Source organism: Jatropha curcas, chromosome 5 (genome assembly GCF_041381405.1).
Source record: "Jatropha curcas cultivar XTBG-Jc1 chromosome 5, XTBG_Jcur_1.0, whole genome shotgun sequence".
Classification (NCBI taxonomy): Eukaryota; Viridiplantae; Streptophyta; class Magnoliopsida; order Malpighiales; family Euphorbiaceae; genus Jatropha; species Jatropha curcas.
In genome coordinates this window covers 22,345,600-22,455,358 of record NC_143155.1, presented here as the reverse complement: position 1 = coordinate 22,455,358, position 109,759 = coordinate 22,345,600, and the positions used below count along the sequence as shown (strand labels likewise).

The 109,759-nt window shown below is 32.2% G+C and overlaps 13 protein-coding genes and 3 pseudogenes across 26 annotated transcripts; 4 read left to right on the top strand and 12 right to left on the bottom strand.

The window, feature by feature from the left end:
* Nucleotides 1-17,441: 17,441 nt before the first annotated feature.
* On the bottom strand, nucleotides 17,442-18,549 carry LOC149496407 (cytosolic sulfotransferase 5 pseudogene; annotated as a pseudogene).
* A 316-nt stretch (nucleotides 18,550-18,865) lies between these two features.
* Nucleotides 18,866-19,961, bottom strand: LOC105650704 (cytosolic sulfotransferase 12 pseudogene; annotated as a pseudogene).
* A 2,982-nt stretch (nucleotides 19,962-22,943) lies between these two features.
* LOC149496406 (cytosolic sulfotransferase 12 pseudogene) lies at nucleotides 22,944-24,194 on the bottom strand (annotated as a pseudogene).
* Nucleotides 24,195-25,795: 1,601 nt separating this feature from the next.
* LOC105650518 (cytosolic sulfotransferase 12) lies at nucleotides 25,796-26,977 on the bottom strand. Its single transcript, XM_012237429.4, has one exon. The coding sequence runs from the start codon at nucleotides 26,929-26,931 to the stop codon at nucleotides 25,954-25,956; it is 978 nt and encodes a 325-aa protein (XP_012092819.2). The 5' UTR covers nucleotides 26,932-26,977; the 3' UTR covers nucleotides 25,796-25,953.
* Nucleotides 26,978-28,662: 1,685 nt separating this feature from the next.
* Nucleotides 28,663-33,182, bottom strand: LOC105650606 (Translin family protein). 4 transcript variants are annotated; one of them, XM_089721391.1, is made up of 8 exons: nucleotides 33,036-33,182; nucleotides 32,806-32,912; nucleotides 31,659-31,738; nucleotides 31,205-31,346; nucleotides 30,976-31,125; nucleotides 30,350-30,551; nucleotides 29,361-29,463; nucleotides 28,663-29,261 (listed from the first exon to the last, which is right to left on the bottom strand). In XM_089721391.1, exons 1-7 carry the CDS (start codon nucleotides 33,109-33,111, stop codon nucleotides 29,369-29,371), a joined length of 852 nt encoding a protein of 283 aa, XP_089577517.1. In that variant the 5' UTR covers nucleotides 33,112-33,182; the 3' UTR covers nucleotides 28,663-29,261; nucleotides 29,361-29,368. The 4 variants fall into 4 exon arrangements, with proteins under 4 accessions (XP_089577517.1, XP_089577516.1, XP_037495164.1 ...); XM_089721390.1 differs by lacking the exon at nucleotides 33,036-33,182 and having other exon boundaries at nucleotides 32,806-33,008; XM_037639236.2 differs by lacking the exons at nucleotides 28,663-29,261; nucleotides 29,361-29,463 and having other exon boundaries at nucleotides 30,342-30,551.
* Nucleotides 33,183-33,269: 87 nt separating this feature from the next.
* On the top strand, nucleotides 33,270-37,638 carry GEK1 (D-aminoacyl-tRNA deacylase). Of its 2 annotated transcripts, none has more exons than XM_089721389.1 (9): nucleotides 33,270-33,509; nucleotides 33,601-33,781; nucleotides 33,877-34,019; nucleotides 34,159-34,222; nucleotides 34,680-34,732; nucleotides 35,294-35,349; nucleotides 35,729-35,824; nucleotides 36,255-36,443; nucleotides 37,239-37,638. In XM_089721389.1, the coding sequence occupies exons 1-9, from the start codon at nucleotides 33,408-33,410 to the stop codon at nucleotides 37,324-37,326; spliced, it is 972 nt and encodes a 323-aa protein (XP_089577515.1). In that variant the 5' UTR covers nucleotides 33,270-33,407; the 3' UTR covers nucleotides 37,327-37,638. The 2 variants fall into 2 exon arrangements, with proteins under 2 accessions (XP_089577515.1, XP_012092900.1); XM_012237510.4 differs by having other exon boundaries at nucleotides 33,274-33,509; nucleotides 35,750-35,824.
* Nucleotides 37,605-40,818, bottom strand: LOC105650607 (Pentatricopeptide repeat (PPR) superfamily protein). Its single transcript, XM_012237513.4, has one exon. The coding sequence runs from the start codon at nucleotides 40,764-40,766 to the stop codon at nucleotides 37,818-37,820; it is 2,949 nt and encodes a 982-aa protein (XP_012092903.2). The 5' UTR covers nucleotides 40,767-40,818; the 3' UTR covers nucleotides 37,605-37,817.
* A 680-nt stretch (nucleotides 40,819-41,498) lies between these two features.
* SPPA (signal peptide peptidase) lies at nucleotides 41,499-49,537 on the bottom strand. 3 transcript variants are annotated; one of them, XM_012237515.4, is made up of 13 exons: nucleotides 48,930-49,535; nucleotides 48,635-48,818; nucleotides 48,160-48,297; nucleotides 46,689-46,859; nucleotides 46,510-46,613; nucleotides 46,051-46,118; nucleotides 45,287-45,453; nucleotides 44,666-44,735; nucleotides 43,103-43,257; nucleotides 42,682-42,787; nucleotides 42,336-42,423; nucleotides 42,082-42,225; nucleotides 41,499-41,840 (listed from the first exon to the last, which is right to left on the bottom strand). In XM_012237515.4, exons 1-13 carry the CDS (start codon nucleotides 49,404-49,406, stop codon nucleotides 41,610-41,612), a joined length of 2,103 nt encoding a protein of 700 aa, XP_012092905.1. In that variant the 5' UTR covers nucleotides 49,407-49,535; the 3' UTR covers nucleotides 41,499-41,609. The 3 variants fall into 3 exon arrangements, 2 of the variants coding, with proteins under 2 accessions (XP_012092905.1, XP_012092904.1); XM_012237514.4 differs by having other exon boundaries at nucleotides 46,510-46,859; nucleotides 48,930-49,536; XR_001047690.4 differs by having other exon boundaries at nucleotides 41,702-41,840; nucleotides 42,336-42,449; nucleotides 46,510-46,859; nucleotides 48,930-49,537.
* Nucleotides 49,538-54,444: 4,907 nt separating this feature from the next.
* Nucleotides 54,445-55,743, bottom strand: SOB5 (suppressor of phytochrome b 5). Its single transcript, XM_089721854.1, has one exon. The coding sequence runs from the start codon at nucleotides 55,115-55,117 to the stop codon at nucleotides 54,656-54,658; it is 462 nt and encodes a 153-aa protein (XP_089577980.1). The 5' UTR covers nucleotides 55,118-55,743; the 3' UTR covers nucleotides 54,445-54,655.
* A 5,226-nt stretch (nucleotides 55,744-60,969) lies between these two features.
* On the top strand, nucleotides 60,970-61,371 carry LOC105650609 (protein CYSTEINE-RICH TRANSMEMBRANE MODULE 9). The gene is made up of 2 exons (XM_037639803.2): nucleotides 60,970-61,158; nucleotides 61,229-61,371. Exons 1-2 carry the CDS (start codon nucleotides 61,137-61,139, stop codon nucleotides 61,369-61,371), a joined length of 165 nt encoding a protein of 54 aa, XP_037495731.1. The 5' UTR covers nucleotides 60,970-61,136.
* Nucleotides 61,372-64,097: 2,726 nt separating this feature from the next.
* Nucleotides 64,098-68,141, bottom strand: LOC105650610 (NC domain-containing protein-like protein). The gene is made up of 2 exons (XM_012237517.4): nucleotides 67,912-68,141; nucleotides 64,098-64,911 (listed from the first exon to the last, which is right to left on the bottom strand). The coding sequence occupies exons 1-2, from the start codon at nucleotides 68,003-68,005 to the stop codon at nucleotides 64,241-64,243; spliced, it is 765 nt and encodes a 254-aa protein (XP_012092907.1). The 5' UTR covers nucleotides 68,006-68,141; the 3' UTR covers nucleotides 64,098-64,240.
* Nucleotides 68,142-73,157: 5,016 nt separating this feature from the next.
* On the top strand, nucleotides 73,158-84,496 carry LOC105650612 (Leucine-rich repeat transmembrane protein kinase). 4 transcript variants are annotated; one of them, XM_089721159.1, is made up of 25 exons: nucleotides 73,158-73,401; nucleotides 73,521-73,695; nucleotides 74,964-75,035; nucleotides 75,124-75,192; nucleotides 75,281-75,352; nucleotides 75,949-76,020; nucleotides 76,105-76,176; nucleotides 76,551-76,622; nucleotides 76,721-76,792; nucleotides 76,880-76,951; nucleotides 77,057-77,128; nucleotides 78,059-78,130; nucleotides 78,219-78,284; nucleotides 78,572-78,637; nucleotides 78,749-78,787; nucleotides 78,953-79,005; nucleotides 80,719-80,769; nucleotides 81,037-81,104; nucleotides 81,198-81,393; nucleotides 81,678-81,821; nucleotides 82,046-82,164; nucleotides 82,658-82,868; nucleotides 82,972-83,212; nucleotides 83,659-83,809; nucleotides 83,991-84,496. In XM_089721159.1, the coding sequence occupies exons 1-25, from the start codon at nucleotides 73,284-73,286 to the stop codon at nucleotides 84,432-84,434; spliced, it is 2,859 nt and encodes a 952-aa protein (XP_089577285.1). In that variant the 5' UTR covers nucleotides 73,158-73,283; the 3' UTR covers nucleotides 84,435-84,496. The 4 variants fall into 4 exon arrangements, with proteins under 4 accessions (XP_089577285.1, XP_089577284.1, XP_089577283.1 ...); XM_089721158.1 differs by having other exon boundaries at nucleotides 80,719-80,805; XM_089721157.1 differs by having other exon boundaries at nucleotides 80,719-81,104.
* A 1,078-nt stretch (nucleotides 84,497-85,574) lies between these two features.
* Nucleotides 85,575-92,441, top strand: LOC149496404 (ceramide synthase 1 LOH3-like). Of its 4 annotated transcripts, XM_089721153.1 has the most exons (8): nucleotides 85,575-85,732; nucleotides 85,869-86,037; nucleotides 86,511-86,740; nucleotides 86,865-87,020; nucleotides 87,367-87,552; nucleotides 89,132-89,316; nucleotides 90,900-90,971; nucleotides 91,086-91,338. In XM_089721153.1, exons 2-7 carry the CDS (start codon nucleotides 85,900-85,902, stop codon nucleotides 90,929-90,931), a joined length of 927 nt encoding a protein of 308 aa, XP_089577279.1. In that variant the 5' UTR covers nucleotides 85,575-85,732; nucleotides 85,869-85,899; the 3' UTR covers nucleotides 90,932-90,971; nucleotides 91,086-91,338. The 4 variants fall into 4 exon arrangements, with proteins under 4 accessions (XP_089577279.1, XP_089577281.1, XP_089577282.1 ...); XM_089721155.1 differs by lacking the exons at nucleotides 85,575-85,732; nucleotides 91,086-91,338 and adding an exon at nucleotides 92,046-92,441 and having other exon boundaries at nucleotides 85,739-86,037; XM_089721156.1 differs by lacking the exon at nucleotides 85,575-85,732 and having other exon boundaries at nucleotides 85,739-86,037; nucleotides 86,865-86,888.
* Nucleotides 92,442-92,711: 270 nt separating this feature from the next.
* Nucleotides 92,712-95,020, bottom strand: LOC149496403 (zinc finger protein CONSTANS-LIKE 2-like). Its single transcript, XM_089721150.1, has 2 exons — nucleotides 94,174-95,020; nucleotides 92,712-93,440 (listed from the first exon to the last, which is right to left on the bottom strand). The coding sequence occupies exons 1-2, from the start codon at nucleotides 94,942-94,944 to the stop codon at nucleotides 93,111-93,113; spliced, it is 1,101 nt and encodes a 366-aa protein (XP_089577276.1). The 5' UTR covers nucleotides 94,945-95,020; the 3' UTR covers nucleotides 92,712-93,110.
* Nucleotides 95,021-97,366: 2,346 nt separating this feature from the next.
* On the bottom strand, nucleotides 97,367-102,030 carry PK3 (serine/threonine protein kinase 3). Of its 2 annotated transcripts, XM_089721151.1 has the most exons (7): nucleotides 101,905-102,030; nucleotides 101,463-101,811; nucleotides 101,048-101,190; nucleotides 99,264-99,407; nucleotides 98,657-98,842; nucleotides 98,191-98,315; nucleotides 97,367-97,909 (listed from the first exon to the last, which is right to left on the bottom strand). In XM_089721151.1, exons 2-7 carry the CDS (start codon nucleotides 101,689-101,691, stop codon nucleotides 97,684-97,686), a joined length of 1,053 nt encoding a protein of 350 aa, XP_089577277.1. In that variant the 5' UTR covers nucleotides 101,692-101,811; nucleotides 101,905-102,030; the 3' UTR covers nucleotides 97,367-97,683. The 2 variants fall into 2 exon arrangements, with proteins under 2 accessions (XP_089577277.1, XP_089577278.1); XM_089721152.1 differs by lacking the exon at nucleotides 101,905-102,030 and having other exon boundaries at nucleotides 101,463-101,896.
* A 1,651-nt stretch (nucleotides 102,031-103,681) lies between these two features.
* Nucleotides 103,682-108,898, bottom strand: EMB1873 (porphyromonas-type peptidyl-arginine deiminase family protein). Its single transcript, XM_089721149.1, has 10 exons — nucleotides 108,577-108,898; nucleotides 107,750-107,863; nucleotides 107,562-107,651; nucleotides 107,350-107,428; nucleotides 106,796-106,851; nucleotides 106,593-106,671; nucleotides 106,021-106,155; nucleotides 104,964-105,196; nucleotides 104,106-104,264; nucleotides 103,682-103,966 (listed from the first exon to the last, which is right to left on the bottom strand). The coding sequence occupies exons 1-10, from the start codon at nucleotides 108,664-108,666 to the stop codon at nucleotides 103,865-103,867; spliced, it is 1,137 nt and encodes a 378-aa protein (XP_089577275.1). The 5' UTR covers nucleotides 108,667-108,898; the 3' UTR covers nucleotides 103,682-103,864.
* Between the last annotated feature and the right edge of the window lie 861 nt (nucleotides 108,899-109,759).

Here is a 109,759-nt window from a genome sequence, read left to right as displayed (position 1 = left end):
ATCTCCGGTCCGACTTCAAAAACATTGATCAGCACATTGGTGCTCCTTCTAAAGATGTTTAGATTTGCCCCTTTTTTACTATAAGTGAAAGATAGCTAAGTAAATACAGTCATCTTAGATGTCTAAATGAAAGCCTTGCACTAAAAACAGGAAAAGCAAAGGTTCACATTTATACTTACAGTTCAACAAGAGCTTTTCCCTTGAGGAACAGCCAGGCCGAGCGAGGAACTCTACCCAGTTCAGTATGTACATAAGCTAAAATGCCTAATTGTAAATAAACTTCCAGCCCCAGAAGTCAATTCTCACCTGTCTTTATTTCCAAGTCAATTTCATCACACATCGCATATTGAAATGCTATGCTACAACAATTATGAATTAAGAAGGCATCTTTGACATTACCCACTTGAGCCTCATGTCATGTCAAAAACTCTTTGAAAGCTTCGTACCACAAATGCATTTTTACTACAGCTTCTGAAAGACATTGCAGAGAAATACCGTTTCCTTATAAAAAGTTGCCAATTCTATTTTTCAAGCCATGAGCAGATTGTACAAAATGTTGCAAAAACAAACTAGTACTAAATGAGGAAGGCCCGTGACTTTTACAAAGAAGAAGTCCCATGGAAAAATGGATCCCTCCCAAGTGTTGAAACCATTCCCGTCGTGATCATGAATATCTTGTTTTCTAAACGTTTCCAGACGGGAAAAATTTCCCTACAGTGCAAGTAAAAAAGAAAAAAAAAAAAAGATTAACATAAACTTAGTAACTTCGGAGAAAGCGAGAAACAGAAACTTGAGATGAAATTACTTCTTAAGTCAATGTCAGACACACTCCACAAAAAGGAACTTGTATCACTGGATCCAAGTGTTGTGGGTCCCTCCGACATGTGGGACCCATACGCTTTGAAAAATAAAAAAAGAAAAATGAATTTTTTGGAAAAAAAAGAAAAGTTGTAGACGTGATTAACGCATTACACGGTGGACGCGTTATTAATGCGTCCTTTTCTCCTAACGTTTTCTCTCAATAAAACATAACAGAAAGAAGAAAAAAAAAATGTTGTGAGAGAATTATCTAATTTTAGGAAGGGTTTTCTAAAATTAAGAAAGAGAAAAATAGTGAGGAAATTATTATAGGGTATTTTTGAAAAACATTTTGAGTGCCACTATTTTTGTATTACTCTCCTTGTGTACCTACTATTTTTTAATAGCGGAAGAATCATTCGGAATTTATCTCGTAGACGTAGCCCTAAATAGTTGAGGATGAACCGTATAAATTTCTCTGTGTCACAATTTTAATTATTTCGCTGCGTAATTATTCTCGTAATTTTATTGTCGGAGCCCTAACAAGTGGTATTAGAGCTGAGGCAAGTGTTACCTCGGCCCAACACCAACCAGCTGCATATACTCTGATCCTCTTACATGCACACCAAAAAAAGCTGCAGAAAAACCTCAATTAGAAGATCAAGCAAAATAGCTATACTTGTTACTTAAAGCATAAGTGCAGGTTAATTCATATCATATTCTCAGCCAAAATAGTATGCACACAAACACCATAATTTATCTTTCAAAGATGGCAACGTGGAAATACAAAAGATATTTTTGGTTTACTAGAAAATAAACAGATCCCCCACAAATTACATTCACAGGCAAGCAGCCAACATCAGTGTTAGCAATCAAGTTTGCAAATTGAATTCCACTAATACAATATTTGGAACAACTGAATTCCATAAAATTTTCAGCGATACATTTTCAAAACCACATCTAGCATGTCTTAGACCTTCTTAGAATTTTGTACTTTATATTCCTCAGTGTTCTGTTATAGTTAACCAAAATAGTACATTATATCAAGATTCATATAATTTTCAAAACACATTCTTAAAATATAAGTCCAGATGATTTTCATAATAGTTTCACTTGATTTAAAATGAACTGTATGTGTTAATAAATAAGATACTAAACTTGAGAATTTATACACCAATCAATCCCATGACGAGAATTTGAAATGAAAGGATATTTCAATTTTATTTTTCGCTGGCATTATATGAATTTTCCAAAAATCACCTCCATTACAAACTTGTGGATATGTAAATGAACATTCATATAAATTGAATTTCCAAAAACACTGTAATTTGAAAGTGAAACCTAGCACAGAAACATTCCAGTCTGCCCAAAATTATTTTCTCTTGCCTGTTGATACTATATTTGATGAATCTGGAAGCAATACTAATTTCATGAGTTAATCATCATTCTATCTATGCCCACCAGCATATTCAATAACCAATCATATTCACAACTTTGGCCAAGGTAAATTTGGATAAACATCGTTCTTTATTTTCAAGATGCTTTGAAGCATTGTTTCCATCTTTGTTTTCATATCAGAACTACCATCCATATGTGGACAATAAGGTTCAGCTTGTTGTGGGTCTCGCCGACATGTGGACCCACACAAGTTTGAGGAAAAAAAAAAAAAGGTAAAAACACATTTTTTTTTCGGTCAAAGAAGGCTGCCGAAGGAAGAAAGAAAGAAAGAAAAAAAAAAAAAGGAAAAATGGACGCGTGATTAACGCATCCATTCGGTGGACACGTTAATGACACGTCCCCTTCTTCTATAAATAGGAAAATATTTTTCACTAAACAATGTACAAAAACAAAAGATTAGAAATACATGTGGGTCCCGAATATGTATGGCACAACCCAAGAGGGGGTGAATTGAGTTTTCTAAAAACTGAAATAAATTTTAGAAATTCTAAACAGAAATTAGAATTCTAAGTGCAGCGGAAAACATACAGAACTTTATGAGAATAGAATATGGATTAGAATCTCCTCACAATGTTCTAATTTCAAAGATAGAAAGTCTGTGCAAAGTGCAGTTATTGATTAGAACAGCTTTACACTAACTTATACAATATCAGAGCTTCTTTATGAAGAAAAGTTATCGAAATTAGAACTTCCTCATAAAGTTTGCAAAACCATATAAAGCTATGTGAAAGACAGTTATTAAATTCAGAACTTCTTCACAGAGCCTTAATCAAATATCAGAGTAACTTTATGATGGAAAGTTACCAGGATTAGAACATCCTCATAAAGTTTAGAAAATAAAATAGAAACCCAAACAGTGAATTATGCTGAGAATAGAACAACAGTTAGAACATAGTATATTCACTATATTAGAATACCAGAGTTCTAATGTTCAGGAAAGATAAGACTTATTACAGTTTTAGAACATCCGAATCAATAACAATTTTAGCGTTTCTAAAGATTAAACAGAGGTGTAAAAAGAGTAAAATCAAGCCAACTTCAGAAGTAAAAAGATTAACACAGAGATTTATAGTGATTCGGCACTAACTCGCCTACATCCACTCCCCAAGACGCATCTTGAGATCCTCAACTATGTAATCTCTTTTAAAGGGTAAGAGACAAACCAACAGTACAAGGCAATAGATCAACACCTAGATCTACCCTTTTGTCCCACTAGATTTTCCAAAGGTTCTAGTTAACCTCAACCCTTTCTGTTTTTGGCAGAGTACAGAAAACTCAGTTCAAGACATTAAAATCCCACACATGGAGAAGGTCGCTTGATAACCTCTAACACAATAGCTTCTAACCTAAGCTATTACACCCAAAAGTTTAACAAATAAAGAGCCTGTCCACTATAGATTACAAAATCTAAATAGACAGAAAGAAACGCCTATATAAGCACAGGAAAAACAGTTTTATCAGATTAGAAGATCGATTAGAACACAGAACTGTTTCTCAAAAGCAATTGTATATATTCTTTTCACTTTAAATATTGAAAAAGTTAAGTGTAGAGATGAAAAGAAAACGGGGGTAGAGTAAGTTTTGAGAGATAAAGATTTGTTCAATGAGAAAAAGCTCTTAAAACGAAAACTCGTACATCACCAAATGTTTAAGGCGTGAACGTTCCTTTATATAGGAAACTAAGAAGCTGTCGCCTTTGGAAAGAGATAGAAATCAGAATATCTTCTTTCCTTATTTAGAAGATATGAAAATCTTTGTTACCAAAAATTTATTTTATCCTTTTTGGTAAGAGAATAAAACCCGATTTTCACTTTCCTTTAAATAGAAGATTTTCGACAGCATTTATTTTGGAAAGATATAATTGCGGAAGAATGCTCTTACTAAAACCGAAAGAGATTCTCCTTCGTTTTTAAGGTAAGAAAATAATTTTATGCACTTTAGATCTTTCAAAATATATTTCCGAAAAGGTGTATGATTTTATTACCAAAAACATTAGAGAAGAGATCTCTTTAGTTTTAGGAAAATAAATTATTTCAAATTAAAGAATATTTTCGAAAAAATAAAATATTTTTACGATAGAAATTATTTTGAAGAAAACTAATTTTCCGAAAGATATTTTTGAGAGAGAAAAATAATTTTTGTGCTCATATATAGATTTTCTCTCTATCCTACAAAGTTTCCTAAATACCTAGCCACTAGGTACTTCGAATATCTTCACACTCAATGTAAGACTTGCCTTGTACGATTTCTTTCCAAAGAAATTCTGCATAAAATGAAATTAGCACAAATAACATAATTTTAAATTTATTTGTTTTGTATTAATCATCAAAATCCGAGATTTAGAAATTGACCATTGAGCCAACAATACACAATTAAATGTAAAGAATTTTAGAAAAGGGTTCCTAAAATTGGAAAAGAGAGAAAATATTAAGGATTATAATTTTTGGGGTATTTTTGGGAAACACTTAGAGTGCCACTATTTTTGTAATCTCTTTTGTACCTACTATTTTTTAGTGGAAGAATTATTCGGAGTTTTTGTCCCGTGGACGTAGCCCATAACAGTTGAAGGGTAAACCACGTAAATCTCGGTGTTCTTATTTTTATCTGGCATTTATGGTAATTATTTAATTTTTTACCATGGTTATTATTTCTGGTGGATTCGATCGTCAATATCCAATACCTAATTATTAGAGGTCCCATTCGGGATCAGTTAGAATCTCAACAACTGGTATCAGAGCCTTTGGTTGGCAAATTCTGTCAGTTTTCTACAAAGTTACTATTCATATGAATAGTGAATTTCGTGAATAGTAAAATTTTGTCAGATTCAAAATTCGACATGGCTAACGATGGGGCAATAATCAAATTGGCCGATTCAAATTATTCAATGTGGAAATCCAAAATGGAGGACTACCTCAATTGCAAAGATCTATACGATCCAATTGAAGGTGACAGTGCAAAGCTAGAAGAAATGAAAGAAAGGCAGTGGGAGAAATTAAAAAAGCAGACATTAGGTACAATACGCCAATGCATAGATGCTAGCCTATACAAACATGTGAGAAATGAAAAGATCCTCAAGTTCTCTGGAAGAAATTAGAGAATATGTACGAGGCTACGAATGCTCAAGGAAAAGTCTTCCTTATGCGTAAAGTCATGAACTTGAAGCTGTCAGAGGGATGATCAATTACACAATACCTGAACGATTTTGAAGGACTCATAACTGAGTTAGTAGTTAGCGGTATGTCCTTAGATGATGAGATGCAAGCATGCCTACTGTTGGGATCTCTACCGAATACACTACAAAAAAAACGCCATTTTGTGACCGACCAATCGATCGCAAAATGGCACAGATCGGTCGCTAATTTCACTTAGCGACCGATCTGAGACCGATAGATATCGGTCGCAAAATACCTGGTCGAAAAGTTTTTTGCGACCGATGATTTCGTCGGTCGCAAATTAGCGACCGATATAATCGATCGCAAATTTGAATAATCGGTCGCAATTTTTGGTCGTGGTTCATTTGGAAACTCTGTCGCAAATTTGGTCACAGAAAAATCTGTGGCAAATCGGTCGCAAAATGTAAATTTAAAATTTTAATTTTTGGTATCAAATCGGTTGCAAATCGGTCGCAAAAATGAAAAAAAAATAAAAAATAAATATTATGAAACCATAATTCTTTCGCACCTATGAAAATTGACATATATACATATATATCACACACGCAATTCAAGAACAATATAAAAATGTAATTTTTATTGTACTGAACAAAATATCAAAATACAAATGAAAAACTAAAAAGGTCCAAAATCAAATCTACACTGCTGATCATCTGCAGGATCCGATGTCGGATCGCCGGGAGGAGTACCTGCTGGATGTGATGTAGCGCCAGGAGGGGTGACCAAGGTATCGTCTGCAGCATCGAGATCAGGAGCCGGCAGTGGCTGCTGCTGAGACGTCGAAACATTTCGGTCTGTAGCAGGCGCATGATCAGAGGAAGAAGTACCAGCACCGGGCTCACCGGACAGCCGCATCATATGTGCTCTAAGCTCTGCAATCTGTCTCTGCTTATCAGCAAGCTGAGCCCGTAATTCAGTATAGTGCTCGTCAGTGTGCTCGGGCTGTGGTCCTACGCTGGCTGTAGAAGCATGAGCTGCTGAGCCGCAGTAAAACTGTGATGCCTGAGACCCGATGCCGTATACCTTCCTCTTCTTCTCGCCCCCTACAGCCTCGAGATAAAGCGTTACCTCGTCAATTCTTGACTCAGCTTCAGCTTCAGATTCATCGGTCTGAGAAGTAACAAGACGCTCCCAAGCAGTAGTATAGTTCTCCTGAAAACAAAAAATTAATTAATCAATGCAATTGCAAGCTTTATTATATTGAACTTTGTACATCTTCGCAACGAGTAGAGGGTAAATGTAAATATTATTCATTGTTACTTACATTGACGCTCACCGCACGTCTGTCGACAAACGTATTCAGATCGTGGTCCTTCGTGTGAGTGTATGTAAACACCTCAATCGGTATGGGCTCACGACCTAATTTTTCAGCCTGTAATGAATTTTTATGCATGATATATTAATATATATAGTGTCCTTTCATTAAATATCAGTTTTATATAAAGGGACTAGTTCACTTACTAATAATCGAGCTGTCTCTATAGCAGATATTGATCCGCCTGTGTGTTGAGAAGGTCCTACTCCATCACCGCCAGTCTCACTGCACCTGTTTTGTGCAAATATCTCCCGCTTTCTCTTGAATGCAGGATCCTTCCAAGCCTTTTGCCAGCTCTCCCATATCTCCCGAGACACGCACTACTGCTTCTTATCGCTTCTTCTCATCCTATAGGTAAAGTCAGCATATCGATCAGCGCATATCTTCTCCCAGGCTACTTTCAGCATATCCGTAATGGCCTCGTCCCATATGAAATGTTTCTGCAAAAAATGAAATATAACATTTCAATACTAAGGAGGTATCTTGATGAATTGTAAACATTGAATGATGATATAACTTAAACCAAAGAGTACCTAAAACTCCTCCCAATAAAAGTCTCTCGCCTCTTGTGGTACGGCATCCCATGTGTATCCTTCTTTATGCAGCGGTAGCTTGATTTTTCTCAAAATTTGCCTCGCTGCTCGAGAAGATGGATATATGTTGAAAAAAAAAAATAGAAGTGAAATATAATTACACGAAAGCATCACAATCTGAACAAAATATTACTACCAAACTGAGGGTGATATGTGGATCTGATGAAGCTGCAAAAGAAGTGACAAATGTTATAAATTTTTAGATAATTAATATATAATTAAAATGACAGTAATGACATTTATGATTACCTTGAACAGTAGGTGACTGTGCAGCTGGTGAAGTCTGTACCGGTCCAGAAACAGGGGTAGAAGAGTATGTACCAGTCCTGAAGAAGGATGTGACGACGACAGTACTGGTCGCTGAGCAGAGGATGAAGCCCCAGACGTACCTGAAGAAGGATGAGGGATCGACCCTCCTCATCCACGGGCACTGCGTCCTGGGCCACGACCTCCACGTGAACCACTGCCGGACGCATCAGAATCAAACGCTCTACCTCTAGCCATCTGTACTGCAGATATCAGAACCTAGATAAAATGAATTTATACAATTATATGAATTGTAGAACATGTGGTAAATATGAGTAAAGAAAGTTAATACCATTGAAATTCTTCATTAATAATATTAATTAGATATACATTTATCAATTTGTAACAGTAAAACTGGTCTAAGTTTTAAGTGTCTTCAATATCATCTACTTCCTCCTCCTCTTCATCAGCTTCCTCTTCTTCATATTCGTCTTCTGAGGTACCCATGATGATTTGATCTTCTTCCTCTTCATCATCTGATGCTCCTATTTCAACATAAGATCGGCTTTCATCATCCAATCTATCTGTTAAATCTTCAACAAATTGCATCGGTTGCGTTCAACCCTAACTTCTTGAAATGGCTCCGATACTGCGAGTGAAGCAGATTGTTTGGTTTCAAGTGCATGAACAATTGATCTAGCCTTGATTTTACACACTGCCATCCAATCGCATCGATCTCGTTTAAACGATGGATATGGGACATAGTACACTTGTGCAGCTTGCATTGCCAACACAAAAGGTTCATACTTTGTATATCTTCTTCTTTGATTAATATCTACCAGATTATACTTAGGATGAACCTTCATGCCAATTTTTGGCGTAGAATCAAACCATTCACATTTGAATAAGATTGTGCACTTCATTGGTAGGCCTACATATTCTAACTCCAAAACCTCAACCAATTTCCCATAAAAATCGTTTGACACATCACTGTAGTTTGATCCCTTTATGCACACACCGCTGTTCATTGTCTTTCTGCTTCTCCCATAACCCTCAGTGTGAAACTTGTAACCATTTACAAAGTAGCCAGAGTAGGCATTAGCAACCGGTAATGGCCCCTTTGCCAGATCCGTAATAAATCTGTTACGAATATCGATTCCCGAGCTTCGAGCCTATGGGAAATAGTAATGACATGAGTGAGATTTAATAAATGTACATTCCATGTTGTGTACATTGAAAGTAACTTACATAATATTTGAACCATTCTGCAAATTCGGTGTCCAGCTTTGCATCAACTGCAGTATCAGTCAAATTGGGATTTTGAAGCCGCAAAAGATTGATATATTTCCTATTTATCAATGAACCAAATTAGCATATGTATGATTTAACAACGGCCCACGTCAAGTTTAGACTGTTTACATTATGTATACTTACTGTACATATGGTGTAATCTCTTCGCAATTCAATAAAATATAGGTTTGAGCCGCTTGTATCTCTGCATCAGTTAATCGTCTTTTTTTTTTTATTTATTTACCAATCGTATGCCCAGGATAGGTGAAAATTTTTAGATTTCCTTCAAACTCAGATTGTACGCGATCTCCTCCGTCATCGTTACGTGGCACTCTCCGAGGCTTGGTGAAAACATGTTGGTCAAAGTCGTGTGAACAGAATGTGGAAGCTTCTTCCACCAAATATGCATTGCAAATGGATCCCTCGACCTTTGCCTTATTGCGCACATTCTTTTTAATTTTCTGCAAGTGTCTGTCATTGTACAATGCCAATATGTAAGTATAAGTTCAAATAAATGATGGAATCATTAGAATGAGATGTTAGTGAATCACCTCTCAAATGGATATATCCATCGATATTGTACCGGTCCAAACTAGGCCTCCAATCCAAACTCATCATTCATTTAATAAAAACATATTTAAGAATAATAACGACAATAATATAAAATAAAGAAAAACACAGCCAAAACTTCTCAAGAAAGAGTTGCCAATAATTAAGAACATATAATAACCTAATATTGCATTAAGTCTTTGATTATGTTTAAATTATGATTACGCAGGATCCTTCCAACTTTACTCTTTTTTTTCCTAGTAAATAGTCAGAAAGAACTCATTTCTATAAAAAATATATTCTAGGAGCTATTTTCACATCTTCATAAATTTATAGTTGTAAAGTTGAGAAGTAAATTTATATATTCAGCCGTTTATTGATACTAGCATATGATCATTCCCTATTAAAGATAAATATTGAGATAAGGTATTAGTGATAGTGGGAATCTCCTCCATCCTGTTTCCTTATATGAGCAATATATATATATATATATATATATGAACTGTAGAGGTGTCTTAGAGAGTGCGTTTTGTGTTACCAAATTACCAATTTCAAGTCTTAAATAATCCTAACCTATAAAATAACGTGCCTTGTCTGGGCCTTGATGTTCTAATGATATTTTCCAAGTCAAGGGCTTGTCTGCAATCCCAAAGGACATCAATCTTCCTAACCCTAATTTGCAGTGCTAATAAATAATGACTTAATATTGGACTAGGCCTCAGCAATTAGGGTATTTCCATGCTTGATGAGCACCTTATAGTTTTTCTTATTTTTGGAGAGCCCATTTAAGGAATTGTTTTGGGCTTCTGGTTCTCCAATGTATAGGAGACAAAAACCATGCACCATATTGGACTTGATCTTTTATGGGAATGGCAATTCAGTTCGAACTACAATTAGTAGATTTATTAAAACCAAATCGAAATTATTGATTTAAAATTTTAAATCAAAACCGACGGTTTATAAATCAATTAAAATTCATTTTAGAATACTTGCACAAAACCGACCTTGTTTATTTATTTATTTTTAAAATTAACCTATTCTTTTTTATTTCTCTAATTTCGTTTGTATAAAATCTGCTGAGTAATTGGGCTAATAAGTTCAAACCATACTCTCCAAACAGTGAACTTAAAAAATAGACTATCTTGAACTGAATAGGGCCTAAACGCCCAAGCAACTGGACCCATTCACCCAACGGAAAAATGAAAAGCAAAACCATCAGACAAAACTCATTGATTGTTTCTCCATTCTCCACCAAGAATTCTTCGAGTTCTCAGCTAAAACCACAATGAAAAGCCGCCCCTCACGCATATATCCATATTACATTTGACCAAAAAGAGGCAGTGACGGCTAACAGGCATTTCACCGCACATATAAACTGAACTATAAAATAAATCTAATTCATTTAACATACATCATGAATCATGACAAACGTTAGCTGTGATCCAAAGAAGCTGGCTAATTCAAAATGCAGTCATCCAACCAAGTTCCATTTGAGATTCCATTTACTAAACCAACAAGATGCGGCAACAACCAGGCCAACCAGATATTTTATCAACTAAATTTACCAATTTCCATCTTCTTCTTTTTTTTTTTGAAAGAGATTTCCATCTTCTTCTTGATTGCCTTTTGACCGTGATATATAAATGAATCCAGTATTCCCGAAACAGTAGCATTTGAATAATAATAATAATAATAATAATAATACTAACAGTAACATTTGAATACTATAATAATAATAATAATAATAATAATAAAAACAACAACAACATTAACAATATTAATAATAATAATAATAATAACAGTAACAATAATAATAAATTGCAAAAAACACATAAATCGCAAAAGAAAAAAAATTCGAAAAAAAATAAAATGCAAAACTAATTACCTCAAATAATGTCCAAACGGTAGCGAACGGCATTGAGGAGTGACCGGATCTGCAATGGAGCGGCAACAGGCGGGTTGGAGCGTTCTCAGGAGGGGCTGAAGCGGCGTTGCGGACGGAGGAGAGGAGAGGAGAGGAGAAGGAGAAGAGAGAAAGAAGAAGAAAGAAAAAGGAGAGGGCGTCGCGTTTAAAGCCCCAAAGTTTGCGAACGACCAATCAGTCGCAAACTTAATTAACATCGGTCGCAATTTTTAATTATCCGACGTCGTTTTACTACGCGATAAAATTGCAAACGATTTGCGACTCAATACATCGGTCGCAATTTTGTCGCCAGTCGGTCTCAGCAATTATTCCTATTTTTGAAGCGCGCAGTTTTGTGACAGAAAAACATTTAGTCGCAAATCGGTCGTAAATCCGTATTACACGGGTCGCAAACTGATAACCAAACTCGCGGGAATTTTCAGCGCTAAAATATGCGACTGTTTGCGTATACATCGCAAATCGGTCGCAAAATTGTGACCGATTGAAGTCGGTCGCAAAAATCGGTCCCAATTTAGCATTTTTTTGTAGTGATAGTTGGGATACTCTTGTGGTATCATTGAGTAACTCAGCTCCAAATGGTGTGATAACAATGTCTATGGTAAAGAATATACTACTCAATGAAGAACTACGAAGAAGAGATGTTGCCAATACCAGTACACAAGCCCTTGTCACAGAGAATAGGGGCCGGAGCAAGAGTAGAGGTCGAGGGCATGTAAAGTCAGGTGGTAGATCCAAGTCCAGAGAGATGAGAAAATGTTACAATTGTGGTAAGGAGAGTCATCTCAAAAGAAATTATCATTTACTCAAACAGGAGCATGTAAACCGAAGACAGGAGAATGACAGAAATACATCTGCTACAGTCTCAGCATAAGATAATGAGGTGACTTTAGTCACTCATGATGCAGATTGCTGTCATGTTAGAGATGCAGATACCGAGTGGATAGTAGACTCCGATGCCTCATACCACTGTGTTCCAAAAAGGGAATACTTTTCCACTTATAAAGCGGGAGATTTTGGCACTATTAGAATGAGAAATAATAGTGTCTCGCAAATGGTGGAAATCGGTGATGTCTGCATAAAGACAAGTGTTGGGTGCACATTAACACTTAAAAATGTGAGACATATTCCCGATCTTCGGTTGAACCTGTTGTCTGTCAGTGTACTGGACAAGGAAGGCTATCACCATCATATAGGTGACGGTAATTGGAAACTCACCAAAGGGTCTTTGGTGGTGGCGAAAGGAAAATTATGTTGCTCGTTGTATAATACGCATGCAATAATATGTGTGGGTCAACTGAATACAGTTGTAGATGATGCTTCACCAAATTTGTGGCATAGGTGGCTGGCGCACGTTAGTGAGAAAGGGTTGAATATGTTGGCTAAGAAGTCCCTCATACCATTAGCCAAAGGTAAAATAAACCCTTGTGATCATTGTTTATTTGGGAAGCAACATCGTGTCTCATTTTTTAAAAGCTCTAGACGAAGAGACAACAAGTTGAGTTGGTCCACTCTGACGTATGTGGTCCCATGGAGGTAGAATCACTTAGAGGAAGTAGATATTTTCTAACCTTCATTGATGATTTCTCACGAAAAACATGATTTCTCACGAAAAACATGGATATATTTGTTGCGCACCAAGGACCAAGTATTCAAGCACTTTCAGTAATTCCATGCGATGGTGGAAAGAGAGACTGGGGTGGCATTGAAGTGTTTGCGCACGGATAATGGTAGTGAACACATCTCTAAAGAGTTTAGAGATTACTGTAGTCAGCACGGTATCAGGCATGAAAAGACAGTTCCTGGTACACCTCAACATAACGGCATTGCTGAACGGATGAATCGCACCATTATCGAAAGAGTAAGATCCATGCTTAAAATGGCCAATTTACCTAAGCCATTTTGGGGAGAAGCTGTCAACACTGCTGTCTACCTAATCAACCGACTACCTTCAGCACCTTTGGATTTTGATATCCCGGAGAAGGTCTGGACAGGTAGAAATATTTCATACTCTCACCTGAGGATATTTGGCTGCAAGGCATTTATGCATATTCCAAAGGAGCAGAGATCAAAGCTCGATGACAAGTCAGTTCCTTGCACTTTTGTCGGTTATGGAGACGAAGAGTTTGGCTACAGAATGTGGGACCCAGTGAAAAAGAAAGTTGTCCAGAGCCGAGACGTAGGGAGAATGAGATCGTGGCAGATACAACTTGTGAAGAATCCATAAGTGATGGTGTTATTAATATTACACCAGGAAGCATTCCTACAGATGATGTCACGAGAGGAGGAATGCTAGAATCAGAACGGGAAGAAGAAGAAGAGCCAGTCGTAGGGGATCAAGAGACAATTGTAGATGATAATAGTGATGCAGAGAATGTTGTGCAAGGGGAGCCAGGGAACCCTGTTCCACCAGAAAGAGTTGAACCTCAGTTAAGAAGGTCAACCAGAGAACGCCAACCATCTACAAGGTACCCTAGTTCTAATTACATTTTGATTACTGATGAGGGGATGCCAGAGAGCTTTCAAGATGTACAATCTTGTAAAGACAAAGATTGATGGACAAAGGCCATGCAAGAGGAGATGCATTCTTTGAAAAAGAATGATACATATGAGCTGGTGAAACTTCCAAAAGGGAAGAGAACACGCAAGAACAAATGGGCATACAAACTAAAGAAAGATGATGGCAACCTAGTGAGATACAAAGCTCAATTGGTCGTTAAAGGCTTTACTCAAAATAAAGGTATTGACTTTGATGAGATTTTTTCACCAGTTGTGAAAATGAGTTCTATTCGAGTTGTACTAGGTCTAGTAGCCAATTTGAATCTTGAGTTGGAGCAGCTTGATGTAAAGACCGCATTCTTGCATGGGGATCTAGAGGAAGAAATCTATATGGAACAACCAGAAGGTTTCAAGGTAAAGGGAAAAGAGGACATGGTTTGTCGCTTGAAGAAGAGCTTGTACGGGTTGAAACAAGCACAGCGACAATGGTATAAAAAGTTTGATTCTTTTATAGTGAATCAAGGATACAAAAGGACAGTTGCAGATCTTTATGTATATGTCCAAAAATTCCCTGATGGTAAATTTATCATCCTTCTCTTATATGTTGATAATATGCTAATCGTTGGACCAGATGAACATATGATTAGCAAGTTAAAAAGTGATTTGTCAAAAGCATTTGACATGTAGGATTTGGGATCGACAAGGCAAATTCTTGGAATGGAAATTATCCGAGACAGAAAATCCTGCAGGTTATGGTTATTGCAGGAAAAATATATTGAACAAGTTCTAGAGAGGTTCAATATGAAGAATGCTAAACCAGTTAGCACTCTGCTTGCCGCTCACTTCAAGTTGAGTAAGAAATCCCACCCATTAACAGAGAAAGAAAAAGGAGATATGTCCAATGTTCCATATTCCTTAGCGGTCGGAAGTTTGATATACATAATGGTGTGTACGAGACCAGATATCGCTCATGCAGTTGGCGTTGTGAGCCGATTTCTGTCAAACCCCCAGCAGACACATTGGGAAGTAGTGAAGTGGATCTTCAGATACTTGAGAGGAACTTCAAAGTTATGTTTCACTTTTGGAGGTGAAAAGACTGCACTTGTTGGCTATACAGATGCAGATATGGTCGGTGATCTTGATGTAGATTTTCTTTCATCAAGATTCCTATTTACATTCTCAGGGGGAGCTATTTTATGGCAATCAAGATTACAAAAATGTGTTTCATTATCAACGACTGAAGCAGAGTACGTTACAGCAACATAAGCAGAAAAGGAAATGCTTTGGTTAAAGCGATTGTTTCAAGAATTGGGTGTGCAGCAGGGAGAATATATAGTTTATTGTGATAGTCAAAGTGCGTTAGACTTGAGCAAAAATACTATGTATCATGCACGGACGAAGCACATTGATGTAAGATATCATTGGCTTAGACTTGCCATTGAAGAGAAACAGTTCTAGTTGCGAAAAATCCACACAGACAGAAATGCTGTAGATATATTGACAAAAGTCATTCCGAAGGAAAAGTTCGAACTATATGTCAAAGCGGCAGGAATGGAGAGTCCCACCATGTAGTCGGAAGAGGGAGAATTGTTGTGGGGTCCCGCCTACATGTGGGACCCACACACATTTGAAAATGAAAAAAAAGAAGAAAACAAGTGGTGTGGTGGGTCCCTCCAACATGTGGGATCCACACAAGTTTGAAGAAAGAAAAAAAAAGGAAAAACATGTTTTTTTTTTTTTTTTCAGTCAAAGAAGGCTACAGAAGGAAGAAAGAAAGAAAAAAAAAAGAAGGAAAAATGGACGCGTGATTAACGCATCCATTCGGTGGACGCGTTAATGACGCGTTCCCTTCTCCTATAAATAGTAGAAGGTTTTTCACTAAACAATGTACAAAAACAAAAGATTAGAAATACACAATTAAGTGTAAAGAATTTTAGGAAAGGGTTCCTAAAATTGGAAAAGAGAGAAAATAGTGAGGATTATAATTTTTGGGGTGTTTTTGGGAAACACTTAGAGTACCACTATTTTTATAATCTCTTTTGTACCTACTATTTTTTAGTGAAAGAATTATTCGGAGTTTTTGTCCCGTGGACGTAACTCATAACAGTTGAAGGGTGAAACCCGTAAATCTCGGTGTCCTTATTTTTATCTGGCATTTACAGTAATTATTTAATTTTTTTTACCATGATTATTATTTCTGATAGATTCGATCGTCAATATTCAATACTTAATTATTAGAGGTCCCACTCGGGATCAATTAGAATCCCAACACAGCTGCCTGTAGATTTCACGAACAAACCCACGTATCTTCTCAGCAAATTCAGGCTCACCATCTGAAATTCGACAAATTGCCAACCGCATCAGCTCTCCAGTTAAATCTGCAAGCTGTACAATTACAATAAGCACCTTCTTGTATGCACACATGCATCTGCACAAGGACAAATACGTACAAAAATACTCGAAATAAAATGAAAAAGGATTTTATCCATGCAATACGGTGTACTTCATTCAGAATACCAATTTGACCATAAAACACGTTTGTGCGTGCGCACTCCATATTGGCTTTTAAAAGCATGAACCTATTATTTACTTTTTGAACCCGAAAAAGATGAATTAGATAAACCGAATTAAGTTAGATCAGCAATACAATAAAGCAATAGTAAAATTAGACAAATTAGGTCTATTAATACTAAAAATTCTAGAAAATTAGATACCTCTCTTTTTCTCTATATATATCTATCTACGCTAGGTTGATGAAGAAAATATCTACCGATTTCACTTAAATTAATCAACTTATGTGCAATTTGATTACCTTCACGTAAAAAATGCAAGATAGTATCCTATCATTCACTGTGTAGGAACCGACGAATCCTATCATTATTGTCTTTTGTAACTTGAAAGTAATTAGAAAGTTGATTAGCATATAAACACATTTAAATTATACTTTTTGAAAAATAATTACTCTGAAAGTGCACTTCTCATAAAGTATTTTTCTTGGAAAATAGGTTGTTTGAAACCAAACAAGGCCTTAGTTTTCACCACCCAACTTTCCTAAGCATCTTAGCATTCTGGAAAATAGTTATTTAAACCGAATTTATATTACATCTTAAATCCTTTTTGTGTGATTTAGCATATAAATGGCAGAATATTTAATTATTTATTCTATCTTTTTTGTGTATCAAAAACTTTTAATGGGAAGTGATACTTGTTGCAAAAGTCGTACTCTACCGTTATATAATGAGATCAAATTAAAATTAAAAATTTCACAACTTGGTCAATTAATTTTATAGTGCTTTTTCAAGTATCTCGAAGATTAAAAATGTTGCTATATGATTATTGATTATTTTCAAGAAATTTTTAATTTTTTTTTACATTGTTTGCTATTTGATGACTTTTAGTGATTAATCAATTTAATCATTTTATAATAATCACCATTTTAATTAGCCTTGCAAAATTACAGAAACCCTAATATTGGCTCATTATCCACTAGCAAATGAATAATTAAACTGGAAAGTTAACAATGATAATTCAATCATTTAGAAAATTTAAATTAAATATTATTTTCTTTTCAAATGAAGACATTATTGTACATATAACAATTGAAAAAGATCCGAAGATGGTACATTCATATTTATAATAATTGACAATGCAACAGAAAATGTAAACAAATATAAGCAAAACAACAGATTCATGGTTACTAATACTACAAGAACAGGAGGCAACACTATGCTTATACTTGGAAAGAGAGTACCCTCAATCATAGTAATAAACCAGGCAACTTTTCTTTAGTGATGTGGTCCAATTTTTCCATCATCTCATTTGTCAGGTAATTTTTGTAATCTCCTGTCACACCCCGCCGGAAAAAAGTGCTATTTTCCTGGCTAGACGGTAATTTTCCGATTTTATTCACCTTTAAATTGCTCAAATTATCAAAACTACACAAATTCAAGATTTCATCAATTACTCCACAATTTTCTTCTTCTTTTGAAAATTGACACTCCAAGAATTCAGATAATTTCTTTAAATGGAATTTAGACTCTTTTTTCAAATCTTCATATTTCAAAAACAAAACCCTTTTAGGATTTTCCAAACTTTGCTTCCAATACCCCAAAACATGATCCCAAAATGGCCCATAAAAGCTCAGACCTCTACAAAACTTATCAAAAGCATCTTCAAGTGAATTTTCGCCTTTGTCTTTAGGCCTTAACCTATTTGTAAAATGATAAAAAGAAATAAAAGTGTCTTTGGTGTTTCTACACAAGTAAATAATCTTACAGCCCAAGTCTTCCACAGATTTTGGAAGAGACAAAAGGGGCAAATGGGTAGAAAACAATCTTGGAGAGGTAAAACTAGAAAAATCAGGAGAATCAGTATCAATACATACCATGTCCAAGAAAGGAAGAAGAACATGAGGATTATTAGTAAGCAAAGGGTGGTTTTCTTTAGGGTTAGGAAACCGAACTCGGTTCATCAAAGCAAAGGTTAGTGCTTTTAACCAAGTTGTGCCTGATTTAGGAGTGGTAACAAGGAATATATCACTTTCTTGAGCTTGAAAATGGTTTTGACAAGCTATAACACCTTTTAATCTCCTAGTTGATGGATACCAAAACCAAATTAGTTTATTTTGCACTTTATTAATCAATGTTCAATTTTGTATATGAAACTATCAATTTTTTATATCAAACTATAGAGATAATTTTTCTTCATTTACGAATTTCTTAGCTTTAATGTGAATATTTTGTGTTTAATTAAAGAGAACTAATAGCGTCTCCAATGTAAATATGGATCGCTCTTATTCAATTGCCAAATCAGAAAAATGAAAAAACTTTTTGAAAAATGCTCTCCAATGCTAATGTCTATTTAAAATGTCAAGTTACAGAAATCCTAATATTGACTCATTATCCAGTAGCAAATGAATAATTAAACTGGAAAGTTAACAATGATAGTTCAATCATTTAGAAAATTTTAATTAAATATTATTTTCTTTTCAAATGAAGATATTATTGTACATAATAATTAACAAAGATCCAAAGATGGTACATTCATATTTATAATAATTGACAATGCAACAGAAAATGTGAACAAATATAAGCAAAACAACAGATTCATGGTTACTTATACTTAGAAAGAGAGTACCCTCAATCATAGTAATAAACCAGGCAACTTTTCCTTTGTGATGTGGTCCAATTTTTCCAGCATCTCAGTTGTTAGGTAATTCTTAGAATCTCCCACCTCACCTCGATGGAAAAAGGCGCAATTTTCTTCGCTAGACGGTATTTTTTCAGTCTTATTCACTTCTAAATTGCTTAAATTATCAAAACTACACAAATTTAAGATTTCATCGATTACTCAGCAATTTTCTTTTTCTTTTGAAAATGGACACTCCAAAAATTCAGATAATTTCTTTAAATGGAATTTAGGCTCTTTCTTCAAATCTTCATATTTCAAAAACAAAACCCTTTTAGAATTTTCCAAACTTTGCTTCCAATACCCCAAAACATGATCCCAAAATGGCCCATAAAAACTCACACCTCTACAAAACCGATCAAAAGTATCTTCAAGTGAATTTTCACCTTTTTCTTTAACCCTTAACCTCTTTGTAAAATGATAGAGAGAAACAAAAGCGTCTTTAGGGTTTCTACACAAGTAAACAATCTTACAGTCCAAATCCTCCACAGATTTTGGAGAGACACAGGTGGCAAATGGGTAGAAAACAATCTTGGAGAGGTAAAACTAGAAAAATCAGGAGAATCAGTATCAATAAATGGCGCAACCAAAAAAGGAACAAGAACACAAGGACTATTAGTAAGCAAGGGATGATTTTCTTTAGGGTTAGGAAACTGAATTCGGTTGACCAAAGCAAATGTTAGCGCTTTTAACCAAGTTGTGCCTGATTTAGGAGTAGTAATAAGGAAGATATCGCTTTCTTGAGCTTGAAAATGGTTTTGACAAGTTACAACACCTTTTAGTAGCCTAGTTGAATGCCAAAACCCTTGGTATTGATGGAGATGATTTGCGACCCAACCCTTTTCAGTTGGTAGGGAGACTATGAAGTCTCTAAAATCTTGAGAAAATTCTTTTTATTGCAAGTAAGCAGCAAGAGATTCAAGTGTTTGCATGGTTGTAGTAAATTATGGTCTATAGTTATTATTTTCTTTGTGTTGTTCTTGGTTTGGTTATGTATGTATATACACAGCGGTTCCCATTTGCAATATATATAAAAATTACTATAATATATAATAGTAAATTACAATTTAGTCTTTAAGGTTTGATTATATCACAACTTCCATCTCTCTTGTAATGTTGCTTGAATCGTAGAAATATTGACAATATTTTTTTATCTAAAAAATTAAAATATTATACACACACATAACCTAAGCGATTTTATGGAATTAAAAAAAACCAACAAGCTCTGAACAAATCTAGGTTAGGTTAATAATACAAAATCAGACAAATTTATGTCTCTATGAATATTTAAAATTCATGAAAATTATATTCTAAAGTCCCATTTCTGCATTGTATATTGTAATCCACTCTCAGCTACTTATAGACACACTAGCATCATCAGGTGTATATATATATAATTTTCAAATTAAAGTGCCACTAATTGTTGAATTATTGCATCCTCAAAAAATAAAAAATTGTTGAATGAAGACATAATTGTACATAATAATTAATAAAGATCCAAAGACGGTACATTCGTATTTATAATAATTGACAATGCAGCAGAAAATGTAAACAAATATAAGCAAAACAACAAATTCATGGCTACTAATACTACAAGAAAAAGAGGCAACATTATGCTTATACTTGGAAAGAGAGTACCCTCAGTCATAGTAATAAGCCAGGGCAATTTATATACAGAGTGATAATTAAATAATATTATATTATTATTATTATTATTATTATAAATACCTTCTTTCCTTCGCAAGCAATTTTTATTACATATCAATCTACAAGCAAAACAACCATTGATTAATCTAAATTCGTATTTTAAATGTTTTCCTTGTGTTGTTTTTGGTTTTGGTTATGTGTTTATATACAGAGTGATTCTCATTTGCAATATATATATATAAATTTCTCAATATATAAAGGTAAGTAACTATTTAGTCCCTCAATTTCAATCATATTATAATTTCATCTCTCATATTTGGTAAATAAATAACCCTTTAAAATTTTAGTTTCATTAAACTATTTAGTTTTTCTATTTAAAAAAGTACTTATTCAGAAGTTAAATATCTCGTACTACTTTTGATTACTTGGTTATTCATTTTTAATATACTTTTACTATTTAGTTTCTCACATTTACTATTGTATTACAATCTAGTCCTTCACTTAATGGTACAAATAGCACTTTTTGGATGAAGAACTATAAATAGTTTAATAGAACTAAACTAGGGATGAAATAATAATTACAATCTTCTCTCTTTCAATTTTAGTTATCCTTTGTTACTTATCAATCCACTCTCAATGAATTATAATCATTCAACTCAATAAGATGTTAACATTGCTTAAAATTTTTTATTTTTAGTTTTTAATTTCATTAAATGCTTCTCAAAAGTCAAAATACATAAAATTTGAAAGTTTTGTAAATTTTGGAAGAGCAAGATGGACCAGGCCAGGCCCAAATTAGGTGGGGCTTCTTGGGATTTAGGCCTCGATTGAGCCTTAGCTGTTACTTAATGGTGAAAATAACACTTTTGGATGAATAATTATAAATAGTTTAATAAAACTAACTTTAAGATTAATTAATATATTTATCAGGGACGTAATAATAATTATGACCAACTATTAGTTATTTATTCTATAAATGTGAAATTCCACCCCACTCATTCTTAGGTATCTATCTCTATTTTGTCAGGACATCTTGCTGATAGTGAGCCAAGCACCTAAGCTTTGCTAATTAATTATTGTGGTCTTATTTAGTAATTTGATAATATTTTTTATCTAAAAAATGATTTTATTCATTAAAAAACAAGATTTGTATGCACACATATAAGCAAGAATAAGTAAAAATTTTTAAGTCATGACCTAAGGGATACTATTAAAATTAAAACGAACTGACTACATCCAAATAAATCGAATTATGTTAGATTTTTTTTTTTTTGAATATTAGGAGAGCAGATTCGAACATGAATCTATTGTCAGATCATAAATACACTTACTCTTAAATTATATCTTGATGTACCGAATTAAGTTAGATCAGCAATATAATAAAGCAATAGTAAAATAAGACAAATTATGTCTATTAATACTAAAAATTCTAGAAAATTAGATACCTCTCTTCTTCTCTATATATATCTATCTATAGTAGCTTGATAAAAAAAATATCTACCAATTTCACTTAAATTAATCAACTTATGTGCAGCTTGATTTCCTTTACGAAAAAAATGCAAGATAGTATCTTATCATTCACTGTGTAGGAACTGATGAATACTATCATTATTGTCTTTTGTAACTTGAAAGTAATTAGAAAGTTGATTAGCATATTAAACACATTAAAATTATACTTTTAAAAAAATAATTTACTTGGAAGTGCACTTCTCATAAAGTATTCTTCTTGGAAAATAGATTGTTTGAAATCAAACAAGGCCTTTGTTTTCACCACCCAACTTTCCTAAGCATCTTAGTATTCTGGAAAATACTTATTTAGACCGGATTTATAATTACATCTTAAATCCTTTTTGTGTGATTTAGCATGTAAATGGAAGAATATTTAATTATTTATTCTATCTTTTTTGTGTATCAAAAACCTTTAATGGAAAGTGATAGTTGTTCCAGAAGTCGTACTATACTGTTATATAATGAGATCAAATTAAAATTAAAAATTTCACAAATTGGTCAATTAATTTTATAGTGCTTTTTTAAGTATCTCGAAGATTAAAAATGTTGCTATATGATTATTAATTATTTTCAAGCAATTTTTTTTTTTTTTTACATTGTTTGCTATTTGATGACTTTTAGTGATTAATCAATTTAATCATTTTATAATAATCACCATGTTAATTAGCCTTGCAAAATTACAGAAACCCTAATATTGGCTTATTATCCACTAGCAAATGAATAATTAAACTGGAAAGTTAACAATGATAATTCAATCATTTAGAAAATTTTAATTAAATATTATTTTCTTTTCAAATGAAGATATTATTGTACATAATAATTAACAAAGATCCAAAGATGGTACATTCGTATTTATAATAATTGACAATGCAACAGAAAATGTAAACAAATATAAGCAAAACAACAGATTCATGGTTACTAATACTTCAAGAACAAGAGGCAACACTATGCTTATACTTAGAAAGAGAGTACCCTCAATCATAGTAATAAACCAGGCAACTTTTCTTTAGTGATGTGGTCCAATTTTTCCATCATCTCATTTGTCAGGTAATTCTTGTAATCTCCTATCACACCCCGCCGGAAAAAGACGCTATTTTCCTGGCCGGACGGTAATTTTCCGATTTTGTTCACCTCTAAATTGCTCAAATTATCAAAACTACACAAATTTAAGATTTCATCAATTACTCCGCAATTTTCTTCTTCTTTTGAAAATGGACACTTTAAAAATTCAGATAATTTCTTTAAATGGAATTTAGGATCTTTCTTCAAATCTTCATATTTCAAAAACAAAACCCTTTTAGGATTTTCCAAACTTTGCTTCCAATACCCCAAAACATGATCCCAAAATGGCCCATAAAAACTCAGACCTCTACAAAACTTATCAAAAGCATCTTCAAGTGAATTTTCACCTTTGTCTTTAGGCCTTAACCTATTTGTAAAATGATAAAAAGAAATAAAAGTGTCTTTGGTGTTTCTACACAAGTAAACAATCTTACAGCCCAAGTCTTCCACAGATTTTGGAAGAGACGAAAGCGGCAAATGGGTAGAAAACAATCTTGGAGAGGTAAAACTAGAAAAATCAGGAGAATCAGTATCAATACATACCATGTCCAAGAAAGGAAGAAGAACATGAGGATTATTAGTAAGCAAAGGGTGGTTTTCTTTAGGATTAGGAAAACGAACTCGGTTCATCAAAGCAAAGGTTAGTGCTTTTAACCAAGTTGTGCCTGATTTAGGAGTGGTAACAAGGAATATATCACTTTCTTGAGCTTGAAAATGGTTTTGACAAGCTATAACACCTTTTAATCTCCTAGTTGATGGATACCAAAACCCCTGGTATTGAAGGATATCAGTTCCTAGCCAGCCCTTTTCAGTTGGTAGAGAGACTATAAAGTCTCTAAAATCTGGAGAGAGTTCTTCTTCTTGCAAGTAAGCAGGAGGAGATTCAAGTGTTTGCATGGTTGTAGTGAATTATGGACTATAGTAATTGTTTTCTTCGTGTTGTTTTTGGTTTTGGTTATGTATATATATAGCGATTCCCATTTTCAATATATATATAAATTACTATAGTATATAAATGAAAATAACTATTTAGTCCCTCAGTTTCAATCATATTACTATTTCATCTCTCATGTTTGGTAAATAAATAACTCTTTAAAAGTTTAGCTTCATTAAACTATTAGTTTTTCTGTCCAAAAAATACCAGTTTTAGGGGTTAAATATCTTCTACTGATTTTGACAATTTGGTTCTTCATTTTAATATAGTTTTACTATTTAATCTCTCATTTTAATTTATGGTTCTTTACATTTTAATGCATATAATTATATTAATTTATATTTACTCTATTAAGTTTTTAACTTTTGCCCCACTGAATTATTATTTTGCTGTATTGCCTCCACTAATTAGATTTTTTGGATCCGGCCCTGCTCACATTTGCAATATATATAAAAATTACTGTAATATATAATAGTAAATTACAATTTAGTATCTAAGGTTTGATCATATCACAACTTCCATCTCTCTTGTAATGTTGCTTGAATCGTAGAAATATTGATAATATTTTTTTATCTAAAAAATGAAAATATTATATACACACATAACCTAAGCGATTCTATAGAATTAAAACAAACCAACGAGATCCGAACAAATTTAGGTTAGGTTAATAATACAAAATCAGACAAATTTTTGTCTCTATGAATATTTAAAATTCAAGAAAATTATATTCTAAAGTCCCATTAATTTCTGCATTGTATATTGTAATCCACTCTCAGCTAATTATAGACACGCTAGCATCATCAGGTGTATATATATATATATATATATATATATAATTTTTAAATTAAAGAGCCACTAATTGTTGAATTATTGCATCCTCAAAAAATAAAAAATTGTTGAATTATTGCACCTTGTACAATTAATAAATGTTCTGGGGAAAGCATTTGTCTCCTTCCTGTCAATAGAAAAAGGAAAAAGCATCAAGATTTTTTCCCATTTTTTTATGTCCCCAACCAGTTATTATTATAAATTTTCTTCCATTGCTTGGATTTCTCCTTTCCTATATCTATATTTAGACATACATAATAAGTCGTGATTTAGACTCTATTTATTTCTGAAAAATTGCCAGACTTTATTTGTTTCTGAAAAATTGCTTATAAAATATTTTCCAATTAACTGATTTTCTGCAATTTAGTTGTAATATTTCCCTTAAAAAAATTAATTGTAATACTGAAAATTGTTATAAATAGAGATTTTCATAATTCAAATCTTATTTGTTTCTTACATTATAAAATAGAAATAATCATAATTTCATATGGGCAGCAGCGGATGCCTTTGTGCTTGAAGGGGTTGTATGGTTCATCTAAAGTTTCAAGAATTTTAAATTTTTTTTTCAAGTAAATTCATAGATTATATATTATTAATTATTTTCATGTAATTTTTTTTATATTAATTGCTATTTCATCACTTTTAGTGATTAATATGAGTGGCCATAAAATAAAGCATTTTGTCTACAAACTTATAAAATCACTAGCAAACGACCAAGTAAACAATTAGAAAATTTTAATGAAATATTATTTTCTTTTCAAATGAAGACATTATTGTACATAATAATTAACAAAGATCCAAAGATGGTACATTCGTATTTATAATAATTGACAATGCAACAGAAAATGTGAACAAATATAAGCAAAACAACAGATTCATGGCTACTAATACTACAAGAAAAAGAGGCAACATTATGCTTATACTTGGAAAGAGAGTACCCTCAATCATAGTAATAAAGCAGGCAACTTTTCTTTTGTGAGGTGGTCCAATTTTTCCAACATCTCTTTTGTAAGGAAATTCTTGTAATCTCCTATCTCACCCCGCCGGAAAAAGGCACAATTTTCCTCACCAGACGGTAACTTTCCGGTTTTATTCACCTCTAAATTGCTCAAATTATCAAAACTACACAAGTTTAAAATTTGATCGATTACTGTATGATTTTCTTCTTCTTCTGAAAATGGACACTCTAAAAATTCAGATAATTTCTTCAAATGCAATTTAGGCTCTTCTTTGAAATCTTCATATTTCAAAAACAAAACTCTTTTAGGGTTTTCCAAACTTTGCTTCCAATACCCTAAAACATGATCCCAAAATGGCCCATACAAACTCACACCTCTACAAAACTTATCAAAAACTTCTTCGAGTGAATTTTCACCTTTTTCTTTATGCCTTAACCTATTTGTAAAATGATAAAGAGAAACAAAAGTGTCTTTAGGGTTTCTACACAAGTAAACAATCTTACAGCCCAAGTCCTCCACAGATTTTGGAAGAGACACAAATGGCAAATGGGTAGAAAACAATCTTGGAGAGGTAAAACTAGAAAAATCAGGAGAATCAGTATCAATATATGCCATGTCCAAGAAAGGAACAAGAACGTGAGGATTATTAGTAAGCAAAGGGTGGTTTTCTTTAGGGTTAGGAAACCGAACGCGGTTCACCAGAGCAAATGTTAGTGCTTTTAACCAAGTTGTGCCTGATTTAGGAGTGGTAATAAGGAAGATATCATTTTCTTGAGCTTGAAAATGGTTTTGACAAGCTATAACACCTTTTAGTTGCCTAGTTGGATGCCAAAATCCTTGGTATTGATGGAGATGATTGGCGACCCAACCCTTTTCAGTTGGTAGAGAGACTATGAAGTCTCGAAAATCTTGAGACATTTCTTTTTCTTGCAGGTAAGCAGGAAGAGATTCAAGTGTTTGCATGGTTATAATGAATTATGGGCTATAATAATTGTTTTCTTTGTGTTGTTTTTGGTTTTGGTTAGGTATGTATATATAGTCAAATTCGAAAATTTGAATAGTGCACACTGTTGGTGATTTGATAAATATCCTTAATAAAAATTAACAATGTATTAAAATATATTTAAGTATAATTAATTAAAAGATTTGTTATTGTCATCTAAATTTGCATATTATGTGCAATATATATTTAATTAAAATATTTTAAGTGAAATATCTATTTGATTTTGTACAATTGAAAATCTTGCTGATAGTGAACCTAAAAAAAAAAAAAAAAATCTTGATTTTGACTCATTAAATACTTTAATTTATTAAACATTTTAACTTTCAAAATAATTTAACTAAATACTTCAATTTGTATAATCAAATCAATTAAATATCTAATATAGAATTAAAAATGTGAAAATTATTATTCTAAAAATTATGTTAATTACATATCTAAAAGTGCAGGTATATTTTTGAATTATTGCATCATGTACAGTTAATGAATATTTTGAACTGTAAAAGCATTAAGATTTTTCTAATTTGATTATGGCCCCAACCAGTTATTATAGTATTTTTTTTTTCTTTTGATTTCTTACATATCCTTTTCAGTGTATATATAATAGTAATAATACCATAACTAATAACCCATGACCTAATGATGTTTAAATGATGCTAAAATTGTTCGCAAGAGCTATGAGATTATTCATTCAAATCTTAGTTAAATCTAATTTTCAAAAAATAAAATAAAATTATTAAATAAAATTTGGTAATTTTTTAGATATAATTATGTACTTTTTAAAAAATATTAAACAAATGTATGATTTTTTTTTTCTATTGTTCACTTTAAGAGGAAAAGTTCGTTTAGCAAAATTAGCTATTTTGACAGTTGTTAGCTTAGCTATTTTGATACTTGTTAACTGTTTTTAGTAGCGTTTCACCTAAATATTACACGAGTTAACTTTTCGCAAAACACTACTCTAATCTTTAAAAATTATTTCAAATGCTATATTACAGAATAGTTTTTTGATCAACACGCTAAAATCTATTCAAAAAATTATTGCCAGAGGGCCGAAGAAAAAGGAGAAATGGAATTAAATAAACCATATTACAAACAAACAAACAGCCACTAAATCCAATAATGAGAAATGCATAATTGAAAATTTTAAAAAAACACATGGCTAATACTCACAGACAACTTATATTGACACTGCTTTCTTGGCTTATTTTAATCTACATGGCATCCCATTTGTACTAAAATAATAATCAAACTTTATTTTAGTCCAAAGATTTAAAAAAAGTTGTTGAATGAAATATATTTTACTAATTTATCAATTTTATCTTTCAGTGATAAAATATCATAGAAATCCACAGAGTTATTTGGATTACCAAATATTATTCAACACCGACAGACAACAAAATCTAATAGTGATAGAAGCAAGCTGCTTTTTCCACAAACGCTGCTATCAAAAGTATATTAAGCAATGAGCTTTAATAAATAAAAGAGGCTGCTTCACTCCACTAAAATATAAAAAATAAAAAACCCTATTAAACCAAGTTGACCCTAGCTAACCGTTATCATGTCATTAAGCCGGTTCGATCTCCGGTCCGACTTCAAAAACATTGATCAGCACATTGGTGCTCCTTCTAAATATGTTTAGATTTGCCCCTTTTTTACTATAAGTGAAAGATAGCTAAGTAAATACAGTCATCTTAGATGTCTAACTGAAAGTCTTGCACTAAAAACACGAAAAGCAAAGGTTCATATATATACTTAACAGTTCAACAAGAGCTTTTCCCCTGAGAAACAGCCTGGCCGAGCGAGGAACTCTATCCCAGTTCAGCATGTACATAAGCTAAAATGCCTAATTGTAAATAAACTTCCAGCGCCAGAAGTCGCTTCTCACCCGTCTTTATTTCCAAGTCAACTTCATCACACATCGCATATTGAAATGCTATGCTACAGGAATTATGAATTAAGAAGGCATCTTTGACATTACCCACTTGAGCCTCACGTCATGTCAAAAACTCTTTGAAAGCTTGGCACCACAAATGCATTTTTACTACAGCTTCTGAAAGACATTGCAGAGAAATACCGTTTCCTTATAAAAAGTTGCGAATTCTATTTTTCAAGCCATGAGCAGATTGTACAAAATGTTGCAAAAACAAACTAGTACTAAATGAGGAAGGCCTGTCACTTTTACAAAGAAGAAGTCCCATGGAAAAATGGATCCCTTCCAAGTGTTGAAAACATTCGCGTCATGATCATGAATGTTTTGTTTTCTAAACGTTTCCAGACGGGGAAAATTTCCCTACAGTGCAAGTAAAAAAGAAAAAAAAAAAGAGAGATTAACATAAAACTAAAAGTAACTTCGGAGAAAATGAGAAACAGAAACTTGAGATGAAATTACTTCGTAAGTCAAATGTCAGACACCCCCCAAAAAAAGGAACTCGTATCACTGGATCCAAGCAGCGGGATATACTCTGATCCTCTCACATGCACACTAAAACAAGCTGCAGAAAAACCTCAGTTAGAAGATCAAGCAAAATAGCTATGCTTGTTACTTAAAGCACAAGTGCATGTTAATTCATATCATATTCTCAACCAAAATAGTATGCACACGAACACCATTGTTTATCTTTCAAAGATGGCAACGTGGAAATAGAAAAGATATTTTTGGTTTACTAGAAAATAAACAGATCCCCCACAAATTCCATTCACAGGCAAGCAGCCAACATCAGTGTTAGCAATCAAGTTTGCAAATTGAATTCAACTAATACAATATTTGGAACAACTGAATTCCATAAAATTTTCAACGATACATTTTCAAAACCACATCTAGCATGTCTTAGACCTTCTTAGAATTTTGTACTTTATATTCCTCAGTGTTCTGTTATAGTTAGCCAAAATAGTAAATTATATCAAGATTCATATAATTTTCAAAATACATTCTTAAAATATAAGTCCAGATGATTTTCATAATAGTTTCACTTGATTTAAAATGAACTGTATGTGTTAATAAATAAGATACTAAACTTGAGAATTTATACACCAATCAATCCCATGATAAGAATTTGAAATGAAAGGATATTTCAATTTTATATTTCGCTGGCATTATATGAATTTTCCAAAAATCACCTCCATTACAAACTTGTGGATATGCAAATGAACATTCATATAAATTGAATTTCCAAAAACACTGTAATTTGAAGGTGAAACCTAGCACAGAAATATTCCAGTCTACCCAAAATTATTTTCTGTTGCCTGTTGATACTAAATTTGATGAATCTGGAAGCAATACTAATTTCATGATTTAATCATCATTCTATCTATGCCCACCAGCATATTCAATAACCAATCATATTCACAACTTTGGCCAAGGTAAATTTGATTAAATACCGTTCTCTATTTTCAAGATGCTTTGAAGCATTGTCTCCATCTTTGTTTTCATATCAGAACTATCATCCATATGTGGGACAATAAGGTTCAGCTGCCTGTAGATTTCACGAACAAACCCACATATCTTCTCAGCAAATTCAAGCTCACCATCTGAAATTCGACCAATTGCCAACCGCATCAGCTCTCCAGTTAAATCTGCAAGCTGTACAATTACAATAAGCACCTTCTTGTATGCACACATGCATTTGCACAAGGACAAATACGTACAAAAATACTCGAAATAAAATGAAAAAGGACTTTATCCATGCAATACAGTGTACTTCATTCAGAATACCAATTTGACCATAAAACACACTTGTGTGTGCGCACTCCATTTTGGCTTTTAACAGCATGAACCTATTATTTACTTTTTGAACCAAAAAAAATGAATTAGATGACCTTTCAGTATGACAAAGGACTTAAATCTACATAAAAATCCATCAGATTTATCCACTAGCCGTTTAAGTCTATATGAAATCGTGTTCCGTAGATATTTTGCAATAAGTAAGACAAATAAAATCCTGGCTCAGAGTTTCATTTTACAAGAGCAAGTAAATCAGTAAAAAAAAAAAAATACACAGAATTACCCCCAAAATATAGTCAAGGATATTTATTTGCAAAGGCTCAAGAGATGGGTCACTAAGTGTTAATAGAGTAGCATTAATCTCATCCAGATTCAGAAGAGTCCCTGTTCGGCAGAATTTGCAGAATGTTGCAGCTTCAACATATTCTTGTACCTGCAAAGACCCAAGTTAAACAAATTAGGAGCCTACCTCTGGCCTTAAAAGGGAAAAAGACAAGGTCATTACTCATTACCCCAGGAGAATATGCTCGTCTTAGCTTCCAAAAGTCGGTCCCTTGCAGTTCTTTAACCATTCGAGACATATAGCGATCTGTTACAGCTGCTAAATCTTTTTCAGCCTTCTCAAGAACTTCTTCTCTGTTATCCTTACTCATTCTGTCATTACACAAGACCATAGCACCAATATATCAGTACAGATGTCAGATCAAAATTCAAGATTCAGGAAAATTAGCCGTCACAAAAACTTCTTCTCTGTTATATTTACTCATTCTGTCAGTACCAATGTAAGATCAAAATTCAGGATTCAGAAAGATTAAGTCCCAAAGTGAACCCGTCATGTATCATGTAAACCAAAAAAATGTCCACTCCCCTACTTGTAAAAACTAAATTTGATATGGAAAATTAGCATCTTGAAAAGAATCATTTGAAAGATAATACATATATATAAAAAAGCTGTTTGCTTATAACCTGTGCACTTGAAAGATGACCTTTTTGCTGTTCATGGTTACATCGCGACTTGCCTTTACCACTCTTTCCCGCTTTTCATTCTACAAGAATCCGTAAGACAATTGGTTAGGACAGCATAGTTTTAGTAGTGAATGATAAGAGGTGGATGAAACCATTAAAAAATCAACACCAGTAGTACCATGCATGCTTGGAAAGTGTAAATATTTTGCAGAGAATTTCCATATGGTAAAATCTTTTACAGTGCCCATTATCGAGAGCCTAGTCATGCATATGGTTCCAGACATCTTTAGCCAAGCATAAATTAGTCCTGAGCTTATATTTAAATTAGACCCCACTGTCTGTTTATTCAACTAGCTCCTTGAAATTAAAATTAACTTTCAAGTCTCAAACTTCAAAATGAACTCCATGACAAAAGCAAACACTTGAGTTTCTTTTTGGCATGAAATTTGCAATGTGGTAGAGTAAGTCTCACAACCAGATGATTTAGCAGTTCGTTTCTATCCCTGGCCTATTTATCATGCTTCATTTCATCTGTTTAGTCAAAACTCATTTTACTCAATAATCTTTTCTCCACTTCGACAATGCAATAAATTCTATTTTAATCTCCTGCTTAATTCTATTATGTAAAATTTTTGTCAACGTTTAGCACGTTATCTTAAAAGGTTTTATGTATAATCTCACCACATAACTCCCTCAAATGTTTAACTAATAAGTTGAATAACTGTCATAGGTGTCTATCAAACAGAAGTCAATACACATGGATTTTTCAAAAATATTTTGTTTCAAGCAACTGCAAAAAAATTGAATGAGCCATACATGAAAAAGCTAATTAACCTATGTTAAATTTCTGAATGCGAAACTATTATATTTGCAAAGCTAAATTTTGCATTTATTTATTCATTATTCCTTTATATCTCAGACTTGCTCTTTCTCTTTGAACCATTCAGTTTCTTCTTCGGTTTGCATTGGCCCATTATCTTCTTGATAAATATTCTGTGACTAAATTCAAAATCATTCACTAGGAGAAAAATTTATAATCATAAACATTTAGAATATAATTAAAGAGCAGCAAAACAACAATAACAAAGAAGAAGCAGCAGCTAATAGGAAAAAAAAAAAAAAAAGAAAAAAAAAAAAAGAAATTTACAAGGTTATTAAGATATTCTGCGTATTTTCCAAATGCATCTTTGAATGAGGACTCTGTGCTCATTGTCCTTGCTCTCTTAGCTGAGCTCGGTAACGCAGTACCTGCAACTGGTTTTCTATATTTCTTCAGTGACTCGTAAAAACTTAAACAGACAAAAGAAGAATATAAATACGAAGTTAGGGTTTTTATTTCCATTTCGGTGGATAGGTATAAGAGAGAAAAAAGATTACCTTGATCGAGACGGTGGGGTTTGGGCTTCGGAGCCATGAGAAAGATCCTATGGAGTAAACGAGCGCCGTACAACATCTACCTGTCTCTCTCCCCAAAACGACACGAAACGAAACGCCTCCTCTCCAAAAGTCGAATTTTTATTTATTTTATATTTAGACGACGTCGTTTTCAAACTTTAAAGTGGCTGGTCAGCCGTACCAATGGTGGACAAATCACTCCTTTCTTCGAGAATCTGTGGGCGCGTCAACTTTACTAGAATCCACAGAACCAGTGAAAATGGCTGCGTATCTTAATATAAAAGGAACAAAAAGAATAGAGACAGAGAACGAAGATTTTCATTTCAATTTTTATTTTTTGTTGAAGGAGAGAATATGGTGACTCTATTGGTGGCCACTACCAGAGATCCGGCATCCATCAATCCTGCCACCGCCCTCTTGGCCATGGCCGGATGGCAACCTGGCCATTCTCTTCAGGTTCTTTTGATTTAATTTTTCAATAATTTGGTCTACATTTTTTTTATTTCTCCGTTAATTTTTTTTTTTTTGTTGAAAAATCAAAATGAAGGAAATTAAGAGTTTTTGTAATCAACAAGTGAGGCTATTACAACACGACAAAAGCATTGTGGAAGAAGACGACTTGGATCGCCGGTGGGAGGAGGCAACCTGTGAGGTGGTGGATGAGGTTATCTTTTTCAGCAGACACACTGCCGTTTCAAACCGTCCTGCGCTTACTGTTCATCCGATCGGTATAAACTCTTTCTCTTTCTCTCCCTTTCCTTCTGTGTGTGTTATAATTGGAACTTTGAACCAAGCGTGTGTTTGTGGTTTTCATTATGCGCAGGAGTGCCTCATTTGCGCGAAGGAGATGTTACGCCCCAAGGCGGGAAGCCAGGATGGGCTGCGCCTCCTGATCCCAGGATGGGACCATGGCTCAGACTTTTGAAAAAAATTGCTGAGTCTCATAATTTAGTTCCAGAGTTTGAGGTACTTCATGTTCTTCTTCTTCTGTCTCTTTTTTTTCCCCTTAAAAGTTATTACCTTTTTGTAGCTTAGGTATAATTCATATATGGTTTTCACTAAATTAATTCACGCGATTTATTAAAATTGTTTTTCTCAAGTGTAGATTACTTTAGAGGGTACTCATCATGGACCAGTGACTACTAAGCCAACAATGTTCATTGAAATTGGTAAATTTCCTGCCATTTTCTTTTTTTTTTAACTGTATTTCTCCTTTGTTGCTCTTTGTGTTTGAATTTTTGTAATTTCAGTTGTAGTGAAATACTAAACAGAACTAAATACGAAAATAACAATGGCCCTTTTGTTTCAATACTCAAGGATGGTAATGCATCTCATGTGGTTGACATTTTGGATCTATACTAGTTAAATGGAGTTGCTTGTTTTCCTCTCAGTACTAGGTTTACATTGTTTTTCTTTCAAGTATGTAATAACTAGCATAATTGATTAGAACTTGGAAAAGCAATAACCTGGTAATGTGATTGAGTAACTAATACTGGGCTAACTTGTTATTTATCTATGGACAAAGATGACTTTTTTTATAGTCAGCACTTTTGTGAAAGTTAGTGCTTTGTTCTTATGCATTTGAAACCTTTTGTTCTTATTTGGTTGGTGCCTTTTGCTGGATAGGTAGCACGGAAGAGTACTGGAAGAGGCAAGATGCTGCTCAAGTCGTTGCTCTAGTTGAGTTTATATTCAGGGCTTTATTAAGATCTGAGCATCTGTCACTGGCTTGCAGTACTGAGATTTTAGCCTTTGTTTTTTCTTAGTTTTATTTTTGAATATACTTAATTTTATTTATTAATCTTGGGTTTTGGATCTTGCAATGAAATGAAAATCGTATTATAGAAAATAAATATTTTTAGCTTCGCCTTTCTCTTAAAGATTTTTTATTTATTTTATTCCTTTAAAAGAAAAGAATCAACCGAAAGATGTCATAAAAGCAATCAAGTTAAAGTAATTAAGGTGATTCCCATATTCTGAAGGTACTTTAATATATTTATCTATAATGAAATGTTGGTTTTACGTACCAAACATTGCTAATGTGAGACACAAGTTCAGAAGAGAGTATGGATAAAAACATTGTCCTGTTTTTTGACTTATGCATATGCACTATATGCAAGAAATCATTTGTTTCTCAGCTTTGAGGTACAACATTTGGCTGATGCCATGCTAGTATAGCAACCATATTACTAGAAACACTATTATCTTTCCTAATAAATTGATTTCATTTGTGCTTGAAGTTAGTTTGGGAAGGACTCGGACTTGGAGGAGCGACATCAGTTGGAGACTGGAGCAGGTAATAATGGTGTATCTCAGATGCTAATCATTAGTTTTTTCTCAAGTGATATACAGTAAGTCTCTGACATGAATAATTAGCTACTTGCTTAATATTGACAGATCAGTAGGTATTACTGGCTGTATTTTCTGAGATCCTCCTTTGCGTAATATGGATTTGCTTCTTGTGTAGTAAATATTTATTGTAAGCCCATGCTTCAATTGCGATGAACCTTTTTTTTTCTTTTCCTATTTCTTTTCTGTAAATATCCATTGGTACTTTGTAAGGAACTGCAATCAGATTTTGTCGAGTTGTATAATTTAATTTACTTCCCAATAATAATATGTGGTGGATTATTAAAACTATTCCCTGGTTCATGATGATGCTTCTCTAATCTTAGTTCTCATTTATGGACACCTAGTGCAAGTGACAAGAGAAGAGTACTCCTTGGAATTGGTGGTGGACACTACGCACCTCGGCATATGGATATAGTTTTGTAAGTAATTTGGACCTGTTTTCTTTACTGTCTTGAACATTCTACTTTTGCTACCTTTTCGCTTGAGTTATGAACTTCTATGTTCTAGATTGGTTTATCGAATTGAAATGAATATGCTAAATTATTTATTTATTTATTTTTTTAATTTAAAAATTCTGAAATTATCCGTATGATGCAAGTATTTTCTCCTTTATATTTGCAATAATTTTGTAGGTTGATGACATGCAGGTGTGCACCATTATCCAATTCATCTCAGTGTGCCCGAATCATTTCTCTGTTGCCTATATTTTTGGAGCACCACCTTTTTTCTTAGTGGTGTTACTTGTTTTTTCCATGTTTTTACTGACTAGCTAGCATACTTGCACGTGCTCAATTGTTAAGTACTGTTTCACTGAGTGAGTTCATTGTGTCCTTTTGTGTATAACAATAGAAAAGATGGCGTTTGGGTGGGACACCTACTTTCCGGGTATTCTATACCCATGGAAGATCCAGGTCAGACAAACAAGGGTACAAATGCAAAAGATATTGGTGGAACTTGGAGAGAAGCAATTAAAGCTGCATATGATGCTACTAAAATAGCTTTCCCTGGTGGGGAAATTTTGGCACATCTTGATCACAAGTAAGTTCCCTGTGGAAAAATTCTTGAATGGCTTAACGTACCTCTACAAGACCATGTTATATTATTTTAGCTGTAGGCTTCATGGTGTAGTTGGACAATGGGTAATGATAAATGCAAACAAAATCAAAAGCAAATTTATCAGTAATGAATGAGGAAAATGTTGAGCAGAATGCCTTAAGCTTACCAAATATTAAGTTATGGCCACCTGGGCTTGTGTCAATGTTCCAAGCCCCAAGGAGGCTGGTTAAAGAAAGCAAAAGGTGCTAAATCAGTGTTCTTTTCCATATAACCTTGAATTTTGAACTACTTATGCAGACAGTATCAAAATTGATGGCGACTGGATAGTTGAGGAATTCATTCACTTAGAAAATCTAGATTTCTCATTTCTTTTCAAGGGTTTTGTTGCAATGCTTGCAAGGACTTTGTTAATGGTGACTTCACAGTCTTGTTATATCCTCATACACTTTTTAAAAAACTTCCTTTAAAAAAAAAAAAAAAAAAAATTCCCTTTCATCTCTTCTCTCAAATTTGGGGATAAGTAGTTCCATACTTCCATTCGATTGCCAGGCACATTGTTATCCAAACTTAAGCATTCTAACATGGCAGACACCGGAAGAAAGGGATATAAAAGTATCAATAACTTGTTTTATGTATAATTTAACGTTAGCACATTTTAATTATTTTAATCACATTGGAAACACTGGCACATGCACCATTTAGATTGTCTGTTATCCCATTCATCCTTGTTAGATGAATAATTTCATTACTAAACTTGATACAAATTACTGATTGCAGGAGTTTCAAGAGCTGGCAGAAAAATGCTGTTATTTCTTTTTTAGGAGAACAGAACATTAAAATTGGGAAGCCCGGTGATTTCCATTAATTGCAATTGGAAGCATGGGAGGACTTTTATTCTATAAACAGGTAAGCGTAAATCAGATGGCACAGCAGAAGATTTGAGTTATATGCACTTCCCATTGACATCCTATTAATTCTTTCTGCCAAGTGATTTATTATATGTAGAAGGTGGAATCCATTTGAAAGTGATATCATAAAAAAAATGTAAGCATTTTTTATCCTGGGTGCTTCATACATTTTAGGTAAACCAAGCTTTGTAATTTTGTAAAATGATCAGACCTTGTACTGCTAATCGCAATAGTATCAATATAATGGCGGAGAATATTATTATTTCTAAGCATATTGATTTACAATTCTCTATATACACATGTTTGACCTGTAAGGAACAAGTTTACACATTCTCGCAATGGAGTATCAAGGTATTATAATGCTAATAATTTCCGCATCTGTGAAGACGTTGAGCTCCCTTAACTCACTATTTCAAAGCAAATCTAAGGAAAACTTGCCAATATCTGTTCACCAATAATCCCCACAAGAACATAATCCATCTCTGAAGTGATGAAACCTTTTGTTGTCTCTTATGATTATCTCTCTTTGAACTACCTTTGATATTAACTTTGCAGCATTATGGCAATCTACACAAATTCGTAGATTCTTGAAAATCCTGAGAGTTGTACCTTTATTTGTCTTCAATAACCCAAAAGTAATTGCAAGTTTCTCACTGTGCCCTCTCAATATCTTAATCTTCTTCTCTTCCTCTACCTCATGAAACACAGAAGCTGTGTTAGGTTTATATCCAACTTTACTGATCTCTTTTTCTAACCTTCTCCATATCGACCGGATTTCTTCCGACTTTGGCGACAAATTGTCCCCTACAATGAAACTATATACATTACCTCCAAGTTCGATCCAGCTGCATCCAGCATCCTTTTTTAGGCCAATATCCTTCATCACTTGTCTCACTTTTCGCACATCGTCCCATCGACCCCATCTAGCATACAGGTTTGAAAGTAACACATAATTCTCCGCTTTCTTTGGTTCTAATTCTAATAACTTCAATGCAACTCTCTCTCCCATTTCCAGATTACCAAAACTTATGCAGGAACTAAGCAATGAGCTCCAGATTCTGCTGTCTGGTTGAACAGGCATCTTATCGACAAACCTTAGAGCATCATTGAATCCTCCAGCACGACCTAACATATCTACAACACAACTGTAATGCTCTAATTTTGGTTCTATTGCATGGGAATTCCGCATCTCCTTGAAATAGTTCAGCCCTTCTTCAACTAGCCCTGCATGACTACACGCTGTTAAAATACCAAGAAATGTGACACTATCAGGTATTTTGCCGACTTTCTTCATTTTCTCAAATAGATCTATTGCCTCTTTCCCATGTCCATGAACTCCATATGCAGCAATAATAGCATTCCATAATATCAAATTTTTATCTCTCAATCCATCGAAAACTCTTCGAGATTCTGTTATACATCCATTTTTTGCATACATGTCTACAATGGAACAACCAACGAAAACATCCTCGAGGAGGAGGGATTTTAATGCATAACAATGAGTTTCTTTCCCCAAACGCAAAGCTGATCGTTGTGAACAAGCCCCAAGCACACTCACTATAGAAATATCACATGGCTTAATTCTACTGGAAAGCAATTTACGGAACAAAGACAAGGCTTCCTCTGGAAATCCATTTTGTGAGTAACCAGAAATCATTGCATTCCAGGAAACTAAAGATTTGTTTTCCATCCCTTCAAACAATAAACGTGCAAAGGATAATTTTCCAAAATGTATGTAGAGGGATAATAGTGAGACACCAATAAACGGATCTTTTTCTAATCTATTTCTTACCACAAATCCATGAACTTCTTTTCCATAGTGCAGAGATTTCTGGTGAACACAAGCTAAAAGAAGACTGCAAATGCTAAACCAATCAGGTTCCAAGCCTGAACATATCATTTGAGTGTATGAGCTTAAAGCTTGTCTAGGATCACCATTCTGCACATAAGCAACAATAAGTGCATTCCAAGAACTCACAGTCTTCGTTTCCATACTGTTGAAAACACATTCAACAGAACTCAGCAACCCACACTTGGCATAGGCAGCAATAAAAGCATTGGCCACCAATTCATGGTATTGAAACCCATGTCTAATTGAATAGCCATGAAGTTCCTTTAAACTCCGCAATTGTGAATTTCCCAAACAAACAGGCATAATATTCAACAAAGTAACCTCATTAGCCTCTACGTTCCCTTGCATCTGCATTTTCCTCAAAAGATCAAATGACTTGTAGATATATCCTTCTTTAGATAAACCCCCAATCATTGTATTCCAAGAAACCACATTTTTGCTATTGGTCTTATCAAATAACAATTGTGCTTCAAACAAGTACCCAGACTTTGAATACATGTCTATCAAAGCATTGTTCACTGTTACCTCATTGCTCAGCCTTAGTTTCACAGCGAAACCATGAATTCCCATTCCCAGATCAACTTCTGCTTCTCTTGCACAAACTGGTAATACAGTCACCATTGTTGCAACATCAGGTAACAATCCTTCCTCTCCGACCAACATCTCCACCAACATATTAAGACTCTGACGAGAAAACCCATTTTCAGAAAACCCAGAAATTATTGAATTCCAAGAAACCAAATTTCTCACTGGCATACAATCAAACACTTCCACTGCTTCATCAATTAACCTACATTTTCCATACATTGCAACCAAAGCATTACCCACAAAAACATCAGAAACCAGGCCCATCTTTATTACCATTCCATGGATCACTTTACCTAACCCAGCATCTAAAACCCCACCACAAGCCTTTATCACACAAGGGAAAGTAAAATTATCAGGTTTAAACTCTGTCTCTCTTATCATTTCCACAAACACGTTAAGTGCATCAAAATAAAGTTCATTTCTAGTGTACCCACTAATGAGCGCATTCCATTGAAACAAATTCTTCTTCTGCAAATTATCAAACAGAAGAAAAGAATCCAAAGCAGACCCACACATGGCATACATTGTAATGAGACGGTTGTTAAGAACGCAGTCATTTCTATACTGACCATACTTTGAAACAATTTCGTGGATTTTTCGACCAGTTTCGATGTCTTTATTATGGGCGCAGGCTTGAAGCAGAATACCGATTGCTTGTTTTGTTTGTAGTGAATTGTAAGTAGCATTTTGTAAGTTTACCTGAAGAATGGTTAAGGCTCCAGTTAAATTACCAATTTCACAAAGATTAGTAATTTCTGGGAGAAATGAGTGACTAGTTAGGGATGTTAAACGAGTTTTAGCAGAAAGATGAAGAGATGCTCTTGGATTAAGAGTTGATTCAAGATAGTGGCTCCTACGCAATACTTGATTGGTCTTATAAAAGTAAGAATGTTTTTGACTGGTAGTAAGTGATAGTACCACTAAACCACTATTATAGAGTTGTTGCAGAGAGCTCATGGCATTCTCTCCTCCTTCCTCGTTTTCCGCTCTGCTTCAAGTTTATTTTTGCTCATATTCATACGGATAATTTATATATTTGGCGGCCAGGGGGTGTGCAAACGGTTCGGTCCGAACCGCAAAATTGAAGTTAATTTTTGTTTGAAACCGAACCGCACCAGAGTCGAAGCCAAAATTAAAAACCGAATCGAACAAGGAAAACAATTCTGTTTTTCGGTTTTTTCGAGAGTAACCCTATTTGGTGCACTTTGTTTTTCTGCTTTAATGTTTGAATTTTATTTTTTCTTAATTAACAGTTTAAATAAATAATTTATTTTCAAATAAATATTTTTATTAATTTTATTTTCGTAAATATTTATGTGATCTATTACATAAAAATAATTTGTTAGTTTTCAAGTGAAAATTACTCACTTTTTCAATGAAAGGACCCAAGAATTTGAAGCAGAAGTTAAAAAGATTGCATAATAATTTCTCGTACATATAAATATGCAAATATTAATATTAAAATATAATTTACTTGTCCAAGTGTATTTTACCCTTCAAATATTCAAAAAGGAATTGACTCAAGTAACTATGGATTCCATGTTTTTGAGATTTAAATTGAGGATTTAAAGTTAAATAATCTGAGGACCAACTAAATTATTAGATTTCATTTTCTTTTTGCTTTTCTATAAGACCAATGTCATAGCTCTAAACCTCTACCCCCTCTTTTTCCTCGATCAAGGTAGACTCTGAGAAAATAACTATCGATCTTTCCATGACTAGGAAATTATGATAATTAAAACAATGAATTTACAGAATTTTCAGCCAAAAATATTGTAGACAGTTGATGATGATTTAAGGTCAGAGGGAGCTGAGGTAATCTTTTATCAAACTTAAAATTGGGTTGGCATAAGAAGATTCCTCCAATCTCTGGAACATGATTCCATCCATTCGAGCTTGAACTCCATCTGCAAACGTTAGGTCTTGTAACAATTCTTTTAAAGTTCTATCTACTCCTGCTATAGAACTCCCTATGCCACTTAAAACCTCTGGCAATGTAGGAGACGGTCTTGACAGCTCAACCACAGTTACCTGGACAGTTAATTGAAGGTGTCAAGATAGGTCATATGGAAGATAGGAAAAATGCGGTTGCTTCTTCCTGAATGCAAATGCAAAAATCATTTGATTACGAAAAGCTAGTTCTCACATACAGACAATTCTCACTGATCAACTACAAGTAAGCTTTGAGTACATCAACATTCTTTGCTCAAAGAGAATCAAATTTAGTGATCAACATGAAATATAAGGAAAGGTTAATTAAGTCAAAACTAACCTCTCTGTCTTGTGGAATATTGGCCTTCTGTTTCGCTATGGCGATAGCACGAGAAAGCCCACCAATGGCATCAACTAAACCTCGTGAAGCTGCATCTTTACCAGTCCAGACTCTACCCTGTGCAACCTCTTCCATCTTTTCCACCTGCAAGTAACGATGAGAAATTCTGAGTTCCATTTTCCCATTCCTTCTTCTTATTCTTCCTCTTTTTTTGCTCCAGAAAAAGAAAATTTGTATGGTAAAACAAAAATTACAGGCATTGATCTCGAAAAGGCTGCCTTGTCTCGAAATTGTTTATACGCATGTTGAGCAGACCTAGCAAAAAGGTCTGCTTCATCTGGTCTGGAAAAGCAACTCCGGTTAGTTTCCTTCAGGTAAACATTGCAAATGTAAACATAAGCCAAAAAGGAAATGCAAATTTAGTAGCCATATTCAATCGATTAAAGAAGCCTTCATGACAACAAATTCAGGCATGACATCCAAAACCACAAACCATGAAATCCCATCTAACTCATGTTTTGACCCACAGTTTAAATTTTGGATGCACAACTCTGTTTGAAGACTTGTATCAGTATATACGACATGTAGAAGGCCTCTCACCTCAAAGGTCGTTGTTCAGCTGCAAGGAGCTCAGCATATTTACCCCTTGATATAATCTCCTTGTTGAAGCCAATCTTTTCATATAGTTTAGCCAAGTTAAATTTCCCTGCAACCAACCATTTTCTAAGGAACTGAGATTAACAAAAAAAACAGAAGGTTTCATTTAGCTGCTTAAAAGAAGTTTTTTTTTTTTTTTCTTTTCTTTTTTGGTCCCCTAATTTGTCCCACTGATAAAGTAACTTCTTCATTGTTGGCTAATCTAAACACAAATGGAACTTAATTCTTCTTTACTTTTTTCCCTCCTCTCTTGGGTGCCTATTCTGCTCTCTGTCACAATATTATTAACATATTTACGCAAAATAAAAGAAACGACCATGTATTTACACAACATACATAAAGAGATTTATGATTTAGAGTTCACCTGTAACAACTCCAATAGAGCCAGTTAGGGTTAAATTTTCTGCAACTATAGTCCCTGCTGCCATTGCCATGTAGTATCCTCCACTTGCAGCCACATCAGACATCGATGCAATCACAGGTTTTTTTTCAGCCAAAAGTCGGATTTCCCTCCACATTCTGAGTGTGATTAAAAATTAAAAAAAAGGCAATTAATAGATAACTCAATTTTATTTTATTTTCCTTTTCTAAAGCAAAAACGAACCAAGTATCACATTCAATCTTAAAACTTCCATACACATATTTGAATGCCAGATTGGAGGCTTAATGCCAGGATTTCACTGTTTCCCCATCTCTAGTGTATAGATTTTAAATTGGCATTACAAAATACAAATTTTAAATTTGTATGGTTACTAAGAAGATTTCTTCCATAAAAGCGTCATAATCATAGCCATATCCTCACAGTTGTTAAATTACAATTCGAATTGTGAATAAAAGTCCTCCCAGGGTTGAAGGTTCAGTACTAATTCTCAAAACAATTATAAATGACACATACTCATATAGAAGAAACAAAATACAAATTAAAAAATGAGTTTTAATTTTTAACTAACATTGAACAAGCGAGGTACTTGCTTTTTAGTACATTATATTATAGGCCTTTATTTTTATATGAAATGATAGTTCTTAAAACATATATCATCTACATGCAAAAAAAAAGAGAATATTTTCATGTTAGTTTAATAGGAAATGTATTTGAAAGTTAAATTCCATATTAGACAGCCATGTAGAGTAAGGCAAATAAAATTCTTCTTTCCAAGTATGTATTCACTCTCGCTTTTTAAGAATTTCACCAACCAACTAAAATATTTCTTCCGAGGACCTATGTATTTTCACATACTATATTATCTTCAAAATAGTAAAATTTCTATAGCTTATGTTATCCTCAAAATTCCAAGGAATTAAACAGATATATGGATTACTATTACACTTTATCTTTAGTTATTAGTCGTAGAAATACCCCTTTATTATGTAGTGATGAGGAAGAAGAAGGAAAAGAAAAGAAGGGAAAAGATAGAAAAGGAAAAGAAGTGGGAGAGAGATATGGAAGGAGGAGCAGAAAAGAAATAGCTATAGAGTGAGAAGGAAGAGATGGAGAGAGCAGTTGATGAACTGGAAATTATAAGACATGAATTCTCTCTGGTTTATTTTATGAATCATGAGAATTTAAAACTGGATTCAATTGAAAAGTCCTTGCGGTGAATTGAATCGTAGATTTACCTATCATTTTGTTGAATATCGAGTTCATATCCAATTTGAATATTTCACGCCCAAATCTAAGCAAAGCATATTGACAGCCAACTTGTTCTCAGAAACAGCAAATCAAGTTCCTCCTCCATCAATCTTGGACAAAGGAAGGAAGTTGAGGAGAGAAGAAAAGTTGGGGAACCAAAGGGGAACGATTTATCCTCTTTAACCACTTTCACATTGAATTAATGACATAGAAATATCAGGTAGTTTATCAACAATAATATCAACTTTAATCATTAAAGAAGTCTTCATAAAACATGGCACATTAAGGAACACTTACAAATCAGAAGCAAGGGCATCACCTCCAGGGCTGTCAATCCGAACAATAACAGCTTTATATCTTTTTGACTCTAGAGGAAATTAGAAAAGTATTGAGAGAGACAGAGGAAAAAGCATAGAAAATAATTAGAAAACAACAGCATTTCTGGGACAGAAAAATATAAACACCAAAGATGCAAAGAGCTAAATCAGTAATAACTAAAAGCTCATACAACTATTTTGAACTTTCTTTCCTTGTTATTACTTTTTTTTTACCTTTCTTTATTTCTTTATTTATTCACTTATTAAATATGTTATAAAAAGAAACAGTTTTGAACTTGGCAAGTCTCAGCTAACACGCAGCCTTTTAACCCTCATCTTTTCTTGTGTTCATTCCCCGTATCTTTATGTGCTAACTGATATCGTTATAGTCACAAATGGTACAAACAAAAAATATTTTAGCATTTTTCTTCCCCTAACCAAGATCCCAAAAATATCTTGCTCAAAATATTGCATAATCTCTTTCTCAAAAAACGACCAAGTATCTCTGGAAATGAGGAAATTGTGCCAAAAATTGACAACGGTAGCAAAACAAGAATACATGTTTGGATTAATGAAAAGAGATTCATGCGTCCGAGTATACCTCTTACTTGACGAATCTTCTCAATGAATTGCTCCCCAACGATACCAGAACTTGGTAAACTTAATGGACTCCGCACACGACTAATGCTCCCAGATGCTCTGACCACAGCTATCTGGTCTTGACCACCAGTTATACCAAGTGTCCAATTCCTAACTCGCGAGTACTTCCTGGATACGGGATGGAAGGACATAAGCAAGTGAGTGAGTAACAGATAGAAGATGCAAATTTCTCATATAAACCAATTTCAACTAGAAATAGGAACATAGTACATATTTTTAGTTGTTCATAGAAGAAGATCCACGCATGTGACTTCAAGTGGAATTACAGAAGGATTTTGGAACCTTCTTCCTGTATCAATTACTCGATTGTTCAAGCCTTTTGTATGGGGAGAATGCAGCATACAGCAAGTACATCTCCCACATTTGCAGATCTAATCTAAAATTAATACTTGAGTAAGTTTTTTGCATTGGAAAAATGGGGAAATATGTGAAGTTTGATCAACAGAAGCTAGGATAGTCCCAGGAATGAATCAAGAACTAAGCCATATGACACAGCCAATCCAAAATGCTAACATATTACATCTCCTTTTCTTTTTGGGCACACTGGAAAATATCTTACATTTGCAATTTGGAAAAAATGACTGATAATTTGCAATTCTAATTAAAGGTTATCCAGTTTAGTAGATACATAAAAAATGACAGCTTCAAGAAGATAATATGCTCATATAGACATGGAAATAAGGCAAATGAAGAGAAATTGACTACCCGTAGTCAACCATAGGAAGAATCTTATCCTTTTGGACACTGAGTTTCTCTTTCAGCATGGAGATAACCTGCAGGTTAATATATCACTGAGACAATATCCAAATATTAGCATGCAGAAACACACACACAAACATATACACATTCACATGCCATTTCCAGATTGCAATTTTAAGGATACTGTCTTCTTAGAAGCCCCGTTTTATATTTATTGGAAAAAGTCTATAACAAACATATTCGAACGAGCAACATGAATTGCCACTCTCAGAAATTTGAATGAAAATAACACAGGAGTTTTGGGAATCATTGATTACCAGGTATTGTGAACTTTTTCATTTAGATTTTAAAGGAAAAATCATTACCATAAGAATCAAATATTGCAATAGGGGACAGCTTCAGCATATATTGGTTTGCAAATGTTGATGCCCAAGTTTAAATAAAAGTCAAAATACATTTCTCTACCTCATCATCATAGTGTATATTAGTTATCAAGCCTTCTTCTTTCAGCCTCTCTACTTTGTAGACTCCTTCATTGATGAAGTTCTCAATGTCTTCTCTCTTTTTTCCTACATAGATTTTCAAAGACCAATAACAATATTTACTGCTATAAGATTGAGCAAAACTCCAATACCAAAAAGAACCTTTTGTGGAAGAAATGCAATCCAGCCAATTCCCATAAATGTTATCAAGCAACGCTGTTAGCATCTCACAATTTTCTTCAGACATAGTTTTCCGCAGAAGTTGATCCCCAGCACTTTTGTATTTACCAATCCTTTGAACTTCTGGTTCAACTCCTACTTTATCAAGAACTCCTGAAAAAAAAATTTCCATGATGCCCAAGCACAAATATTTGTAATTTGTAAATTACATCCATTTTAGTTACCAACAATCTCTAACAATGTAAAATTCAAAGGAATTTCTCTATAAATCATTATCTCATTTGTAACAGATGTGAATAAAAAACAGCAAAGCCCTACGCAGTAGGCAACAAAAATTTTTTTTACAACCATATGCAAGATGGAAAAGCACTCAACTGTAATGCTCCAATGTAATGCATTCAAAATTCAATCATTAATATATATGATGTAAGCAACAGAATATGTTAATACAGTAAATGCTCCAATAAGATTTCTCTCTCTCTCTCTCTCTCTCTCTCTCTCTCTCATATAAACACACACACAATGTAATCCAAGAAGACCTCAGAGGCAAGGATTCTTGAAACTTCTTAAAATAGCTCCCAAAATTTTCTGGAAGCATCTAATTAACCCTCTTCTTATCTAGCTGGCGGCAGTATTTGGTAATCTAGTAAACACAACTCTCAGAAAAGCATATCTACAAGTAGAAAATAGCTTTATTCCAAACTGGAATCTGGAGCCATGATTAAGGTTGGGGCGGTAAACATCACCCAACTATTCCAGAAGAACAAGCATAGTACAGCAACCAGTAGCTAAGAAATATCCCTCAAAGAATGTTTTGAGCAAAAGTCTGAAAGGCCGGATTAAACTGAAACGAAGCATTTGATACTTCTTTCCATTAGGAGGCTTGGAGCTAAGTAAATTTTTGTGCACTTGGAGTTCATATGACAAAAAAAAAGGTGAAAAGATTCCCATTCTAAGGCTATCATTCTATAATTTCTAGCATTGATACAGTTGCAGCCTAGTAAATTATATGTTGAACGGAAACAGAAAGGTGGAAGTGCGGAAATATGGAAACGGACATGGGGAAACCGTATTTTAAAAAATATAGGAAACGAAAACATGGGTGGAAACGCGTAAATATGAAAAATATAGGGTTATTTATAAATATAAAAAATAAATTACAATAAACCATTAAATATAGTCAACAATAAGTCCAGTCCAATCAACATTTAATCATATCCAAAAGAAAAAAAGAATTTGTTTACAATTTCCATACTCGTAAAAAATACATGTTTTTTCAATTTATATTTAATTTATGTATTTGAGAGTTTCCAGAAACGTATTTTCTTAGAGCGGAAACGTGTTTTTAAAGTTACCCAATTTATGGTTCAAAGAGAATTTCCTTGCAGAATATTATTATCAGTAGATTTTCAACATAAAATTATCTAATAGCTTGGGCAATTACTAGACTAACCTCGAAGGAATGATGCTTGAACCGTCAATCCATACAAAGAAAAATAAGCACTTGGAGGAACATATATCTCATGGCAGGCACAAGCAAGATAATACTCTTTCTCTCTACAAGCAGGAATATAGCAAACAATGAATTTTCCTGCAATTACCACAACATAAAAATAATAGTTATCACCATGCCATCTATTAAGATAGTGTCTAGAAGAATTGGGCAACACAGAATGAAATACTCAAACCAAACAAAGAGATTATCTATTTGTATGAACCGGCATCAAATAGAAGTGAAACAATAATCAACATTATACAATAAAGGATATAAAATGTCCTAAAAGGTCCAGAAAAGCCAGTTACTTCCAAAATAATTTGATTCAGCTATAACAATTAACAAAGAGTAATGGTTTGGCCAAGGAACGCATGAAAAGAAAGTGCGATAAGACATGTGCTTTTAACTTCTAAGAAATTCAATTCAAGCCTACCTGATTTCTTGAAATTTAAAATGTATCTCCGAATCTCTTCAACTTTACCCCACCCACAATTCAAGGGCTCAATGTGGAGATAAATACCAGAAATACGAGGATCATAAGCAGCTTTTATAAAATTCTCACAAATTTGGGGTAAAGATAGTCCTGAAGAGAAACGGCTCTTTAGCTGATCAGATATCTGAACATTAAAAACAATATACGAAACTTCAACTTCAATAAAAACATTTAATCAAATTCAAAAATTCATATTATAATACAACTAAATCGAGAGAAATAAGAAAAGGAAAACCTGGCCGCGCAATTTCATAGTCAAAACGCTGCCTTTCCGAACGCGCTCCCAAGGGAATGCAATCAACATACGAAGCTTAACAAGAAAACGCTTCCAAGCTCCAAATTCTTTAAACTCAAATTCTCCAGTTGGGTAATCTTCTTGAACTCTCTTAACGCTTCCATCTTCTGAGCCGGATTGTTTCTTCTCTGCTTCTTCTTTAATTTCTTCTGTTTTAGTATCGGAGGAAGAATCGAAAGCCCGAGCGGATAAATTTCTGCAGCGAAGAATTGGAGAAGGAAAGGAATGGAGAGGAGGAGAGCTGGAGATATGGCTTTGGATGTGGTTAACGGTGGCGGTGACGGTGGCAGTGGTGGATGGAGGAGGAAAGAGAGAGGAAGAAAGGTGGAAATTAGGTTTAGAGAGAATTGAAGTGATGGTCCGGCGATAGACAACTGGGGTGAAATTAGGAGAGTGAAGGAGAAGTAACTTAGACATTTTTGAGAGCGAGCTCAGCTTAGCTTAGGTTAGCTTCTTCTCTCTCACAGAGTGGCAGAAAGAAAGACGAGAAGAGAAGAGAAGGATGACGAGGTATAGTTTGGTCCACGTCAACACACTCTTGGGCATGACAGTGTGCCATGGATTTGAATATAGATGACGTGTTTCCAATAAAAAGGACCGCCAATAAAAAAATAAATTAATATGTTTAAGATAATAATTTTGATATTATTTAAAAATAATTTTTACATTTAATAAATATGAATATTTTTGAGTTAATTTTTTATACTAGCGTTAAATTTATTTCATATATTTTTAAAAAATATTTTTTCTTCCAAAAAAAAGTTTTTATAGTAGTTTATTATATGAAAAATGTTTTAATTCTATTTATCCAATTTTGATTAAGAAAAAGGTTTTATCCTTGTATAAAAAAAAAAAAAGGTTTTATCCGTATTTATTTCTAGTTAGAGCAATGAATATGTGATATATATATATATATATATATATATATATATATATATATAATTGACCACATTATTTATAAAATTGAATTAAATTTGCTTTTCACATTGATTTAATTTTTAAATTGAATCAGAATCTTTTTTAATATTTTTTATTTTTATATTATAAGAACTTAATTGAACCAAAACAGATTTAATTTTTTATCAAAACAAAAACTAAATTAAAATTTTTGAAAATCAAATCAAATTAAATTCAACCCACGAATTCCATTCAATTTGGTCAATTTTATATTTTTATCATAGTATGCTCAATTCTAGCCTTCCCATTCTTCCTCCTACAAATGGAAAATTTTAGTTGGATACTTGGACTTGGTTATAAAATCATATGAACAAAGGAAAAAAAATCTTTGGGCTTGATCCATCCCTTGAAGGCCTAGGCTTGCATTGTAATGCTATTAACTCTGGCCCAATCCAACAACAAGCTATTGAAGAAATGCTAAATTCCTAATTAATGCTTGAATATATGGGCAGTACTAGAATTTCGATGAAGCCCAATCATGATGGGCTGGGCCTTGAATTCTTTTGCGTCTCGTCTGCTCTAGAGTCTGTCTTGATATGTAATTATGTATTGTACAACACAAACAAATAAAATATCAAGAGAGTATATATTTTGATTATGAATAATGATGTTCCTGCTACACATGGATATACAACTTCCCTGCAGACAGGTGGTGTTAGATATGGGACCCCAACATTCCCTTTCTATTAGCTACCTGAAGAGACATATCTCTTTATTTGCAATCCTTTTTTTTTTTTTTTTTTAAAAGGCTAACTATGGATATTTGAAGTTTATGAATTTAGGTAATTAAATATTAAGTAATTTAATTTATTTACTAAAAGTTTGATATTAAAAAAAAAAAAAATTCTATAGAATAACTAAAATCTACCCGGCATTCACAGTATTGGTTAACTGTAAGTACATATAAGACTCACAGAGTATGTATTTGACTCAGCTTGACTTTTGTTTTACTGTCCTAAATGCAAATTCAGACATGCTACCTAAAAATTGAATACTAATGTGATTTAATTTATAACATATGTTGATGTCTTGAGATATTGAATTAATGTTCTGAGAGTTGATTCTCATATAAATATTTTTTGAGTACGAAGTGTACATAGACATTTAATGATGGAAAAAGATGGATACATATAGTTGGAAATTTATACACAACGACAATTTGGTAGTTAGAAAATTAATTAACATGCACAATCCAACGCTGCTAGACCGGGTCCATAATCCAATTATAGATAAATGAGAATAATATTTTTTTAAAAATCCTTCCTGTTTTATTTTTTTTTTCAAGTACATGTGTATGGTTAGCTACACTCATTTCAATAAAAAAAATTTTATTTTTATTGATTTGATGTACGGATGAGATTATAAACTCAGTCTAGATTAATAAATGCCATATAATACGCGTGAATAGATCTACGCGTCAAATCAATTAAAAATGGTTTTTTTTTAAATGTTACTGTTTTATTTTTTTTTCTAGGAATATTTTCATTTATTTTTTTTTTTAAAGTATTGAGGGAAGGGGAAGAGGTTTTAAATCTAGATCTATTGTCAGATCGTATATACATTTATCATCATGTTATGCTTTTTTTGCAATACTCTTATTTAATTTAAATCACTATTTATAATCGATTTGGTGTATCGATGAAGCTCATTCACTTATACATGATTTGAAAACGTTACTTCTTTTTCATGAAAAAGAAATTTCACTTCTTTTTTTATGAAAAATTATGTTTTTTTTTTAAGAAAATGCCTTAAATGTCGAGACTAACATGAAAGAAATATTTTTCTAAAAATAAATAATAGGAACATAGGGTAAAAGATCAATAATAATTATTAAATATTAATTCCCAACAAGGATAATATTCTAAAGAAAAGAAAAATGAACTTTTATAAGAGGCGAATGATAGGGTTGGCCCTCCATTTATATGTATCATTGAATAATAATAATTTAAAAGAAAAAGGCAATTATGAAATTATAATTAAGATAGGGCTAATAATATTTGCTTTGATTTTTCTGACAAAGTGGGTGAATATACCCTTCTGGTTTGTGAAAAGTAACTCTTCTTTCATAACTACATATAACTATAATGGACAAAAATTAATAAACATTTGCCAGACAGGATAGTTATTGATAAGCAATTATTTTGCTGAGGTTATCTCTATATACACATAGTTGCAGGCTGCCATTTCTTTGAAAATGTTAGAAATATTTATAAATTTTTTAATTTAAATAATTATTACCGCTCATAAGACCTGACATTTCAATTTGATAATGCATATGGTATCTTATTTTCAAGAATAACCATGTTGATATCTCGATAAATATATGGAATTTTTGTATATATACATTAAGGGTCTTTTCGGGTAAAATTAGCTATTTTAATAGCGTTTAGCAGTTAGTTATTTTTAATAACTTTTCATAAAAATGCTAAAAGTTAAACGTTAATAGCTTTTTATAAAATGTTAAAAGTTAAACGTTATATGAATTAATTTTTTATAAAATATTATTTTAATTTTTAAAAATTAATTAAAACACTATAATAAAATAATATTTATTAAAAACTATTTAAAAATCTGTTGAGGTACTATGCGTCAATTTCACAAAAGTTTGGCAAGGAAATGACAGAAAGCCAGCTAGTAGTTGAGTCCAAAATCCAGTCTATACAATATACAAGTCTTGTATGACTCGACAGAGTCATTTTGCAATTAGAAAATGACATTGTCATATTCATTGGGATGTGAAAGCCATGTCCCCCCACTATTATATTTGGCACTTTCAACCCATGAAAGTGATATTTGCATACATAAATATTATAGTCACATGCCCCTGTACTATTAATTAATTCCCTCTCTTTTTATGTATATATATGTGTTTATCAATCTCTTGTGCTTCCATCCTCTTTAGGTGAAGCCATCACTAGCTGTTTTGTGTTACATTGTTCTAGCTAGTGCTTTGTGTGTGTCTTCTTCAGATTAATAATAGCACCTTCTTGTCACTGTCAATTACAACCTCCAACGATTTTGTTTGTCGCAATTGATAGTTGATCTGCATTCAATAACGAGTCAGTTTTTTCTTATCAAAATTGAATGATTTCACCCTAGATTTCAAACATTTGACTTTATAAATAAAATTGTCTTTGATATACAGTCTACTAATACTTATATCATTAGAACAAAATAAGCCTAGTGGGCAATGTATTTAACTTGTGGAATGAGCAAAGAAGAGCGCTTATTTATTTAATTTCTTTTTTTCAAAAATTAGACATGTAGTTACAAGCTTTGGATAGCTAGAAGCTATGATATAAAGCAAAACGGCCAAATGTTTAATTTATCATTAAAATTTACGCAATTTACCTTACGACACTCTTAAGTTTACAGAAGATCTATAATGTAAAATTATTTCATTTTCATAAGAAATATATAATTATTATTGAAATATAAATATATTTTTCGTAAACTTAAGAGTGACATGGAGTAAAGCGTGTAAATCTCGAAGGCAAATTTACGCATCAAGCCAAAGCAAAACACAATTTCCTCTATTACCATGCAATGCAAGAGCAAGAGGAGGGAAGAGTTTATCATTATTGAATGTTGTTGGGCCAGGGCATGTAGAGAATTGTCAAAATCTAGGCTAAATTACTAAAATCATCGTTACCCCACGTGCATGGCCATGTGTCCCAAAGGTCCAACCCCTGTCTACCCCACTTCTTTTTTGCCACGTGGATGGATTGTGTTATACAAAACAGATAATTATATTTGGTTGGCTTATATTTAGATTTTGCTCTTTTCAGGTCTTGTACATGTCATTTGTACCCTCTCCTTCTTGCTTTTACTATTAACTGAAGTTTCCTTATAAAAGCCAAAGCAGATGGAACTATTAATTATTACTGATTAATCTAGTATTTTTCTATAATTATAAATTCAAACTAAATTTGTACATTGATGATTAACAAGACTATCTGATTAAGTAGGTGACAACCACTCAAAATTTTTATTTTTCTGAAATTAAATGCAAAGAACATTGACTTGACATTAAAGAATAGTCCTCTATTTTTTCCAATGTAAATGTCATCCAAACTTTGAATTAAATGATCAAAAAGCTCAATTTTTACTAAAAAATAAAATAAGACAATATTTTTTAATACTTGTAACTAATAAATATTTTTTAGATGTTTTATTTTTAAATCAAATGGTTTTTATTAATTAAAAATATTAAAAATTATTGCTTTATTTGATTTTTGGTAAGAATTATGTTTTTATTCATTTGGTGCAAAGTTGGAATGGTAATTATAGAAATTAAAATTTATTTTTGAGGTAAATTTTATATTTACTTCAAATTTATGAGGCAAAATGAGCAACATTATTATTATTAGTACTTCTCAATATGATTTTACATAATTATTAATCTAGCTTCATCTTTTACGTATATATATATATATATATATACCAATCAATACCTATCTCATGCAGATTTTACATATATGTATATGTGAGAATGGACTCATAATTAACTATAACTTCTTGATTCAAATTAAATCCTACAACATCTAAAACCAGTAATTGGAACATAACATAATAACAAAAATAATCACACACACATATATATAATAAGTTTTAGCCTAGCTAGTTTTATATATATATATATATATATATATATATATATATATATTTTTCCTGCAAAACATACCAAAACAACAACAAAAACAAAATAATTATTTTCTTTTTCCCATCCAGCTGATGCTTTTTTTTACCTTCTGCTTGGAACAACTTTGAGCAGGAAAATAGTTGTTATTGTCAGCTTTTCTTGCCATGGATTCCACTTCTGCTTCTTTCCCATTCTTTTTCCTAATCCTTTCAGTCTTTTGCTTCTCTTTGTTATTTTTCCTCTCAGAATGATATTTTCCGTTGTGGTCGTCATCATCATCTTCATCTTCGTTCTTGACTTGATGACTTGGACCAGAAGAAGCATCAGAAGCCATAGAATCATCACTATCATCTTCTTGATAGTAATTATTCTTATTTTTACCGTAATTTCCTCCATGATGATCATTATCGTTGTTGTCACCATCATCATCATCACCATCATCTTGAACCCACGAGCCAAGATACATAGTCCATCCAGATTCACTGCTGTGACATTCTTCTTTTCCTCCAAAGAATTGGGAAGACCCCATTACTGTTACCAACGAGAAAGCAAGAAAACAAGAAACAAGAACAAGGAGAAAGGGCAGAAAGTTTTATAAGGAACGAAAGAAAAGAAAGATTTTGGGGGTTCTTAAATAGGATTTATATTAGTTTAAAAAAAAAAAAAAAAAAGAAAGAAAGAGTTATAGGTATATAATTTCAGAGCAAGAAACAAAAAGAACAGATATACCGATCTCTCTCAAATTCGAAAACAACAAAAAAAGAGCCACTTTATCTTTAATGGCCGGGTAAGTAATTAGTAAGTCACAAGCTATACATGGAGAAATCTAAACACAATAAAAATAAAATAAAAACAAAAACCCATTTATTAAATCTAGCTTTCTGACTTGAATCGGCTGCAGAGATACAGCTAGAAGCTGTCAAAGAAAGTGAAATCTCAAATCTTTACAAAAGGCATAAATACCAAAGTTTTCTTGAATTTGAAAGGACATGAGTTGTTCACTAGGTCTTAAATTGGGTTTCTCAATAACAATCCAATCTTTAATTCTTTCTGAATAGGTCATTAATAAAAACAGGCGATAGCTTTAAATGCAAAGGGGACAGAATGGTTCAGTCTTAACAAAAACAAGAACTATGGAGAGAATATAAGACACATGTTTTAAATAGGCTACAAGGAGGACCCTCTTCACTGCCTCATATAGCTTTGACATACCTTTATATATTTTGTCCTGCATTAAAAAGTGAACAGGCTTTTCCTTTTATTATTCTTTTATTTAAAAAAAAATTTGTAAATATTGCAAAGAAGCCAACTGGAGTTTTAGTACACTTACAGCTTTTAGCCTATATATGTGTGAAACTTGTCACAGTATATATAGCTAGCTTCCAGCACTTGTGCTCTTCTCTTATATGTCCTTAGAAGGAAAAATAGAAACATTTATAACTTCTGTATATATAATTATATTATTTCTAGTTAGTAGAGTTAGTCATCAATCTAATCTTGTATTAAATGCAAGATATAAATGAAATAGGGGTAAGTTTGCAGTAACCCACCAATGAAATTTTGGTGCAACAGCTAAAAAGTACTCTTGAGCCAAGAGGTCTAACTCACGCTGTCACTGGACTAATAAAATATCACCGATTAATTTAGAAAAGACAATTGTTAAAATTGGCTATCACAATAAATTAAGCTAAAAAACGGATGCTCCAAACCTATATAGTGTATAAATACTTAGGACATTCTAAAATACTACTCACAAGATATTTTAATAAAAATATCTCACCTACTCTAGAATTCTCCATGTAATCTTCACCATACATTTTTGTAAGTAAATCATAGTCGTACATTGAGGAGGTAGAAATGCCTATAAATACCACCTCTCACCTCATTTATAAGAACCAAGCAAAAACCAAGCCAAAAAGCAAGTAAGTAATTCTTTCTTTAACATTTGTGAAAGTTTGCTTCTTATTAATACAATATTATTTGATATTTTATATTAATATTATTTTGATTGTTTTTTCCGTTATTATTTTTGATATTATAAATTATTAATCAATTTTAGAATTTATCGCTGCGCTGATATCCAATATGGAAAACTCCTTATTTGCTCATTTGTTAAAGAAATCACAGGTAGAAATGGATTCAATTTTCGACAAGTTAATTAATATTTGATCAGACAGACAACTCCCAGAATTTACTTCTGCATTCATTTCTGAAGTGATTTAATTTTTTCTTTCTTGTTTTTTTTTCTCGGTAACATTTAATTACTTCTTCTTCGTCCTCTTCTTCTTTAGGTGGTAATATATGATTTTTGCTTGTCAAAAATGAAAATACTCAAGTTAATTAAGCCATCTTGCCTACTTTTTTGATTCTTTTAATGCAAAATGTAATCTTATTTGAGATATGATTTACTTTAAGACTTCACATCAATGATATGATTTACTAAGCAAAGTGCAATGTTTCAAAGCAAAGACCACTTTTCTTTTTTTCTTTTTTTTTTTTTTTAATAAACAAATTGTTCAACTTTAACTTTGGTAGACCAAAATGGACACTCTATAATTAATTAATTAATTAATTAATTAATTAATAACCTTAATTTTCAAAGCTTTCGTCTCAACTTTAACTTCTTCATGCATGTTGTTTTTAACATGGGCAATTGATTTTACCTGTATCAAGTTTTATCTACCACAGTACGAAAAACTTTATGTAAAATCAATTAAATGCTACGGTGCATGAAATCAATATATGTGACATAACAGAGACATTGAATAAAATAATTTTTAAAAAATAGGGTACAGCATGTCATGGTTGTAATTCAAACTTTAAAATAACTTGTCTATTTTTTTACAGTGTCAAATCAATAATAGGAAAAAGGATAAAGGCATGGTGAAAAGAAAATTAGCATATTAATTTTTTTTTTCTTTACATGCATGTTTCTAACATGTGCAATTACTTCCCTCTACTCTACAGCAAGTCTAATATCTTTTCATCTCATCAGCGGTGACATCAGGTTGGGGCCAGGGGAGGCCCCACCCATAGCCCAAAAATTTTCTTAAATTCACCCCCCTAAAATTATGAAATTTTTAAAATTTACCACATAAAATACTGTTTTTTTTTTTATTTTACTTCTAATTTTTGAAAAATTTTTTGTTCCTTTTAATTTTCTTTTCTAGATATGCCAGTGCATGTCATAAAATTTATTTTTTTATAATCCAATAAAATATTATGATATTTGAAATTGACACAAAATAATAAAAAAATAGGATAGATTAATTCTTAAAATCTAAAATGGAATATAGTAATTCTTAAAATCTAGAATACGACCGGTCATGTGTATAATTCAAACTCAAAAATAATGCATCTACATATATTCTTGAACATATAAAATTGATCAGTTGAAAAAGGTCAAAGCACGGTGAAACAAAATTAGCATATGAGTTTTATCTCTTCATGCTCGCGTGTTCATCCACATCAACTCGTGAAACTTTTTTTAAGTCAAATTACGTGTTATAATGCACAAAATTGACATGACATGATAAAGAAATAGAATATAATGATCGACTGAATATATAAATTCACTTTTAAATTTTACAACTTTAACTTTATAACACTTTAAATTATACAAATTTTTTATCGTTATTAAAAACTATTTGAACATGAAAGTGAAAAGAGAAATATTAGCTGTAATTAAGCAGAAATAATTGACCAATCAAAAAGGTGGAGCCCTTAAGATAAAGGAACAAAACGAACTTAATTAGAGAATTAGGTTTGGGGCACTCCATGTCCCCATTGTAGTAAGCACGAATTGGGCTGTTCCCCACTTGCTATATGCCCTCTTCTGCTCTCTCAACCGACATCGTTGGCCCATCAATTATTCTTGTTACTTGTCGTTTGGTATTATCCCAACCGTGACGTTCCCCTCTCTCTTGGCCCCCACGTGAGGATCCAACATGTCGTTTTGTGCTAATAGGACAACTTTCTCTAAGCTGGAGATCTGATTCTATTGCTTTAGGCTTTTTGTATTTTATTTTCATATATAAGCGTAAAAAGAAGAAAAAGAAATTAATATTATGCCCATTAAAATGTTAAAAAAACCAAAACGACGGGACAATATCATAATTGATGATCTGCTACACCACGGACGTCTCTTTGAATGGAATATGTATGTACGACACTCTTAATAATTCTTTTAAAAAAGAATAATTTTTTTTATACATTATGCAAGGGCGGATTACATAAATTTACTTATAAACTTTATTATTTTAATTATGTGACACTCTTAGCTTTTATTTACATTTATTAAACATTTCAATTTATAAAATTATACCTATTAAATATTTAAAAATTTTAAATTATTTTATTGAACACTTCAATTTATAGATTCAATTAAATACTCATTAACAAATTAAAATTTACGACAATTATTATTCTAAAAGTCGTGTTAACAACATATCAAGTTGATATTTTGCAGATGTAAATAAAAAATCTTAAAAATTATTAATATTAATATCTAAAGGTGTGTAATATTATTAAAATTTATAATTTTAAGTGTACGATAGGTCATTTGTAAAATTCTAAATGTCACAAGGTGAAAATTGTAAAGTTTAGAGGTGAATTTGTGTATTCCACCGTCATGCAAGAGATGTGAAAAACTAGAGAAGCCAAAAATATCTAAACAACAAGGAAAAGCAAACTCTAAAACACAATAGCAAAGCCAATTTCATATTTGGGGATATTTATGAAATGTAATATATAAATGTTTTGAATAAAATTGATAATTTATTTATAAAAAAATATAATATGAGTGCATTATAATATTTTCTTAAGAATAAAAAATATAAATATAAAAATTGAAAAAAATTCTATTAGTTTCTATAATTTGGTAAAATTAAAAATTCAAGATTTCTATTTTTAAAATTCAATTGGATCTTGCAATTTCTTTTCTTGTTTTTCAACTAAATAATCCTTTTGTTAATTTTTTTTAATTTTTATCGAGTGATGGTGTTATGAGCTCCACTTTCATATAACAACGATAAATTTATCCCCCATTAAATTTTATAAAATAAATGGATTATTTAGTTATTCTAAAAATGAAAATTCTAGCTTATAAATTTTATTAAATTATATCAATTAAGTGCGGTTGTTTGGTATTCTTACCTTATGTTAAAGATGCAAGGAATGAGAGGTTTTAAGTTCGAGTATTTTACACTACAAAAGTTATCTCCCATTTAGTGAATGTTATTCGAAAGGGAGGACTAGTCCTATTTCAGTCCATTGGATCTCCGATGTATCTAAAAAATTTTATTAAATTATAGGTACTGAAAATAATCACCCTTTTAATTTATTTATTTATTATATTATCATTTTAAGCAAAAGAGCCTGAGATGGGCCAAAGATCCACTTAAATTTGGACAATGGGTTTTGCTCGAAGGCTTGGCTTATTTTTTGTTAACCACGTTCTCGACTGAGTTTAATTAAGCTGGATTGGACATAATATTAGCGTTTTCCCGAATTTTTTAAGTTGGACATAATAAGCAAAATTAAATCAAATCATTTAATCAAATCAAACAATAATAAAATGGTCTGTCACAGTTCAATTTGCGATTTAGTGCTATAAAAAAATATTTCTGTTAATTAATAAAATTATATAGATATTTCTTGATTGCATATTAATATGAATATTTTAATATAACTATTAAAATATTTGTGAGCTATTCAAAACTCAACTCGATAAAAATTTACTCAAATTCATTCATAAACTTATTGAGCCAAATTTAAGCCTAGCTCATTAGCTCGTAAATCAATTTTGTCGAGCTAAGTCGTACTCATAAATTAGCTCAATAAATAAAACCAATTAAATCCACTCGAGCTAAGTTTGAGCTTAACTATTTTGAAATGAGTCAAGTTTGAACTCGACTTAGCCCATTTACAATTCTAATATTTTTACTTTAAAATTATTTTGGAGTCCATTAGGCTATTCAGAAAGTTTTCAATTTTGAAAAATACTCTAAATTACTCTTTTTTTTTTTTTTTTTTTAATATCTATAAAGAGAAAAGCAATGTGTTTGGTTTTAAAGTTCTCTTGAATTTTAATTAATATATAAAAACTTTGGATCATCGATACCGATCTAGTTAAAGAAACTTCCTGGAAGGCTCATCATCCCCACCCACCCCACAAATGATGTCATCTTGTAACATATCTCTTCTTAGAATAGATATTATATAATATTTTTGTCCTAAAATAATTTAAAATTTTATTTTGGACCTAATGAAATTAAAAAAAAAAAAAAAGTTTAAGGGTCAAAATCAATTCTATCCTGTAACCTTTTCTTTAAATAATAATTAAAAAAAAAGAAACAGTAATAAGGAAAACAACACTGTATTGTATTATTGGAGTAGCTACAGCAAATACAATACAACCACTCCACTACATCTTCTCCATTTTTATGTCTGCTGTAAAATTAAAAATCTCTTAACCTCTCATCTCCTCTCTTTTCCACTAATCTACATTATTCCTTAATTTCTTGTGTCAAGAGCTCTGATTTTCAAGAATGAGCAGCCAAACTCAAGCAGGTATTTTTTTTAAATTTGAATCATTTTACATCAAACAAAGGGATATAAGTTTATATATTTAATTATGCAGATTCATATCCTCCTGCAACCTCTCCAAATCCATATGTAGCTCCATCACCAGCAAATTATCCAACAAAAAATGGTAATCACTCTCCTCCTCATTCTCCAAGCCAAACTAAGTCCAAGGGAGATGGGTTTTGGAGGGGATGGTAATATCTCTCTCTTTCTGCTATATGTAATTATTTACATACAAAAAGAATCATTTCACACAAAAATTTTTATTCTGCTAATGAAATAATGTTTTTTCTATGTAGTTGTGCTGGCTGGTGTTGCTACTGCTGTCTGGATGCTTGCTTTTGAGGGTTTATTGCTAACCCACATATGTACTTTACTTCCAATTCTTCCGATGTATACCTTTATTTTTATGTTTGTGCAGACGCATACATGCATATATTATAGATATGTTATTTATAGAGTCTGTTCAGTAATATTCATTGTTTCAATAAATACTTTTGGCACAGTATGTGCCAGCACAACTACAGTACAATGTGGTGAAAAGATGACAATATCAGAAAAAATTTAAACTATGTTTCTATTTTACTGTTAGTGATACGATGTTGTAGAGCGTTGCTGAAGTCATAGTTATTATATTAAGATTATTATAGTTAATTTAAAGAAATTGTGTCAAGCACAACTTGTGCCTTTTAGAAGTGTTCTACTCGTTTTAATAGCTGTTAATTATTTTATTATCAATAATTGTTTAATTTAAAATGATAAAAAATGACATTAATTGTTTAATTGATTAAATCCGGAGAAAAAGATAAAAGATATTAATTATTTAATTAGTTAAATTCGAAGGAAAAAACAACGAGTATATTGTCAAAAAATTTTAATTAAAATGTTAAAAGTTATACGTTATCAAAATATAAATACACGAAGTATAAATCTATATCTCATACATTTACATAATTTTGTACACAAAAGACTATATAAACTTTCTTACATATAGTACATCTCTTTTCTAACTATAATTAATCAACTTTGTTATTATATTTCTAAAGATTAGCTTAAAATCAGAAAACTCAATACCTAAGAATTTCTCAGGCAAGAAACACAGAAGTCTAAAACCATCCATGTGAATATTTTAAGACAAATGTCTATTTTTCTATCTAACTAGAAAGGTTATGGCAATTTAGAGCAGAAGGTTTAGCCACATAGGTTGGATGGTGATCACCGGCCATGATCACAACAATTTTAGGCTCCATAGCAACTACTGTGGCTGTTGTCTCTTTGGGCTCCTCTTCTTCTTTTTGTCTGGATAACAAACTCGATGACTTGTAATTAGAGCAAGCAAGAATGACCAAAGCAATAGACATGAGCCCTAAGATTATTACTAAACCTACAAATACATATGGAAGGGGTGAGCTCCATTGCTTAAGAATACTGCTACTTGAGCTCTCTGTAGAATTGCCTCTTCCTGTGGGTCGCATATCTCTCTTCTTCAACCTCTATCTACTGTGTAGTAGTACTAGAATTAATGGTATGACGAGCTTTATACCACCTGTAATGCTCTTATATAGTAGTTTCCATGTAAGCTTTCCTCCTTTTAAAGAATATAGGTCACATGGTTTTAGGAATCGGTGTTCTGTGTGAAAAATATTATAGTAATTTAGAGTTTTTGGATAAACTAGAATCCTCTAGCTTCTGGGAAAGTTGGAGCCTAATATTCATATTCCCGCAATGGAAAAATGAGTGGAAAAAAGATAAAGTGTGTGATGATCGATCTTTTTCTTTTCCTTCTTAATGGGTGTTGCCAAACCAACATTTCACATGTGCTTGTCTACTGTGCCTGGATTCCAAAGCATCCTTCCTTCCCATTTCTCATCCATTTTCTGCACAGAAGATTCTATTTCTCCTCCATTTTCTATACAGAAGATTCCTACACCATTTCCTAGATTTGATCATATTTTAACTAACTTGCATATATGCTTTTCACATATTTAAAGATGCCAAACCAATATAAGCGAGGGGTCTTTAAGTTTAAAAAGCCTCTTTAAATACTCGGGAGAAAATATTTCACCCTTTTCGTAGGTTTGTCTGTTGCAAATCTAAATTAATCGGGTAAATAAATTTTGGATACCAAATATTTATTTTATTTTTTTTAAAAAAAGAATAGTATGCGATGGAAACTTCATCCTAATAATAATTCTGAGCTCCCTCGATTATTTTACTTCTAATTGTCAATTTATTTTTCTTATTTAAATGGTTAGGTAAATTATTTAACCATTTAAAAGCGAAAGCCATAAATTATTATGGAGGTAATGGGTCATTTTTATTACAAATTTTGCAATAGATTCACGTACCCAAATTAAGATTCTATAGAGAGCAAATATTCTAAGGTTGATGAAATTAAATTACATTTCAGTTGATGAATCATGCACTAGCTTTAGAATCAAATTCTATTCTTGTTTGGTATAAATAAACTTAGAAAATTTCATTAGATTCATTTGAGATTCATACTTTTTATATTTGCTAAAATTAAAAACATTCATTTTTTATCAACTGTTATAAATTCAATTTGCAAAATTTAGTATTGCTAAACTAAATCCTATAATTTTTAAATGAACTATATACATTAATAAATATCGTTTAAAGTACAACAACAAATTGTTAGATTTAGGATTATACTTGCCATGAGTAGTTTAAGATTATTTAGATTATATTTGGCTAGACTGGCTCCATTTGATTTACCAATGAATCAAATCAATGAAAATAGAAATTTTTTTAAAAATTATTCTTATTTAATCATTTTTTTCCCCTAATACATGGTCAAAAATACTCTCGTTTCAACAAAAATTCATATTTTTATTGGTTTGATTCATAAGTGGAGCCATGAACCCAGTCTAAGCAAATCACTCCCTATAAACAAATAAACTGTGTGGCCAACAAATAAGAATAACACATTGTTAGAAGCATTGTACAACAAACATTAAACAAGTTTTCTGCACTTACAGTCACAAATATCAACCAGATAGATATATTTCTTTTTTGATCCACATAATTTGCTGTTGGTAAAATAAGATTACTTATCCTTAGCTGCATCGGCTGCAATGTCCAGCTCTTCTAAACTGGATTGAGAAACGAGTCTCTCAACAGACACTTTGGTCACATCTCGACGTATTCCAATGTCAGAAATAAACCGGCTAACACAATACATACCACAACTAACAGCTGCCAACCCACTAACACTGGTCGTTAAAAATCGAAGTGGTGAAGAAATAATAGCATTGGCAGCAGCTAAAAAGGATGCTGCCTGCCCACTCCGACCAACGCTGATGCTTGTGAATATGAGTAGGCCTGTCTTACAGTATATTGCAAAATCCTCACAGTTGTTCTTGAAGATGTGATAGACACCAAAACCTTTTTCCAGTAGGAGAAAAGCCCGATGCAGGACATCTTCGGGTGGATCAGAAGCAGCAAGGGTGCAGGTCCCTCCTCTAGCTTTGGCAAGAAAGAAGGCTGGAGAGACACCATATTCAAAGAGGTACAAATTCCCACCCGCAAGGAAACAGTCTATACAGGATGAGATAACACCATCAAGTCTTGATTGATCACCGCAGTTCGGGCATGGATTGTCTGAAGGATGAGAGGGAGAAGAGCTGAAAATAATACGGTCTAACACAGTGCCTGTCCCAATTTCCTGACCTGCTCCACGAGTGAAGTGGATAACCTTTCCATCCCCAACATATATCCCTAGAGTGAAATCAGATACAAGTTAGTCATGGTGGAAAATTTCATTGTTATTGTTGACAATTGCATCACTAGATGCTGAACATACATACATGGACAGCAAGTTACTTATGTAATACATCTCCAACAAAAGTGTAAACAAACTTGTGATGTACAATTGCTAAATTGCAGATATCAATAAAATGAAATAAAAAACTTTGAAATGCATGATTATAATTTTTCCAATAATATCAACCAGAAGAACTCAGCATCATTCTCCTCGGGTTTGAAAAGAACTTAGCTCCAACAAGAAAATATTTTAGGTATATCAACCATAAGAAGAAGATCACTTCGCCTAAATTCCTCTTTAGAATACCACGTGCTTGGAACTTTTGCAAGAGCAAACGACATCACAACGCATTCAAATAATTTATCCTTTCTCTGAGCAAGCAAAGTTGGTTCAGCACAGACTTTTACTTATTTACAAAAGCTTTCTATTAATTAGAAATGTTGCTTGGAGGTATATTTCAACCCCATGGGAAACTTCCATCAAATAATCTGTTTGGTTAGCTAAAGTTGCTCCAAGCACAAACATAAACTAAATGTTGTCATTCTATTTATATTAGTTAGAACAAAATATGATTATATATGAATAAAGAAGGAAACCCAAAATGTTTTCTAATTAATTAACTGAATACATGCTATATAGGAACACCTTAATTCAAAAAGGAAAACTAAAAAACTTCCCAGTTTGATTTGGATGCTCCTGCATCACATTTCCTACTTTACTAAGCAAAGTGGGGAATGCACCGTTACTGCAAGAAGGGCTTTCCTCAAATCAACTATGGCACTTGAGCAAATTTCTTGATTGGATCTTCACACCATCTCCTTACCAAAATGTTTTCTGTATTAGTAACTCCTAGTTCTTATGATCTTACAAATTCACACTGACAACTAAGTTTATCACAATTTTATGTCACAAACAATCCAAAGAATCCTCATCAGAATTATCTACAATTAGGAAACTTGCAACATAATAAACCATTAAAACCATAAGAAAACTGAGATCGCAAAGAGATTAAAACTTTGAATTCAGCAAAGCCACTTGTGAGAATTTAAACTCAAAACATTTCTGACTTCCACTTAAACAACATCAATGTAGATTTTCTTTTCTTTATATTATTGATACCAAACTGGTATACTGAGACAATAATGATGGGTCGTGGTTTTGAGAATTTCATACATTCATCATTTATCATAGTGATTTACAACTGAAGCTTAAACTATATCTGGCTGCTTTTTGTAGTTTCTCATTAACAAACAGAATGGGAAGGGAGGAACTTCCATCTAGAGACCCAATAAAGAATTAATAAAGAAATTAAAGTTAGCACTCAAAAATGAGCATAGAAAAGGTGTGCGTTCAAATAAAATTTTGAATCAATCGAAACATGACTAACCCTACACCTTCCTAACCCATCAGACTGAGATCCTCCCCTACTGGTTAAACTTAAAAAATCATTTTAATTTCATCCATATTGAAATAGACGGTTGAGATTTCAAAATTTAAAATATTTTTTATTCACAGCGATAAGATACATTCATAGCAATAGGTTTGTACTTAGTGGTTATTCAATTTAATGATAAAATCCTAAAATAGAATTCAATAGCATGAATTGAATATACATGACCAACAATGTTAAAAACCAAAATGAAGTGATACAAGTCCAATCTATTAGCCTGCACCCTGCAGCCCACAAATCGTGAATTTTATGCAGTAACTTATTATGCAGTAAACCGAATCACGTTTCCTAGCATAAACCAACAAGGCCTAATTTTCTAGTCCATTACTTAAATTCAAAACTAGAGATGGTTTCTTTTTTTAAGTATCAGTCAAATATATAGATCGGATCATATTAAACACATTAATTACTATTACAAATTATTCTGATCCAAATTCATACAAAATCCTGTTCTTTCTCCATAAACCATCCATGAAATAATGTTTCTAACTATTTTCCAAACAGGTCTGGTCTACTTCCTATGAGGGGAGCATCTTAATCAAAGAACTCGGACAGTACATTTTTACATAAACATGCCTGAATATAATGAAAGAAAGGAAGATATTTCGATCACAATTTGGAAATAAACAAAGACAGAGTTTATAAGAATAGAGAACTGCTCCCAACCAATCAGAAATCGAAAAGAAAATATCTATAATATACTCCATCAACTGGATTATAGATGAATCTATGTGTCTCATCAAATTCTCAACCATTAAACTCCAGCATTCAAAGTTTAGCACACTAATGTCAGTAACAAAAGTAAATCGAATACTAATGATAATTTGCCAAATTAAACAGAATTCGAAAAGAATTCTCATCTATTCTGATCCAAATTCAAATACAATCTTGTTCCTTCTCCCTGACCAACCATCACCTAATGGATGCCTTTGCACTCGTGTGGGGGGTATGTAGTGGGCAGCCAACTACATGCCTAAATATATTAAAAGAAGCAAGATGATTCTATCGCAATTTCAAATAAACAAAGATAGAGATATAAGAGTAAGATAATTGCTCGCAACCAATTAGAAATTGAAAAGAGATGATCTTTAATATAATCCACCTTAATTGGATTATAGAAATGCAACTGCTCTTGCAAATCTATAACTCTCATCAAATTCTCAACCATTATACTCCAATATTCAAACTTCACTACACCAATGTAATGCGGGAAACAAACAGAATACTGAAGATACTTCACCAATCAGCATAATGGGTCTCCATAATTAGTTTCACAATCAAAATCCCATAAAAAATGCTATAAACTACAAAATACGAACTCAAATTTCAATGAGGAATAATTTGACAGCACACTAAAAGATAAATTTGACACCACACTACCATACCAGACTGTAGAATGCTAAATTGAAATCAAAATGCCGAACAAGTAGAGATCAAAATTAAATATTGCAAAGGTTTTAGACTTAAATAAGAAAAAATGAAAAATGGAAATATAGATACAGACCGTGATGGGCGTATACATAAACGAGCCTCCAAGAGTATACGTGATCTCCTGGCTTCAGCTCATCTCTTCCGATCTTATTAGATAAAAGTCCCATTTTTCTCTAAATTATCTTCTTTTTCGGTTGATTAATTTTACAAAGAGAAGAGAAGCTTAAAGAGAGAGTCAAAGAGACGAAAATGAAGCGATTCCTTCGCCTTTAAGGCTGTGGAATGGAATGGGATCGCACTTCTCTCCTTTCCTTGCAAAGAGCAACCGCTAAGTCGCGTGCTGCTTCCGCTGCCTAATTATAAGTAATCCAGATTTCCTCGTAACTAGCCACTTGATTGTGCTAATAAATATTTAATATTATTATTCAATTTTAACATTTTAATTTTTGTTGATCAATATTTATATAAAATTTATTTGTAAATAAATAATTTTATAATTTGGGATATTCAAAATTTAATGTAATAAATATAGCAAAATATCTTGTAAATTTATGTTTTAATTTAAATTATAATAATCAATAAAAAATCAATATTATGATAAAAATAATTATTTCATTTTCTCAAAGTATATGTTTTAATGAGAAGTAATTGAGAATAATTATTATGATAATAAATAAAAGAGGAAGAAATGCCAAATGGAGGGCCAAGTGAAGGTTTATAAAAAAAAAAATGTCACATTTTAGGAAAACATGCTATATATTGAGAACAAATAATCATGTTGTCCTTCTAGATTTGTTATAATTATAATTTTATCTCTCTTATTTGCTAAATATACTGATTAGTCCCTAAAATTCAATTCTATTGAACTATAATTAGTTCTTAAATCCAAATAGTGTCATTTTATAGATTAATTACTATTTAGCATTCAATTATTTTATCGTTCATATTTAATATAGTGTTACTATTTAGTTTCTCGCATTTGCTATTAAATTATTTAGTCTCCTAATTAACAATAAAAATGATATTTTTAGATAAAGGACTTAATGGAGCAAAACTTCAACACCAATAAGAAATGATAGGAAATATAATGATCAAGTTTAAAAAATTAAATAGTTATTTCTTTAAAAGGTGAGTTACTATTTAATCCTTTATTATAGCTAAATATATTAATTAATAGTTGTACTTTCCAAAATTAACTTAATAGTATCCATACTTTAGCTCTATCCAATTATGGCATCTTTATATTAAATTTCTAGCCAAATATATAAAATTTTCATCGATATTTTATAAGAAAAGTTTGGTAGTAACTTTAACGTTTACATGGCCTATTAAATTATTCAACTAGTAAAATTATACATCTTGAATATTTTAATTTATAATATTATATCTGTTGTAGAGTTTAAGTTGCAAAGTGTACGTTGAACATTTATTAAATGATTAAAAATATATAAATTTATTTTTTAATAATTTATAAAAAAATATGTAAAATCTTGCACTTATTTAACATATATTTAGTAATTGAATATAATAAACATTATAGATTGAAGCGTTAATAGATGTAATTTTAATAGTTGAAAGATTTAATTAATCAATTTAAAAATTGAGGATGCTATTTAATTATTTTTGTAAAGTTTATGTGTCATTTTATGTATTGAGCTTAAATTTTTATATTAAATTATTTTGAAATTTTAATTTTACCTTTTAGCTCGAGATATTATATCAGTTAAGATCTCTATTTTTTTAAAAAATAATTATAATTCTTACACTTTATCACCTTCTATTTATAACAGTATTTTTATTAATTTTTTAATTTTTCAACTAGAAGGTTAAGAAAAAAATAAAGATGGATGAAGAATAAGAAAAATAATAAATAAAGGTAATTTTCAAAAACATATATGCATTTGTTGAATTTTTTTTGAGTTATTAATAATTGTTTAGTGGAAAAAATATACTAACTAGTTGAACTTGGTTATGAAATACAAAGACTCTTAAATTAAATTTTAAAGATAAAAGTTTTAATTAGTGTAATATGTTATAATACAAGGACTAAAAAATAATTCAACCTATAATAAAAATACAAATGGCAGAACCTCCAAAACTTTTCATGCATTCCACTATAGCACTCTTGTTCTTCTAATTTTGTCAATTAGCTACCTAGAATGCTTTCCACTATGGTTTCCCATTGTATTGTATGAGGTCCCTTGTATTGTATGCTTCTAGACTTATACTGTAGGGATGGAAGGATTACATACGACACCGTCTTAAAACATAGTAACGTACCATATTTCGTATTTGTTTTCGCAAAGCCTAGGCAAACATTTTTATTTGGAAAATGTCTGCGTGAGTGAGTTTTGAATAGTGATTTTAAAAGCTGCGTCACTTGAGTAAGTCAAAGTCAATGATACAAATAAGACAAGGAGAGCCAGCTAGCAATCACACTCTGTCGCTCGTGTCTATGGCTCAAATCAAAAATCAAAGATGAACGCGAACGTTTCATACCCCACAAGACGCCTTTCTCTTTCGTCTCCACGCGTTTTTGCCCTTTTTTCTTATGAAGGGAATTTGGAAATTCTATATTATTAAATGCAAAATAATAACTATTTTGAATGCGTATTATTTTTTATAACTGTTAACTGTTTTGATATAACTGTTCGAATAGCTTTTTATGAAATACTAAAAACTAAATGTTACATTGATTAACTTTTCATAGAATGTTACATTAACTTTTAAAAGGCAATTCAAATTCAATGTTAACGACATTATGAAAAATAGCATTTAGCGTTTTGACTTTCGAGCACAACCTTAATCTAATAGTTAAAGTGCATTAAATATAAAATGGAATGTTAGAGGACTTTTAACATATTTATTTTTCGCCTTAAAAGGAATTAGTCTATCGTCTCCCGTTAAGGAGAGGATGAGAGTATACTTTTAGTAGTATATATATATATATATATATATATATATATATATATATATATATATATATATATTCGTATCACAACTAGGGTAAATTGAAATAAATATCATAAATCAATGTGTCAAAAATTAAATACAAAAAGACTTGCAATAATTCATTAATTAAAATATAAAAAGTAGAATGCCTACTAATTTTAACTCCCAATGAACGTGAGAATTTTGTTAAAATTGGGTAATAGGTATTATTAATAAATACAGAAAAAAAATTTACCTCCTAGTAATATGAATCATAGGTGATTTTGATTAAATCATGAGTAGTGATTAATAAGATAATCACATGGTAAACTCAAATCCGTACCTATTAATTTTGTAATGGGTTGGCGTTGAATAAGGATAGACTTCTTTCGCTGTCAAACTGGTAACTATTTATCTGTTCCCTACCATAAAACGCGTATAGCTTTAAACTGAACTATGACTGTCGGCTTTCTTTGTTTGCTTGCTACGCCTACTACTCTTATTGGAAATGGACAATTGATTTTGAAGCCTAAAATCATAACTTCAAACCCTCCTTTACGTTCAAAGTCAAACCCTGCAGAATCGAAGCTGATGGAAATATATTAGCCGTCTATATTTTGTTGATAACCGCCGTGTTAATATTGAAAAAAATCGATCGAGAAGTATTTTTACTTGCGTGAGAAGTGAAAGATTTTAAATTCGAACTATTTTATCACAAATATTTTTACAGATTTAGTGAATTCAGAGAATGATTATTTCCTATTATATAACATGCAATGTTACGTCAGTGCATCGGATTTCTCAATGAAAAATTCATCGCTGTATTAAATAGTGAATCTAATATGAATTAATTAGTATAATATAATCAGTCTTAGGTACAGATACATTATGTATACTATATATTAAAAATTACATATAAAGTATTATTAACTAATAACGTGAAATAACTTAATACTAAAAATTCTTTTAAAAAAATACCCAACAAAAGCACGTGAGCAAGGAATGGAATGACTTACATTACACATGACAAGAGTTAATGAGTTAGGCCAGTTTAAAAAAAGAAATAAATTAAAAAAGAGTTATACATATGAATGATATGAGTTCGGTTGAAAGAAAATCGCCAGCCACGTCAGTTTCACATTCACGTAGGGTGATCATATGGAATTACAAGCAAATAAGTAATTGAAGAATCCATTTTTTAAAAAATGATTACAATATCGAAATGGTTATTAAAAAATGTATTATTATTTTTAAAATATTAAAATCATTTGCAATTTCAATTAACACTTTATTAATTATATTTTTAATTTTTTAACTGTAATATGCATTCATAATCCTTCTGGGTTAGGCCATGAAAATTTTGATATTGTTATATCAGGGGTTAATCAACTGTGATATTGTTGTAATTACAGTTGATTGTGCAAATTATATAATATTCTCTATGCATACTATTTAACGTACAAAAAAAGTGATAATTAACCCTTACATATATTATATATTAGATTAGATTTCGCTCTCTCAAGTATTAAAACATACATTCTCAAAAAAAAAAAAAAAAAAAAAAATATATATATATATATATATATATATTTCAATTCTCTCGTATATAAATTTTGCTTCGGTCTCAATTTATTAATCTAGTGACCAATCACACACCAAAATATAGTTAATCATAAGTGTATATATATCTTGACAATTGATCCAAGTTTAGATCCATTTCTAAATATTAAAAAAAAAAAAAAATCTAGTGACCAATCAATATAATAAGTGCATATAAAATTTGAGGATCTAATCCCTGAATGCACAGTTGCGAATAACATAGGCTTAGCTGACATTCAAAAATCCCAGCTCCCACATAGTCCTCGTTGGAATTTGGCTGACTTATGACAAATCTAGAAACAAAAAAAGAAAAAGGCAAAAGATAATATAATCCTAAAATTAATTATACTGCACACTAAGAGTAAGTGTATATAACACTTGACATTAATTATACTAAAAAAAATTAATTATATTTTTTCTCCATTAGATACTATGTAAAAAACATATTAAATATATTACAATCTGCACTGTTTATCGAAATAGACATACAAAATTCCAATGCAAACTGGGTCAAGACATTACGAGCAACGCAATTTATAGGGAGCAAGAATTACAATTACAAATACAAGCTAAAGAATGTTGAGGGAAGGGATAAAATCCATCAGCTGTTGACAAGTACTAATTATAAGAAAATAACCTTGATTAACAAATGTAAACAACAATCAGAGATTGACCACTTGGCTTTAAACACGCATGTTATAATATTATTATACAAAAAAAATGCTGCCCTATGATCGTAATCATTAAATAATACAGTCTAATACTAAATATTGTCACAGTTGGTCCTCGTCCATTCATTACACCTCTTTCTATAATAAATCTTGTCTCCTTCTTTCTCTTTTTCTCAACTGAGAGGAAAGCCAAAAAGCTTCAGAGCTCATAAAAAAAAAAGAGCAAGAAAAAAAAAAGAAAGAAATGAGAACTCATTTGGCAAGTCCAAAGCTGCTTCTTATTCCTATAATCTGTTCCATTTCCTTCTTCTCTTTTCTTTCCTTTGGATTTGCAGCCACTGCTAAGCTTCACCCATCAGAAGGTACTGCAATAATTTAATGTAGTTAACACATCTTCAGCTTTCTTCTAATCTTCTCCGCTTTCCATAATTAGTATTGATTCTTCTATTAAGGTTACATATTTACTAATTAATTTTTGCAGTTAAGGTATTGAAAGATATAGCGAAGAAACTAGGGAAGAAAGATTGGGATTTCGGGAAGGATCCATGCAGTGGAGAAGGGAATTGGAGAGTTTTGGATGAAAGGAAAGGATTTGAGAGCAGCGTGTACTGTAATTGCAGCTTCAATAACAATACGACTTGCCGTGTAGTAAGCATGTATTACTCTTCTTTAGCCATTATTGTCTGCTGCTACCTGTTTGATAAATTTCTCCTGTGTGTTTGTTTGGGGTGGGGATAGTGGTGGCGGAGGCCGGTGGCCAGCGGCGGCCGCGTGGGTTTGTGATAATTGGGCCATGCCTCATTCGATGGTTCCGCTGTAGGGTCATTTTCTGTGTGGGATCCACTTAAGATATTTGGAGGAGATTGTAGGGATTCATTATCTCCGGTTAAGAAAGTTAAAAATATTGCAAACACGTGGGGTTGGAAAGCGATTGAAGCAATGAAAGCTTCTTTTTTTTTTTTTTAAAGTTGATGTTTACAGTACCTTTATTTTTGGATCATTTAAATCCAATTATTGTTTGTATAAAAATATACTAACATTATTCTCATTTTTTTTAAAAGATAAAAATTCAAAGGTAAAAAAAAAAAAAAAAAAAAGAGAATTGCAAGACTATTTTATTTAATTCAAATGAAAGTTTTTAACATATTGTATAATACCACAAACAATCAAAATTCATCATAGTTATGTTTACTTAATTCAATTTATCAACGAAAAACTCAAAAGAAACAAAATTATACATGTTTATTTTTTATTTTTACATATTTTTTACCTTGTCCAATAAAAGAAAAATGGAGAAAAATAAAATATAAAAAATCAATTTTAATTTTCCAGAAATCAATGTTTATCGTTTATAGTATTAAATATCAATTTTTTATTTTTCTTTTTAAATGTGTTAAAATATTTTTTTATATTAATTCAACAAAAATTGGATTTTATTGACCCAAAAATTAAAGGTTATTATTTAAAAACTAATTTCAAAAATAAAATCTTTTCAAACTAGGAAATACTAAAAAAAGTTATTATTTAAAAAGACGTTTCCTTAAAGGAATAAAATAAAACCTCAATCTTTTTTCCTTCTTTTTCTCAGCACTCCAAGTTTTTTTTTTCCTTTTTTATTTTATTTATCAGCGGAGCTATAAACTAAAATAATATTACAGAGCAGAGCAACCTCCTTTAAGCTCACTAATTTGGCCAGTTCATTTTTTTATTTTTTTTATTTTTTTTTTGAGAATAGCCAATTTAATTTTTTTAAATAAAAAGAAATGAAAATTCATTTTATAGTATATTAAAAATACTTGCTTTAGCATAAAAAGGAAAAAAAAAAAAAAAACTGAAAACTGAAATAATATATGATTTTTTTTTTAATAATTTGAGGCTGTTTCTGAGTTATTGACGTTATAATTTATTGCATGAATGTGTGCAGTGCCTTAAAGGCTCAAAACCTATCTGGAACTATCCCACCAGAGTTTTCCAAGCTTCGCCACCTTCAACTACTGTAAGGATATAACAGTTTTCTCTTTGAATGATTGGTAATATAAATACTTTTCAGTTATAGCTTGACCCATCACTCGACTGTTAAACAGGGACCTCAGTCGCAATTGCTTCACTGGGTCTATACCTTCTCAATGGGCTACCCTGCGCTTAGTCAATCTGTAAGTATACTCTGTTTTGTTCTTTGATTCTCTCTATTTTAACCATATAAACTAGCCTATAATGTATTATTTTCTTATGTTCGTGTAGCTCTTTTATGGGGAATCGATTGTCTGGTTCATTTCCAAAAGTTCTTACCAACATCACCACTCTCACAAACCTGTATGTTGAATTCTCTCTCTTTTTTGTTCCTTTTCTTGTTTTAATTCTAATGATTTATTGATGATTACTATTTGTGAAAGATTGAATTTGGAAAAAATATACAAATGGTTTTACCCAAGGCTTGTTTGGTATAAATGAAATCAATAAATGAAATCAACAAATCAACAAATGGTTGCCATTATCTTTTTCTCTAAAGTGTAGCTTTTTAACATATTCTTAAAATTCATTAGCTTTATTAGCTTGTAGCTTTTTTAAGTTTGAAGTTCAGTTACAAATTCTATTAATTTTAGTAGAATTTGGCTCATGTATAACCAATTTCATAAAATTGAAAATATAGAATAAAAATGAATTTTCATTCATAAGAAACCACAAGTATGAATTTATAAATTAATTCCTTGAAGTTTTATGGAATGCATTTATACCAAACAACCTCTAATTTTATAGAATTCAATATAATTAAATAAAATATAATTTGTGGATAAAAATTTACAAATAAATTCATTTCTATAAACAAAGCTTATATTTGAAATTAAATTCTGTAAAACATAGACTTGAATTGTTTTATAAGATATGACATTAATGCTTATATGTTGCAGAAGCGTTGAGGGAAATAGGTTTTCAGGATCCATTCCACGAGAAATTGGAAAATTAATCAATCTACAGAAATTGTAAGTCCTTGTCTTCTTTATGCCCATTGATTATTGAACTTGATCTATTTTCGACGTCGTACTTATTTATTATCTTTTCTTCAGTATTCTCTCATCAAATGCTTTCACAGGAAAATTGCCCACAGAACTAAGCAAGTTGACCAACTTGACTGATATGTAAGTAGACAGCTTGTTGTATTTTTTTAGTTGAAATCACAAAACAACTATATGACCTACATTAATATCTGTACTTTGAATTGGATTTCACCGGGAAAACGAGCTGATAAATTATTCCAACTGATTCTGCTGCCAATAATTTTTATTTATTGTAATTGTGATTGTTTAAGTATTCCAACCTTTTGTTTATGCTCTAATGATGTAAAACAACAACATTTACCAATAACAATTTTACTGGAATTCCTTAAATCAGTTTCTTCATGTTTGTAATTTCCTATGTGTTTGCATCTGTAAAAATAATTACCTGGAACACCTTCTAAGTTTTTTTTTTTTTATTTTATTTTTTATTTTTATTTTTTTTTGACACCTTTTAGGAGGATAAGTGATAATAATTTCTCAGGAACTATACCCACTTTCATCAATAAATGGACGCATATACAGAAACTGTGAGTTTCCAACCTGAGGCTTTTACAGTTTACAATTTTTTTGAGATAATTTATATAGAGTTTTCTTTTTGGTTTAAATTCTGTCATCTTTTTGACAGGCATATACAGGGTAGCGGACTTGAGGGACCTATACCTTCTAGCATTTCTGCTTTGAAAAACCTAAGTGATCTGTATGTTATCATAATATCTCACTTCTTATTTTGGCTTCATAGACAAGGAGTTTTAAGAGATTGCTTTTGCTTTTCTTTGACTTTCAGACGAATCAGTGACCTGAAAGGAAAAGGTTCAACTTTCCCACCTTTGAGTAATATGGAATCTATTAAGGCATTGTGAGTTGGAGTTGTTCTGATTAAATGTCCTTTTCTGCTTGTACTCCCACCCTTTGTTGTGCATTTCAAGTAGATATAAATATTTAACATCATTGTCAAATGCAGGATACTGAGGAATTGCTTGCTGTCTGATGAGATCCCAGAATATATTGGTCACATGAAAAAACTGAAAAATCTGTAAGTAGCTTCACCGGAAAAGGCAGTAGTAGGTCCTTAGATTTTTGTCTTCCTTATTATGCAAGGAACAAAAATCGCATTTATCTTCCTTGTAGTGTATCTTGATGCGCTTGTTTCGGCTTTAAAATATCTCCATCAGTAAAGGCCATCATAATCCTAGCTAAGACTAGAATTTACTTGTAGATTTTTCTGTCTTGTTACATTTAATTTAAAAAGGAAGCGAATTGTTTATTACATAAGCAATAGTCCTAAATAGTTACAATAGTTTTCAGTATGGGAATTTCTTCAAAAAAGGGGAAAAAAGAAAAGAATTTGACATTATTCATAGTTTGCCGTTTGGAAGATATCCATTAATCATCATCTTATTTTGAAATTTCCATTTGCAGATTTTTAATGGTTTATAAACTCAAACTTGATAATTTTTCACCTCATGTTTTTTTAAAAGTGCAAGGTAATGATCTTCTTTGCCTTTTTGGTAATGAAAAGCATTACTTGGGAACCATGTCTGATTTTCAATTATGGCCGTAGTCTCTGCAAATTTCAGAATCACGAACCGTCCTCTGCTACTGCTAGCATGGGTAAAACTTGCATACAGATCTTACTCTAGTTATAGAGCACAAGTACACCAATATTTTGCCCCTAAAGTTAGAATAATTTTCACCAAAAGCTTGTAGTCCACGCATGTTGTAACAGCAAGCATTGCTGCCATTACTGTAATAGTTTGAATCAACTCACAAAAATATCAAGCATTAAATGAACCACAGACATAAAAAGACAACAAATGTTAAAAGTAGTTTGCTGAATCACTTTGGTTCATGACAATAAACATGTCAGCCAAAAAACCATACACATGCAAACAAACAGTTCCTTCTGAGTTTTTCTATTTTCCCATTTTCTTCTCATGTTATCTGATTTTCCTTATCAATGTAGAGATCTGAGCTTCAATAACTTAACTGGGGAAATTCCTACATCATTTTCTTACTTGGGGAAAGCAGACTTTATGTAAGTGGATTTCCCAAGTAATTATTATTTATAATCAACTATAGGCTCTTGGAGCTAGCATAACATTTACTATTTATTATTTCCTTAGGTACTTGACAGGAAACAAGCTCACTGGATCTGTACCAGAATGGGTGCTTGAAAGGAACAAGAATGTGTAAGTTTTATTTCCTTGACATTTATTTTCAAGTTTGAAGTTCCACTCCTTCCCAAAGTTTTCCTGGTAAACAGCTTGTAGGCAATTCTTATTTTGAACCATTTGTTTCTGGAGCATCTTAAATAGGATGTGCAAAATAATGTCGCATTAACCAATGTAACTCACTCCGTTCAATTGTGAAGTCATGTTAAGCTCACAAGGAAATCATATGATGATATTGTTTTACTAAAGCTATTCTTGAACCATATACGTGACAGCTCATGATGTTTTCCACATTTTGTCTGCAGGGATATTTCTGATAATAATTTCTCATGGGAAAGCTCAAGCCCAATTGAATGTCCTCGAGGGAGCGTGTGAGTATAATGAAAAATATTTCTTCTTCTTATTCTTCTTCTTGTCCTTGTTTTATCACTCAAATACTTATTTATAAGCATTATAGTAAAATGTTTTGTTTACTTCTTCAGGAACTTAGTAGAGAGTTACTCATCATCAACGGAGAAATTGTAAGAATCTTGGATACGTATTATCAAATAGTTGAAATTGAATATCAAAGCATATTCTTATTGTCCATTTTCTTTTTTGTTCCCCCTTTAAATTATGGATCTTTATGTCTTATTTAATTTATTGCTGACTAATGGTACTGTGTGCTTCTTTTTCTTGTGTCACAGAAGTAAAGTCCATTCATGCCTGAAACAGAACTTTCCATGTTCTTCAAATAAAAGTGAGTAAATCATTTAAGCATAAAGTTACACAAAAATATGCATCCTCATGCAATTGGCATACTCTGATTCAGTTGACAGCTAGTGGAGTTTGAAGGGAGTGAAAGAACTTGAATTAGAGTTTAAAGAAGTATTCTGCATGGGATGTGTGTACAGTGTATTTGAGTTCTTTCTCATGCAATAACAATCACATTTAGAAATTCAAAATTTAAGTCGCTTGGACTCCTGCTTCCATATTGAATATGAATTAGTAATTGAGGAAAGGACCTGATATCTCTTCTTTTTTTTTTTTTTTTATAAGTTTTCTCACTAATTTAAAGCATAAGTGTTGGGTCCCTAGAAATGGATAGAGTTATGGGTCTGTGTGAGTAAGGGTAGAGTGTAAGCTGGGGTAGGCTAGGTGTAGGTGTGCTGGATTTCTTTCTTCGACCTCTGGTTAAAAGGACAGATTCGTGAAGAGAGAATCTATCATCTATGAGTTTAAAGCCGTTGAGAATCTGGGTTGTAGGAGCAAATTAATCAAATAAAATTCAATTATATATTTAAATTGGGCTTATAATGAGTTGGGTTTACCTTTAATACAAAATGGCCTAAGCCATTTTAGTTGGTTCACCCTTCACATTATATACCCTTTTAGTTAGTTGTATTTATCCGATATGGGATTACCCACATACTCCAACACAGGAACTCAGATTCTCAACATGGTATCAGAGCCTGAGACCCGAACCTGCATGAGGAAAGTTCTCGTGTTGGGTATACCCTGATGGACCCGTGTTGGGCCATCGTATGCTTGTCAAGTGGGTAGTCCCACTTGAGGGGAGAGTGTTGGAGTATGTGGGTAATCCCACATCGGATAAATACAACTAACTAAAAGGGCATATAATGTGAAGGGTGAACCAACCAAAATGGCTTAGGTCATTTTGTATTAAAGGTAAGGCCAACTCATTATAAGCCCAATATTAAATATATAATTGAATTTGATTTGATTAATTGCTTCTAGAGCCCAGAGTCTCAACAAAAGCACTCAAGACTTGGTTTAGATTCTGAATGATAGATAATCTTTATTTCCTTAGCTGCGCCTAAATACAAATTTGGTAGATTAACCACCCACGAAACATGGAAAATGGGAAAGTGGAGGTATAACTTCCTACAATTATTGGGATGGAAATTCTACCACTAACAGAAAATTGGAACAAATGACTGAGGACAGTCTACTATTATGATTTAAATGAATACTAAACAATATTGAATGAAAGGAGAGTTTTGTATGCCTCTTTGTGCAGGTAAGACGGAGAAAAGGAAAATGATAATTATAAGAAAGCCACTAGTATCCCAACTTCATTTCAATTCGATCAGTGATTCAGAAATTAATCTTAAAGTAATCTTCCTGCATCATAGCAGGAACAGTTGAACTGTAGGACATAAACACATAGTTCCTTGTTGGTCATGAGATATAGTTAAGCTTCTGAAATTCAGGATAATTTAGGATTTTGTTTAAAAATTTTCTTGAAGTTCTAAATTGCTTTTAAGAATCTAATTTGAGCAAGAGACAATAAATTTATTGAGATTAGGAAATAAGATGAAGGTGGGAGAGAGGGAAGAGCCTAAGACAGATGCTAGTCCAATTGAATGAACTAGGTTTTTCCATGTCACTTTCATTTTATATTTTTTGGACAAATATTCATTTTCTTCTGTGCATTGTAATTTTTTTTCAGAGTATTACTCCTTGTATATTAATTGCGGCGGTGAAGAGATGATTGCTGGAGGTAACACCACATACCAAGCTGATTTAGAGCCAAGAGGTGCTTCTATGTTTTACACAAGTCAGTCTTGGGCATTTAGCAGCACTGGAAACTTTATGGACAATAACATTGATTCTGATCCCTATATTCAGATCAATACATCTGCTATATCCAATGTATCTTCTCCTGATGCACAACTGTACACCACAGCACGTGTTTCTCCTATCTCTCTTACTTACTATGGACTTTGCCTTATAAATGGGAATTACACAGTAAACCTCCACTTTGCAGAGATTGTTTTCATAAATGATAGTTCATTTAATAGTCTTGGGAGGCGTATTTTTGATGTTTATATCCAGGTAAATAAATTATCATACTAAAAAGAAAAAAAGAAAACTGCATGAATTTTTTTATCTATAAATGCTTATCATTTATGGCTTGATTTTATACAGGAAAAGTTGGTTTTGAAAGATTTTAACATTGTAGAAGAAGCTGGTGGCACTGGTAGGCCAATTGTAAAGAAATTTACTGTGACTGTAACAAGCCACACATTAAAGATTCACTTTTATTGGGCTGGAAAAGGGACAACAGGCATTCCAGTTAGAGGAACTTATGGCCCTCTTATTTCAGCCATATCAGTAGATCCAAGTAAGATAAAAAATCTTCTCAACATTTCACCTTATACTTAAATAGCCTAAGGTTGAAAATGTTTGGCTTTAATTTTGACAATATTGTGAGGAAACTTTTTGACATCAATTTAATTTCCCCAGTTAAACTGATGTATACAATCTAATGAGTTGAAATTTTGCCAAGGGATATCAGTATTAAGAAATTTGAAACAATTGTGTTCCTAAAGTTCAGTAATTACCGCTACATTTATTTACTTATTCCCATATATTCATTGATCAGCAATAGTTCCTTTGCTTGCACAGACTTCAAACCACCTTCAGATAATGATGAAAAGGAGAAGATCATAGTGTCTAGCACTGTGGCGGGAGCCGTATTTCTTGTCCTTTTGGTCCTGTGTATCATGTGGAGGAAAGGCTGTCTGGGAGGCAAAGTCTATGCAGATAAAGGTATTAAACATTTGAGGCTAGTTCAAGCTCTCAAATTAGCTTAAGCAGTGATTTAATACCTGAGACACATTTTCTAAAACATTAGTCCTTAATTATATTTGCTTTTGTTATCATCAAAATCAACGGCTATTACCTCGGGTCTAACACTAATCTTTGTTACCGTAACAAGGTTATGATTCAATAGATCATTCTCTGTACTGACATACAAAACTGTATGGTGGCAGAGTTGAGGGGTCTAGATCTGCAGACAGGAATTTTCACGTTAAAACAAATAAAAGCTGCCACGAAGAACTTTGATGCAGCAAACAAAGTTGGAGAGGGTGGTTTTGGTTCTGTTTACAAGGTAATTGCATGTCTCATTAATATTCCCTATGAACTGCAAAATGAAAATAATCATCTTTATTATCTAAATGAAATCCATAAATTATCTGAGTTCTTTTACTTTTAGTTTTCATCAAGAAATTGTAGCAAACACAAAATAAAGAAAACACTAAAGTGGATATAAATATGCAAAATATACTTGGCATAGTAAAATGGACTTGCAAGCTCCAGTTTTGAATTTTAAAGGGTTCAGATGAGCCACCTTAATCCCAAGAAATTATATTAGGTTCTTTTGCATTTATTTCTAAATAATCGTTATGTTCCTTAAAGCATTTTTGGAACATAGATACATTTGCCTTTAGAAATCTAAAAAGAGAGCAGAAGTGAACCAAAGAGAAGTAGCAATATCATTCTCAATTGACAATACGCAATTCATTTTAAATTTCTACACCCTTTTGGATTTTATGGTTTGCTACTTAACTTTGTTAATAAGAAGTTTTAAGTATTGAATGCAGGGTCAACTATCTGATGGAACTATAATTGCCGTGAAGCAGCTCTCCTCAAAGTCTAAGCAAGGGAACCGTGAATTTGTAAATGAGATAGGCATGATATCTGCACTTCAACATCCAAATCTTGTAAAGCTATATGGATGTTGTGTTGAAGGAAACCAGTTGTTGCTTATATATGAATACATGGAAAATAATTGTCTATCCCGTGCTCTTTTTGGTGAGTTTGGTACTTGTACCCAAACAAGCCCTGCATACAGCTTTGAAATAAAGTATTGTTAAGGCACTGGAAATTGATGGGCTTTTGCTTCAATTATTTACAGGGAAGAATCCAACAAGCAGGTTGAAACTTGACTGGCCTACCAGGCAGAAAATTTGTCTGGGTGTGGCTAGAGGTTTGGCATACCTCCATGAGGAGTCAATAATAAAGATTGTGCACAGGGATATCAAGACAAGCAATGTGTTGATTGATAAAGATTTAAATGCCAAAATTTCAGATTTTGGTCTGGCAAAGCTAAATGAAGATGACAATACCCACATTAGCACCCGAGTTGCGGGAACTATGTAAGTTCTTAAGAACATTATGTACTTTTTTCTTTTTTTTTTTTTTTTTTTTTTCTAGTTTTAACTAGGGTTCAAAAAACATATTTCTGAATTTCTAATAAATCAGAGTTCTACATCATTCTATAACTTGGTATGTCACATGTCAAAACCTGTTTTTGTCAAATCTCCATTTTGCAATTGATAGGCTTTAAAACATATTTTCAAACTTTGTGGTTTATGTACTTTGATTACTGTTTCCAGCGTTTTTCACGAAGTATCCTTATTCAAACCTTGAACTTGCTACTTTTTTTCTGTTAAAATTTCTAACCTAAAATCTATATTTGTACTTTTCGTCATTATAATTTAGATATTCCTTTCTCAAATTATGTAATTCCATTACATGTTAAATCCATGTAAATGAAATCTCTGAAGCATATGTCTCAAGTTTGTTTGACTTGATTTTGCAGTGGCTATATGGCTCCTGAATATGCAATGCGTGGCTACTTAACCAACAAAGCAGATGTTTATAGCTTTGGAGTTGTTGCATTGGAAATTGTCAGTGGAAAGAGCAACACAAATTACAGGCCAAAAGAAGAATTTGTTTACCTTCTTGACTGGGTAATTAAGTTGCTCCAAATTTTTCTTTTGCTTCCTTGAGAAAGAGATTATTCTTTTTCCTTTTTAACAATTAAGACCAAAATTTGAGGATTTATTAGAACTTTCTCATTTTATATTAATTTTTAAAGTGTGACATTCGAAGCAATAAACCATCCTTATTTTCTCTGGTTTTCTATAACAGGCTTATGTTTTGCAAGAGAGAGGAAGTCTGCTGGAGCTAGTTGATCCGGAGTTGGGGTCTGCCTATTCATCAGAGGAAGCAATGCTGATGCTAAATGTAGCTCTTTTATGCACCAATGCATCTCCAACACTCAGGCCTACAATGTCTCAAGTTGTGAGCATGCTCGAAGGTCGAACCGCTGTTCAGGACCTTCTTTCTGATCCTGGGTTTTCAGCCATCAACACAAAATACAAGGCTATAAGAAATCACTTCTGGCAGAACCCGAGCCGGAGCCAAAGTCTGTCGACAAACGGTCCATACTCTGATTCCTCAAATTCATATATAGATATGCAAGAGACTGATAGAATTTTAAGAGTTTGTTTAGCAGAATCCAGTCCAAGTTCCCATTTAGAAACAGATGAGGCTGCCAATCTTTTAGGAGACGCAGCTGGAAACTTCAACTAGTCAATTTTGTACCGTTTCACACCTTAAGTGTATATGGTAGTGGGTAAGTTCTGGCAATAAAACTTGATCAAATATATGATAATGAAAATTAAAAAAAAAAAAATGGCAATAAAAACTGAAAAAGAAAACAAATAAATAACAATGAAACACTGTAATATTACCATAAACTGAAGTTAGATTGTTATAACTTACAAACATAAAAATCCAACCGTTCCAATTAGCAGACAGTGGATTTTGTGTAGATAAGCTAGAAATAGTTGCCATTGTTACACCTAATGTTTTAATAATTTTTATGGTTTTACCATTGAGGTGTAGGCCTAAAATTATCAAAATGTATTCTAATTATATAACTAATAAGGTGTTGGTTGGAATGATAAGCGACTTCAATCATTGTAAGTGTGCTTTTTAGGATCTCTATTATGCTGAGAAGCTCAAAAGTCTTATGCTATTGCGAATTTAATTTTATATTTTTTAATGATTTTTTTTTTCAATAAACATAAAATATGAGTTGAATGCATTTGGATGGTATGTTAAATTTTCAAAGATTAAAATATATAAATGGCACAAGACGGTATAATGGCATTTTGACATAAATATTCTTACCTTATAAAGAAAAAGAAAAGCAAAAGCAAGGATAAATCTATGACAAATTTATGCTGAACTACTTGACCTAAATTAGGTCGTAAATTTTGGTTAGGCTCAAGACTTATTTTCTATATGGAAAAAAGGCGAGTTCACCAACTTTAGAAAATTAAATAATTATAATAATCAATCAAGTTTGATTTTTACATTTTTCGGAAACTTGATTTTTACAATTTTAATCCTTAAACTTCGTTAATTATCAATTAAATCTTTCAATACATATAATAATGTAGTAATTTTTTAAAAAAATTAATAATCGAAAGATTTCAAATTCAAATTCTCTCGATTATAAATTTTTTATTTTATTAATTAAGGGGACAAATACTATCGTTAAATATTTCTCAATGTTACCCTGACACATTACATGAATAAAAAATAATAATGATTAATTTGCTTTATTTCTTCGTTCTTTACGGCATAAATTTTCTATAGTTCTAATAATAATAATAATAATAATATATAAAAGAAAAAAAAAACCCCATAATTAAGCTCTGTAGTCTCTAACTGTCGCTCAACGGCTCTAACCGTAATCCTGTACCAAACCCTCCAACTGATCAAAATCATTTGGATTGAGTTTGAGACAAGCATAACCAATTATTTCGGACGGTTTGGATTTCTCTCTATCCTGATTCCGCGTCATCCATTTGCAGCCAGAGGTAAGATTGAAGCAGTGGCAAGAGTCAAAGTCAAGGGACAAACTTTTCCAATCAAGTCAACTAATTTGTTTGTATCCTTCCACATAAACACGACGGACTCTGTAATTTTGATCTCAACAATTTTCTTCTCTTTCAGTTTCTGAAGAATTCCTTCAAAAAAGAACAAAATGGGTTTTCTAAAAACCATTGGTTTTCTCGATTGGGAATATGAGTCAGACCCAACTCCCAGTGACTTCATGATCGTTCCCTTCTTCGCTCTCTTCTTCCCTTTGGTTCGGCTCTTTCTTGACACATTCATTTTTGAGGTATCTTTCTCTGTAACTGTGTTTTTTGTTGGGTTCTAGATTTCTTTCGGTTAAATTGTGGATTTGATTAATTTATGTGTTATTTAGTTATTGTTGAACCTTTTGCTTGCTTCTTAAGCAGCTGTTATTGATTTTTTTTTTTTTTTTTTTTTTTTTTTATTTTTTTATGTTAACATAGTTTAAATATGACTCATTTTTTCTTTTCATTGTTATGGGAGCTTGGTGTGATTTAGAAACCAAATGGTAGAAATATTGGTCATTGGATAGTAATATACTAGTAATATAATAGTAATAGTAGTTTAGGTTTTAGAAATTGATTGAGCATCAACTGTATTCCAGATCTATATACATTTTGATACTGTCAATTTTAATTCATATATTGTTGCATAAATTCTAAAAATTCAGAGGAGAATTAACTTTAGGTTAGCATAGTTGCCCGTTTGATTTGACGTAGCTGTTTATTTTTGTTCCAGAACTTAGCCAGAAGATTGATCTTCGGAAAGGCATCTGCATCACTGGATGTTGGGACACGTGCAAATAGAAAGAAAATTAATAAATTCAAGGAGTCAGCTTGGAAATATGTTTATTTTCTTTCTGCAGAGCTTTTGGCACTTTCTGTCTCATTCCATGAGCCCTGGTTCACTGATACCAAGTATTTTTGGGTGGGACCTGGAGATCAAATTTGGCCGGATCAGAACCTTAAGTAAAACTTATCAAACACTTAGTTTATTATTCGTACATCTAGATTGCTGAATTAGGTTAATTTTCATGTTTAATTTTTCATCCCTTTTCAGGTTTAGCTGATTAGCTGTTTTCATGGTGGTCAGATTGAAATTGAAAACACTTTACATGTATGTTGCTGGATTCTACACGTACTCTATATTTGCTTTGATTTTCTGGGAAACAAAACGTTCAGACTTTGTCATTTCCATGTCTCATCATGTGGCTACGATCTTTCTTCTTGTCTTGTCTTACATATTGAGGTCAGTTTGGAAGGACTGCAAATCCAACTTTATGCCTAACGCTGTAAAGAATTGATATCTGTGCTAACTATGACAAATAAATAAAGAAATAGACAAAAATAAGCCCAAAAAAGAGAAGAAAATAATTTTGAGGGGATGCTTCATAGCAGACACATGTATATATGTGTGTATTATAAGGAAATGATAATGAAAAGAAAAGTATCAGGAATTTTCTACAAATGGTTATATAGGACTCATCTCTTGTACTTTCATGCTAAGAAAGTGCAGGAGATGTTAGTTATTCTGATGTCAATACAAGGATTTAAGATTCTTGCTAAATATATTGAAAATATTCTGCCTGTAACAGATTTGCTCGTGTTGGTTCCATTGTTTTAGCCATTCATGATGCAACTGATGGGTTCCTTGAAGTCGCGAAAATGTCAAGATATAGTGGCTATGAATGGGTTGCCAGCATTTTTTTTGTTCTTTTTGTTCTCTCTTGGACGATACTTCGCATCATCTACTATCCTTTCTGGGTACTTCGAAGCACCAGGTGAGTTAGCATCCAGCATGATAAGTTCTTGGGTTCCCATTAGATGTGATGCATAAAAACAATTAATTGCTCATGTGTTGAGAGATTTTCTCCCAATATTATTGTTAAGTTTTATTTTGAGAGTTTTTTACCTACAGGGACATAATTTTCTAGATGTTCTTTGTCCTCGAATCCAATTTAAAATATCTTTCTCCAACTTATGTATAAGACTTTTTAGAACAGATAGTAAGATTAACATTGTAAAGCATATATGTTTATTTAGCTAGCTCACTTACAAAGACCGGGAGAATGTTAGATAAAGAACAATTTGTTAACTTTCAATTCCCTTTGCGAGATATTTGATATTAATAAGAAATGCTTACTTATGTCATAATATGATAAAAAAGTTTCAACTTATGTAAAAAATTCTGATCTCCTTTCCAAATGCTTATATTGAATACCTTCTTTCCCAGTGCTGCTTTTTGGTCGTCATCTTGCACTCCACTTGGCATATCTCCCTCATTCTTTCATTCCTTGATTTCTTTGGCTGTTGTAATGTTGTCGTGTTCAGTCTCTTGTCTTATCTTCTTCTAAATCAAAATATCAAGAGACTTTTCCTTGCTTTCAGCAATCCTCTTCACTGTTCTGAAAACTGTCTCCTCACCATCAAAACTGAAATACAATCAGCTCTGTTTCCATTAACTTAATATTTCATGGTTAGCTCTTCAAGTGTTTTTGCATGCCCACTCATACTCATAGACAGCTGAAGTATTTTCTGAAGAATATCCTTCACATTGTGGGAATATTAACCCTCTCCTTTTGCATGTTTCTAAGTTCTAACTAATCTTGACATTATAGAAGCATTGTACCAGCAAATAACTAAAGAATATCAGCCTCTTTGCTTACATTGTTGGAGCCCAAGTACTGAATGGAACATTGCCTGTTAATTTTCAAACTTATATTTGGTATTTTCGAAGTTCAAACTGTTCACAGACAATAAATTTTTTTATGGATGAGCTCTGCACTTTTCCTTTGCTGCCTTGGTAACTTGAAAGTTGAAATTCACACCTAACATTATATTTGATTCTTTTTTTTTTGCTTTGGTGAATGAACCTCTACTAGGAATGCCACTATTGTGCAATTTATGTTATATTTTAGTGGAAAATTATCATTTGTAACCAAAAAAAAATTACGAAATTCAAATTGTACCCTATTTTAGTGAACCTAGGTGGTACTTGCACATTGTGAATGTCGTGTCTAATTCTCAACATAATTGTACAATTCCTTTTCTCCAACAGTTTCTGTTTTATCACAGAGCACAATCTATGTTCTGGCCCACTGCTTGTCTAATTCCAGCAATACAAACTTGACCATTTGAAATTAATTTACTTTCTTCGGAATCCCAACAGAATAGTCTTCAGTAGTTTTAATTCTGTAGATATGTAGATGGTTCTGCCTTTTCCTCACCGCCCAAAAATAATAAAGATGATGGTGAGAAACAAGTAATGGAAGAAGAAGTGGAATCTAATAAGCATCAAATTTCTACCTATAATAATTGGTTGACCTTTTTTCTATTCGTTTTTCTTTTCTTTACTGACAGCTATGAAGTGCTTTTGACCTTGGACATGGAGAAGCACGCTGTGGATGGACCTCTCTATTATTATCTCTTTAACACACTTCTATTCTGCATAGTTGTTTTTAACATATATTGGTGGATACTGATGATTCGCATGGTTGTGGAACAAATCCGAGCAAGAGGCCGAGTTGGAGATGATGTTCGATCAGGTATGGAGCATTATTTCCAAATATGAATCAATCTTCAGTGCACTTATACTCGGGCATGAACACAGAATAGGGGAAGAAAAATGAAAATGAAACTGAGCTGCAGGGTTAAATTTTAGCCTTTGTATTCAGCATCTAAGGACTCAAAAGCATGCCCAAATATTGTCAAATTAGTACATCAACTTGACTCTTATTTTTTCTCTATTCTATCTAGTTTAACTTTCAGTAAGCCCTACATGCATAGAATTAAAGCTTTGTTAATGCCAAACTGACTTATTATTTTATGTCCTTGTTTTCCCTTCAGCGTTACTGATAATATATCCACATGATTCCCATTTGATACCTACAAGCTGCATCCAAATTTTTAGGTCATAAGCTGATTAATATGAGAGTGAAGGGAGAGATGAGTTGTCTTTTTGGGCTTAATTATTATTATTAAGTGTTTGGTATGTATAAATATATATGAAATGATTTTAACTGTTAATTCTCCAATGGATAAAAATATGATGGTAGAAGCTTAAACATTATTTTTAAAAAATGAGAACGTTTGTCTATTGACATCATTACTAAAAATCCACAAGCAGTTAGCATTGCCAGATAAAACCTGTAAAATTATATGAACCCTAACCTTATGCAGAAAACTAATGCCAAAATTGCAATCTGTCAGAGCATAAGTAGGGCTAGGGCTATCTTGAAAGTGTCACTTTAACTTGGGTTGATAATAACAATCTTTAATGCTTAAGTTCTTCAAAATTACGTTAAAGTCGAGGCTGCCTGGCTGGTGCTGATGATCCTTACTAAGCATTTGAGGCTAAAGTTTGTGCAAAAGGCACCTAATCCTACCATCCTATCACTTTTTTTTTTTTTTTTTACTAAATATCTAACTCTTATCTGTGGCTAGCTGCAATATTGTGTACAATACAACAGTAGTGAAATTATCAGGATCAGTAGCTTTGGTAATTTCTACCTTACTTTAATTTGTTGTTCTATTATGTATTAACCTTTGGACATAGTTTAGGAACTTTATTGGCAACTATAGCTGACAATGATAAGTTGATAACCCTTCCAAGAGGCAATTTCTTTTATGCATTATTCAATTGTTGTTTATATCCAATGGGTGCAGGAAAAATACATCATGTTGTCAATTGCATTTCCGGCCTTTTTATGTATTTATTTTTGAGAATGCTGTTTATATTCAATGGGCTCAGGAAAAGTACATCAAGTTGTCAATTTCATTTGCATCCTTTTTATTTATTTATTTTTAGCATTAGAGAACTGTGTCATGCCTTTATGAATATTATATTCTGCTGCTGGCTTTCCTAGCCAATCTCACAATTTGGAGGATATTTCGGTCATTGTTAGTTGCATTATACTTATGCATCATATGCTTCATGTTCCTTGACTTTCTTCATTTGGATATTGAATATGGGAAGAAAAAAATATCCAAATTTATTGTACTATAAAATGGCAATCTTTTTGTTTTCATCTTGTATGCAACTCATGACAAAGGCAAACAGGTATGTTTTCAGATGAAAAGAGAACTGGCATCAGACACTTTTGTCTAATATCTATCTTTGTTTATGCAGATTCTGAAGGTGAAAATGAGCATGATGATTGAGGATCAATTATACAAGAATGTAACATAAACTATTTTGAAGGTAATACTAAAATAGAGTTATTGTTTCACCAGTTCAATGAGAGAGAGTATTTTGTTTCAATCTTCCATGTTTCTCCTTTCTTTTATGAGATGAATGCTGTCTAGTTTCGTGCAGGTGGCTCATGTAACATTCCACGATGTTCATGCTCCTCCCATTTCCATGTATAAGCTGGTATAGTGTAAGATATCTTTGATGATAACAAATTATGTCGCCTACAGTGTGCTTTTCTATGATAATTGGTGGGATAGATTAGGAGATTGACTAGAAATATAGTAAAAAAGGCAGAGAAACTTGACTAAGGTTCAAGATTTGGCCAATGTAAAATTTTGCATTAGCTTCTGGCAATACATATTATGGCAATTTTTTACAGGAGGTACTCTTAATACATATTTTGAAAAGCTTGAATGAATCACTTTTAGAGATCGACGTTTATATTTCTTACATTTCATGCTTCGTCCCACCTTTAATATATATATGTATATATATAATTGATGAGTTTTGTTTTGTTAATCTAGGTTAACATAACCTCATAATTATCTAATTGTTTCATGATACTTTACAAATTCAGTCACAATGTATTTATCAAAACTAAAGTTCCAACTAACCTTGATGTTTTACATAGTTGGTGGGGGACCAAAGGGTTGGAATTGCAGAAATGTTAACATTTATGAAACCCTAATATGGCATTTCCAAAGAAATATTGCGATCATATTATACTTCTACAAGTTCAAGTTCTTTTCATATTTGTTAGCATCCGTTCAATTGGGTTAGTTGAATGACAGCTGATGTTGGATAACCTCTGTGTCGTTTAGTTGGTTTTTGTATAGGGCTGTTCATTCCGTTAGTTCGGTTCCAAATTGAACTGAATTGGAAAAAAAAAAAAAAAATCAAAATATACACTTTTTTCTAAATTGAACTGAAACTGAACTATGTATTAGAATCGAATGAGTTCATTTCAGTTGGCTGTGGGTTCTTGACCTACTACAGAATACGACATTTTCACCACCTTCTTGAGAATGTTGTCATATGATACTAGTAAAATAAGAATCTCACATTGAGTGCTTTTGTGAGCAGAAAAGGAAAAAAGATCAACTAGGCTGGCCAATCACAGTACTTATAGAGATACTCAAGGTGGAAAGAGAAGTCTACAGAAGCCAAAAGGTCTTGGCCAAAAATTAATTATTCTCGCTTTGGATAAGAAGAGTATCTGGAAATTTTGGACTCACCCAGCCATTTGCCTCTAGCAGAGCCTCTCCTTTCACATATTTCCTTGTGGTTGAGCTTTGTTGAACTTTATGAACATCTTTCCGACCAGAAAGGTGAAAAGTGTGATCTTCTTCTAAAAAGCTCCCTACTTATTATAAGATCTTCGCTATAGCATATTTATTTTTGTTCCTTCACTTTTCTTTAACTGTAATGTAATGCATTTTATTACATGCATCCAATTACATTTTATTACAGCTCACCAAACGGATATTACTCTAGAAATTCTTTTGATTGCATTACATCACATTTCATTAGGGCTCACAAACGGCAGAGTTTATGCCTGGCCAGTTTTCTTAATTCCTCAGATGCAAATTAGCAACTTCAGTTATGTCAATAAGCTACTCTTTTCCCCCTTCAAAATCTTCTGAAGTAATGACTCATTTAGTCTGTTACTAATTTTACAACAGATGAAACATTAAATATGCAAACTACAAGAAAAGAACTCAACTTGAAAGTGAAAAACACGAAAAAGAAAACTTCTGAAATATCCAAACATGTAAGCAAAACCTCAAATACTAGAATGTGAGATTTGATTTGAATTTATCCCTCAGTCCCTGCAGATATAAAGATAAGGGCTTTTGTTATAGACTGGTAGACTCTCCATCCCCATCAATCTGAATCTCACTTCTGATGTGATTATATTATCTGTATTTCTTTAAACATGGTTGCATCAGGAACATACATTGGTTGCAGCCAGCTTTCTTAAAGATCTGGAAAGGCGGGAATTTACAGAAAACTTTAAGTATTATTTTCATTTATCCAAAAACACATTATCTACACCAGCACTAAAAACACACTAATTTTCCATCACTGAGCAGCAGCTATCCTTGTTTCTTTTTCTTGGTATGACGGAACAATTCCATAGCCAAAATATTATGTTGGAAACATCTGATCCAGTTCAAGCTCCATGTCTTTTTTCCTTGCAAATCGGCCCTTGACTCGGGGCCTATTCTCTGCATTGGCTTTCCTAGTGACATATCTTATTTGCTTCTCGAATTTCCGTGCTCTCCTTTTCTCTCTGTACCTTAGGACCTTTGCTTCTCTGTTCATTGGAGTAAATTGGACTGGCACCAACAATGAGGGATTTGGAAGTAGGTCACCTGTCCTTTTTGAAAATCTAGAATATGAATTTGGAACGTTGCTGCTTGTCAGTAAATATCCAGCATTTGTAAACGACAAAGGGACCTGGTTTTGAAAGTGTAGCTGAAACATGAGAAATAGTTACAATCTTGTGCCAGTAAAATTTGGAAAGCAGATCGAAAAGCCTAGCTTACACAGAAAAGTTCAGGCTTTGTCTATATGAGCAATAGCAATGCTAAAACATTCACATAATGAGCCAAAAGATGGTTCCATGATCAAGGTCAAGCAATTCGGAGCATAGTTGCAACCATAATCCCTAACTTATTATACTAAATTTATATCAATTAATTCTCTGCTTTCCTGAAAAGGAGAAGCTCAAATTTGCTGGAACACAAGAGACGTAAATGCTGAGAGTCCATGGAATTTTAATCTGGTCTATGCAAGCTTCCATCAGGAAAGCTTTTAGTGGACATCAGTCGTTGGGTGATATGAAGAATAACAAGATTTAATAAAGAAAAGAAAGACAGCCCAATGAACCCATTATGTAATCGGGAGAGAATCACTGGTTTGCCTTGCCTCGCTTCCTTTTAACTATGTGATCTCATAAAAAATGCAATTAATCTCCCTGTCATAGATATTTTTTATAATTAGTAGTCATAGTAAAGTAGTAAGGCCATGTAGATATGAAAAACATGTATGGAGGAGGGTAATGTAGCAGAACATGTTAGTTCTAAAAGAATTGCCAATCTGGTAAAAGTAATTGTGTAGAAAGCACTATTGATCTAGATTCTCGAGTCCAAAGAGAGTATTGCTGAAGGAAAATTCAAGAAAGAGTGAATTTGATGTAGAAACTTACTTTCTGACTATTAGAAGTAGTATTGACGAAAGAAGCTTTAGAAGCTCCGTATCCACTGTCAATAAAAGTAGTCTCCTGCTGCTGCTGCTGGTGATGGTGTTCTTGTTGATCCTGTGCTTCAAAAGATTGAACTGGGACAATGCTATCACCACAAATATCTCCCCGATGAGCACTTGAAAGTTGCTGCTGATTAATCTGATCTTGGCAGTGATAGTTCGTACATGAGTTGTATTTAATGTGATTCAAATACTGGTCAACATCCTCAATGTAAGTAAATCCTGTATTAGTCTGGTTGTCATTATTATCAAGATCAAGCAGTAACCAAGAATCTGTTTGATCTTCTTCTAATTCATGTACAATCTTGTTAGCCATAGCATCATTTTCTGTGTGTAGCAAAGGTGCTTGCGATTCTTCCAGGCAAGTAGTTGACGATGTGTTCGCCAAACCAGATATAGGAGTTATTGGAACCCTGATATGTCGGCCCGCCAATGGATTCGCTGAGTGTATTTCAATATCACAGTTGATGCATAATTTTGCTGCATCGGGTTGACAGGTAAAAGCTGCTGGAGCATTTTCACATGCAGTGCAAACCCAAACACGCTTATGCTTCAAAGCTAAGGAATTTGCTGCATGGACATACTCATCACAATTGTTACATAGGTAAGCTGAGTCGGCATGGCAGTAGAGCGTGCAGGGTGCTGCACAGCATGCGTCGCAACTACGAGCCCAGTTGGTAAGATATCTATAACCATCAGAATTTATCTTCAACATGCTTCTTTGTTACAACTCAATTCTTTAGTACTAGCAGTGAAGTAGTAGAGGATGAAGTGGTTTCTGTAAGTAAGCAAGGAACAGACAGAGAATCTAAAAAGTGCCATTATTTCTTGGAAGAATTTGAGTGGCAGTGAGAGGTTGGCTATTGATATTGTGGCTACTGTGCTTCGGATGAGTCTGCGAGTGGGGCTCACTCATGGTGCTTTTGGAATCCTTTTGATATAGTGAGAGAACACATGGTTAATAAATTTGGTCAAGCTAAGCAAAACCCAGAAAATGCAATAGCTGCTGCTAAGTGTCTCGGCTGTGACAGGTTAATCTGCTGTTAACAGCAAAATTTGGAGCAAAAGGGGATGCAAACAATCTGTCATAGCATCTTATAGAAAGGCCAGCATAAGTAATTAATATTCTTGTGGCCATAATGTCCAGAGCAGATGTCAGCTCAGCTAGGTTGAAACTTCCTTTCCCATCTTCTCTTACAGAATGGTTCTGAAATTGACATCTCTTAAGTGGACATGAATGCTCAGAACCATGACTTGTTCATGGACCAGGCATAAATAGTGAATTGATTGCCCTTTTACAAATAAAATGCAAATGAATTATCATTTCAAAATCAAAAATGGGATTTTTATTACAAAATCGCTTTAATTAATTAATATTAATAATTAAATTGAATTGACTTATTATGTAAGAAGAAAAAAATTTTCCCATGAAATGGCAGGTTATTGTCCAAGGTACAAAGTTTGGTTTTAGGTGTAACAATGGCTTGCACAATTATTGGAAAATCAAAATTTATGTGTTAAATTAGTAGAAAAAAAATTAATATTTATGGCAGTGCTTTGTGGATGCTGCTGTTTTCTCCACGACGGATTTTATTGGGTGCGGAGCTGTTGTTGAAGACTTGGAAGGTGCTTTTTTGGGAGGATACTCTGGCTTTCAAGAAGGTAGTGCCAACCCAACCATAGCTGAGGCCATTGCACTCAGGAACCGTTTAGTGTTTCTTCAAAACCGGTTTCCTCTTGCTGGTTGCATTTATTCAGATTGCCAGCCTTTGGTTAATATCGTTTATTCTTCTTGTTTAGACAATTCTGAGCTTTGTTTAGTTGTTTTGGATTGGAGATCTATTTTACACAGTAGACTTGATATTCATGTCAAGTGGATTAGGAGGCATTCGAATGTTGAGGCTCATGCTCTTGAACAAGCTTCTATTTGTTTTGCCTGTTAGAAGATTTGGAAGTCTGTTCCTTAATACTTGTTAGACCATTATTCTCATATGGAAATGAATTTATTTCTTTCAAAAAAAAAAAAAATATTTATTTTGACAATTTTACCCACATTAATATTTCTCTAACAGTAGACAAAAAATAAATGGCATTTGTCTATTTCCAAAGCATCATTTAATTTCTCCATTTTTTTCTCTAACCATCTCTCAATTGTCATCATTTTCTCCATACTTCCATTGTTTTCCAATTTTCAAATATGCTTCTACTTGACAAGTAATTTTAAAAAACAAATTCGTCGTTGCCATCTCATTTTCGTTAATCGGCCGGATAACCGGAGTTGGGTCATTCTCTTCATCCTTGCCTTTATTCTTCACAGTTCTCTTATTTTATTTTTTATTAATTAAAAAGCATGACTTGTTTATTTTAATAAGGCTATGATTAGTGTGTCTTCACATTTTATAGACCTTAGTTGTAGGCTTCAACTGACAAATCAACAAATATATATATATAATTGAAACATCTCAAATCAGTTTATTTATTACTTGAAAATATTAAATGTCGGATTGGACATGGTAAGATTGCCTTATCTAGTTATTACAATGTATTTATTTTTTAAATTTAAAAAAAATAATTTATTACAATTACAGTTAATCAAGTGTGGTTTGTTTGATTTTTCACTAATGTGTGAGGAGTGGGAAATCTTGAATTTGATCTCTGGACTACGAGAGTATTCATGAATTTAACGAGTTAAAGAAAAATTATCATATTGTATTGCCCATTGTATTATTTCGTACTATTGAACCTTCTAATAAATTAAAAAAAAATATATTGCAATTACTCTTTATGAGCTAATTAGTATTTAAAAAACAAGTAATAAATTCATATTTTTATCCACTGTGAGGTCTAATGGATAGAAAAAACATGTTAAGCTATACAATACGAGTAATTTTCCTTTTAACTCGCCAAATTAGTCTTCATATTAGTACCCGGTTAACATGTGGGCCATTTATTTATACAAAACATCATAGATATATAAGATGATTCATGGGCGTAAATCATCTATATTACAGTTTTAATTAAGATATTTGTTGTAAATTATTTGAAATACAAAATTAGGTCATACACCTATTGCTAAGATTCAGTTGCACCAAAAAAAGGAAAAGAAAAGAAAGAAAAAGAAGGAAGAATCAATCAAGTAGTAAAAACATATATTGGTATATATCGCCAAATTATTATGGTTGAACTAAGCAATAGAATGTTTTGTTGCCTCAGTCTGATCCATAACAAATAAATTACAGAACATATAAAATTAAATAGCTGTGACAACAATACACTAATATTAGGCCAATGCACAACTGCCAAAACTATCTAACACAGAACTGCTATTTGCTTTCACAGCCATTTTCAAGTATTTTGAACATCCACAATCACTGGTCCGCTAGCTAGTTGGCAGTTGCCGAATTGCATGGTCAATGGGCTACCTCACTTCAGTGTCTTTTTTGTGCAATCCCCCTTAATGAGAAAACTTTGAGATCAATTTGTCGACGTGAATTATGATATCATCGATGCGAGGGCGAACTGCTGCCTGTGGCTGAAGCATCCAGTTCACAAACTGATGTAGGGCTTCTGGATATGGAAGATTAGGTCCAGCTGGCCACTTTATTTGTGCATTTACAATGGCCAATTGTAAGCTTCCTCCAGACTCTCCGAGCGCATACTCAAACGGAGATACCCCATACCTGTAGAATCACCTGTAAGTATAATATCCAAAATGCAGAAGTAAACCTTAAAATCAAAGAGGTTTAGCTTCACATTAATGTTGCTTAATGCATAAGCACCTGGTGAACATACATACATACATATATATATATATATAGTGAGAATTAATAGATGGTTATAAATATTGTAATAAGACATCAAAAATGGACATGTATAACATAAGGACAAGTATATATAATTAAGAAGTAAACAAATAAAATAAGAAAAATATAATACAATGGAAAAAGAAGATTGATCTCACATTATTGCATATAGCGTGCATCCTAATGACCAAACATCAGTTCTCTCATCAATGTCTGCATGGCTTGGGCAATCCCACAACTCAGGAGCTCTAAAGGGTGCTGAACAATGTTCAGCTGCCCATTCCTACACAATATACAAGCCAAAATAATGTCATAAAAAGAGTGTACTTGTATGTTTATACTACTTAAAACTTTATTTGAACAGCATAACTTGGAATTCCATACTATGCATTTGGATTAAAATAAACTTCAAATATGATTCATTATAAGAATGAAGAAATTGAAATATTAAGACAGAAAACTTCAAGATCATACAAAGTATACGAGTGAAAACATCATATATATATATATATATATATATATATGGGAATGCATGCATTAAGAAGCATGCTAATAGTGACATTGGTCAAAAGGGAATAAATAAGTTCAAAAAATATGAAATGGACAAACAATAAAAATGTGCACCTGCAACTGCAGTGCCTCTGAACGAGATCGAATCTGCTTCCTTGCAGGTCGAGCACTCCCAAAATCCATCAATATCGCAAGAGGAGATTGTCCTTTCCTATGAGTTAGAAGTACATTACCAGGTTTGACATCATTGTGTGCATATGGGGGATTAAGACTATGCATATGTTTCAGTCCTGCACAAAGCTGCAGTACATATTCTGTGTCAATTCTTATAGCGTTTTAGAACCACAGCATCAATGCCAATATAGACACTAACATGCAGCACAATCAAAAGATAAGAAATGAACATAAAACACATATATTCTCTAGATTCATTCAATCAAAATAAAGAAAATTGTGAAGCACCATATCCAAGTTGAGAACACTGCTGGAGATATTTAAGTAAACCAGCAATTTGTAATGATTACAACTGTTAAAAAAGATATCTGATATAAGAGTGTGTCATTTGTGATAATGATTTAACATGATAATCTAGCCAATGCGAGGAAATCATGTTTTTCTTCAGATAAGGCTAAAGCCATTCCAAGAGAAGGTTGTTTCAGGCCCTGCAGTGCATATGAGAAAACATTTAAGTATCAAAAAGGGTAGGTTAATTCTTATTCACCTGCCGAAATATTTGAAGAATGTCAGAAGTAGAAAAGAACTCCTTCTTGGCCTTCATAGCTTTGGAATTGTCAAGTAAGGTTCCATCCAAGTGAACTGGAAACAACAAATATGCTTCATGGTTCCAAGAGCCCTCTTGATTATTCTAGCAATAAAATATATATTTCTGGCATGAAATCCAATTGGTTGAAAATAATATACTCCAAAAAAATACAAAATGAAAATACTAAAGTACATCATCACAAAAAATTAGAGGAGGACAAAGGCCTGATCAACGAAATAAAGGTAGGGATTTGATCAAGCTGTTCTCTTATCGTTCCATAAGACAATTTGTTGGGCCTTACATTTGCATACTGGTTTCAAGGTTTATTTTTTCCAATTTTGCTCTTTAATTTTTTGCTTTGAGGCTATAACTGTCATGTGCTTAGTTTAAAAAAGACAAACCTTGAAATTTTATCACCACAAAAAATTAAAGGAGGACAAAGGCCTGATCAACGAAATAAGGGTGGGGATTGATCAAGCAGTTCTCTTATCATTCCTCAAACACAAATTTGTGGGGCCTTACACTTGCAAGTTTCAAGGTTTATTTTTTTCAATTTTGCATTTTAATGTTTGCTTTGACGCTAAGATTGCAATGTGCTTAGTTGCACCTTTTTCATTTCATGTTTCTTTCTAATATCATTACTTATCAAAGAACACAGAAAAATAACACTGTTAATATTTTACATCCTACCACCCTGATAACCTTTCCAACAAAATGACAAGTGACAAACAGAAGAGTCCTACAATGCACAGAAGTTGCTCGGACTTAGCAAAACTACAAACCAAATTCCATAATTTGATGACAGTAAACCTTTTTCTCGAGTAATTAGTCAATTTGATCCCAATAACATATAGTGTTTTCAAATATATTTTACCATTTCTAGAAGTTCTATCAAATCTGTCAGCATGTTGCATAAACATTCAAAACTATTTGAGAAACTTCGGTTAAAAGAAAAATGTGCAATTTAGGTTAAAACAAAGTGTGCAATATATGCCGTAGAGTAGGAATTTCCCTTTTTCATGACTTTCCCACTTCACATGATAAAAGACCTCATTTTTTGTTCTTAATTGATATAATTATTTGCCAGGATTCTTTTTATGCTTTGTAGCAAAAAGGAGTTGCATGCATTTGGTAATTCAGAGTGCTCTTTATATTCTTAACTTGCTGAAAAAACTTTTATCACTTGATACAAAATGTTTTCAAATTGATAATCACAAGATTTTGAATTCTAGCAAACTATAAGGATCATTAAGATTGTTCATATAAATCCATATAATGATTAAACTTCAGAATTTCAAATTCTTCCTAAAGGTAGTTGTATCATATGCAAAACACTGATATATCATCTTCTGACATTCTTTGTAAAACACTTTCATTAAAAGCCATTAGATAATGCATTAAATTGCAACAGCATAACTTTGAATCTCAGTAGCATCCTGTAAAGCATACAACGTACAAAAAGATATAATCTCATAATCCTATTCCTAAGTGATGATGTAACAAAAAATAATAATTATGTGTTTTCCCTTATATGATCCTATGTCCCTTTCAACTTCAATTCAATTACACTTCTAGTAGATATTCCACAACAATACGTTTGTATTTAATCTCTCAACCAATTTTTACCACAGTAGCGAAAGCATAGACAGCCAAATTCATCTAATAACAAAATGTGACAAAAACACCAGAGACTTTTAGCTTTTTTAAGTAACCAAAAAGAAAAAGTAGAAGTGATTAATTACCTTAACTGCAATAATAGCATGATCAAGAAGAGGAAGCAGATTAGGATGGCTAAACAGTGACGAGACGCGAATCTCTTCCCTGACCAACTCCAACTGCTCATTGTTCTGAATGAGAACTTTCTTCATTGCATAAGTTCCATCATCTGCATAATTGTTAATATTCCAGTCAGACCAATATTACCAAGTACATTTCTTTAAACCAAATCAATTATATGGAGATGGAGAGAGAGAGGTATAATCTAACGATGGGAAATCAATTAGATCAGAGATTCAAAATATTGAATACTGAAAAACACTCAAAATTCATAACAGAAAGACAAATTTGAAGCAACAATCATAGATCAGGGATCAACTAAGCTAATAACAATAACTACAAGTCCACAGTAAATAAATGTAGGAGCGATGAGATAATTACCAGAGAGATGAGAAGTGTCCTTGACTTTCTTGGCGAGGCCACCACCAGCAACGCCACCACCGGTTGAAGCAGAAGAGTCGGTGACGACCTCCTTAACCAAGTAAACATAAGCGAAACCACCTTCGCCTAGCTGCCTAACGATTCTGAACCTGTTCTCATTGATCCAAACGTCTCCTCCTCCATTAACGGCGTCGTAAAGCGCATTCAGCCCCGAAAACGTACACCCCATTTCTCTCTCTCTCTCTCTCTCTCCCTCTCTCTCTCTCTCTCAAAACTGTAAAAATTCAGTGCGCTTTCTCTCTAGATCTTCAAGTTCGCATTTCTTTTGGATAGATCTTGCAGCTCTTCCCTGTATGGAAATGAAATTAAGCTACCATGTCAAATTCCACTGCAAATTTTTTTTTTCCATAATTTATTAATTTTTTATTTTCTTACGACTCACCAGCGTCGGATCTCTCAAATCAAACCTTCTCCATCAGACGGATGGCCTTGGTGCTCGGCAGGACTTCCTCTTTTTGTAATTTTCACACCTTTTTTTCATTTACATGGTTATTTTTATTTAATTAAAGATAATTATTAAAAAAATAATAAAAAGAATAAATATATAATAATAGTGTTTTTTCTATTAGAATACTTCATTTGAAGTTTATTTTTCAATTTAAAATTTTATATTCAAGTATATTTTTTTAGTTAAATTAAATTAAATTACAAACTATCTTAAAAAAATAAATTACGAACTATTAATTTGATTATAATATTCAAATTAAGTGACTATGATTAAATATTTGTTTTTAAAAATTAATTACTAGTGAAGTTTCGTCAATTTTGACATTTTTTGATTTTTTATGAGAATTAGAAATATTTAAATCATTTTAATTCTAATTCTTAAAAAATTAAAACAACTGACTAAATTAAATTTTAATTAATTTTTTATAATTTGAAGAGTTGAATTTAGTAAAAATATCCATATAAAAGTAAAATGGGAATAAAATAATAAATATTACTTTGATTTTATAAATGGAATGGCGTACAAATTTGAGACCAAAAGCAAATGACCTGATGTATCATCAAAATATCTTGAATTTTGTAAAAGATTTCTCAATTTCACTGCATTTTGACATTTTTGTCAATTTTATCTCAATTTCAACCTTCCGTAGCAATAGTACCACTTAATTGAAATCAATGGGGAAATTGCAAATAAAAAGAATATTTTTTATCATTTTTTAAGTGTTATCTTATATGTTAGAATAAATAAAAAAATAAAAATAAAATTTCAAATTTTTCTGAATATTAAATTATATTCACATTTGAAACCTGCATTTAAAATAATTAAGAAATTATTTATTTTTTATTAAATGAAAAATAGTTTGATTATATTATCAATAAAAGATTACCACAATTAAGACCTTTTTTTTATTCTTAACATGAAAATAAAATACATAATTAAAAAAATATTTTATTAATTTAATTTTTATGCCATGTTTTGAAATTTTTTAGTAAGTTATAAAAATTTATTTATTTAACTATCAATAGCAATTTTTTATTTCAATAATTAAAGATTTAATATGCGCAACATCCATTGTGTAGAATAATATATTTTTTAAAAAATATATTTTTTTTTATTTTTAATTCCATCCTTAATTGTAACTGAGAGTGATATTATTACTGAAGGTAGAAACATCAAAATAATGTGAAATGGGAAAAGCTGCAAGATTTCAGAGTATTCTAATATATTAAAGCAAAAGAAATTACCATACGAGAAAACAAATTAAAGAAGAAGAAAAAGAAAAGAAATCTGCATTCCTTTTAGTCTGCAGTTTTCATTTTGACTTGCCTGGCATTACTTTTATCTTCCTATTGCACATGCACAGCGGCTAATCATAAACAAAAAAGGTCCTTTAGCGTACACACAGTCTTGTAGGGTTTAATTTTCTACCTCCTCTGCTCCTATTCCTTATTCAATAAACAGTAATGGTGGAATAGAGGGTGATATTGCTAATATATCATTTTAAAAAATGGACTGCTCTGCCATCAATAAACAGTGTTCTAGCAATAACGGTACTTAAGACTCGAAGACCAAAAAAAAAAAAAAAAAACAAAACAAAACAAAAAAAATAAAAAGGAAAACACTTTCCATTCCTAAAGAAAAAAAATTCTTTATAGTTCGAATGACAGGTGAATAGTATTTGTGCTTTTGATATTAAATTAAATCAATCAAATTCAAGTGTAAAATGCTTTAAATTAAAGTGAGGTGAAGATTTATTAAACATGCTGAGGCAAACAGAAATTCTTGTTCAAGTTCAAATTAAGTTCCTCACATTATGATATGTTGTTATGAAGCATAGAGTGAGACAAATTGCTATTCAATTAGAAAATGGCAAAAGTAATCAGAAATGTCAGTTCTAGGCAAGATTACTAGGTGCAGCTGCTGGTTGTTGTTGAGTAATGCAATGAATATTTCCACCACCCAAAACGATCTCCCTTGCACCTTCAATTCTCACCACCTGGGTCACCCGAATGTCAATGTTAGGTTTGTCAAAATAATGGTTAAAAAAAAAAAAGCATATCATCAACTATAAAGAACTAGGGGGTGTCAAAATGGGTTGGGGTGTTTAGATATACTGAACAGAGTTATTTGATCACCTCGTGATTTGGGAAAGCTTGAGAGAGGACACGAACAGCTTCATCATCTCGTTCCTGGTCCCCAAATTGAGGTGTGATGATCCCTCCATTGGCAATATAAAAGTTTACATAAGAAGCAGCAAGTCTAGTGCCTGGAAGTCTTGGTTTAGCCTCACCATCCTGTTATAGAACCACCAAAAACCATACAGGATAAAGTGTAGCTAAATGACAATGTAGGACTCAAACCATTTAGCAATATCATGTTCTTATGCAAACGGTGACTTCTGCTTAATATTGTTATTCAAAAATGGCTGAATGACTAGGGAAAAATGAAAAAGACCTTAATTTCATGCATTCAACTTTAAGATTATTTATGGGATATTGAAAGAGTAATTAATACTATCAAGATGCGAAACCTAAAAACAAGCCTGTTATTAGAAAATTAAAAATTGGGATAAGGAAAAGAATATTCTCAAAAAATTGACCCACTTCATATCTTTTGGAATATTTGAAAACATAGACGTTTATATGGAATATTTTTTCAGTTTTCAAATGCAAATGGTGAACATAATTCCTAGTTTGTGTTCTAGAAGTATGATTTCTATTTTCTAGTTTAATGCTTAATGTACATTTTCTTTAATCTCCACGTATTCCTGTAAGGAGTAACAGGAGAATGTCCGATATCTGTACAACTTTTCCTTCATAAGAAAGTGTAGTTGGAGAAACATGCCATGTTCATCTAAGTATTAGAACCGCATAACCTCTCACTAATCTGCACATTCAGAGTGTTGCTGTTGACATTGCATCTTGAAAATCACTAAACCTATGTATAAAATATGCAGAGACATTAAAGTTGCATGACAGAAATAAAATTGTTACCTGAATAACTCCAGCAGCTTCTTCATCCGTCATATAAAGTGGTCCTGGTACATGGATTTTAATTATCTGCAATTTCCTGCCCTTAGCATCAGTTGTATTAGAGAGGACAAATAAAGCCTCTGTTGATCGTGCAAACTGAGGATCCTTTTTGTCATCAACCCAAGATAATAAAACCACACCAGGCCTCACAAAGCAACACATGTTGTCAATATGACCATTCGTGTCATCATCACCTGTTAAACAACATGGTAATCAATATCATCTTTTGTTATTTTAGAAAGATGGAAAATGGGTATCTGGTGATCTATGAGCAGGTACATCTTTATATTAGCATATCAATGACAACACTGCCAAATACCGAATCAGAATGAACTAAAGAACAGGGAAAAAAATACTTCAAGAAAAGTAGATCATTTTGCAAGATTATATTGAGAAAAGTTTAATTGATACTGACTGGGTTTTGAAAGATATGTTTCTTATTAAGTGGAAAAGGCACTGATGGCATTGACAGTGATAGCCATGAGAAATACCACCCTCAAAGCCTAATTCATCTGGGAGATGAAGAAACCAGGAATCAGCCTTTGATTGAATAACATAAAAAAAAAAAAGAAAAGGGACCATAGGATTAGAAAATACAGGGTTAAGGAACTGTCGGATCATAGGGAGTTATTATGCTAGAAATAAAGTTCGAGATCACAGGTTCCTTGTATTCTCAAATGGCATCTGATTTCTTCAATTGATTTTCAACTCAAGTATTTTTCATCTCTATTACCATGGTTTCATTTGTCTTGGTTCCTTTTCAATCAGGAGGCCTCTGAATCATTATCAGTTTTGCTGCTAAGGTCTTTGGCAGAGGGAAGTATACACCAAACCAAAAACAAGAGCAAAGCTAGAATGACTACTGGTTATGTGAAGTTATCCATTAATTAAACATAGCAACGCCAATATATTGTAAGAAAGGAATTTCATTATAACATGAAAACTAAGAAGTGTCAAGAAGAAATAGTGCCTTAATGCAAAAGAGGACCTAAATAGCAAGTATTTGAGAAATACATACCATATAATCCCCGGGGCAGCCAAATAACCTTCTGGACTCCAAGATATTCCTTAAGTTGATTTTCTATTTGCTCTTTGGTTAGATGAGGATTCCGATTTTTATTCAATAGGCACTCTTCAGTGGTAAGGCAAGTCCCTAAAGGAAGAGCAGAAACACTGAATGAAGATAAACAAAATTATGCATTTTAGCAAAAGTAATTAAAACATGCTGATTTTTATTTTTATTTTTTTGGGATAAGAAAACCAAGGAGACTTGAGTTATCACTAAATAGCTTTAATTAAACCAAAGGAAGCTTGAGTTATCACTGAATCACTTTGCAGTCATCGAATCTCAAACTTCAGAATAAAATCACTTAAGTTTTATTGGTATCAAGTACTTTACTTTATAAGATGCAGAACAGCAGAATATGCACTTAGAAATAAATTATTCAGGAAATATTTTCTTCTGTTAGGACATTGGAAGATATTCCATTTCTTCTGAAAGCTGAATCACATAGAAATAAATACATTCAAAATATTAATTATCAAGTGTTGGAATATCTACATATAGAAAAAGTGCACAGGTTATTTTACCTTCTCCATCTACATGGATGCTTCCACCTTCAAGAATCATGAAATGTGGAAACCGTGGAAGTTTCTCAATTTGGAGAATCTGACAACAAAGTACAATTAATATCAACTGTTAATCACAGTTAACACGTCAGGCACTTGAAAAAGTAAAGTTACGCAGAAGTTTATAAGTTTGCAAATTAAATCCATTCTGGTACACTATCTACCTTCCTTGCCACAAGAAGGTCGAGACTCCAGTCCTGATAGCAACCATCATCAACCCCTATAAGTTTCAAGATTACATTCCTTTAGAAATGTCATAAAGTAAAGAAACTTATAATTGCAACCAGTCAATATCCAATAAGTCCACTGATTCTTGATACATCCAATTAGGTACACATAGGGGCAAGGAAATTGATCTAGAATCTACCAGAGAAACTCTTCCTAACAACAGTGAAGCACCAGTTTTCTGTATTTCACACATATTAAGGACCATGAGTATTGCACATGAATATGTTTCACTATCTCTTATTTCATTCTTTGTTCTTTCTTCAGAATTACTATGTGGTTAACAATCATTTTCTCGAGAAAGGCATCAGTCACCTTGGTAAGCCGCTATGTGAGGAGAGAGAAACTTAAGTTACAAATTATACGTTTTAAAATGTGGGATTACTAGGCTGTTACACCATAAACTACTAAAACCATATCATCTTTGAGATGGATTGAATGTTACATGTAATAGAAAAGCAAAAACAAGAGATTTGAATACTAAAAATCTCACCTCCCCAACTATTAAACTTCCAATCAATGCCTGCAACCTTTTGTCCAGGACTACTAGAATTTGATGCATTGACAACAAACTGTAAGTAAAGCCAAATAAGCAACTCAGAAAATGAAAATCAAAAAGAAAATGATGGTTACAATAAAATTGTAAACCCTTATAATCAATACTAAAAGATAACTAACGTCAAATAAAGAAAGGGGAAAACTCACAGTTGGCCCAGTATCACGAAACCAAGAATCATTCATACTCATCTCAACAACTCTAATATGTTCTGGTAAGAGACTTCGTGCCTTTTCCCACTAAGCAATGCATAAAATTTAATAAACTCAGTTGACAAAAAGAAATAAAATCCTATAAGAAAGACAAAAAGTTTCCATTTCTTAGAATAACAACCAACCTGAGATGCACTTGCACAGACAGTGACAGGCTCAAACTTTGAAATTGCTGTTGCCACCTTGGCAAAAACATGTTGTGCATGTACAGCATTGTCTCGCCAATTATCTGGGCGTTCCTATAACCGAAAATAAATTTGTTTTAATCAGAAATCTACAGCTTATCTAATTCATTTTAATTACTCAATTTAAAAAAAAAAACAAAAAAAAAAAAAAAAAAAAAAAAAAAACACCGCCCAATTTTACAACTTGAGAGAACTATAACGACAGGCAAATTCCAAAAATCCTACAAGAGTATGATAGATCTAACTCTAGCCAACAAAGTTAAACAGTTTAGATAAAAATTATGAAAATATAGTGCATTTGCATATCATGGATATGAAGCTAATGACAATTATCGTAGTGAAACTCTTACCAGCCAGAAGTACAGAAATGCATGACCCTGACAAAATTTTATATTAAAACGACCCATAAGGTAATACATGTCAAATTTTCTCTCAATACGCAACACGTATCAAAATATAAAATACTACCTAGAAGAAAAAAAATTTCCGACTGCAATCCTAATGGCCAAAGGATTTGCACTAGAGTATGACAGAACAATCTAAGCTTAATAGCACAAACATCAGTGTATCCCCACAAAAAAAAAAAAAAAAAAAAAAAAAAAAAAAAAAAAAAAAAACTCAAATAACCATAAAAACCAGAAAAAAAAGATTGATTATATCTGATATATGCAGAATCGCAGATTGATTACGGTAAGCAACGGAAACGAAAGACGATAAAAATGATGACTGTGAAGGAGATACATATATATATACACATATACACTTACAGGCCAACCAATCCAAGTATGTGAGTGAGGCTCCCATTCAGCAGGCATGCGATATCCATGGAAAGCCGGTGTTCCGGCTATGTCTCCCATCTTCAAAGCCGTCTCTCACACCAAGAGACCGTCAAAAGAGTTGCAATGACAGAAGTAGAAACAGTGAACGAGACAGAATAAAAAGAAAAGAAAAGAAAATAAAATAAAAGATAAAAAGAGAGGAAGCAGAGAGACGATGGGATATAGTAAATAAATAGAGAGAGAAGTGATCGGATATGGAAGGTTAGTGGGGAGAGAAAAGTGCTTCTCTCCACTACTTAGTAAAATAGAACTAGTCATTTAGACTAGGACCTGGATATATATATATATATATATATATATATATATATATATATATATATATATATATATATATAAAGCAAGTCTTTTTTTTTTTTTCCTTATAAAGTTTATAAAGTTGACATGTGGCATATCTATTTGTCATTTTAATTTGATATGTGTTATATTCTTCTAATTAAGTTTCTACTTGATATGGTTTGATTTAATTATTTAATATACTAATGTATTAGTTTGGTTTAGATTTATTTTAAATTAGTGTTTTTGATTTGGTTTAATTTGGTTATTTAAGGTATTAACGGCTTTAAGTAATCAATATATATATATATATATATATATATATATATATATATATATATATATAAAGTAGGCAAATTTTTTCCTAGTGTTGCCACGTAACATTCCAATTTAATGACATGTAAAATGCCTTAATTGTTTATTTTTATATTTATTTAAAAATAAATTAATTTATAATTATTTATTGATTGAATTAAACCTTTTAAATATAATTGATTGATATAATGTTTGAAAATTAATAACATATTAAGTAACAATTTATATAAATTTTAATGACACATAATTTATGAATTTAATGATATTGGCAGTAATTACTTTATATTAAAATTAAAAATTATTTTTTATTAAATTAAATTATATTAAATATAATTGATTAATTATAATTTTAGATAACATGATGAATTTATGATTTATACAACTTTTAGTTATAAAATAAATTATTTATTCATGAATTTTATAGCGAGTTAATTATTTTTTACATTAATTCTAAAATATATCAAATTAATGAATTTTGCCACGTTTCATTTTACTTTTTTTTTATTTATCTCTATAAATTTCA

Excerpts from the sequence above, each read along its gene's own strand:
- LOC105650518 (XM_012237429.4), bottom strand. The coding sequence starts at position 26,931 with ATGCAAACACTTGAATCTCTTCCTGCTTACCTGCAAGAAAAAGAAATG.
- LOC105650606 (XM_089721390.1), bottom strand. The coding sequence starts at position 33,000 with ATGGAAATAAAAACCCTAACTTCGTATTTATATTCTTCTTTTGTCTGT. Across the intron at positions 31,739-32,805 it reads CAGAATATCTTAATAACCTT|AATGAAAAGCGGGAAAGAGT; the intron begins GTAAATTTCTTT and ends GGATTCTTGTAG. Across the intron at positions 31,126-31,204 it reads GACGAGCATATTCTCCTGGG|GTACAAGAATATGTTGAAGC; the intron begins GTAATGAGTAAT and ends GGGTCTTTGCAG.
- GEK1 (XM_089721389.1), top strand. The coding sequence starts at position 33,408 with ATGGTGACTCTATTGGTGGCCACTACCAGAGATCCGGCATCCATCAAT. Across the intron at positions 33,510-33,600 it reads AACCTGGCCATTCTCTTCAG|GAAATTAAGAGTTTTTGTAA; the intron begins GTTCTTTTGATT and ends ATCAAAATGAAG. Across the intron at positions 34,733-35,293 it reads CTGCTCAAGTCGTTGCTCTA|TTAGTTTGGGAAGGACTCGG; the intron begins GTTGAGTTTATA and ends TTGTGCTTGAAG.
- LOC105650607 (XM_012237513.4), bottom strand. The coding sequence starts at position 40,766 with ATGAGCTCTCTGCAACAACTCTATAATAGTGGTTTAGTGGTACTATCA.
- SPPA (XM_012237514.4), bottom strand. The coding sequence starts at position 49,406 with ATGTCTAAGTTACTTCTCCTTCACTCTCCTAATTTCACCCCAGTTGTC. Across the intron at positions 48,819-48,929 it reads CTATGAAATTGCGCGGCCAG|ATATCTGATCAGCTAAAGAG; the intron begins GTTTTCCTTTTC and ends TTTAATGTTCAG. Across the intron at positions 46,860-48,159 it reads TCAAGCATCATTCCTTCGAG|GAGTTCTTGATAAAGTAGGA; the intron begins GTTAGTCTAGTA and ends TTTTTTTTTCAG.
- SOB5 (XM_089721854.1), bottom strand. The coding sequence starts at position 55,117 with ATGGGGTCTTCCCAATTCTTTGGAGGAAAAGAAGAATGTCACAGCAGT.
- LOC105650609 (XM_037639803.2), top strand. The coding sequence starts at position 61,137 with ATGAGCAGCCAAACTCAAGCAG. Across the intron at positions 61,159-61,228 it reads GAGCAGCCAAACTCAAGCAG|ATTCATATCCTCCTGCAACC; the intron begins GTATTTTTTTTA and ends TTAATTATGCAG.
- LOC105650610 (XM_012237517.4), bottom strand. The coding sequence starts at position 68,005 with ATGGGACTTTTATCTAATAAGATCGGAAGAGATGAGCTGAAGCCAGGA. Across the intron at positions 64,912-67,911 it reads TTATGTATACGCCCATCACG|GGATATATGTTGGGGATGGA; the intron begins GTCTGTATCTAT and ends ATTTCACTCTAG.
- LOC105650612 (XM_089721157.1), top strand. The coding sequence starts at position 73,284 with ATGAGAACTCATTTGGCAAGTCCAAAGCTGCTTCTTATTCCTATAATC. Across the intron at positions 76,952-77,056 it reads ATGGAATCTATTAAGGCATT|GATACTGAGGAATTGCTTGC; the intron begins GTGAGTTGGAGT and ends TGTCAAATGCAG. Across the intron at positions 81,394-81,677 it reads AGCCATATCAGTAGATCCAA|ACTTCAAACCACCTTCAGAT; the intron begins GTAAGATAAAAA and ends TTGCTTGCACAG.
- LOC149496404 (XM_089721155.1), top strand. The coding sequence starts at position 85,900 with ATGGGTTTTCTAAAAACCATTGGTTTTCTCGATTGGGAATATGAGTCA. Across the intron at positions 86,741-86,864 it reads TGGCCGGATCAGAACCTTAA|ATTGAAATTGAAAACACTTT; the intron begins GTAAAACTTATC and ends CATGGTGGTCAG. Across the intron at positions 87,553-89,131 it reads TGGGTACTTCGAAGCACCAG|CTATGAAGTGCTTTTGACCT; the intron begins GTGAGTTAGCAT and ends CTTTACTGACAG.
- LOC149496403 (XM_089721150.1), bottom strand. The coding sequence starts at position 94,944 with ATGTTGAAGATAAATTCTGATGGTTATAGATATCTTACCAACTGGGCT. Across the intron at positions 93,441-94,173 it reads CTACTTCTAATAGTCAGAAA|CTACACTTTCAAAACCAGGT; the intron begins GTAAGTTTCTAC and ends CTCATGTTTCAG.
- PK3 (XM_089721151.1), bottom strand. The coding sequence starts at position 101,691 with ATGGGGTGTACGTTTTCGGGGCTGAATGCGCTTTACGACGCCGTTAAT. Across the intron at positions 98,843-99,263 it reads TTCTTCAAATATTTCGGCAG|CTTTGTGCAGGACTGAAACA; the intron begins GTGAATAAGAAT and ends TATGTACTGCAG. Across the intron at positions 98,316-98,656 it reads CAGAGGCACTGCAGTTGCAG|GAATGGGCAGCTGAACATTG; the intron begins GTGCACATTTTT and ends TATATTGTGTAG.
- EMB1873 (XM_089721149.1), bottom strand. The coding sequence starts at position 108,666 with ATGGGAGACATAGCCGGAACACCGGCTTTCCATGGATATCGCATGCCT. Across the intron at positions 107,429-107,561 it reads TTCGTGATACTGGGCCAACT|TTTGTTGTCAATGCATCAAA; the intron begins GTGAGTTTTCCC and ends CTTTACTTACAG. Across the intron at positions 104,265-104,963 it reads AAGCTGCTGGAGTTATTCAG|GATGGTGAGGCTAAACCAAG; the intron begins GTAACAATTTTA and ends GTTCTATAACAG.